The 144179-nt window shown below is 34.8% G+C and overlaps 1 protein-coding gene across 7 annotated transcripts; it reads left to right on the top strand.

Annotated features, from left to right (window-relative positions):
- The first annotated feature begins 34369 nt into the window (after positions 1-34369).
- LOC145293837 (uncharacterized) lies at positions 34370-101328 on the top strand. Of its 7 annotated transcripts, none has more exons than XM_080140501.1 (6): positions 34370-34985; positions 75433-75511; positions 77923-79028; positions 88104-88423; positions 92646-92706; positions 99275-101328. In XM_080140501.1, exons 3-6 carry the CDS (start codon positions 77946-77948, stop codon positions 99341-99343), a joined length of 1533 nt encoding a protein of 510 aa, XP_079996627.1. In that variant the 5' UTR covers positions 34370-34985; positions 75433-75511; positions 77923-77945; the 3' UTR covers positions 99344-101328. The 7 variants fall into 7 exon arrangements, with proteins under 7 accessions (XP_079996627.1, XP_079996625.1, XP_079996626.1 ...); XM_080140500.1 differs by lacking the exon at positions 34370-34985 and adding an exon at positions 44281-46099; XM_080140499.1 differs by lacking the exon at positions 75433-75511.
- The last annotated feature ends 42851 nt before the right edge of the window (positions 101329-144179 follow it).

Below are 144179 nucleotides of genomic sequence, written 5' to 3'. Positions count from 1 at the left end.
CGTCAATTAAAAATTTTTTTATTCTTTTTATTTTTATTTATTTTTTATATATATATATATATATGTGTATAAATATATATATATGTGTGTGTGTGTGTGAATATATAGTCACTGTTCTTAAAGAATAAAAACTAAGTTCGTCGATGCACACACATGTTCCAAAATTGACTTCACACACGTGCATCTGGAAGGTTCCTTTTTTGTGTGCGGGTGTGTGACCACACGTGTTTCAAAATTGGTTTCACACGCGTGCGTCTGGAAGGTTCCTTTTTCTGTGTGCGAGTGTGTGTGTTTCAGAATGAAATATGGGATTCTGTATTGATTCTTAAAGTCACTTTTTTTGTTGTTACAGAGTAGTTTTTAGACCAGATTTTATTTTAGTCATTTATCTGGTGAGAATCACGTAAAAAAAAAAAAGTTTTGTTTTTCTTTTTTTTTTACTGCTTATTTTTCTTGTTTGTTTTTGCCTTATTTAGCATAAACCGTTTCACAAAAATAGAAAAAATATATATATTTTCGGCATTTCTTGGAAAGCGGATTTATATATACTTTTTTGTAAGGTTTTACTGTAGTTTTAGAAAGGCTTTTTCTTTTCTTTTATTTTTCTTTTACTCTGTCACGTTCTCATCGTTTTTTTGTTTTTTTTTATTCTTTGAAGATTGCGTGTGTATACGCACGTCGGGCGTTCACCAAATTATGGTGGTTACCATAGCTTTTAACGACGTTTGAAAAATGGTCACCATTTCAGTCAGTCCCCTTTTTGGGGCACCTCCAAAATTAGAGAACAAGAGTGCTGAAAAAGAACGGTTGGGGAAAAGAAAACATCAGGTTATAATTAAGTGCGATGAGACTTTAGGATTGATGATGTTTTATAAAGGTTTCCAAGATATAGGGTTACAAAGAGGATAGTACATTTTCATTGATAAAAGTCTTTACCCAGGGAAACTGGTCCGTCGCGTGTTGATGCTTCTATCGTTTCCGCATGTCTGAGACAGATTTCTTCTTTGTATCTCCCTCCCAGACAGTCCTCTATTCTGATTGGCTGAAACCTCTGATGACGTTGAGAGAAGGAAGGAAGGGAAAAGTAGAAGAGTAGGGAGAAAGAGAGAAATAAGGGAAGCATACTGTAGCAGCATCATAGTAGTAGTTCACTACAACGTTATTCACATATATTTTTTTAAATCGTAACTGCTTGATACTTTTTCTGAATCTGCAGTAGTGGACCAACATCAGTGTTTTTTTTTTTTTATTTCAAACTGATATAAATTATTGCACAGTAAAAATAATTAAATTAAAACAAAAATCATTTAGCAAGTATAGTCATCTGGCTGTCAACGCTTTCTTAACAATTACAATCTATGCATGTGTGAATGCTACTTTCATTTTAAAAGTATATATTTGCAATATCTTAAAGGTGTTGCGATGTAAGCCTAATGGATAGTGTAGTCACTTACGGAGTTCGCTTTTTCAGGTTAGGCCGAGCAAGTGTCATTTTTTTTTTCCTTTTATTAATACAATGTTTATTTTGGTTTCAAAAAAATGTTTTTACTTTGTTAGTTAATTGAATTAATTTCAATTTACTTTATTTGAAAAATTTTTTTCTATCCTATCTTTCAAGGATAAATAAATAAAAAAAATATTCTGAAGTTTACGGACTGTGCTGAGATAACAACTCACAAAGTAACACAGCCGTTGCAATAAACCGTAAAAAGAAATCTTTCTAGACTGAGACAGCATTTAAGACATACGCTTAAAGGTGAATGTAGTCCTCAAAAAATGCTCAATATCCTGAGAATAGCTTTTTCTCTTTGTATCCAGTCTACCAAAGAATCTGGCGAGGAGGTGGTCAGTTACTTCTTTTTAGTGCGATTACATTTTCGTGTTCTTATCTGTTTAAGTAGGATTACATGCCCCCTCCATATATCTGGATAGGGGTGGGGATATCGACGATAGAATCGACATATAGCATTGAAAAAGTGCTCAATATCCTTAATATAGCAGGTGTGTTCAAATGCAACTTGATTTTTTTCTATTATTTGTGGGTCTGCGCAACGCCGGGTATCCCTGCTAGTATATATATAAATGATGCTTCTGCAGAATAGACCACTAAAGAAGGTCAGTACTTATGAAGATTCTTGAATTTTGATATATGTAGTTACTAATGGTGGGACGATTAATCGGAATCGGGTATCGAGAAAATTAAAACGTTTTAAGGTATCATAATCAGAGAAAATTGTGCCTACTTTCCGATACGAAAACCGATTTTTGTAAGTGTTTATTATTTGGTTTGTTTTTGTTTAAAACTTTATTTTCCATTATTGCTACTAAAGATAAAATAATAAATATGTATTGGTTTTAAGCTGCAAACAAAAAATGTATGGATCACCAACACAAGTGTATATTTACATTAGCAAAAATATATCACATGGGTTTTTACAGTAATCAAAAGAAAAACAACTCTGTAAATAAATATTTTGTGATTTTAAAAGTATCAGAATCCGGAATTTAAAATGGAATCGGTAATGTGTATTGGAATTGGGAAAAATTACTAGTAGTTACCCAAACATTCTTCAAAAAGAACAAACATTTTTGGAAAGAATTTGTTTATCTTTCTTGATTTTCTATAAATGTTTTTAATTGTTTTATTTATTTATTTATTCTTGGGGATGGGGGATGCAAATAAATAATAGAAACTGATAAATTGTTCTATTCTTTTCGTCTTTATCTTGTGGCAGGAGGGTCTATTGTCACCTGGATTTAAGGTTAATCATTAGAGTTAATGATAGTGTTTCAATGTTTTTTTTTTTGGGGGGGGGGGGGGTTCTTGTCGATGAATTAAGACTGGATAATGAGCTGATAAATTGGAATTTGAAATGTTAAAATATTAGAGGAAGAAGATGATGGATGATATTTTTTCCTCTTATATCAACCAATTTATTGCCTGCATATCTCGGTCAAGTCTTGAATTTGTCAAAGTTCTGGAATCTCCATTAAATTCTTGCTCTATTCTTCATACGTACCATGTAAAGGTCGACACAACTTGTATCATTTTAAAAATATGAATAGTATTAAAAAATGTAGAAATTATTTGTATTTGAAGGGTGCACATGTTATTCCAAGAATATATATGGAAATTGAAATAAAATATTAGAATTAGGTGTACAAAGAAAAGAAATATTTCAAATATAAAAATAGATTAGAATCTATAGATATAATTAAATTTAAAAGATTGAAGAATGGAGGAAGATTTAATCGAAACAATTCATTTTCTAAATATTGAACAATTTCTTAAATTTCTTGCCTCAGTCTAACCTCCTTACCAAAACAGACTGTCAGTGGAACATCTACAAGAACAGCTTTTTAGCATTAACTGCTCTTTGAAATGTTCATTCTTTAATTCTGGTTATCTGATCCCTCCTGCTAATGGAGGGATGAGAGTCACATTTATATGGTTACTAGTAGGCCACCCGGCGTTGTCCGGTCATAAAATATGCTTAAAATATATTATAGTTTATGCAGATTTTGTATTTATGATTTTTTTTTTTTTTTTTTTTTTTTTTTTTTACAAAGGCATCACCACATTATCAAGGCCCAGAGGCCACTCAAGGATAAGGGTTAAAGAGTGTACAGTAGAAGTTGGTCAATATAGTAATCATTAGTAATGAAAATTTGGTAAATTTAATAACTTATATGGAACGGCTCATCAAGAACTTATTTACCTTATAGAGCCAATTCTCCATTGATTATTATATTGTACCCAATATATAGTAGTGATTTTAAAAGTTAACAGAAAAATATGACTTGGGTGCCATCTTGGTTGTACATCTGGTGGTAAACACACGAATTCTCAATTCAAAACCACATTCTAACACTTCACTGGAACAAGGTGTCTTCAATAACAACTTTTTAGCATCAATTGTTTTTTGAATATTTTGGAATTCAGATCATGTGATCGCTCCATGGTGCAGAGGTAATTCACATTTATACTGTTATCCAATTTATATCGGAAACAAAAATATAAGGACTATTTTCTTAACGATTTTAATTTCTGGTTATCTTTACGATTACTGTTTCCAGTTCACTTCCGGTTGCCTCTCCCCATGTTAAGAATTTTTTTTTTTTTAAATAATAATGTTATAACCAGAAACTCCTTAAAGTCAAAATTCATCAGTCATAAAAGTAAATAAATTAAAATGTTATCAGCATCATCTCTTAACATATATTGTTTTGAAATTAAGGAACTTGATTTCGACATTTTATTGATATGAAGATAAATCGATGTTTTTATATAGTCTTTATCTGAGTGTTTTCTTTTTCTTTGTAATGAATAACAGTTTAAAAATCTTAATTTCAAATTTACTTTTAAGTTTTTTGTTTTTTTTGTGCAAATATTTTCAGCAACTTTTTCAGATGGTAAAACATAATCAGAATAAATCTGTCAATTTCGTGCCAATCTCAACAGTTTTCAAAATACTGTGATTAATTTGTGTCACGTGATGTATTTATTGATTTTATGATTGCTTGTGGATCAAAAAAATATTGCATTCATTGGAGACATATAATAATAAAGCATCTGACATCAAAGAGTTAAATAGTCTTTCTGTAAACTTGTTTACTTTTTTATCTTGAGTACAAATAATGATAGAATTTATAGTTTTCATGTTTAGTATAACGTATAGTTCTTCTCCAGAATTCTCCCTATATTAAACAAAAAGAAAAATAAAGAAAAAAATATACTTCTAACCAGACAGCATTTCTAGACATGACATCTGTTTGAAATGGAGGACATGAGATTGTCCAAATTCGTATTCTATGATGAATTGTACAAGGGCAAATGAGTCAGAGGTGCTCTGCATAAGTGCTATAAGAATAAGCTGAGGCAACAGCTGCATGCAGTTGACATCTTGGAGAAAGATTGGGAAGACCGGGACAATTGAAGGGCTTTGTCAAAACAAGGCACTGCGACTTTTGAGATCAAAGGCCACAGAGGACAAACTTAAAAGGAGGAAATAACGGGTTTATGAGGAACCCAAATATAATCTTCATACTTCCCAGGCAGGAAAAAACTGCTCCACTATTCCACATTCCTCATAATCCTCAAACACTTGGAAGTACTCATTATACATTCCCTTCCTTTCTAAGGACTCTGCCACTCTCTCCATTATCCTCAAGGAAGGCACAAAGTTACTTTTTACCTGTGAGAGTTTATCCTAATGCCACGGTAAATATTTCCCTTCCCATAAGATGTTGGAGTCTTTAAACTCCTCTATCTTCTTTTTGTCCATGGCAAACCATTTGACCTCTTCATCGATTCCTAATGAGTCGAGAGTGAGCAACGTCTCTACCCTTCATTCAACTGTGGATTCGGAAAAGAAAGGTTTTAATCCGTCCTTATTGGAGAGGATTGGATTTAGTACAGAATTGATTAAATAGTTGTTGCATTCAGAAAGGGATTTCACAACGCTATTAAAGGGAGGCAACTCTACATTATTCAAATCCTTATTCAAAAAATGTTGGCTCTCGCCAAATGGAATTAGGTAATCACCGTGTTTCCATGCATTGCCATTAAGACACCCAACTTATCTGAGATAATTTAATTTACTTAGAAGGTCCAAAACCATAATCCTCTTAATAGGAGTTCCATTTAAATTCTTATAACCGAGCCAAAGCCGGAATCCTTTTTGAGTTAAGTTATTAACAACTTTATCCAAATTATACACTTTGAATTTTAAATTCAAATCCCTGGAAAATAACGTCATAAATTTAAAAGGATTTTGATCACCTAATTTTATAGATATACTAGTAGTTCTGTCCGGCTTTGCTCGGGTCCTATGTACTGTTCATAACTTTATGTGCATATGTATATATAAAAAAGTATGAATATGTATGGTAGGGAAGTGTACACAGACAGACAATCAGACAGACATTTTCACTTTTATAGATATATAGATATTGGACACAATGTATAATAATGATTTAAAAAGTAAAAAAAAAAAAAAACTTGTGCGCCATCACCGAGAATCGAAACCAAAACGTTCAGCTCACAATTTATTTTTACCTCTGTCATCAATGACTGAGCCATGAAGACATTTATAATGCTAGGCTAAAAATTAAAATATGAACCAATAGCTACTACATTATGCATTCATAATGCTGGCGTTCAACCTTCACCTGGCAAATTTCTTTTTTTTTTAATTTTCACAGTTTTGCACCAATTTTTCCCAGGTAAAACCCAAATATAAAGTTTCGCATGGATGCAAATACCTAATATATGAAGTTTATGTAGACTAAAAACTCTAGGAGGGGTTTGGTAGGGAAAATTTGTTAAACAAAAATCTATACATATACATAAATATATATGGAAACAATTTTGTGTTTACTATAAACTTTTTACGCAAATATTATGCAGGTATAAATTATGTAGAATATCTGCATTAATATAATTACACATAATAGTTAACTAAAGATGATCATCCCATAAGAAAATCGAATAAACTATTAGGGAATTAATTAAAATGAATGTTTAAAAGAATATGCAAATAGGCTAGATCTTTTGCTAGTGAATGCAATTCCAAAACCCATATATAAGAAAGTTGTATTTTCTTTTTAAATAAATAGAAAAGAAGGGTCTTAATATGAATATTAATACGCACACAAAAAACATAACGAGTTTATAGGAGTATAGATTGTGCTCCTACAGTCTCAAGGAATCACTGCCAATTAACATGTTCACAGTCATATCAACCTTCTTGGGTTTTATGGTTTTAGCCGAACACAATTTAAATAGAATTGCCTGGGCGAAAAACGATCGTTGACTCCCAGTATCAATCAAAAAAAATAAATAGGTCGACCATGAGCTTTCATCGATATTCTAAGGACAGGAAAAATACTGTTCTGTTGTCCAGAATATGTTATTCTGCCCACAAAGGACTTATTTTCCTTAGGGCACATTACACTAAAGTGGCTTTTTTATCCACAGACTGCACATGGGTAAGGTAACCCCTTATTCCTCGACAAACAGCATCCGAGTGTTCACTCAGACACCGTACATAGCTTCGAAGGAAGGATGTTTATTACAGTTCTTAATCAATTGGTCTGTAGCGTCGCACTGCTTGCATAATAAAATGGCCTTCACCTCACGTGGAGAAGACGCCATATTGGATTTTGTATTAGGTGAAAGAGACGCCATATTGGATTTTGTATTAGGTGAAGGAGACGCTAATCTTGGCATGCAATTTTCCTGCTGAACATCGAGCATGGTGGCAATCATGCATTCCGTAATGTCGAATACGTGGGACATTATAGTATTTAGAGAAGGGAACTGTTCGCCACTTCTACTCATTAATTCTCTCCTCATAATATTAGGAAATTTTGCAAATAATACATGGGCTATCAATGCCCCTGAAGTTCCATCCTCAATAAAAAAAAGTCAGTCCTGAAAGACTTATCTAGTTCTGTTGGATCTCGTTTAACCCTTTCGAGAAATGACCTTCAATTTTTTTAATCTGTTATGTGAGACAGACTAGGAATAATCTCTTCAAAAACCCGATTTCTAATTAAATCTGGATTTAAATATTTTCCCTTAAAAGTTGTCTGATGTTACATCTGGACAGTAGACTACATCAAAGGCTTCTCCATCTAGTTTAGATTAAAACACTAACAATTTGTCAGCCTTGTTCAAATTATCTGTACAAAATTCGAATTTATTCAGAAAATTTATTCAGAAAGATTCTGAACGAAAACTTACGAGATGGACGTTCTGGAAAACTTCAGATAGTTCAGCATAGTATAAACACCCCCAACCACCCCATGTTAAGATTGGCTTTCGGAATAAATCCCATGGTTAGAACGGCTTTTGAGGTTGGAGGTGTTTATTCTGAAAGCCGTTCTTAACATAGGGAGGTTGGGGTGTTTATAATATGCTGGGGCACGTCGTAAAAATTTACCATTTATTTATTATTATTAGTATTACTAGTTTTATTAAAAAGTTCTATAAATATATATATATATATAAATATATATATATATATAAATAAATCGCACTCAGAAAGACACCCATTTATTTAAATATATTTTGTTAAATTACGTTCTTTTGTTACTTACATTAAAAAGTTTTGTGTAAGTAGAAAAAAGAGGATCAGTGTTAATGAACAGACGGTCGGTAGGGAGCTAGGTGCAAGCGGGGTTGCAAACCGGAGGAACAAGGTGGGGCGAGGTAGCAGGTCGGAGGAGTGAGGTGCAGGCAAGGTTGCCGGAAACCTGCAGAAGGAGCTGAAAGGCGCCAAGGGCTGGGAGGCTGCAGGAGTGAGCTGAAGGCACCAAGGGCTGGAAAGGCTGCGAGAATGAGCAGAAAGCCGCTGGAGACTGGGAGTGAAGTTCACTGCTGGTGGGTCTCAGGAGGCAAACAGTAGTGAATCGCATTAGTAAAAAAACTTATTAGGCTGGTTGTTTAGTCCTTATCAGGGCTGTTTGTACTGCTGCTGAGACGGCTGGTGTCACTGGGAATCCTTCGGTAGGTGGATTCGGTCGACGTGACTGGTAGCATCAGTCATCGCTTTGGGAGCCTCCTTCTACTCCCCAGCCAAAATTGGTCAGTTGAGCCGATGCTGGCTGTATTCATTTGGCCAATGTGATGTTAGTAATGTCGCTCCCAATAAGACCAAATGCCTCTAATTAATTCTAGAACGAAATTTATGCAATCAAAAGTAGATTGTGAGTTTGTTTATTCCATTTAAATTAATTTTGTCTAAAAGCAAAAATGTCAATTGCCTGTTTTATTGGCGTTTTGTTGATGTATTTAACTTCCGACATGTGTAGCAAAATCGATGATGAAAAGAGAAAGTGGAAGTGAATATATTCACTGAACCCGGATATTGTTCATACATTAGCTCGCATTTAGTCAATCACATCCTTTGTTTAAGTGAAGAGAAACAGCGAGGGCAAAGAGAGAAAGAAAAAAAAAATGGAGGCGGTGATTTGAAACTGCGACAGTAGTTTTAAATAGAGCTAGGTCTCCTCTTCCCACCGAATAACATTTACAAATAAATATTTGATGCTGTAAAGTAAATAATTTTTCATTGTGCGTTCTAAGAACATGGATATTCTTTATTCAACTAACCAATTTTTCCTTGCCCATTTTTCTTAAATTCGTCATTATATATGAAAGAGAATATATTTGGATTTCATTCAAATGAATAGATATGGAATAGATCTTCTTTTTAATATATATCTTTTGCTGTTTTCAAAACAAACCCGATAGTTTAACAACAATTCTTCATATTCAAGGCCGGAATAGGGATCCAGGTGTTAGAGAGGTTGGAGTCTTGGCCTGATCATGATCTGACAGGTACAGGGGCCTAGATGCTGGTACGGTCTAGTGATGACGACCCGGACTGGAATAGGAGGAGTATCGCCCCGCTGTTGCCACTAAGGAGTCGCTGGGACGAGTTGGGGTTAGCTGGTGGTATTACTCAAGGGAACAAACAGTGATAGGTGACTAGGCACTTTTGAATCAACTGCTGTCGCCGAGGGGGAGCTGCTGGAGAGAGGTGGAGTCCTCTGGTGGTAGGCCTCAGGGAACGAACAGTGATAGGTGACTAGGCACTTTTGAATCAACTGCTGTCGCCGAGAGGGGAGCTGCCGCTGCTGGAAAGAGTTGAGGGGAACGGCTGTGGCTGCTGCTGCTGCAAAGAGTTGAAGGGATCAGCTGTGGCTGCTGCTGCTGGAAAGAGCTGAAGAGAACTGGCGTGGCTGCTGCTGCTGCTGATGATACCGTTAGCGAGGCGATCCGCTCTGGTCGGCAATCTGCTGGTAACTGACTTTTTTCTCTGACGGTCGGCTTATTTATACAGCGGGTGCGGGCGTAGTAGGAAGCATAGCGGCTCCGGAGTCAAAATGGCCGTCGTATTTTTTATTTGTGTTAGTTTTTTGTAATTAACCACACACCGGGGAATAGTTTATTTGGAGGTATATTCAATTGTATATATCCAATCATCGCTGTAAACATTGCAAATCAGTTTATGTAGGAATCACGTCGCGACCGTACTCCGTGACCTAAATATTTATATTTATGTTTGAAGTACATGTGAGAGGGGTTGTCAGGTGTATTATTAATATTTTCACTCCTAATTTAGTTGATGCCGTTAATGTGTTTCCCGCCCGGATGATTTGTGGGTTATGCTGTTGATGTGGGTGTGGGAGTGGATGTGTTTTGACACCTCGATGTGTATTTAATACGGCTCTGAACATTTTGCCGACAAACAACATTTGTCTCCGCGCCGCCATTGTTGTTCCATAGTTCCTTCTCATTCCGTGCTTCGTTTATGTAACTGTGTGGGGATCTTGTGATATAACACATTCATCCCTTTTACACACCATATTATCGCAGCCAACAACACACATACCATTATTAGCATTCTCATTCCCGCTCCTGTAATCACTACATTATGGAATGTATCCCTCGATTCCATATCCTCTAGACCGTCTAATCGGGTCTGTAATTCACTCAAATAGTGCTTCAGGTTTGTAGTTCTCATAATCACAATTCAACCTTCAAGAGTTTTAATATTCAGGTACACTATTCTACTCCCCCAAATATCTCTTATATCAATTAACACAGCTATGACTGACAGCCATCGATCTCCTCGACTGCCTCGACAGGCGGAGCAGCACTCAGTTATCATTGCCATTTTCACCTAACAATGAACACAATGAACATGTACTCAGGGCTACCGAGGGTCAACAATTCGCGATTTTGCCCACACCAGGGTCCACTTTGTGTCACACAACTTCCTCCTTATGCCAGCCACCACTCGCCACTCCGTTACCAGACCATCTCTCTTGGTCTTAACTGGTACATTAGCTGGATCACGCCCATCCCCCTGTCAGTACACAACTATTTCGATTTTATTAGTTAATCTCATTTTTGTCATAAACTATTTAAACAGACAATTCACTTTCAACATAATTAATCTGTTCCCTTATGAACGGTTAATAAAAATTACAGGAAGCTAGCCACACCCCCTAATTCATCGAATTCCTTTCGATATTTCTAAACACTTTCCGATCAATACGCTATTTAAACAGACAATTCAACTAATCTGTGCCCTTATGAATGGTTAATGAAAATTACAGGAAGCTAGCCCCCCCCCCCAGGTGGTGTGTCTGAACGGGAACTGTCTAGAGATACTCATCCAGGTCATGCAAGGAATTGACCAACTCCAATCACTACTTATTTTAACTTCAAAGTTCGGCTTAAAGGCACCAGAATTCATTTCAACTAATCTATATATCTATAAAAGTGAACGTGTCTGTGTGTCTGTCTGTGTGTCTGTGTACATTTCCCTATGCAATAACTCTGTCAATTTTTAGTCTACAGACTCGAAATTTTATATACAGGGTACTGAGATTTGGGAAAATCTGTGTAATCCGTTTTTGGCCAGAAATTTGCCTGTTAAGAGGTCAAAGTTACACGATTTGACCATTGAGAACTCTACCAAACTCCTCCGCCAATTTTGGGTCTAAACACTTGAAATTTTAGATATAGGTTCCTTGGATATGGATCTACCTTAATAACTTCATTTGAGACCAAAACAATAGATGTTTAGGAGTCATAATAGGGGTCAAAGATTTTTCAAATTTGACCTTTGCAGTCTCTACCAAATTACTCAGACAATTTCTGGTCTGAACATTTGAAATTTTACATAAAGGGTATTCAGAGATAGGGCAATCTTTTTCATCGGTTTGGGTCGAAAATTTTTAGTTACATACATACATACATTTATATATTGGTATGTATGTTTGCATGTCTGCCTAAAACTTTCGACAGAGGCGATAAATTTTTACAAGATCAGTATCGTTTAAGTTCGACCTTTCAGACGACAAATATCGAAAATATTGGCTAAAAACATTAATATCTTCACCTTCAACTGGGCACTTTTCTACAGGGGGGGGGCTTTTTTCGCCGATATTTTTGAAAGTCATCCTCTCCTTTCGATTGTCTAGCCTTAATTTAAACCTACGTCACTTCCGTTTTGGCGGTGGTCGTAACAACAAAGACGTCAGGGGTTTTTCCCATTCTTTTCCTCCTTCACAGTACGGGTTCGAGCCTGCCTTCCTACAACCACTTTTTTTTTGTTTATACTCAACACACACCTCCAAACACCCGGGTAACGCCGGGCTGGAATGCTAGGTATAAAAAAAAATTAAATACTAAAAATGCATAATGTTTAACGGCCTCGTCAGCCAGGCGCTTCAAGGAGATTCTGTTAAAGCACTGATATCTCAAAAGAAATTCTGTTCTTGACTAATGTCTCCAGGTGCGAACACCACACCCACGATCTACTCGCAATGAAAAGTCTATCTAAAGAAAAAAAAATTAAAATTGCTTTTTACCACTAAAATGGGTGCACCGCAAAATAATTTCCCAACACTCAGTAATACTCATAATTATTTTCAATTAACCCCACTCAATTAGCGGGCCTCTTGGCTCTTATTCCTTCTATAAGAAATCCTTCCAGACTGAGGTAAATTTTCCTCTCAAAAATTAATTTAATGGTCGAAATTAATACTCTTAATTATTCTCAACCGAATTCAACCAACATCTGTTCGATTTCATGAAAAACATATTCCCAGACTGAGGTAAAAAAAATAATTTTCCCAAAAATTAATTTAATTCTCAAAAATAATACCCCTATTTATTCTGATTGGAAATCATAAAAAATTCTCAAAAAATTTAATTGTTCGATGTTATAAAAGGCGCCAAGATCCAATCTTCATAACTCACTTTTTTTTTTTTTAATTAATTTAATCGTCTGATTTCTCCCCTCACAATTTATATGTAATTTAATCAAACTCATCAGGGTTAGTTCATTCTCGACAGAACTTAACAAGTATTTACTTTAAAATGAGTGAACAAAATTCTCTACCCTTGTCTTGACTTATTCTCGAAGTAGGGCGATCCCTTTCCTTCGAGCCTTGCATCTGGTGCGTCATAGGGCCACATATCATTCCATTTCATAGTGACGCCTTACTGGCGCCTCCCTATGTGATCATATCTTTGATTTATCGCCTCCCAAGTTACAGGCATTCTCTTACAGCTCCCCTTTGACCTCAGCCACAGATCCTTCAGGATTTTCTTAACCATCAGTTGGTGACCTCTTGTGACGTCTTCCAGAGTCAAGCCAATTTTCCGAGCTTCCAGAAATTTTATCAGACTACCTGGGCTGACGTCTCTTAACGTCTTTGTCAACTAACACCCCTTAGAGGGTTGCTAAGGTCTTCTCTCCTTTATTGTAACCAGCCATTCCATCGTAACCTCTGCCGCCATCATAATCTCTACCACCAACAGCCCTTTGCTGTTAAAATGCCCACATAAGGAGATCTATCTCGTAATCCCTTATTAAGACAACACCTTATTATTTGGTTATCTCCCTACACCCTAACAACACCCCAAAATGTCAAATATAATCAATCAAAACAAGAAAATTACATAAACAATCAGAAAATCAAATATAATACAATGTAATCCATCAAAAAAGGGAAGACTACACAATTATCTCTTTAAAATGTACTTTCTCTCTTTTTTCCTTCCTTCACCCTCTCTCTTCCTCTTTCTCTCTCTCTCTCTTCTTTCAACACGCCTGAATATAACTCAATCCCGTACATAGGCTAAAGCACTAGCAATGTCAGAATTTTGGGTGAATTTTTGATACCCCTAACAAAAAACTGCAAATAAAATATAAAAAAATCATAATTTCTCTTTTTAAAGTGGGTTGTTTATTTTCTTTATGGAATATTCTTCCAAAATAAACTATTAAAGTCGTTTAAAAAATAATAGAAATATTATTTTTTATTTTTTACAAAACAGTGTTTAAAAAGTGCCAGCACGCCTTCATGTAGCCATTTTGTTTACGTAATGAAATCAATTGAATTTTACGAGTTAATTTTTTTTCATTTTTTTTCACTTTAAAAATCTATCAAAATTTTTCTATTGGTTCAATTTTTACGATATTTTCAGGTTCAATGTGAAATTTTATGCTCTTTCCAATAAACCGAATATAATTTTCTAGATAAGGTTTTGTTTTAAAGTTCACCCCTCTCTCATTTTGAAATGTCTATTAAAATGAAAATAATTAATCTTCTCACCTCAAATGTATATATTACAAATTGAAGATAATAGATCAATAAATAAAATAAGCTAATTTAAAACAAAAAAATACAGTTATTTGCAAATTTACCTGTAAAGTCCAAAGTTTAAAACCTTTTTTTTAATCACGTTGAATTTTTTTTTGTTTTAAGTGGAACCATATAATATTCTTATACTGCACAGAAAGTTTTGTTTAATTACGACAATTATTTCTATTTCATTCAATGTTTTTTTTTAGATATTAAAAAAAATTCACTCCATAAAGGAGAAATAAAATGTATTAAATCAAAAACGCATATATTACTTGGAGAAAAGAAAAAGAAAATTCCTCGACTCATTTTTTTTAAAGGCAAAAACTTATAAGTAAAATGTGACTAGTTTTCATATATGGTGACACATATTTCTTCACGCACAAGGCTAGACGGCTAATGCAAACGTGTGGGTTTTATATCATTCTGTCAATCCGTATTTCAAACAAGAACAAACATTACTTCCGGCATTTCGCTAACAAAGTAACAATGCTTACGTAATGGCGGGTTTTTTAAACAGTTGTTTAAAAAATTCTTTTATTTAAAAAATACATGGAATTTAAAATATAAATATGGATAAATTCTTAACAATGAAGAATGGAAGTACCCATTAAATAGTATTTTTTATAGGTAAGTGATTTTTTGGAATTTATATATGCATATATTTATTGAAGCAAGTTAAAATTCCTTGCTTTTGTTTAAATCTTTATTAAAGAAAACCGATTTAAAAACACAAATATTGCATAATTTGTTATTAAACCTGTTATTTTTTTTTTAAATTTGGTCTTTGCCCCTTTAATTGAAAAAAAAAATTAGGGTTTGAATTACATTTTTCAAGTAGTTATAAGCTTGGAAAGATAGGAGGTCGAATGATTCAATTTTTTTTCACATATTTTTAGTGGCAGTTTCTGACACACCTACTAAAGCACTCAACAGCGATCCCTCGTCTCGTGTTAACTATTACAAATTCAACGGACAACAACAGTTTCGTTCTCAAACAATATGCCTCTCTTTCTCTCTCTTTTGTTATCACCGAGAACAGTTCATGCAGGAAAAAAAAAAAAAAAAAGAAACTCACAAATAATTTCCTTGCCCAGTTTCCTGCCTTTCTCTGTACCTCTTCTTTTCTCTTCCCGAATCTGTGATTTTCTCCAAGAGAAAGAAAAAGTTCTCTTTCACTGTCTCTTTTATCGTTTTCCTTCTCCTTCCTCTTCTCTTTCCGACAAAAAAGTTCGTTTTTCCTTTATCTGCGTTTCTAAATTTTCTCAGTATTTTCAGTCTCTCCCTCTCTCTCTTCTTATAGTTTTTTTTTCCAGTTTTTCACGATCGTCTTATTTTCACATATATGTTCTGCGTTTTTTTCCTCCTGTTTGTTTCTCTCTCTCTCTCTCTCTCTCTCTCTCTCTCTCTCTCTCTCTCTCTCTAATATATTTTCTCTCTTCTTTTTTTGTATTTTGTTCTCAATCTTTTGCAATCGTTTTATTTTCAAATGTGCGTTCTGCAGGTTTTTTCCCTTCTCTTTGTTTTTCCTCTCTTCTTTCTGTTTGTCGCTCTTTCTCTCTCTCTCTCTCTCTCTATATATATATATATATATATATATAATATCTCTATTTGTCTCTTTTTTGTTGTACTCTCTTTTTTTCTTTTTGTCTTTTTCTGCGGCAACCAATGTAAGAAACTCCTTCCCTTTCAGGGTCGTTCTGGTCAACGGTCACCAAATGTGAAGTACTCCTGCCTTGGGTCAGCAATGACTTCTGACTCTGTTGAATTGCACTGACCATTGATCGTCTTTCTTTGGGAGCACTCAGCATGAATTCTCTGCGTCATAGGCTTCATGTTGATTTCTGCTGAAAATCAATTAGCTTCGCATGCATGCCAAAAGGAAAACAGACTCGGAGGGTTATAGACTACTAAAAAGTTAATTCATGAAAATTACAGGGTTTTCGTATTACATATGTACATTGTTCAGTTCAATTACACCAGAAACATCAAGATCTTCCAAAATCTTATTCTTCGTTCTCCACGATGGCGGTCAGGATGGATAGAGGGGCTTGGCGGTTCCCTGGGAGCATGTGTTTCTCTCGAGAGTTGGCTTCAATCTGCTAATTTCAACCCGGGCATTCGCTTATATACCAAGGGAAAGGGTTAGTTGGGGCAATCTGCTAGACCAATTAGGGTCCAACACGTCAAAGAGAAATTCCTGAATTTTGCATGTGTGCAACCCTAGCAGGACTTTCATTACCTGCGAATCTGGGATCAAGATTCTCAGAAAGCTAGAAAGTCTGAGCGGGTGTTCATCAGGCCAAACGAATGTATGATTTCATTCTACATTATTCTGACATTTCCTGTCATATTTCCCAAACAATAAAATATGTCTGTTTTACAAAAACACAATAAATCCATCCCTTTTGATAGGTTACTCGCCGCTGTCCGGAATCCAACTAACGTTTAACAGACAGTCTCAGCATAAATACCTGGCCTCACTCAGTGTTTTAGGGGATCTGAGTCTCCCTAATGGGGAGCAACATCGCTCCCCCAGGGTGGTCTCGCCATAGAGAAAATGTATGCATTTTTCTTCAATTTTTGTCGATTACCAGCAATAATTTTAATAAGTTTATAATTATTTTAGTATTCATATTATTTGGACTCTCTGTACTACTAATCTCATCTTTAATGTTATTTTCAAAATGTTTTGATTGATGTAACCTTAAACATTCTTCAGGTATATCTTCCTGAACTGAGAAATCTTTCTGTCAAACTTGGGAATCTGCGTGGAATTTCAAACAGAGCCATTTATTTAATCCATAGGGGTAGTATGCCCTTGTTCCATCAGACATGACTCGGCAGAAGTCCTAAGTATTTTGCAATTGTATTTTTTAGTGTCGCCCACACAACCAGGTTGAAGGTTCAATTCTCAGCGTGGCACTAAAAATTACAATTGCAAATTACTTAGAATTTTTACTTAGAATGTCATGGCTGATGGAATAAGAGCATTCTACTGCCTTGAATTAAATAAAGCGTTCTGCTCGAAATTCTGTGCAGATTGTCATGTTCAACAAGGTACACCTGAAGAAGGTCAGAGGTTACCTTGACCGAAACGTTATAAAATAGCACTAAAAATGAAAACAGTAGTGTAAAGAATCTAAATACAAATAACCATCCTCATCTAAAAAATTTAGAAACATAAGAATCAAATAATTCTTATCTGTGCATGTGCCTAAAACATAATCATATTTTCGATCACCAAATAAACTTTAATCTTATTAGCATTATTCATAATCAATTATTGCTCTCTTTCTGGTTGTGGAAACATTTCAATGCTTACACAGGCCAACTCCTTCACTGCTAATATTGGCTTGGTAAAATCCAGTAACAAATTGCGACAACAGGAGATGAAAACACTAAACAAAATCTGCGTTTCCAAAATGCAAAGCACTTATTAATATTGCAGTTTGTTTTTACTGGTATATTGATGTTGTTGCCTTGTATTTTTTTTCCCTGTTTTTGTAATTTGCTCCGTTTTATTTTGTTTTCATTTTCTAGTTTTTCAATCATGTGGACAGTGTATTCGTTTTGTGAAGACAAATAAACTGACCATGTAAAATACAAATGTATAAAAAAAATATGCAATATAAATTTGCTTCAAAAAATTGTACACCTACTGATAATTCATATAAATTAATGTGATAACGTGTGAAGAGTCATAGTAATAAGTGCCCACTAGTAGCTCTGGCACTTGAACCTGATAAAAATATGTATGCAAATTTAGGCGCTGTTGGGAGTTCAAGGTGGCAGCATAAAAAGATGAAGTATGTGCAACGGACATCTTTTGTTTTATGAGACGTTGCCTTGTAATTTAGCAGAAGAAAAAAGTATTACTGTTGCTTGGGTGAATAAGTAAGTTATGGAAGAGGAAAGCCTTTTGTGCTGGCCAAGAACAACAATGAGAGTTAATGCGGCAAATTGAGGGTTAAAGGGAGTTAGTGAAGAGTTCCATGGTTACATGGATTGGTGCATAGGTAGATGTCTATGCAAACAACACCAGACGCTAGTTTTAGAAGGATTGGCTGGCTTAGATGGAGTTGGTCTGAAAAGGTTTGCCAAACTGGATTTTGTTCTGGGGTTCCTGATGCCATCTCCATCAAACTCCAGCAGGCACCAAAAACTGAGATTCTGACCACGTGTGACTTAATAGTGAGAGCAAGCGTACTGACATTGTCTAGAGACCAAAGTCACTATGTGGTTGCAACCATGAGTCCACTCAGTGATAAATTTGCCATTCCTACCAGGAGTAGCCTTAGCATTGGTGTAAACTGTTACAGATGTAGCTGCAAGGGTCATAGAGCAAGAGATATGGAACCTATTACTACTGGTGCGGCATAGGTTGGACACTGGGCCCAGGACAGTTTGGAGAAATAAACAAGGGGACGAAGCACCAGCACCAGCACCAGCTTACTTCCTTACAAAGATATGAACCCAGAGCTCCCGGAGATTATCATCTATATTGATGAAATATGGTGTGCGGTCTTAATCTACACAGGATGCTCACATATAGTAGTAGAAGTGAATCAATATCAATCTTGGAAGACAGCAAGGATGGACATCATGACTATTAGAGGCGCATCCTGTCCATGCTGTGGCAGGGGAATGGTCACCATTTCCATAAACAAAAGCGACTTTGTCAGAATCAATGTTCTAATAGAGCATGTTAAACCATTGGAATTTAATTTGTTGTTAGGGATTGATGTGATAAAGCATTGGGAGGCATCACTGTTGGATTTACAGATGCTGTACAGATTGGTGACAGGAAAGTCTTCACGTGTGCGGCCATCTTCATCAGCAGACCTGACATTTTATTGTGCATATGCCTCAGTCCAGGAATCGTATAGCAGAATAATGCTACCATGCTGTCAAATGAATTGTAGCTAGGATGTACTGTTCCATACCAGAGGCTGTCTACTGGTACAACCTAACTCCAAAAAATAGTGACTCCTATTTAGCTGTACCAGTTAATGCCATTTACTGTTATGAAATCCAGGTAAAAGGAGTTGATATCATGCCACCATCAGAAGATCCTGAGCACAGGATGGAAACTGTGTGGGTGAAGCCACCGGAGAGTCAATGTATGACGAAATTTGGCCATGGTTGAGTAACCAAGATAATTAGTCCATTGCCTGTCCTGGTGGATGGAGTGCTAGACACATTAAGGACCTGCGCCCCACTGCAATGTCCTCTCATCATCAAAAGAAGATTCTGACAATATAACACCTTCGGAGAGCAGGTCAGAGAGTTTGGTATATGACATTGAAACAGTGTTGGACGATTTTAGCAAGGTAGAAGTGGAAACGCATGCTCCCAAGGAAGCCCACAGTTCTGGAGAAGCCCCACTTTTGCAAAGGAGTACCCAACAAAAACGGCCACTACCAGGATGGCACTTGTGTGATCATGAGATCAGGGAGGGCTGTGATAATGATGGAGAGTTATGATAATAAGTGCCCACAGTTGGCATGAGCTCATTGTAGAGAATTACAAACATTCAAACCGGGAACGCTTCTGATACAAAACATAATACATATACAAATTTAGGTGCTGTTGAGAATTTGAGGTGGCAGCATAAAAAGACGAATTTTGTGACAAAGCGTCTTTTGTTTTTTGGTTGTTGTCTTGTTTGCATGAGTTCATTGTCACTTGAGAGAGAAAGAAGATGAAGAAAAGTACTCCTGTTGCGTGAATAAGCAACCAAATCAAGAAAGAGAAAAGCATTTTGTTTTGTGCCAAGTATAACGGTGAGAGTTGGTACAGTGAATTCAGAGTTAAGTGGAGTTAAGTTAATGAGAAGGAGTTCCAATCCTTTTTTTTTTTTGCACTCAATTAAACATGAAATATTCCTATTTTTTTCTAACCAACGACATGTAAACAGCCGGAAAAACTTTGTGTTTAAACATATCAAATGAAAAAAAGATTATTTTATAATTTGGAGTAGAGTATCTGTGTAACATATAAATTGATCATAAAGTAACCGTCTATTTCTGGGTTACGGTTTTTTTTTCTTTTACATAGGCATCACCACTTATCAAGGCCCAGAAGTCACTCGAGGATAAATGTTAAATATAGTAATCGTTAGTAATGGAAATTAGGTAAATTTGTTAAATGAAGTGGAACGGCTCATTAAGAACTTGTTTATGTTGACTTGAAGACAACCATATTGTAGTCAGCTGGAAAGCAGGCAAATGGAAGACAGTTCCACAGGCGTGCAGTTCTAAGAAAGAAACTTTGTTCATGAAATCTATGTTTAGGTTTAGGCACAGATAAAGAGTGGGGGGAATTATTGATAGTGTTTTCAGTTAGACGAGTGTTTCTTGTGAAAGTTTGGCAAAGGGGGACCATAGATTTGAACTCAGACGAGCACTTACCATGAAAATAATAATAAAGCAGAGACAAACTTGCAACATTTCTTCTGTGAGAAAGAGGTTGCAGGGAAGAGAAAAGGGCATCCCTACAAGGCTAAGAAGTCTGTTTTGAACTCTATCAAGGCAGAATAAGTCCTTTCTAGCAGCTCCTGTTCAGAGGTGGCAGCAGTACTCCATTCTTGGACATACCTGGCTCTTATATAGGTAGAGAATTGCATCAGCAGTGAGATATCTACTGGATTGATAGAAGAATCCCACCAATTTTTATTGTTTTAAGTAAACATAACCAACTTTTTCTTTAAATGGAGATAAATTTTGTGAGACAACAATGTCGAACTTATGTGCATGGCTGTCTTTAACTGCAGAAATACATTAAATTTATATGTAAAACCGACTCCTCGCTTTAAATTCTTAAATAACTGTTTGTTTTTGTTTTATTTTTGCCGTTTGCCAGACAGGGATTTTACTGAGCAATATTGGCAGCTGATCTGTATAAGTCAACATTTAAATCAATTTTAGCTCTCAACTAGTACGATTCTGAATAATAACGCCTGAAATCTCATGACTAACGGAATTTACCATGAGATTTATGGTTCATGTTGTAAACAAATGAAGTTTATTGATAACATTTCACAGAAATTCTGTGTTTACATTGGAGGCTGGGCGACAGCGGCCGCGGCGGTCACCACAACACACCTCCCCCCCTTCCCAAATGTAAACAGAGAATTTCAGTGAAATATTAAACGGTATTCTACTCGGTAAATATTGGTGCATTACTTACGGAAAAAAACGGTTAATTAAACTGGAGAAGCACCTGTTAAACTGCACAAGTTCTATAATTGAATACCCCCCCCCAAAAAAAAAGAACGAAAAACATAAAAATGTTTTTGTAAACCGCTTGTGAAAACTTAATTTTTTAGATCAATTAAAAAGCATCAATTAAACAGCATCAAAAACTATGTAATAACACAAAAAAATTAACCACATTTTTTTTTTTTTGAAAGCTTTGTATTTCAAATGTCTGCTAACGATTCCTCCATGATGTATTAAGTCACTTTACTATGTGCACACAAACACATCATGTAAGAAACTGGAAAAAAGAAACTGGAATCTTAGGGAGATATCAATCATACCAGTGCCACAAGACTTATGAAGAAGAACCTGAAGTCCTACCTAACTAATATTCCTGGTGAACCAAGTGCAAAAAAGATTAAAAAAATTGCGCTTAAGGAAACAACGATCATACTAAAAGGAGCTCTCGGCTGGTTTCAGTAAAAAGCAAGGCAATATTGGCAGCTAGTTTGGCTGCTCCATACTCAACGTTACAATCTTCAAAGGAAGAAAATGAAAAAAAAAAAAAAAAATGAATAAAAAGAAAGAAAACACTATGCAGCTCTAACAAAGGCGGAGCAAAATAGTCCCAGGGTCCAGGGGTTAATACCATGCAAACAGTAAATTTACGACAGGTTTGATTATCAGACTTGTTGTCAGCGACATCGAATACCACTAAAAACCAAATTAGAGTGGTCAGTGTTCTATTGTAGCGTAAGGTAATATTTACCACTAGTTATTTTTTTTAAACATGCGATAAAAAAATCAGTAAAAATAATAAGTAAGCATTTTTGAAGAAAAATGGAGGTATTGTTTCCATTTTGTGCTTCCATACCTCAATTGAGCGGTGCGAGCGCCTGCTAACGACGTGTTTGGAAGTTACCTTGTCCAACAAAAGAAAGAATTGATATTTTCCTGTGAGCATCTTTTAAGTTTTGTTAAATGCAGTATGGTAAAAAAAAAAAAAATAAAATAAAATAAAAATAAAAAAAAAGAGAGAGAGAGTACATATGAATGTGCCATTCAGTTCGTTGGAAAAGCGTTTTCCAAAAGGCAGCAATACTCGTTAATTCAAGGGAGGCCACTCAATGTCATCCAAGGAAGATCACTCCCGATTTCATTTTTTTTTTTTTTTTGTGGAACTATTGATTGAAATCGTGATTATGTAATTAAAAAAATGGACAGTATTAAAATGTAATTTAATTTTTAATTATCTTAATCTATTTGAATTATATCGACACGTTAAAAAGAAGTACAAACAAATATTTTATGTTGAAATGTGATTATTTATTTCCTCCCCTCCTTTTTGTAAATTTCTTATAGTTTTTTTTAATGGATGTACGACAACATTCTCTTTGAAATTCCAGTTCATTTGGAATTTGAATATTCAGATAAATACACACTCTACTTTAACTTCTATTACCCTTGTGCAGTCACACACACACACACACACACACACACGCTCGTGCGCAAATAAACAAACGTTTATTCATTTAAATTTCCCCACGCATTTTGCACAAAAATAAGTGCTTCTAGCAACGGCATAATTTCAAATACGGCCACACACTTTTCTCACAACAACAAAAGTAAAATGAACATATTTCTGGCGGACATAGTTGACGACAGTATCACGTGACACAAGCGACCAATGAGAACATTTAGAAGATTGTCTTTTTAATGCTTTTCCAAAAACCAAAATATAAGCAGTAGCAATCTTGTTTTGGAGCCGGTCCAAAATGTATAAAAACACATCAAACATTCTTTCTTCCCTTCTTTTCACTTCAACGTCACATGAGAACATGCCTCTCGTTTTCATAACATCGTCGCTGTTGTAGTGGACTGGTGGATATATTATATATATCCCCCAGTCGTACAAAATTGGAAAAATGAATTGTTTTGAGGAAGAAACAAACAACGCGTTTATTGAAATAAACGAACTAGAATTTATTTTGTGAAAAAACAAATGAAAGAAAAGGTACAGCACGTGTTTAGTTTGGCGTGCGTCTCTCACTGTTAGCTGGTGAGAGGGAAAGTTTATTGTTGTAGAGAGAGAGAGAGAGAGAGAAAGTCAATCCAGGCCATGGAGAGAGAAAGCGTGTAAGGTGTACATACTGTCTGTTGGCTCTTGCCCCACACACAGTAGTAGGGGACATGAAGCACGCAGACGCACACCCCGAGAGGCAGTGGTTGGTCCGTCGACTGCTCAGCTCGGGAGCCGAATCGAAAAGAAGGAAACAGCTCAGGTCTCTTGTTTTTGTAGTTGTTTCCAGTGATCTTTTGCGCATGTGTGGATTTCCTTTAAAGGGAAGTGACGTTGCCCATGTGTGCGTACATGTGCGCGTATGTGTGTGTACATGTATGTATGTTAGTGTGAGTGTGTATGCACATGAGTGTGAGTGTGTGAACATGAATATATGTACGTGTGTGTATGTGCGTGTATGTGTATGAAAAGAAAAGTGGCTTGAAATGTGAACGCGTGTTTTGTGTGAGACTAGAAAGGGCTCACACAATACTCCCCTTCCCAGAAAAAAAAAATATGCAGTGTATATGCTTTTTCTTTTTTAAATAAATAATGTTTTGGGCAATTGACTTTTCTTCCTGTTTTTTTTTTTTGCTGTTGGTGTAATTGTTTCAAAAACGGAGTGTGTTCATAAAAAAAGTATTTACTTACGCGTGGAAAAGGTGTTTACTCTTTTTTTAGGTTGACATTTGTTTTGTTTTTTTTTGACAGTTAAGTGAATTGTTCGTTTGCAAGGAAAATTTTGTTTGTGTTGACATGAGTCTTCGCAAGTGAGTCTGCGGTAGTGTGTGTACATTGTCTGTACGGGCGCTTGTTGCGCATTCATTCATGTTGAACGGTGAGTGTCCAGTTGCCAGCTATCAACGAAACTTCCAGTTGTGAGTTTATCAGTGTGCGTGTTGCATCTCAACTCATATTGTTGATTCAACTTCTTCCTATGTGTTAATAGGGATGTCCTGTTATTGTTACTTTGTTGTTGTCTCTGCTGTGTGGGAGAGAATGTGTATAGGCCCATGTAATTTTGCTCCTCGCGTTTGTTGCAGGGTAATGTCAGGAAACCATGAAAAATGTTTGTCGAGCTCGATTTTTTCTTTATATTCGGTATGTAGTCGACAGCTCTATGTTTATTTTTCTGCCGAGTCTGACGAGTGGTTTCGTCATTGTTGTTCGTCTGCTGCTTGAGAAATTCTCTTTTTCCTCGCCGTGTGTATACCTAACATTGCTCATGTTTAGTCAAATAACGGGGTGATGTGCCCGTTGTCTGAAATGGAAAAAGAGTTCTGGAAAAATTAGGTCCATTAGTGTAAAGAGGAAAAAGGGGGGTTCAATGCCATTGTTGCTTGTTGAGATTCTTGTTGGTAGTAGTTTACTTGTTTTTCTTTGTTGAAAAGTTGTTTTTTTTTTGTTCATCAAATAAGACGTGCGTCTCGCTCAAAACAATTCATTTAAAAAAAAGTAGGGTCACCATGTGTGTTCGTTTCACGTCAGTCAGTCGCCAGTTTGTTGCGGGATTGTGGTATAGAAGGAAATGCCTGTTCATCTCACGTTCGGGTGTCACCAGTTTGTAGTGGACTGGTGGATATATTATATATATACCCCAGTCGTACAAAATAGGAAAAATGAATTGTTTTGAGGTAGAAACAAACAACGCGTTTATTGAAATAAACGAACTAGAATTTATTTTGTGAAAAAACAAATGAAAGAAAAGGTACAGCACGTGTTTAGTTTGGCGTGCGTCTCTCACTGTTAGCTGGTGAGAGAGAAAGTCTATTGTTGTAGAGAGAGAGAAAGTCAATCCAGGCCATGGAGAGAGAAAGTGTGTAAGGTGTACATACTGTTTGTTGGCTCTTGCCCCACACATAGTTACAAAGCACGTGAAGCGCGCGGACGCACACCCCGAAAGGGAGCGATTGGTCCGTCAACCGCTCAGTTCGGGAGCCGAATCGAAAAGAAAGAAACAGCTCAGGTCTCTTGTTTTTGTAGTTGTTTCCGGTGTTTTTTTGCGCATGTGTGGATTTCCTTTAAAGGAAGTGACGTTGCCCATGTGTGTGTACATGTGCTCGTATGTGTGTGTACATGTGTGTACGTTAGCGTGTGTGTATGCACGTGAATGTGAGTGTATGTACGTGAACGTGAATATATGTACGTGTGTGCACATGCGCATGTATGTTTGTGTGCGCGTATGTGTATGACAAGAAAAGTGGCTTGAAATGTGAACGCATGTTTTGTGTGAGACTAAAAAGGGCTCGCACACTGTCAACAAAACAATGATTACACACGCCATGCGGGCACTAAAAAATCACGCTTATGCACACACGCACCCATTCCACACATTCTCTATGAATTATTTTCCTCATGAGACTTTTGAATAAGGCGAACTCCACCAGTTAAAACACCAACCTTAAAATAAGGATATTATTTTTACACAATACTTTTACCTTCTAATCTTATTAATTCCACGAAGAACTTTCATCTAACATTTTAATCATAATGACTTCGAAAGAACTTTTACCGATTGGACCTTTGCTTTTTCACCTTGTTGTTTTGTTAAAAAATAAACGCGGTGCATTTTAAACGAGAAGGAAGTGTCATTTTGTTTTGTTCCTTTTTTTTTTAAAATTTTGTTTGGGGTAAAGAGATTTAATTTCACTTAAACTTCTTTTCCCATACACCTTATTAACTATATAAAAACTAAAGAATAATTCTAAAAGTATGGATTTATGTTATTTAGTTGTCGATTAATTTTAAAAGGAGTACCGAAAAGTCAGCCACTTTCTAAAATATTTTTTAACCTTAAAAAGAATCGTGTGTTTCTGATTTGTTCAATATATAATTATACTAAAGCTGAGTTTATTAGCGTTTTCTAACCTAAGGCGTTATTTATGTATATATATATATATATATATATATATATATACGTTAATGACATAAAATACATGCTAAAATATTCTTTAGTTCTGGGATTAAGATATGTAGTGAACTACTACTATGATGCTGCTACGGTATGCTTCTCTTATTTCTCTCTTTCTCCCTACTCTTCTACTTTTCCCTTCCTTCCTCCTCTCAACGTCACCAGAAGTTTCAGCCAATCGGAATAGAGGACTGCCTTGGAGGGAGATACAAAGAAGAAATCTGTCTCAGACATGCGAGAACAATAGAAGCATCAACATGCGACGGACCAGTTTCCCTGGGTAAAGACTTTTATCAAAGAAATGTACCATCCTCTTTGTACCCCTATATCTTGGCAACCTTTATAAAACATCATCAATCCTAAAGTCTCGTCGCACTTAATTATAACCGATGTTTTCTTTTCCACAACCGTTCTTTTTCAGCACTCTTGTTCTCTCTCTAATGTCGGAGGTGCCTCAAAAAGGGGACTGACCGAAATGGTGACCCTTTTTCAAACGTCGTTAAAATTTATGGTAACCGCCATAATTTGGTGAATGCCTGACGTACGTATATACACACAATCTTCAATGAAAAAATTAAAACGATGAGAACGTGACAGAGTAAAAGAAAATGAAAAAGAAAAAGCCTTTCTAAAACTACAGTAAAACCTTACAAAAAAAGTATATATAAATCCGCTTTCGAAGAAATGCTGATAATATATATATTTTTGCTATTTTTGTGAAACGGTTTATGCTAAATAAGGCAAAAAAAAAAAAAAAAGAAACAAACAAACAAGAAAAATAAGTAAAAAAAAACAAAAAAAACGAAAAACAAAACTGACTAAAATAAAATCTGGTCTAAAAACTATTTGGTAACAACAAAAAAGTGACTTTAAGAATCAATACAGGATCCCAAATTTCATTCTGAAACACACACACACCCGCACCCAGAAAAAGGAACCTTCCAGATGCATGTGTGTGAAGCCAATTTTGGAACACATGTGGTCACACACCTGCACACAAAAAAAGGAACCTTCCAGACACACGTGTGTGAAGCCAATTTTGGAACACGTGTGGTCACACACCCGCATAAAAAAAAAGGAACCTTCCAGACACACGTGTGTGAAGCCAATTTTGGAACACGTGCGTGCATCGACGAACTCAGTTTTTTTTTCTTTAAGAACATTGACTATATATTCACACACACACACACACACACATATATTTATATATATATATAAAAAAAATTTAATTAACACTATTTCTCTAAGCACCTGCTGAAATTAACCTCTGGTGAGTACTCGCCTTTTCTCTCTTCTTGCTTATCACACCCCCAGCCATTTCCTTTAGTCGCAGCTACAAATAAATAATAAAAATAATAAAAAAATAATAATAGTAACTAATAATAATAATAATAATTAATAATAATACTTAGTAATAATAAAAATGGACGCACAACAGGTTAGCGTAAAACTCCCACAATTTATGGAGACGAGTGTTGAGGGATGGTTTTCGATAATAGAAGCTCAATTCCATCTCAGACACATTACGAGTGATGATACTAAGTTCTATATGGTTATCAGCACATTGCCGCCTGATGTGGTAACAAATATACCTCCAGCAATTCTGCAGTCGCTAAACTATGCGAAGTTAAAGGAGTTTGTGTTGTCTGCATATGAAAAGACCAGACCTGAACTCCTGGAAAAGTTGATGAGGACCACTATGTTAGCTGTTCGTCCATCAGTATACCTCCAGGAGATGGTAATGGTTGCACATAGAATAGTGACAAGCGATGAGATAGTGCACCATAAATTCATACACGCACTTCCGAAGCAAATCGCCCCAGTAATAGCAGCCCACACTGAAATGCCGTTATTGAGTTGGGTCGATTATCCGACAACTTGATACCGTTAATAGAAAATATGTCAGTATTTCAGGCGGTTGAGAGTCAAGCTCGGACAAACGACCATATTACCACCAGACAGTCTAGTGAAACCATTCCAGCTGGCCTATGTCCATATAGAAGGAAACAGCAGCCGAAGATATGTAGAACCCATATATATTTCGTGGAGGAGGCTCGTACATGTAAGCCATGGTGTAAGTGGCCAAAGAAAAAGAGTAGCTTACAGACTCTACCTAACTCGCGCCCTTCCTCTCTCACCCCTAGTGATTCGTAAAACTAGAAAGGCAGACTGTATTTGCTCTAATAGTGCCGGCGTTATTAGAAGTTTCTGCTAAAATAGGAGCGTCTAAAGTCAATTTTATCATAGATACAGGAGCCAGTGTTTCAATTTTACCACATTCCATAGTAAATGGAATTATTCTGGAGCCAAATCCTGTTCATATCTCTACCGCTAACGGTGAAAGCATAAAATGCTATGGTCAGACAAACCTCGAAGTTAAGATACACCATTTGAGAAGATCTTTTCAATGGAGTTTCGTGATCGCAGATGTCACTAACGCTTTGTTAGGATTTGACTTCTTAAACAAATTTAACATTATAGTGAATTGTAAAAATAGATCCATTCATGATAACGTAACGGAGTGTGAAATTACAGTCAATGCAGTAACGGGAACCAATGCTGTAGTGATTAGCAAAATAGACCTAGCAGATTATGTTACCAAAGTAATAGGTAAATATAATAACATGCTTTCACCACATAGCGACACAAACAAAGACTATGATGGAGTGTATCACAGGATTGATACAGGCAGCCACATATCAGTCTTTGCTAAAGACAGACAACTTTCCGGTCCTAAGTTAGACGCAGCACAAGCAGAATTTAAAAAGTTACTAAATACCGGAGTTATCCAGCCTTCCAGTAGCGAGTTGGCAACCCCTTTGCACTTGGTGAAGAAGCCGGATGGGTCATATCGAGCGTGCGGTGATTTTCGTGCATTTAATAGCATTACCAAAACAGACTGCTACCCGGTACCAAATATAAATTCCTTCTGCACACAGTTAGCTAATAAACAATATTTTTGCAAAATAGATTTAACTGCAGCATATCATCAGATTAAGGTACACCCTGAAGATGTGTCGAAGACAGCAGTAGTGACACCTTTTGGCTTGCTTGAGTTTAATTACATGCTGCGGCTACATTTCAGCATTTTATGGATAAAATATTTTAAAAATTAAATTGCATATTTATATATTTAGACGACACGCTAATTTTTAGCAAAAGTGAGCAACAGCACAAGGAAGATTTAGATAGAGTATTTAGGATCCTTAGTGATAACAATTTAAAGATTTCCTTAGATAAGCGTGTATTCGGAGTACTAGGGTTAGATTTCTTAGGTTTTCATGTAAGCAAAGAAGGCTTGTTGCCTACTTTAAAGAAAATCAAAGAGTTTGAAAATTTTCCGATACCTAAGGACTCAAAAAAGTTACGTAGATTTCTGGGAATGACAGGTTTTTACCGCAAATTAATCCCTAATTATGCATCCATAATTTTACCACTATCTGAACGGATGAGGTTTGATCCTGAAGCAAAGACCAAGCTTAACAAGGAAGAAACTAACGCCTTCAAAACAATAATAAACAAATTATCGGAAATTACGGCGTTAGCTCATCCACAGTCTTCAGCTACAGAATAGCACTTAGTTACAAATGCTACTCAATATGCTGCTGGTGCTGCATTACACCAGTTGATAGATAAGAAACCAGTACCTATAAGTTTCTTTTCCAAGAAATTTTCTCAAACTCAAGCCAAGTATTCCACGTTTGACAGAGAGCTACTAGCAGCTTATTTTTCAGTGATACATTTCCGCCACTTCATAGAAGGTCGTCACGTGACATTATTCACTGATCATAAGCCATTATGCTGAGCCTTTTATAGTCAGACACCAGCAAAGTCGGATCGACAACAGTGACACTTATCAGTGCTTGCCGAATATATTGCTAACGTGGAGTACATTAAAGGAGCTGAGAATATAGTTGCAGACTGTATGTCTCGGCCTGCATTAGCTGTGCAGATAGCTGCATGTGACTTGGCCGAAATAGCCCAGGCACAAAAAGGTGATGACAAAATAAAGTCATACACTAATTTGAAAGAAAACTGTGTGTCAAGCAAAGTTGGCTCAGTCCTATGTGATACTTCAACTAAGTACCCCAGACCATTTATCCCAAAAGAGCTTTGTCAAGCTATTTTCAACAGTTTACATAGTTTGACACATCCTGGTATGGGAGCATCTATAAAACTGGTCAAGTCCAGATACTTTTGGCCTAGTTTAGATTATTATTTTGTTTTCTTTGTTTTTCCGACTTTTCACTTTGAGAAAAGTTCGTTTTGCACCCTCATTATTTTCTATTTATGACTTTTAAAAAAAATGTTTTTGCATTTAATGACCTGCGCTATTTTTTAAATAGTATTTTCAAGTTAAATTCAAGTTTTATGATATCTTTTTTTAGTAAATTGTTAGGTGAAAGTACAGAATAATTATATATATATATATATATCATATACAAACAAGACAGCATAAAAAAAAGACTTGAATTAAACAAAAAATCTGTCTAAATTTGCAAAATTGTATTATTTTTATATTGGAAGGGTTCCAAATTTGAGTGCTAGTGCTTCTCTACATCAGACACACACCAACTATGGGTGCTTATTACAATGCCTTTCCACACTGTTAACCTCACCCTCTTAAGGTGGCATTCTAGTGGTGGTTGTTTCTGTTGGGTGCTCCTTTGCAGTAGTGAAGCTTCTTCAGAAATGTGGCTTCCATCAGGAGCAAGTGCTTCCACTTCTACCTCGTGAAAATCATCCAAAACTGTTTCATTGTCATGTAGTAAATTCACTAACCAATCTTTGAAGATGCTATGCTGTCAGAATCTTCTTCTGACAAGAGAACACTTGTAGTGGGGACGCAGGTCCTTCACATGTCAGGGCATTCCATCCACCAGGATTTACTGTAGACTAAGTATCTCTGTTACCTGATCCTGGCCAATTTTCATGGTAAAGCGACTCTCCGGTGCCTTTACTCCAACCTGGTTAGGACTGTGTTCAGGATCTGCTGATGGTGGCACATCAACCCTTTTCACCTGGACTTTATAAGAGTAAATGACATTGGCTGGTGCAGTAAAATAGGAGTTATTGTCTTTCAAGGTCATGTAGAAGTAGACAGCCTCTGGTATGAAACAGCGCATCCTGACCACAATTCATTTCACAGTATAATGGAATCATTCTGCTATGCCATTCCCAAACAGGGCATATGTACAACAAAATCTCATGTTCATGCCCTATTCATCTATGAACTTCCTGAATTCTTTGCTGTAAAAGACTGTATCATTATTCCTAAGTAGCTTCTCTGATGGATCATGCTCACAAAAGACCACTTCTAGTTGACGAATTACACTTACTGAATCTGCCGTACCAAATGCCTCCACACTGAAAACCACAACAGGCCACAATCTGTGATCATCAGGAAATGGTTAGCACTGTAGTGCATAATGTGCATTCCCAACTATTGTTAATTGCTGCTAACGGCGGGGGGGGGGGGTTGAAGGAGCCAACATCAAATCGGGGCTGTAAATCGGTTCTGAAAATGGGGATCGATTTACTAGAACATTGTATGTAAAATTGAACTCCTTTCCAAATGTTTAAATATTGATTTTTTTCATTTTTTTTATAATCTGGTAGCTTAGTGTCCAATAAACCTCAGAAATAGTGGAAAAGAAGATGAAAGGGACAAAATTGTAAGGGAGTGCAGATTGTTCAGATGCACCTACATATTTTTAAAAAAATATTTTCTTTACCCAAGTTGTGCGTGATTGATTAAACTTAGAATTTGATTAAAAAAAATATACATTTTTCGTGTCCAAAATTATTTATTTATGATTATTTTATTTGTATTTTTCATTGCAAGTTGGAATTGTTTTCAAACGAAAAAAAACAAAGCAAATATGTTTTTCTAAGGTAAAATAAATATACTTGATCAATTTACATATTTAAAAAAATATTTGTTTTTTTTTTTTTACAACCTAATCCAGCATAGTTTACCTCCTAAAAAGAAATCAAAATTTACTTTTCTGGCTAATATGTTTTAACGGCCTTTAAAAATAATATAAAAGGAATTTTTTTTTTAAATAATTAATTTAACATTTTCGCATACGGGAGCATTTTCCCATATAAATGTAACATAAAATGAAATTGCAACTTCTTGCGATATACCGAGACATGTAATCCTTAGCATTTTTTTCAAGTTTGGTGATGGGGGGTGGGGTGGGGTCATAAGATCCAAACATTTTAAAAATGCCAAGAAACACTTCAAAACGTGTGTGTATGTGGAGGGGGGGAACTTTAAATTTTTTTAAAAGATTTGTTTTGAAAAGATCTCGCTGTTAAATATTACTTAATTAGTTAATTATTATTTCTTGATATTTTAAAGGCTGTTAACACACACACACATACACACACACATACACACACACATACACACACAAAACAAGGGTGGACCTGTACAATGCACACTCCCTTCTTTGTTTTTTTCTTTTCAATTTTTTTCAACAGATTACACCCCTGTTATATAAAGGATTTCTTCATTTAATCTAAGGGCAATGACGTTAAGACCTTCATTATCCAATGTATTCCGTATTGTTTTCACTGGTCACCATGTTTGTTTTTGTGCATGTGTGCATTCAATTTTTTGCGCGTGCGAAATTGCATATTCTTTTCACTGGTCGCCATGTTTGTTTTCGCATGCATGTGCATTCAATTAATTCTGTATATTCACTATTCCATATACTGACCCAACGGGTTACGGGTAGTCTAGTATATATATATATATATATATATATATATATATATATATATATATATATATATATATAGCAACAAGAAGTAATTCACTTTTTAGAAGCACGGAGAAAATGAAATTTAAAACATGAGGTTAGAAAGAACAACAATGTGCGATTTTTTTTTGTTTTTTTTGAATAAACAAATCTTTATTTTAAAACTTTAATTAAAAAAATCAATTCAGGTAACTTGATTATGTAGTAAAGCTCACATCTATTCACTGTAGGTGCCTTAAGCCTCAATTACCACTCAATACGGGTCCGGAACTGGGAACATGCTTTTTCCACAAGCACCGACGAGAGCTCAGCAAATACTCGGCAGATTGAGGATGTTTGGTGTTGTGGGAGGTCATGTTGGTGATATTCTCGAGGTATGACCAAACAAAGTAGTCCAATGGGTTTAGGCCGGGGGAGAAGGGGAGCCACTGATAAAGGGTACAAAGTCGTTGCACGCTTTCTGAAGCCAAGTCTGGGCCTCTTTGGACTTGTGGGCTAGCGCCGAGTCCTGCTGCCACACTAAAGTTTGCCAGCGGCCACCTGATTGCACTAAGGGAATCACCACACTCTTCAGCACATCCAGATACACTTTGGTGTTAACTTTTAAAGCTGAATTTGAAGATGTGAGGTGGCATGATGCGGCCCTCACTTGAAAACACCAAAGACCATAAACGTGGCTGGAAGCTTTCTTTTCATCACCCTGGGCATGCCCCTGTTATTCGTGGCAATCCAACGATGAATCGTGAGGATGCTGGCAATGGTCCCAATGTCATGCCTTGGATAGGTAGAGAGCATGAGTTATAGATTGTGTCACTTACAGACATGATAGAAGGCTCCTATCGCTCTTGGGATTTGTACACAACTGGCCAACTAGTAGATGGTCTGTAACAAAAAAAGAAAACTGGGTTTCATCAAACAGAAATGGAATTATGTCGTCTTTTCTATGGCAACAATTTTATTGTTCCACCCTGTATATATGTTCTTATGGTCTGTAACAAAAAAAGAAAACTGGGTTTCATCAAACAGAAATGGAATTATGTCGTCTTTTCTATGGCAACAATTTTATTGTTCCACCCTGTATATATGTTCTTAATTTTGACATTGGTTGATGAAGCGGTTAGCTGCTGCTTTCAAACAAACATACATGTCCACAGCTTTTGAAGGCAACCATTCATCATTTATGACATCATATTGCTTTTCAGAAATATCATTCATCCATTATGATGTCATCCATTTTCAAATAAAAATATATTTCTTTCTAAATAATAATTATGGAATGTGCACACTAACAAGCAAGTAGGTTATAACAAAATCTGACCCTCGTGGAAAGCTTAGTGGGCAAGAACAAGTGAGAAAGATAGGATACAGATCTTAATATACTTTGAAAGAAAAAGGATACAATAATCTGCCAATATACAGACCATTAAGTAGTGTGTAAGGAAAAAGATACAAAAGGTGATTAATTCTATTCGCCTTAGAAGGAACAACGTTTGAACTTATTGCAAGCCCAGGATACAGATCTTAACGCATTATGAAAAGAAGAGTATACAACCAATGACTAACTCTATTCCCCTCAGAGATGAGGCTAGCCAAGTTGGTTTATGACCAAGTTGAAAACCAATGGAGACCACATTACTATCGGATTTAACGTGTATGTGTATATTTAGAATAAATAACCAGCAAGATATATATATGCTGCTTTGAGAAAAAAAAAACATATACTGCTGCTGCTACTGCTGCTTTCAAACAAACCGACATAAGACATTTCTGAAACTCTGGAGGCCTCATAAAGGATGAATGGTAGCTTTTAGCAAATTTTGCGAAAAAAAAAATAATAAAGCTCATTTTGTGACGTCATCCATTTTCAAGTAAATATATAATTTCTTTCTTGATCATTTATTTTGTTTTAAATTAATTTTTCTTTTATTTGAAGATTTTTCAAGCTTTCCCCAGCCACATGCATCAATAAAATTGGAAATAAATAAAATGATAAATAATTATGCAATATAATAAATTTTAATTGATATTGTAATTTGAGCAGCCCATGCAATAAATGTGGTATTGTAGAGTATAACGTATATATAGAATGCTATGGATAATTGAACTTACTGGCTGGTGTATTTTTAGTATGCATGGGTCAATAATGCAGTTCAAAATAAGATGGTGAAAGACCAACAGACCCACCTCAACTCTCCACGATTTAATAGTCCAATGCCTAATTATATGTATTTATAACAGATATATTTTATGCATGTATCCCAGAGAGAGAGAGAGAGAGAGAGAGAGAGAGAGAGAGAGAGAGAGAGAGAGAGAGAGAGAGAGAGACTTGAAAAAGAGGTGATATCCTCAGAGTTATCAAGAAATATTGGAGCCATATATGATTCTGTGATCAAAGAGGAGAGCTGAAAGCAAGTAAGATATTTTTAAAACAGGAGAAAAAATAATGAAACAGCTTTGTTTTCAATAAATCTCATTCCAACCTGGTATATTCTCCCCCCACCCCGAGGATGAATTCATTTTTGCAATAAAAGTTAGCAATCAAAGAAAATCATTGCTCTTTCTTTGTAGCAATGTACAGTAATCTCTCCCTTTTTAATACATTTTTGTTTAATTTCTTTTGCTTTTCTTTTCACCTCTTTTCTCTTTTCAGTTTGAAACACAGCAGCTTTTGGTTAGGAACAAATTGTAGCATTTGTTCTGATGCTGCACTTAGTCTATTCTGTCTTTGATCAATGAAGGAAAAATCATTTTAGACTGAGGCCATTTTTATTTTTATTACAATCCATTTTTTTGTTCCCTTCTTTTGGGGAACTGGATTTTCCCACATTAAAAACTGACCTTGTGTCTAACTTTGCTTTCGTGTGTAGAAACAACTTTCTTTATAACCTTAAATGAATCAAGAAATGGATATAATGCATTTTTATTACTCTCTTCCTTCTCTACTCCCATTTTCTCTCCTTTCTTTTCTCTTTGACCATAGACATTTTCATATCACGCTTTGGTCTGAAATGTCTCAGCTGTATATTGGCCTAAACTTTGCATGCACTTGCTCATCTTTGCCTGTTGTAGAAAATGGTCAGTCGAGCAACATAAAAGGAAACTACAGCCCCAATGCCTTCCTTTTGTGCTCTTTGGTATTAGATCCATTGTTATAACAGACATTGGCTTGACTTCTATATAAATGGTTTATGGAACCTCACTGACCTTGCTCACACAGATAATTGCACCGGCCACCTCTCAGCACATGCCAGACCCAACGAGTTACACCTCTCGCATGACAGAATACATGTCAGAATCTCTAAATGTTAAACCAAGAACACAAAATGTTATCACTCATATTCCCCAGGACATTAACACATGGACTCAAGTATTTGTCCGGAACAGCAGAGTTCCTGCTTGTCTTCAGACACCTTACTCCGACCCTTACAAGGTACTGAGGAGATAGCCAAAATTTTTTGTGATCGAAATCAACGGCAAATGCAATTCAGTTAGTGTCAATTGCTTGAAGAGAGTGATTTTTGATGATGAAACTCATGGTGATGTTACCAACCACACACAGAAACCAGTGTATCTTACAACTACAGTCAGTTTTAGTGAGCCTCAGTCACCGAGTGCAATGACTTCTACCAAATCGGGTTGACACATAAAGCGTCCACAATGATTCATCAACTTTACACAGTAACATATTCTTTTACCTCCTTATCGACATTCTATCTAGTAGAGGGTACTTGGTGCGGTACACCAGAGACATTAAAATAAATAAATAACATTTCAGCTATGCACACATTTGCCGTATACACCCTCGCAAATTCTGTGGAGATAAAAAGTAAAATTTTGTCTTTTCATGCAGACATAAAACAAAGCATACCACGTTACAGAGGGTATCGACTTTCTGTCCAATCAGCACTCAAAGAAAAAAACATTTTTCAAATCTTTTCTGACAGTCCCGTTGAAGCCACCCATGTTATATAAAAGACACAGCGCAAAAGCCAACTGCCTCTTTTTCCTGTCGTTCCAGCAATATGGTGCAAACATGTACAACCTATCTAAAAGGAAAAATGTCTTCACTGCTCAAAAATATGTTTTCGCTGCTCAAATTTACTTTTTCGAACCGAGTAGGATAACTACCTGACAATCGACTCGGACATATTTGCATGGAAAGGATTTACCCTTCATTAAATCTGATTTATTCTAAGAAGAAATTTATTTCCTTTTAACCTTATATTTTTTCTAAGGAACATTACGTCCTCGGTCTAGAAATACTCTTTCATTTAACTCCGGAATCCAAAACAAATTTTACAATTTCTTCTCTCATGTGACGATAGTGCACACATAAAAAAAAAAGGTTTCCTTTAATAAATTTCTATATTAAATGTTGAAACCGATCTTCATATTGCTAATTACTGACATCTTTTATTTATTTATTTTTTTTGTTAAGGGTTGGGAGATATTTATCTATGCTCATGCCACGGCTGTGATACGAGGCATTGGTGAATATCAACCAATCCCTTACATTACAGTACAAATAGTTAAAAAAAAAAAAAAAGTATTGGTTTTTCCTTCTTAAGCCTTATCTCTATAGAAATAAAATGAACTCATTTTTTCCCGTGTGATTTTGACATTAATAGGATTAAAAATCAAGATATTTCATGCAAATATAATATGCACAAACGGCAGAACAATATCTGAGGTGTGTTATAGGCTTATTATTTCTCAAATTCCTCGATAATCTTAGATTTCTATACTTTTTCTGCTGAGAAGTCACGGCCAAAATCGGTTAAGATCAATGGAAGTTGTAAAATATTTTCTCTCTAATAAATTCCTCCTCCCCCTGCCACCACTTAACACCGTTTGGGGATCGTTCACAAGGAACAGTTGAGAAGAGAACACCGGTTTGGCTTCGTAGTTCTTTCATGTGAAGTTATTTAAAATCACTAAACTAAGCTGCAGTGCTCTGTGGCGTAGTGGTTAGCGTGCTGGACAATTCACATTATATTTTCACGTTCGCGCCGACCTACCGTAGTCGTTTTTTTTTTTTTTTTTTTCCTAAACAACTGGAATGGACTTTTCTTGGTGGCCGAACTGTTAACGTTGCAGATGTTTTTTGGTTTTTTTTTCACACTTTATTTTCCTACTTTTACTCATGACTCCGGGTTTGATCCTTCCTACTTACCTACCATAACATTTTTTAAAACTCCCCCCCCCCGTCCCGGAAACAAACACTCGGGCAACGCCGGGTACCCCCGCTAGTTATTTATATAATCAGCATATATAATAGAGCAAGAAAGCCTTTTTTTCTGTACCTATTGTAAGAAATTTCTTTCCTACACACTCAATTTCCTCCCTGTAGTAGCAAATGAATTCCACAAACAAAAGCCATACCTTTAAACTCAAAATTTATTCATAAATAACAGCAATGAAAATTCTTTGGTTCTGGTAAGTCCTTTTGCAAAACAGTAGCCCGATTTACTACCATGCGCATGGAGTCTTTAGTATGAATTCCTATTGTTGGAATGTTAATTCATTGTTCCTTTGAAAGGATTCATGAAGATCATGGAGAACACGACTGGAATGATGGCGCTTTAAATAGGCATAATGTGAGCCCCTTGGGACTAAAGATGAAATAAGATAAGATCCAATGTTTGGATAATAACATGACAAAGAGTTTCTTGAATGTCATCCTGGATCTGAATAGGTTCAGCAAAATAAGTTGTTTCTACTTGTAGAGAAATATCCTTCGTTCACCGACTGTTTGGTGTCCATGAAGGAATTATCTTGGCTCCCTAGTGAGGGAACCGCTGGTTTGAGTCTGTATCATTCCGTGTTCTTTCTCAGACTGAAAAACAAATGCATGAATACAAAAAAGGTGCCAAGTCAAATCACTTGACACATTCAAATTTAAACCAATCACAGACCGGCTACCAAACCGTGTAGGTGGCCTAAAAGAAAGATAGCGGTTGAATGTGGAAATTTCTCACACTATATCACGTCAAAACAAAACATAACATATACTCATTTCAAAGCCTTAAAATTTCTTATAAGAAAGCTCAAATCTGGAGAAAGTATATTTGAATGGTGAAACTATAAAGGTTGTTCCGAAGTTTTATTACCTTGATGATAGCATTGAAGTACAGGGAGGATTAGGTGCTTGTGTTGCATTGGTGACGGACAATGCTGGAAAATATTGGAGCTGGGCAGAACCTGTTGTAAATTGGATTGCTAGTGATGACGTTAACCCTACATTCGAATCGAAGAATTGAGATCAGAAAACAATGAGAGAAATATTTAACTTCGTATTGAAATTGTTAAAAGTATTTCAAATCGAAAGTCAAAAGAAAAAAACAATTAAATTCTGATTAAGGAATGTAGGGCGATGTAAAATATAAAAAACAAGTCAAAGCAAAGACAATGAGACAGAGAACCGATCAGCCACCATATACCCTCCCATACTGACCCGAACTTTCTCGCTTATCAGATTATCATTCTGTAAAATGAATAAAACTTTGTTGATTTAACAAACTGTTGATTACAAAAACCACGGTCATCAGAGTGTATACATTTCGTAAAAGTTTGTCTATAAAATATATAAATGAAATATAACACTTGTGTGATTGCAAGAGTTAGGCATGAATGGGGTAAATTCAAGGAGCTTCTGCTATTACTAATTAGCAGAACACTACTACTGTCGATCAATGGAAAGTTTATCTGGTATGTATGTGCAGTGTGAGAATTGTATGGAGAGAAATGATGTGAGAAGAATATGATGGGTGTGTAATATGAGTCTTTGAGACAAGCTTTGATCTATTGATCTGAAAGGAATATTAAATCTGAATTGTATAGAGAGATGTGTGCAGAACAGGTTATGACCATGTTGAAAAAAAAAAGGATGATATTCCTTAGGTTAGTAAATACCAGACAGTTGAGGTAGTAGGATCAGTTCACAGCAAACATGGAAAAAGTGAAAAAGCTCGACTTAAGAGAAAAAGACATGCCCTTCAGATGGATTAGTTGTAAGTCAATTTCTAAAAGTTCTCTAACACATGTCAACATGCAAAATGGATGTTAAACAAAATATGATGACAAGAAAATTTGGCAACTACTTAGACAAAATGGAAAAATGAACTTAAACATATTCTGTACAGGAAAGCAATACCAAATCAGGTGAGTTACATTCTTCGTCCATGTATAGCATTAAAAGGTAAAGAGATTTTCTTTATATTCATTTTCAATTTATTAAAAGACTGAATAAAAAACAAACTGGCATATATTTGGGGCGAAACAGAATTTGACTATAATAAGGCATACATTTCTGACATGCAAACAAGATAAAAACAAATGATCGAACTTCGTCACAAAGTAAAAATATACAAACTGGGAACTTGGTAGATGCTCGACTGAGCTCAGATCTGTTTTCTTCCAATAAAACTTTCACATCAAGAACTCGTCTAGATACTACAACTACAAAGAACTTTTCTTTCTTTTATTGTGGACATAAAACCAAAGGGAACTTCTATGAACAGAATTTCTTTCCAAAAACCTTCCATCTGTGCCACATAAACTGCAGGACTGCTTCATTGCTAACTACAACATGGCCGTCTTCAAATCCAACACCAACAAAAACTTATTCATCTCAAACATTGCCACTGAGCTATAATGGGTTGCAATGATTACATAAATTTATAGTTTCTGCATGCTAGTACAATCAGGGGAAAAAGGGCACAGGAAGGGAATTCCAAAGGCAAGCAGTCCAAGAAAAGAAGTTATTTGATTAGAAATGTTTTCAGCATCTTAGAATCTTTACAGTAAATGCTAATCAGGTTGTTTGGGGATATTTATGTTGATGGGATACAAATGCAGAGTATTCAATGGAGCACATTCGATGAAAGTATTTGCAACATTCGATGAAAGTATTTGCAACATTCAATGAAAGTATTTGCAACATTCAATGAAAGTATTTGCAACATTCGATGAAAGTATTTGCAAAACAAGCACAAGTATGCAAATTTTAGACAAAACAAAATAACTAAACTTTTCAGGAAACAAAAAAATAAATAAATAAAAATAAAAACGAAATATCAGACAACTCATGGGTGAATACCATTAGGCAACATTGAGACACAGATCTAGCTAGTTTATAATATTTTCTACCTCAAGTTTTATAATGAGAAGGAGTTAAGTGTCATATTTAGTAATCAAATTCGTATATTTTCAGAAATCTAAATTTTTTGATGAACTTTTTTAGTTAATAGTATCCTATTTAGTAACAAAATCCTTATATTCCTCATGAAATTTTTGTATCCTGCAAGATCTTCGTATTAGCTTGTTCTGAACTTCATTCTCAACTAGTTTTTGTTTCTTTCTTTGGGTTCAGAAATTTGAATTACAAATAAATACTACAACTACAACAGTGTGGAGCATAGGCAATTAAATAGTCTCTGGGTCTAATGATAGAGAGATTGAATAATAAGTTCGTTCAGTGGGAGGAGGAAAGTAAGGATATAACCTATCTACTATTATATAAAAGTAACTTTGTGTGTGTATGCGTGTGTGAGTTTGTTCCCTATGGACTCCTAAATGGCTGGCCCGATTTTTTTTAAATATCACACAAATGTACCTAAGAACATTGCCAAGTACTTGAAATGTACCTGGCAGTGTTCTTAGATAGGTTTTGTATCAGAATGTCTTTGATAAGTATAGATAATTGAAAAAATCTGAAGAAGGAACAGGCGATTTTGATTAATGTTAACGTTTTATACAGCCTAACATCGCAAGTGCATTTGAGAAGTTTTATTACCACACAAGCTGAAAGGCCCAGCATATAAAACCAATAGTGGGTCCTTTGATATGACAGGGTCGTGTTCGAAATGGATGTTTCTGTTTAGAGCACAATTGAACCATGAAACTCGACTTTTACATTTTAAACTTTAATTCAAGAAATTATATAAAAATAATTTTATAAAATCAACAGTAGGTTCTCTACAGTGCAATGTAAACTACAATGTATTGTGAACTAAGTCATTGTGGGGAGGCATGTGAAGCTTCCGCTCGGTGCACCATGGTGGATCCCCAACAGATTTGATTAAAAAATGGTCGATTTCACTGATTTCGATTGCAATAAAATATGAGAGGGTGACACATTCATTGATCCTCATTCAATCCCGGGTAACGTCGAGTCTCACTGCTAGAATACACTAGAATAGAAATCTCATAATGAAAACTAATCAGACGAATTCATATTTGACTCCATAATCACACGAGATCCCTGTAGAATTTATTCAACAGAAAGAACAGTGTCAGACTGATAAACTGCAACATAAAAGATAAACAACATTAAAATCAATTTCAAAATAGATTCTAGTTCAAATATGTTTTAAATATTATACTGAGTGCGTGGAAAGCAAACCCCTATTTATTGTTTGTAATTTATTACTGAAATATAATTCTTACAAGAAATGAATAATATTCGATATCGATATTCAATATCGGTGTTAACATTTGTCACCAGCTTCTCAAATCTTGGGTCCCGTGTATCAACTAATTTCTCAAGGAACTTTTTTTTTTTACTAATAAGTTAATACTTAGCAAAGCAAAAACGCATGAGGATAAGGGCTAATGCATAGAACATATTGACAGTTAAAAAAGCAATACTCTCCCCTTTATCAGAAACATCGCTCATGGAATGAGAAAACTTGTTTCTGAGTCCGCTGTTATTGTAAGTTTGTAGTACATAGGGAATTTTCATAATTTCTAAATAAAACTTAATATTATACACGTTTTTATATTGATTTCTTGTAGTAATATTTTTTTTTACATGGGAGTCACCACTTATCAAGGTCCGAAAGCCACTCGAGGATAAAGGTTAATGTATGGGGTCACTAAGACAACATTGTATTGATAGTGGCGGAAATGAGGTAGAAATGGATTATTTAGGCGGCAGCTCAACAAGAACTTATTTACATTGTACTTGAAGACGACTAGTCAGTACTTTATTTCATACACCCTGTATATATAAATTTCTCTTCAAGACTGGGACTAAAGAAAATGTTGATTAAGTTGCATGCATGTAACACAAAATCCATACATTACGAACTAGAATCTATTTTGAAATTGATTTTAATGTTGTTTATGTTTTATGTTGCAGTTTATCCGTCTGACACTTCTTTCTGTTGAATAAATTCTACAGGGATCTCGTGTGATTATGGAGTCAAATATGAATTCGTCTGATTAGTTTTCATTATGAGATTTCTATTCTAGTGTATTCTAGCAGTGAGACTCGACGTTACCTGGGATTGAATGAGGATCAATTTAGTGTTTTCTTTGGTGTTCTTATTCATTTAAGAACTCTGAAGAAAACACTAAACATATGCAACATTCATAACAGACAATATAAATTCTGTGCAAATAATTCTGGTTCAAATATTCAAGTTTTACTAAAAGAATATGACGATTAACTCACTACTTCCCCATAGCAAAACAGCATTTCCCTTAAATAAAAAAGCTAAAACAGAAACTCCAATAAAGCTCTCATCGTTGTACTCTTCTTTTAAATATTCACAGCAAGAACTCATTTAGTGTAAATCATTGTAAAGAATTTTTCGTTCTTCCTACCATGAACAAAGTTTCTTTCCAAGAACTTCCGATCTGTAGAATACTACATACGAAGATGTTTCCTAGATGAATACAACATGGCCATTTTAAAGTCTAATGTTAACAAATTCTTGTCAAACCATTCATTTAAATAATCAAATTCTAACCATTTAACTTATTGTTTCAAATCGTCTCATATGTGTTGTTCACAAAGAACTGACAAACTCTTTAACCGTTATCTTCGAGTGGCCTTTTCGGCTTTGATAAACAATGGCACGTAAGAAATGATAAATTTGGAAATAAATAAACCCATTAAGGGGATACCTCTCTTATCATAGTAGAGAAACCAAACAGCAAACTACCTAGTACCTGGTGTGATATTCACCTAGTAAGAGTGAGCTAGATTTTTCTGAAGAAGAAAGTTTCTAGAGAATATCAAATTCACAAGCAGTCCACAGAAGCATGTATAGTCAGGGGAGATAATGAAATTAGTTTTTCCAAACAAATGTCACTATCAATAGCGTGCAGAGAGGTACGAGACAGGGCGAGACAAGGTGGAAATCCAATCAAATTCAAACTCTCTTTCTCACAATATTTCTCAGTACTAGGACTTATACCTGTGTTTTAGATCATATAACCAAGAGGTTGTCCTTATGCATAACAAGAACTTTGCGTCCACTGCTATCCTCCCACATACAATTTGGTATTTTGAACCAGTCATCGATTTGGTAACTAGCCATGTTCAATGTCGCATAACTTTTGTGATCTAACAGGCATCAGTGTATTGACGTGATTATGTCATAATTATAACTATGTTTATGTTTACACGCAGTAAAAGGGATAAAGAGTGAACAATTTAAACTCTCCAGATGTAAAATGCTAAATATTTTACAAAGGTAGATGTTGCAAGCATAATTAAAATTGACAAAGAGAACGCAATTCCTTTTACCTACAATTACTGACAATTTTTCTACACTCGTTTGTCTTATGGATTCAATAGTGCAAGCGAAGAATTCCAGACGGAAGTCACCAAAATTATTGAAGGAATAGATTATAACTTGTACATAAATGAGGCAAACGTTTATGAATTATGCAAGATAAAGAAGAGAAACCAAAGTAACAGTTCAAAATAGTTAACAGTAACGAACTCGTAAAAAAGAAAGAAAAAAAAACACAAAAATAATTTATAGCCAATGCAATAGAATTAAATTATCTACCAACTTGTATACCGTTAATGTGTAAAAACTGTAAGAGTTTTTTTTTTTTTTTCAGAATAACATATGAAAACCAAAATGATGGCCGACATGATGGCTTAACTTGGACTAAGATAGTAAAAAAATAACTTAGTCTACAACTAACCATAAGTTCGAGTGGCAAGCTTTCCTCCAAACAGAACCCCTCATAAAACTACACTAACCGATATTATCGACTGCATGTTTTTCCTGTGTAGATCAGACAAAGATTGAAATATAAGCATATCGACCGTGCTAAAATATTATAATAATGTTTTTATTTAGAAATCCAATCTAAATAAAATCGGGAGGGGGCGTTTTTTTTCTTGTTTTTTTTTTTTTTAACCATTTTGTATTTTCATATAATTATTTAATAAACAGAAGATATTGAAATTGAATTTAACTTGAAAATTCTAAAAAAAAAAAAAAATACCAAATAAAATTATGAAATACAAAATCTGAATCTTACAAACAATTTCCATACAGTAAAAGTATACGCATCGGTAGAGAATTCTACTATGTTTGCCATAAATTATTTGTTGTTTTTATTTTATTTATTTATTTATTGTTTAGGAGTTCTCAATTATTAACTATTCTGGACTTTACCCCGAACGGCAAATGAATTAAGTATGTTTCAATTAAAGTCTTTTTTTTTCTACATAAATTAAACAAGAGTTAATGACAATGTTTACTCGTAGGAATAATAGTTGATCGTGAATGTTAAACTTTCTGCATAAGTCAAGGAAATATTCAAAAATGAAATTTCACGCTAAAAGAAACGAGAAAAAATATCACGTGAAAAATGAGAGCGTTAAAAAAAAACCGTTGTAAAAATAAAAGGACGCGGAAAAGGTGGAAGATTAAAAAAAAAAAAAAAGTTATGAAGTTAAAAACAAACCTAATCGGACACATTTTAATGAACAGTTTCCGTATACCAAAGAACTGAGGGTAAGGACAAAAAAAAAAACCTATACAGTACAGCCTTGTTGCCAAGAATAAACAATTCTGATTGAAGTTACAAGTATTTTAAATATTAATAAACCCAAAAGGAAGGAGTAAAACGATAAAGAATAGTTGCCAATTGCTGAGAAAGGAGACAGACACAAAGCGAATATCGACTTGGAATCTGTCGAAGATAATGGATACTGACGTTACCCAATTCGGTTCGTAAAAGTTTTGTAAACTGTTGTTAATGTTGTTGCTTTCAGCGATCTGATAAGAATGTTAAAATCAACCGTATATTTACAGAACAAAGTGGAAATATGCTATTTCGCTACAACAACGGATTAAGTCTGTGTTTCAGTGACTGCTTCTTTTTAAATGCTATCTCTCTAGATAGATAGATAAATAAATAAATAAAATTATCCATGCCATTGAGAATGTTCTGTTATTAATTATTATAACGAGAAAACTCTTGTTACAATTGTCGTTGTTTTTGCTGTTGTATTCATTCATCTTCTCCGAATCAGATATTTGCATGAAATAATGCACCTTTCCAGGTTTTGCATGCATCTCTCCTTCAGAAAGGGATTAATTGGCAATTGCATTATGCGCACCCATTGAAGAGTTGACTGTTTGTTAACTGCTCTCCCCGGAGTGGAGCCGGGAGCCCACATTACCTATGTTAAACGGCCTTGTGTCACATCTTGCTTACGTGGGAAACGTGTAGATATTGCGTTGGTATCATTTTGACAACCTAGGGATTGCTTTGCTGCTAATTAAATCCTTGTGGATCTCGGCTATTTTTATACTCAATATTGTATGCTACGTTTTGCTGCAAACAATTAAATCTATATAAATCGAGGTGCGCTTCGCAACCACTACGACAAACCATGGGTTGACTTTAAAGTACCAGGCTCTTTGTCGATATGAGGTTGGTTCAGATATTACGGTACTCTTGCATAATTTGACCCGGATCCTCGTGATTTCCCGTCAAGTTCGGATCGGGCGAGACCGGCAATCATCGGCGTGCGCCGAGCGTTGTTCAAATGTTGAAACTCTAATCCGACTTTAGTTTGTAACTGTAAGCAGACGACAATCGAATTGGAAGAAAGTAACTACTGCAAATAATGACAGCCATGGGAATAAATCTGTGCATGCTTGAAAAACACATGGAAACGCTGATGCAGACAATTTCCTTTTGTCGGGAAAAGAATACCATTGGGGTACTGGTCGCGATTTGAGTTCCCTGCCGAACACCATAAAAAAACACTGACTTCTCCCTCATGAGCAAAAGGACATGTTTTAGTTGCCATAGTAACTAAACGATCATGAGTTTTTATCGACTTTTTTTTTACTATTTATGAATATTGAAATAAAAGAAATTACTACACATTAATAATATCTCACTTTTATCGCCTTTGTTTTTTATCACTTTTATCGACTTTTTCTTTTTTTTTTTTTTTAAATATCATTTTCTTTTTAAATGACGGCGTTTTTACTGTTTATGAGAAGGTACTTGTGCATTTAACGAAGGTACTTGTTTTAAGAAGGTACTTGTGCATTTAACGAACCAGACGTAACTCAGCATTTGCTCGGCTTTGTCCGGCGCATGACGTCAACAGCCGGATAAAACCGAGCGTTGGCGATAAAATAAAAACAACGCTACAACAAAATAACTGTACAATGAAATTGTAAAATGTAGAAACAAAAAAAATAAATAAATAAAAAGCAAAAACCTACCGTTCATTTATGTTTTTTTTTTTTTTAATTATTGCTTGGAATTGTTTTCTGTTTTCAAAATAAATACATATAAGACAAGTTTTTTTTTTTGTTAACTTTTTTTTTTTGTCTGAACTGTTTTTTTTTTATTTTTCAATTTTTAACGTAAAAAAGGGGGGGGCAGGAACAAGGATTATTTGTACATTTTTTTCGCCAGAAACAAGGATTTGTAGAAAAGTTTGATAGAAAAGTAACTTATCTTGCCTTTGATAATATTTGTTATATAATTTGTTTTTTGACAACTTTTTACTGTACAGTAATACAAACCCCTTTTTATTTATTAGTGGAAGGTGGGTTTCGGCCTTCCTATTTGGTACAATGACCAAGAAACCCTCCTTTTCGGCGGGGTCGTATCCACCGAAGACCCAGACCGGTGTCACAAGTCTGCCGGCGGTTAAAAACGGACTCGTCGATTTCTACCGTTATGGCCTGGGCCTCCAATCTGCCGGGGATTCCTAAGAAAATAGTCCCTGCCTGCATATATCACGCAGGAAATTTTCCAATCCACGATTGTGTGGCGAGAACGTAACCCACATTCGCGATGGAGATTTTTTGTAGAACGCCCATAAGTATATTATTTTTATGATACACGCGATGGTTAGTCGGGATTTTGAGAAGGTCCCAATCCTAATGGAGGGCCATCATCGACGACATGTTACACTTCTACACCTCCAACCGTAACCGTCGGAAAGGCTTGTTCTCTTTGCAAGTACACAACCCTGGCCAAAATGTAAATAAACACCTTTTCTCTTCTGCCAACAATTTCCATTGCTGGCAAAAGTTTAGTGCAGCCACTGCAGCCTCTGGGGTCTGGAGCTGGTCCGCAAGGTTTGTAATATTCATTATTATTTCGTCAGTTATCTTTTTAAAACAATTTTTTTTTTAACTCTTCAAATAAGCGTTTCTTGAGTTGTGACACTCTTCCAATTGATAGCGAAATTCTCGTCTGCTTAATCGGCAACGCTCGGTTATATCCGGCTGTTGACGTCATGCGTCGGACAAAGCCGAGCAAATGCTGAGTTACGTCTGGTTCGTTAAATGCACAAGTACCTAAAACAAAAATAATTACTAAACATTTATTAATAAAAAAATGGGTGCTAGTGCACTTATGATCCGCGCTATTATTTTAAATCGTATTTCTAAGTTTAATTAACGTTTAATGGTTTTATTCAATTGTAAGGTTAAAGTAGAGAATAGGTACAAAACACCCTCCCCATATTAAGAATGGCTTTTTAAATAATAACGTTATTTCAGCACGGATCAATAAGTGCACTAGCACCCATTTTTTTATCAATAAATGTTTAGTAATTATTTTTCTTTTAATATTCATAAACAGTAAAAACGTCGTCATTTAAAAAGAAAATGCTATTTAAAAAGAAAAGAAAAAGTCGATAAAAGTGACACATAAACAGTAAAAAAAGTCGATAAAAGTGATTAAAAACAAAGGCGATAAAAGTGAGATATTATTAATAAATGTGTAGTAATTTCTTTTATTTCAATATTCATAAACAGTAAAACTTATAAAAAGTCGATAAAAATTCATGATCGTTTAGTAACTATGGTAACTAAAACATGTCCTTTGCTCATGCGTAGGGAGAAGTCAGTGTTTTTTTATGGTGTTCGACAGGGAACTCAAATCGCGACCAGTACCGAAATTGGTTTCTCAAAGAATGAGATGCAACAGATGTTTACTAAAAAAAAAAAAAAAAAAAAAAAAGAAAGAAATTGCGTAAAGGATGTCTTCTCCACTGCCAGTGTACCATTGTACCAACCAGTGGTCAGTGTAGACAGTGGGTGTCATTGCGCACAGGATCGTTTTTTGCACGTTCCAATTCCAACAGTGAAAATAATCTATTTATGGGTCTTCGAAATGGCGACACTAAAAAATATTGGTAAAACTATACAAACACCGTGACAGCGAATTAACCCTACCCCTAACCCTAACCCTAAACCTAACCCTAACCCTAATCCTAACCCTAACCCTAACGCTGTCACGGTGTTTGTATAATAATACCAAAATATTAAGAGAGAATGCCACGTACACGGATTGGAAGAACTTTCTGAGGGAAATTTGTCAAGAGTATTACTAATCCGCGGCAGATAGGAGTCCCAGGGGCACACTGTAGAAATTGACGAATCCTTATTCAACCGAAGAAAACATAACGTTGGGAGAATCCTAGGAGGGTTTTTTGGTCACCGTGCCAAATCGAAACGCCGAAACCCAATAATAACAAAAATATATATATTTTGCCGGGTACAACAGTCGTTTCCGACTAAAATAAAATTCAATATTTTTGATAAAAAACAATAATACTAATAATTAAACAAAAAATTGTACTTACACCTAACGGGTGAACAACCTTTTTTTTTTTTTTTTGCAGATGAATTAAAAACAACAACAAAAAAACTTGTTGCTGATAAATATTATGCAAAAAAAAAAAAAAAGAAATGAAACAAAAAATAGTACTTACACCTAACAATTATACCGGTAATCAACCTTTTTTTGCAGATAAATTTAAAAAAACAAAGACTTCTTGTTGATAGTTATAAAAAAAAGATACAATAAATTAAATAAACATATTTGTTTTTTTAAAAGTAGGTTTCTTGTTTATTATTTGAAAATTTTAAGGGTTTTTTTTTTCCATTTTGTTTTGCTTTTTTTCCTTAGCCTGCGTCTGTTTACACCGCTCGGTTGTCACCGATGATTGCCGGTCTCGCCCGATCCGGGCTTGACGGGAAATCACGAGGATCCGGGTCAAATTATGCAAGAGTACCGATATTACTTAGGAGGTGTATTCTCCCAAGCATTAACTCCTCCTTTGCGAGTGGTGGTTAGTTTATTGCCGATCACCTGAAGTCACCACACTTTTGACAAATGGTAGCTATTTTTGTACCTGATTGGGATGTAATTGGGAAAAGTTTGTCTTTTTTCTCTTTCTTTTTTTTCCAACTTTTTGGCCTTGTACCACATTTTGATTATACAGGAATCAGTAAACTTAATACAATCATGTTCAAATCCAAGGCTGGATGTACATCTGTTGTAGAAAGCAGTATAATTCTCCATAATGGGGAAATAAGGGTTCATCGCATCGGTAATCCTACAAAGAAGTATGCGAACACATGCCTCTCTACAGTGCGCGCGCGCACGCGCGCGCGCACATACACACACATACACACTCGTGCGCAAATAAACGAACCTTTATTCATTTCAATTTCCCGCGCATTTTACACAAAAATAAGTTCTTCGAGCAACGGCTCAATTTCAAATACGCCCACACACTTTTCTCACACCAACAAAAGTAAAATGAACATATTTCTGGCGGACGTAGTTAGCGAAAGTATCATGTGACACAAGCGACCAATGAGAAAATTCAGAATATTGTCTTTCCAAAGACAAAAATATCAGCAGTAGCAATCTTGTTTTTGGAGCCGGTCCAAAATGTATAAAAAGGCATCAAACAGTATTCTAAAGGTCTTTCAGTCTTCTTCCTTTCTACTCGCTTCGACGACACACGAGAACATGCCTCTCATCATCTGCACGCTGCTGAAGCCGTCAACATCATGATTACACACGCCACGCGGACACTCAAAAATCACTGATGCACATACGCATCCATTCCGCACATTTTCTAATTCATAATAACGAATTACTTTCCTCGTGGGACTTTTAAGTAAGGCGAACTTTGCCAGATAAAGCACAAACTTTAAAATAATCTCATTATTTTCACCCAGGACTTTAACCTTCTAAACTCCTTGATTCCACGAAGGACTTTCATCTAACATTCTAATCATAATGACTCCGAAAAAACATTCACCGATCAGACCTTTGCTTATTCACCTTGTTGTTTTTGTTAAAAAAATAAATGCGGTGCATTTTAAACGAGAAGAAAGTGTCTATTTGTTTCATTCTTTTTTTTTTTATTATTTTGTTTGGGGCAAAGAGATTTAATTTTACTTAAACTTCTGCACCCCTACAACAGACATTTTGTTTTCCCTTTTAGTTGTCACCCACTTTAATATATTTACACTGATGTATATTTTTATAATCTGAAAATCTTAAAAAAAAAAAAAAAACATATGCGAACAGGATTTTAGGATGGAGACTACATCACATGCGCGTGCGTTTCGGCTGGGCAATCATATTTAAACGATCTCCCTTTCTCATTATAATGTTTCGTAGTAGGACTTATATTTAAATTCTTATTTACTTGCTACTCCACTAGGATAAAATCAGACACAAGGTTTTTTGGGGTTTTTTTTTTTTTTTTGCGTTTTTAATTTTTTTAAAATGTATTTTTTTATGTGGGAGATCCAACTCTCCAGAAAGGAACATTCCGGATGGGATAAAAATTAAAACTATCTCAGTCAAGAAAAGCTTCTCGTCTTCTGAACAAGGACAAAACAGATACTACACTTTGAATTATTTATTTGCAAAAAAAAATATATATTTCATAATTTAAATTGTTAACAAATTAGGCACAAGACAAAAGTATGGAAAAAATGGATGGCGTTATCCTTTGTTTATTCGATACTTATGCATCATTTTGAACCAGACGTAACTCAGCGTTCGGTTCGACTTTTCCCGGCACACGACATCAACAGCTCAGGTGTAGCTGCTGTCTGACATGGCGATCAAAGTGTAGTATATGACCTTCACCTTCACCGAGGTGCACGATTTATATGATCTTCACCGAGGTGCGCGACTTGACACACAAAAAAAAAAAATGCCTCTTAATCACCTGCTAACGCACGCGTCACTGTAACGTCCAATACCACTATCTCAATCCCTTCTCTTGCGCATGCGCCTGTAGATTCTTGACAACCTCGAGGCTTCCGCTTATAAAAACCCAAGTTTTTGTTGTCGCGCATGCCTATACAAGGCACAAACACGAGGGCGTTTGTTGTGTTGGTAAGTACTACACTCCCCCCTGATCTGATGATCACATAGAGTGCACTCCGGGGGTGGCCTCTTAGTTCGTTGGCTTCTGCGAAGGGTGGTATTTACACTCTCGGATTCAGGTTCTGGTTCTGGTTCTGGGTGTGGTTCTGATTCTGGTTCTGATCCTGCCTGATCAGACGAACTACAACTACCACTCTCTTGCTCGGTGACCTCATTTATCAGCAGCTCATCATCTGATGATTCATCGCTCTCTGTAGTTGTGGGATGTACTTCACTAGCTGGGCGAAGATCGCGCACATGGCGTGGGGTTCCATCAACAAGGACCGACTGCTGGCTGACCACTCCAGATATTCGTCCTCGCTTGAACTTGGTGGTGCACCGGTTTCCAGGGGGTCTAACCCAAACTGGATCCCCTACCTTGTATTTGTTATGACTCTCCTCGTCGATTGGTTGGACAGTGTCAATGCCCTTTATCCTAACACGGTATTTGTGTATGGCATTGGCCGGTGCTGTTGTTAGTGTCTTCCCATCCTTTGGTGTGATGTTATACCAATACGTGGCCTCCGTAATGGTGCATTGCTTTCTGGCAGCAATTCTCTTGATGCTGCGATGGCTCCTCTCAGCAATGCCATTCCCTGATGGCACATGAGCACATCGCAGTCGTAGTCGGACACCCCACTCATTCAACAACTGCCGAACTTGGTGGCTACAAAAAGCAGCATCGTTGTCCGTCAATATCTCTTCCGGCGCACCTCGCTCAGAAAAGATAGATGACAGTTGGCGGACAACATTCGCTGAATCCTGCCTGGTCATTTGCCGCCACACCGCAAAACGAGTGGGTCCACAGTCGATAAGGGTTAGAAAGGGCTTACCACTGTAATGGGTAATATCCATCGCTAATCGTTGCCGCACATGCTCAACTTCCAATCGCCCCTTCTGCCATTGCTCAGGTGCAGGATCGATAGACTGGCATGCCTCACAGTGCTTGATGATCTGCCTGACATCCGCCCTTGTCACTGCTGGGTCCACATGCCTCGCAAAATACAAAGTTCTTTTGATACCTGGATGTCCACTCTGCACATGAATTCTTTGTATTTGGCATGAGCTAATCGCGCCAACTGCGCAAGATCGAGCAGCGAACTCCACGCCTGTCTTCACAGCTTCATACCATTTGTGAGGCACACGGGTTAGTTGGTCTGCACAATTACAGGGTAAATATCCAGATACGCTACTACAGAACACCGACCACTCTAATTTGTTTTTTTATAAGTAATTGAGATCGCTGACAACGAATCTGATAGTCAGACTTGGGGCAAATTTACCGTTTGCATGGTATTTACCCATTTTCTTAAAATTATTTATTGGACAAAAAAACAAACTTTTGCCAACATTTATTTATCTGGAAAAAAAAAAAAATGCTTAAAAATTATTAGACACACACACACCACACCACACACACACACACACACACAAACTTTTCTTCACACAGTCAATGAAAATTAAAAATTACCACAGGTTTTTGCTTTTTTTTTCTGTTGATGTGCATACATGTAAAATTTTACTATTTTCTTTATGTAGCGTTGTTATGATTTCATCAGCAATGCTCGGCATTATCCGGTTGTCCACGTCATGCTCCGGAGAAAGCCAAGCGAACACTGAGTTACGTCTGATGCAAAGGAGGCATGAGTACCGTTTATTCTATTTGTCAATCCTAATTTTAGCTAAAATCAGTGCAGTTGCCAAAATACCGCATTTACTCTAGGGCTACCCTACTTAAAATATCTGTAAGTGTTAACACACTAGGTGTATAAGAATTTTTGTAGGAATTTTTGACACCCCTAACACGAAACTGCGAATAAAATATAAAAAACTCGTAATTTCTCTTTTAAAAGTGGGTTGTTTATTTTCTTTATGGATTATACTTCAAAATAAACTATTAAAGTTGTTTTAAAAGTAAGTTTTTATTTTTTAAAAAACAGTAATGAAATTAATTGAATTTTACGTGCTCAGTATTTTTCAATTTTTAAACTTTAAAAATCTATCAAAATTTTTCTATCGATTCAATTCTTACGGTATTTTCTGGGTCAATGTGAAATTCGCCCCCCCCCCCACTTTCAAATATCTATTAAAAAGTAAATAATTAATTTACTCACCAAAGTTTTATATATCACAAATTGAAGATAAAAGATCAATAAATGATATATTCAAATTTAAAACAAAAAAAGTAGTGTTTTCTAGAAATTTACCTGTAAAGTCCGAAGTTTAAAACCTTTTTTAAAAAAAAAACACGTTGTTTTTTTGTTTTTTTTTTAATGAAACCTTGGTCCTTGCTTCTTTAATTGAAAAAAAAATTGAATTAGATTTTTCGAGGAGTTATAAGCTTGGAAAGACGGGGTGGAATTATTCAATATTTTTCAGGAAATTTCTGACACACCTATTAATACTCACACACATATTATGAGGCTGCCTGGCATTGTCTATTTGTAAACTATGCGTAAATATGATATTTTGATTAATGCATATTTCGTATTTATTATCATACCAGCATGGATACCCGGCGTTGCGGATGTGTTTGGAGGTGTATTTTGAGCAAAAAAAAAACAACAACAAAAAAACAAAAACAAATTAAAAAGTGGTAGTAGGAAGGCAGGCTCGAACCCGTACCGCAAAGGAGGAAAAGAACGGAGGACAAAAACCCGGGCGTCTTTGCTGTTACGACCACCGCCAAACCGGAAGTGACATAGATTTTAATTAAGGTTAGACAATCGAAAGGAGAGGATGACTTTCGAAAATATCGGCGAAAAAAGCGATCCCCTCGCCATGTAGAAAAGTGCCCAGTTAAAGGTGAAGATATTGATGTTTTTAGCCAATTTTTCGATATTTGTCGTCTGAAAGGTCGAACTTCAAAACGATACTGATCTTGTAAAAGTCCGTCACCTCTGTCGAAAGTTTTAGGCAGACATGCAAACATACATACATACATACATTTATATATTGGTGACTCAAATTTTTGACCCAAACCGATTAAAAAGCTTGCCCTATCTCTGAATACCCTTTATGTAAAATTTCAAATGTTTAGACCAGAAATTTTCTGAGTAATTTGGTAGAGATCGAAGCGGTCAAATTTTTTAAAACTATGACCCCTTAGCATTTATTGTTTTGAGCTCAAATGAAGTTATTAAGTTAGATCCATGTCTAAGGAACCTATATCTAAAATTTCAAGTGTTTAGACCCAAACTTGGAGGAATTTGGTAGAGTTCTCAAAGGTCAAATCGTTGAACTTTGATCCTTTAACAGCCAAATTTCTGGCTGAAAACCGACTAGAAAGATTTTCTCGAATCTGAATACCCTGTATATCAAATTTCGAATCTGTAGACTGAAAATTGACAAAGTTATTGTGTAGGGAAATGTACACAGACAGACACTTTCACTTTTATAGATATATAGGTAATATTGGACCCAATATATAGTAACGATTTTAAAAGTTTAAAAAAATGACTCGTGTGCCACCACCGAGAATCGAAAGCAAAATGTTTAATTTACAGTTTACTTTTTCCTTTAACGTTAATGCCTGAGCCATGAAGACATGTTTGCTGCTAGGCTAGAAATTAAAACATGAACTAATAGCTATTACGTTATGCATGCATATTCATAATGCTGTCGTCTGATCTTCACCTAGCAAATTCTATTGCACCGATTTTGCCCAGCTAAAACCTAAATATTATGTTTTGCATGGGTTCGAATACCCTATATATCAAATTTCATGACTGTAGACAAAAATCTGATAAAGAAGTTTGGTAGGAAAATTTTTTTAAACCAATATATATACGCATATATAAATATATATAGAAAGAGGTTTGTGTTTACTATAACCTTTTTATGCAAATATTACGCAAGTATAAATCATGTAGAATATCTGCATGAATATAATTACACGTAAAAGTTAATGATCATCACATAAGGAAACCGAAAACAACTAATAGGGAATTAATTAAAATAAATGTTTAAAAAACATATGCAAACTGACTGGATATTTTGCAGATAAATGCAATTCCATGATCTATAAATAGCAAAATTGTATTTTCTTTTTAAATAAATAGAAAAAGAGGGGTTTTAATATGAATATCAATACAATATATATATATATATATATATATATATATATATATATATATATATATATATATATATATATATATATAATTTTTTTGTGTGTGTATTGTCATTGTTGTGGCGTTAGCATTTGAATAATTGACGAGGAAGATACAATAGCAGTTAATTAAATATGTATTAAGGAAAATACATGAAAGAGGTAATTGAGCTATATCTTGGCTCACTGTTGGACTAGTAGTGACACGGCAATACTCTCCATGTGTCCATCTCTTACTGAGTAAACCGGTCCTTGTTACCTGGAAGTGATGTCATGGATCAAAGTGACATCATAGAATAGTTCATTATTCCAGGCAGTAGGGGTGCGCTCCCAACCCTCCCTGGCCAAGCTTTTTGTTCGTAAAAGCTGTTAGTACTTATTTAGGATCGATTATTAGGTGATTAGTGACCTTTCTTTTCGAACTGAACATTGTTGTTCAGGTGTTGTTTCAGGAGGTTCGAGATCAAATGTCTCGGAAATAGTGTCAATCGGTTCTTCCTTCAACGGTGGTGTATCGCTGGTGTCATCTGTGTGACAGCTTCTTAATTGGTTTTGATGACGTTTATAGGTATGTTTTAGTCCTTGCATGATATTTACTATATCATCGAGTCTTTTACTGATTCTACTCTCATCCTAGAATGAGGTATTATTTTCGTCACTTTTAAAGAAAATTCTCTCCTGGCATGAAACGTTACTGGGCATGCAAGTGGTTACTTGTGGTCTTGTCTGTTTTGGTAAGAGTTTGTCAAAAACGATCTCACCTTCCATACAAACATAATTTCTGCCGGTGTGTTAGGATTATGTGTAATCCTATACACATGTAGGAATAGGACAGGTCGATTTGCAACTTTTTTCAGAAAATCAACATGGCACTGGTGCTGATAGTTGGGATTTGATGTGATAAGAACATATACCAAAAATTAGATTCCCATCTTGAACAGAAAATTGAGCATTTAATTTTAAAAATCGTGTAGAAAAATGCTGAAAAATCCTTCATTTTCATAGCATTTTTCACAACACTGACTTTGAAATTTCACTATTTTTTATAACAAATTCAATTAAAATTGATATATTTATATGAAATATATTGAAAGAAAATAAATACAGGAATTATAATTTTAATTATGAATCACAACTAGCAAAATATCTCAACTTTTACTGCATTGATTAAACAAAAATTGTAAAAAAAGCTAATTAGCAACTAAGTCTTTTAAATTTCACAATTCAAAAAGATATGTGGAGATGTATTACACAATATAACAACTTGATACAAGTTACAGAACCATGTATTTTAATTTTTTTATTAGAGGCAATAATATAAACTTATAATAGAACTAATTTGTTCTTTATAATTTTCTTTTGAGGAAAATGAAGGTCTAATTTGCTGGCACGATGACTTTGTAATACCGTGTCTATGTCTTGCTTCCTGCCCATATACAACTTTTTGAGAAAAATCTATCAAATTTGACGAATGTGTGGCTGCAAAATTGATAGCAGTAATCTTTTTCATTTTTTTTTTTTTTTAGTTGTTTACTATTTCTGGAAAAAAAACACACACAAAAAAAGCAAAACACTTATTTTTTATATTTTTGCGATGTAATATGAATAAAACTAACTATTGTTTGAGTAAATTAAGAAAACTAATAAAATTTAATGGATAAATATTTATTTACTTAAGGGATAAAATTCTTTGAATGCCCTCTTCTCTCATATCCAATTCATCTGAGTTTATCATCGATATTATATTTTCCAGAAGTAGTTCCAAAGCACTATATTTTGAACAGTTTAAAACAGTAATTTGGATTTCAGTTAACTGTTTTGTTCTCTGAATCATATTAAAATATACTGTTGTTGGTTAAAAAAATATTGTCGATTTTTATCTCAAACAAACTAACTGCATACACTTGGATGATAAATTTGACCAAAATGTTTAATTTATCATAGTGTTTGAGGATAGACAACTCTAGTCCATAAACACATTAATCTTGTGGTTTATGTTAGCCATCTTCCTTGATTCAAGAGCCCATTTTTCTAAGTTAACTTCTCTACAAGAAATGCCAACAGCGTACTCAAAAAGTAGCCTCTGGTCTTCACACTTAAATTATTTGTTTCTTCTGCTGTCAGATAATGAGGATCGGGAGGGACACTAATTTTTTAGAATTCTACTTAAGGCAAATCTTGATAATTACTGATACAAAGTTTCCCCAAAGGACCAGTAAATATTAGGCTTTTTGTTGTTCCATCAATTAATTTAAAAATTGCTGTAAATGGCAATTCTTCTAGTGAAACCTGAAAATTGAAAAATTTGGATGTTTAATAATAGAGCCAAATTACATAATTAATACCAATACATTATTTTATTTTCCACAAAAAAGGAACATAATTGCAAGTGAATCTATAGAATTAATTTTACCTCCTTGTTAGGAGGTCAAGTGCAGTTTATGTGCCTTGTTTGACAATTTTCTGTCTTGCACTTTACTGCAAAGTCATCACATCTCAAGACAGAAAGTTTACAACTACAAGCAGATATATCAAACAGTCTGTCTAGCTGTTTCCTTCATTCGCAGATAAATTCATCTTCTCTTTTAATTTCAAGTAAGGATACTGGAAGCTCTCTAATTGTGTTGCCTGTCATTGTTTTTATTTCATCAATACGAAGAGTAGCAATGATAGGATCCTCAAAAGATTCCCTTTCCATAGACAGGTTTAGATAGGCTATTGGCCAAGTTTCAGAAAAATCTAATAGCTGGATCAAACGCTATGGGGAAAAAAGGTGTAATTTTGGGCCATTTTAGGGCATTTTAAAAATCTTTTTTGAGCCTCTGGGGACGGCGAATCCGAGTGTAAATGGATAACGGTGCAGTTTTAGACCTTTACACATGCATATTTGAGTTGACCACCATGAAAAACCACTATATAGTCAGATATTTTGTTGAGAAATATGAAAACAGAGCCACAAAAAGAGGCGTTTTTAGCACTGAAAGTACCCGGGGACACGAACCAGAATTTTGCCACGGTCACCCATACTGGATTTATATTTAAAACAATGGGCTCCACATTTTGGCCAAGTTTAAAAAAAATCTAATCGATTGATCAAAAGTTATGGGGCAAAATGTGTCATTTTGGGCCATTTTGGGGCATTTTTGACCTCTTTTGAGTCCCTGGGGGCGCAACGGGAAGTTTTGTAAAAATGTTTTTTTTTTACTGTGCACATCTATTTAATGAAATACAATTTGTGGCAAAATTTCAGGAAAAACTAATAGAAGGTTATCTAGCAATAGTCCGGAATAATGGACGCACAGAAGCATGGACGCCACTGAAAACATACTTTCCTCTCCGATAAATTGGGGGACCAAAAATTACCAAAAACGTCTGATTTACAGTTGTTTCACTTTTTTTTCAGAGACTAAGATAGTTTACTTACGATTTCGTCCAACTTTTTCCGTATTTAAGTCAGAATTTGCTTGCATGTTTTTTTTTTTCTTTTCTTTAAGTGGTGTAAGCTGTTTCGAATAGTTGCTGACAAATTATTTTGGTGTAAAATTCCAATTTTCTTGCTGCCGTTTGGCAGTTGTTTTTTGGGTTTCTCTGTAAATCTGAATCTTCGTTCGTCAGTGTTGTGGTGTTAGCATTTGAATAATTGACGAGGAAGACACAGTAACAGTTAAATAAATATGTATTAACGAAAATACATGAAAGAGGTAATTGAGCTATATCTTGGTTCACTGTTGGACTAGTAGTGATGACTATACTCTCTGCATGTGTGTCTCTGACTTACCAAACGAGTCCTTGTTGCCCGGAAGTGACGTTATGGACGGAAATGACGTCATGAAATAATTCATTATTCCAGGCAGTAGGGGTGCAGCTCCAACAGATATTTATATTAAAAACCCTTTTTCTATTTATTTATGTGTTTATTTGCTTCCCCACAAAAGAAAATTAGACACAAGGTCGTTTTTAATGTGGGATTAAACCAGCTCCCCGAAAACAAGGGTAAAAAGGAGGAACTCTGGTAGTATCCAAAAAAATAGTAATTGTTTCAGTATGAAGGGTTTCCCCTACATTGACCAAGGACCAATTAACTTATGTGCAACATCTGCAGAACAGATACTACACTTTAATCCCGGCCCGAAGGCCAGGAACAACAGTAAAAAGGCAACCCTCTTTTCTATTAGTATTTATTTGCTTTCCCACCAAAGCAAAATGTGACACAGGGTCGTTATTAATGTGGGGTTGAACCAGCTCCCCGAAAAAAAGGGAACCAAAAGTGATAATGTCCTAGTATAGAGGGTTTCCCCTCCATTGACTGGTACAAATTACCTTAAGTGCAGCATCTGCAGAACAGATACTACACTTTGAGGTATTTATTTGCTCCCCCACTGAGCAAATTAGGCACAAGGCCGATTTTTAAAGTGAGGAGTGAAGGGGAAATGGGGACCAACTCCCCGGGGAGTAGGGAAACTGGATAGTGACAATTGGTATGAAGGGTTGCCCCTTCATTGACCAAGGTCTTATATGTGGGGTCGCCCCCACATATGGTCTTTGCTTGCAGTATCTGCCGGAACAGATACTACACTTTGAGATATTAAATCCTTTATTCATGTTAAAAATACATTGAAAATCAACAATGAACAAAAAACTTAGGCACATGGCCAACTCAAAAGGGGGGGATTGTGGGTGTCGTTGGTCATACTTGTCACTCCAGAACTAAACAAAATCCCCAGCTAGTATCTTTCACCAAAATACCACATTCACCCTTTCATACTGGGGGACATCCTACTTAACTCCCAATTTTTAAAATATTTTTTATTGACGTGTAAAAACAAAAAAAAGATAACAATAAAAATGATACAATAATTCATTCGTGTCGAGGGCGGGGGGAAAAAAAAAAAAATAAAAGAAAGAGGGGGGATTAGTAGGACCCTCCCAACCCCGTCTAGTTGATAGACTGCCCGTTCCACTAGGTTTGTAAAAGGAACCTGGCTTCTGCGGGTCAGTCTCTACCGGCGGAGTTCGCAGCAATCGAAGAAAGCATGATCAGTCGTTTCTACGGCCGTTGTCCCACAACGGGGACAATCAGGCGACTCCAAAAACCCAGAACTGCATTGTACGTTGTTGAGTGGAAGTGCATTTCGGGCCAATCGCCAGGTAAGAGAGAACTCCGAATTGTTCAAATGACTCGAACCTGGTGCCCAGCTCCACGTGGAGCGGATCTCACTCTGTTGTCAACCCAAACGCACGCATAGCGGGTCGTCAGCAGCCTCCTTCACTAGATCCCTGTGGAGTTCCCTACGGGTAGCAGTCACAAGGTCGCTGGACCTTGGTATTCGTTTTAGCGTGGCTCGGCACTCTTTCATGTAGGCAGATTCTCCCCGCGGCCTGCGACGGCTCTCAATAGAAGGGTCAAGAACGAGGTCGGGGAAGGCGGCAGTAACCACGGGGTGCCACGGTTGGTCATCTTGCATATAGTGGCTCAGGAAGGCCAGCCTCTCAGCGTCTCGATGACACTTCAAGTCCGGCATTCCCAAGCCTCCCTCACACGGACGTTGAATACAGACCTGTCTGCTCACCCAGTGTCTTCCTCTGTCCCAAAGAAGTGAGGACAAGAGTTCGACAAGAGCTGTTAGGTGTTGTGGAGGCAGGGGAAGTACGGCCAGTCGGTAAAGGATGAGAGGAAAGATGTAAGTGGCGCACGCCTCAGCTCTACCCTTTAAGGAAAGTTTCCTAGGAAGCCACGAATTGACTGCAGCCTCCACCTTTGACCGTACCTCCAACCAATTTTTGTCAAGCTGGAGACCCGGTCCAAACCACACGCCGAGGATCCGAACCGGGCCATCTGTCCAGCTGAAGGGCGCTGGGAGGTTGGCGTTGCCACTCCAGGCGCCCAACCGCAGTCCTACCGACTTGCTGCGGTTTATCTGGGTCCCTGTAATTCTTTCATACTGAGCGAGTGCCTCCGACACGATCTCGATGTCTCTGAATCTCGACACAAAGACCGTAACATCATCGGCGAACGCGGATACCTTGGCGGCTGAGCCACCGGGTATTGCAATTCCGCGCCGGGCCGAATTTGTCTCCCCACGTCTCAGCTTGCGGAGCAGGGGCTCCAAAGCCAGGACATAGAGCAGGGGCGACAGCGGACAACCCTGACAAACCGACCGAGAGATAACAAATGGTTTCGAGCGCTTTCCGTTGACTTGCACGACGGCTGTGGGCTGTCGATACATCACGGAGATCCACTTGCAGAAGTCCGGTTTAAAACCGGCGGCCTCTAAGACAGATGCCAAGAAATGATGGTCGACCCTATCGAAAGCTTTGGACTGATCTAAGTTGATCAGTGCGGCTTCCGTGTCATCATCTATCCCTCCCTCTAGGATCGTGCGGATCAGGTGCGAGTTGTTCTGAATCGATCTCCCCTTCACAGCGTAGTTCTGTTCTGATTCAACCAACTCGCCGATAACAACCTGCAGCCGATTCAACAGGACCTTGGCCAAAATCTTCAACTCTGTGTTTAGCAGAGTTATGGGCCTGTAATCGTCTAACTCTTCCCCACCATGCCCGTCACCTTTCCTCATCAATGTGATCACTCCCTTGGTGACTTGCCCTAGGATGGATCCCTGAGCAAACCAATGGTTGAACACATCCGTCAGAAGAGGCAGAAACATGGGTGACAGCCTCAAATACAGTTCGTATGGCAGACCATCGAGTCCTGGCGATCTGTCACAGCTGACCTGCTTCAGCGCAGTAAAAACCTCCCACTCCGTCACCCGGCCCTCGCAACTAGCCGCTCTAGCCGCCTCGACACTTTGATCCCGGCCTAAAGGCCAAGATTTATTTAAAAAGAAAATACAACTTTGTTATATGTAGGTCGTTGAATTGCATTCATCTGCATAAGATTTAGCTAATTTACATATTCTTTTAAACATTCATTTTAATTAATTCCCTATTAGGCTTTTGGTTTCCTTATGGGATGATCATCTTTAGTTAACTTTTATGTATAATTATATTCATGCAGATATTCTAAATGATTTATACTTGTGTAAAAAGTTTATAGTAAACACAAACCTCTTTCTATATATATTTATTTATGTATGCGTATATATATTTGTTTAAAAAAATTTACCTACGAAACTCCTTTGTCAGTTTTTTGTTTACAGACATGAAACTTAATATTCATGTGAAACTTTATATTTGAGTTTTAGCCAGGGAAAATCGGTGCAAAAATGTGAAAATTGAAGAAATGGAATTTATCAGGTGAAGGTCAAATGACAGCATTATAAATATGCATGCATAACATAATAGCTATTGGTACCTGTTTTAATTTTTAGCCTTGCAGCAAACATGTTTTCATAGCTCAGGCACTAATGTCACAGGAAAAGGTAAATCAAAGGTTAAACATTTTGGTTTCAATTCTCGGTGGTGGCGCACGAGTCATTTTTTTAAAACGTTTTAAATCATTACTATATATTGGGTGCAATATAATATAATAATAAATACGAAATCTGCATTAATCAAAATATTATATTTAAGTGTATTTTACGACTGGGCAATGCCGGGCGGCCTGCTAGTTAATAGATAAAGATAACTTGAACACGTGTGTTAATTATAATTGAGAAGCTGTAATGACGTATATTTTATTGATAAATGCACATGCATGTTTGTACATATAACAAATGGACTGACATTCCGGGAATCCGAAACAAAAGAATAGGTGATATCATTACAACCCCCTTTCTCTGAAACAAAGATCATAAAACTAGGTCTGTAAACAAAACAAACATAACAAAGAAACGGAAAGATGCTTGCTGAGAGGTTTTGATTATGTGATTATCATAAGTTCATCTTTGATGGCGGTCGCACCATCCTACCACTATAGGTATGCTTTTGAGGGTCATTTGGCATACTTAGGGCCACATGCACAGGCGGATCCACAGAGGTCACACATTTCTGTGAAGTTGTTTTTGGGAGATCTTGTGACATTTGTGGGTTGGGCGGCACCAGAATACTCCTTATGTGTTGTTGGTTTCTTCACAGCGCATACCTGTTGACATTTTCCAGAAGATAGATGTTACCTGGGATACTATAGTTGCTGGGTCCCAGCTTCCAGCTACAGGGTTTTGTACCCTTACCCTTTAGCCACGTTATAGATATGGTAGATCCTCTTTAAGTGCATGTTGGTCGAAGTACCTCTTTTGGTTTTGCTGATGTTGTTGGATCATGCTATATATCTGATTTTGATCATAGTGATTGTTTCTGATTTTGGTTTTCAGTGGAGATTGAATTCATCTACCCATGAGTAGTTGTGCAGGACTTGGTATGACACTTAAGATTGGAGTGCAGTGCCAGTGTAGCAGTACAGTTTCAGGCATTGTTCCTGATTGTTTTGCTTTCTTGAGAACGGTCTTTATAGTCCTTATCTGACGTTCTATGAAGCCATTTCCTTGTGGTCTCCGAGGTGAATTAGACTCATGATGGAAACTCCATTCTTTGGCGAATTTATGGTAGAAATGACTTGAAAAGTGTAATCTATTATCGCTGATTACCTTTAATGGTTTGCCAAACTCTACAAAGACTTGGTGCATGATGTTCACTATAACACTGCTTGATGAATGAGCAGGTAGGCGTTTGACTATACGATACTTCGAATAATAGTCAGCTACAATTAACCATTGACTTTCATGGAGATCAAACAGGTCTGTGCCAATTACCTCCCATGGCTTTATTGGAATGTCGTGTTGCATAAGGGTCTCTTGCATTTGAGATAGCTGATGCTGTTGACAGATGCTGCATGACTTTGTGAATTGTTCAGTATCTCTTTTTATATTTACCCAGTAAACAATGTTTTGTTGATGTAAGGCTCTTGCTAACATACATGACAGGCGATAGATTGCTATCTGCATCCAGTTGTAGCAGAGCTTCACCTATTCCCCCTATACATGCGCCACGGTGCAGGTAGATTGGACGTTTAGGGTCAAAATAAAAAAGCAGAGACGTTTCAGATAGTCTTTAGTTCTTTCAAAACTTTCTGGTGGTGTGGTTCCCACTGGAAATCAAAGTCCTTGTGTAACAGGTCACACAGCACGGCAGTTTTGAGCTGAAGACCTTGATGAAGCAAGATAGATACGTCATCACACCAAAAATTGTTGTAATTCTGTTTTGTTCTGCCATCTCCTGCAAGTCACATACTTTTGCTGGATCTTGTGTCAATCCAGCATGTGTATACAGATTTCAAAAGAAGGAGATTTTTTGGCGTTAAATCTTGCATTTCTCCAAGTTCAAGGTAAGACCTTCTTCAGTAGTGATCTCCATAAAATATCTTAGCTTTTTGTCAACACATGTATAGTGATATCCTCAGCTATACCACAGGCTCCAGTGCACTTCTGGAGTATCCTGTCCATCTTAAGTTGGTAGATATCCTGACTGACACTCAAACCGAATGGCAATCACTCAAAACAACAGCTTCCAAATGGCATTTGGAAAGTTGTTAGTGGCTGGCTTTCACAGTCGAGCTTTATGGACCAGAATCCAGACTTAGTGTCCAACTTTGAAAAGAATTTTGCTCCTGCAAATCGATGGTTGAACTCTTTAACAGTTGGAATTTGGTGGTGTGGTCATATGAGATTTTTGTTTAGTGCTTGTGGGTCTAGGCAAACTCTTATTGTGTTGTTACATTTAGTAACATAAGTAAGAGAGCTTACCCAGTTTGTAGGTTCTTCAATGCGGTGAATGACTTCTTGTGATTCCATCTTGTCGAGTTTTGCTTGGATTTTTTCATGCATGGTTATTGGTGTCTTTCTTAGTGAATATGTCTGGCATGGTACATTGGCATTGAGAACGAGTTTATGAGTCCTCTGAAATTCACCAATATCCTTGAATCTATGAAGGTAGAGATGCATTAGGTGAGCTACACTGTTGATGGATTGGTGCTGGGCTGAGATAACACAGTTCATTGTCCCTACTCTAAGAGCTACTGATGTTGGCAAGCCCAATCTAGCTGCTCTTGGTACAGCAACCACATAGAATTGGGTATTCAGCCATGAAGAGTTTTTGTATTTGAACCTAATATTTGTGGTGACATAAAAGTTTATTGTCGTGTTGTCGTAGTCTGTTAGTAGGCACTGTATTGAGATGAATGATCCAGGCATTGGGTTTCCAGCTTTGTCTATTCTGGTGGGATACATCTTGTGGAATGGAATGTATTTGCTTGTGCCCATGTATCTATCTTCAGGTTGAAAGTATAAGTTCCTGGGTGGTCCATCAACTTGATGTTTAAATCAACAAATGCTTCATTTCAAGAGGCTTTCATATTTGGTGATTTTCCACTGTTCGTTTCAATGGAGCTAAAGGTGAGGTTTTCCATTGCGGTGTCTATGTCAGCCATGGCTTGGTCGTCATGTTTGACTTTCCTGCCAAACTCCCATTGTAGGTGTCTCAATTGGTTACGACTGTTTGGCCATGGTTTTTCTTGTTGTCTCTTGGTCTTGTGCTTCTTTAAAATACAGACTGTAGCCCAGTGGCCTTTTTTGCCACATGTGTTGCATGTGCCATTCTTGGCAGGGCAGTGTTTTTTGCTAAAAAGGTGGATGCATCAAAAAAGTCTGTCCATGCTTTCTATCACTCCCTTGCCATTGGTATGTAGCACAGTTTATTGTGGTTATCTGTGGTTATCCCTGTAGCTGGTTCGTCTGATGCATTATGTGAACGGGTTTGTTCAATAGTTCCTTTTGTAGTTTTGATATGGGCATGCTGGCAATTAATGCGATAGGCATAAACAGGACCTGCCCCAGAAACGGGCAAGAATCTGTTTCGGCAGCAGGCTGAAAGACAGAAAAAGAAACAAAAAGAGGCTCAAGATGTTGGCTGTTGTCTTTTAAAGCCTCCGGTCATGCATAGATCTCGAGCAGTCTCGTGTGGTATATGCAAATTCGGTGTGCCCGAAACTTTATAAAAGGCGAGTCGCAGGGAGGAGTTGGAGAAGCGTTTAAGACATGCGAATAGAGAACATCGATGTGTATCTCGTGTTGTAAACAACGAACTCTACTCGACTCAACTTGTGACTAGCGAACCTCTGCTTGACGTTTTAGCCAAACAGTTTTGTTACTTTGCGTTAGACAAAGATTTCTGATACAGATTATCTGTGGTTATCCCTGTAGCTGGTGGAGCTGGCTGATATATACTGCTGATGCATCATGTGAATGCGTTTGTTCAATAGTTCCTTTTGTAGTTTGGATATGAGCATGCTGACAATTAATAACCTAACAAGGCATTCATTTACTTTGTCGACAATGAAGTCCCATTTCTTAGCTATAGCAGTCGATATCTGTTAACAAAGATGTCTATTGTTTCAGTTACTATTTTTTATATTTGCCGGGTTCAAGTCTAGAGTTGATTGTCGGTTCAAGCTGCTTCATGAAGACAGAAAATATTATTTGTGGATCTTTGCAGTCGTCATATGTCATCAACCTACTGTTGTATCGGTGTAGGCCTTCTTTGACAGCTTTGAGGAGAATTAGCGGCATGTTGTCTTTATGTTGTATTGCTTTGGCAATGAAGTAAAGCTCCATACATTGTCAAAATAGTTTGAGCGACGCAGCAATGTTTGGCAAACCCCAGTCAAGAGTAGATACTTATATTGCCACTGTGGCCATGATATTTGCCTGTTAGTGGCGATTATTTTGTGAACGTCGTGTGAGTGAGCAAGAATTTGCATAGCACAGGAGGTTAAGAAAATATGAACTGCTGTTTGTACTCACTGTTTTATTTGTGTACTGTGAAGTCATAGGGTTGTTTATTGTATTATCCAGTCATGCTGCCACCATGTCATGGATGTGTATTAATAGATAATCCAAACATGTGTGTTAATTATTATTGAGACGTTGTCATGGTGTATGTTTTATTGATAAAAGTGCATGCATGTTTGTACATATAAAAAACGGATTGACGTTTCGCGAATCCAAAACAAATGAGTAGGCGATTATCATTACAGTCGCCAGCAGCTCTCTGTGTTCAGATATGAAGATGCGTATGCTCAGATGATAATATTTTTTGGCTGTTGTTTCGGCTCCACTCATCACAACAAACAACAATGGTGGAGACTCCCCCCCCCACTTAAGTTATGGCGGTTAATATGTTCGATTTAGATCTTGCTTTTCGACTTCCTTCAATTTAAAGCTTTCATAGTTCAACAGGAACATTTGGTCTTGTTGCCTTGAGACAAAAGGTGAGTAGTTTATTGGATTGTTGACTGCACCTTTTTATTTGGTTCATGGGAACTATCAACTTCTGTCTGATGAGCTGTTGCTCTGCGGTCTGCAAAACTCTTCTTTTTGCAAATCTTTCCTTTGTAGATTCTAAGATTTTTCAGTGTTTTATAATATATTAAATTTAAAAAATCCTTGTAGTATGTTAAATAAAAAAATGCTTGAAATTATTGCATAAAAAAGGTCTTGCAATTTATTAAATAAAAAGACCTTGTAATTTATTAAAATAAAAATGTTCTTCTAATATATTAAATAAAAAAAATTCCAAAACACTTCTCAATAATCATGCTCTGAAGCGTGGTAATCGCCTTTAATATATAGATTTTTAAAAGTGTTATGTTTGTAAGGTTGAAGGACAACAAGACACATGTGTATGAGTTGTGACCAAGTTGGTGACTGTCAGATCATTTATCATAAAGATGTGGTGTCATACAGTGACGTCACTCTGAGTTGCTAGTCAGATACATCTCCCCTTTTTCTTTATATAGTTAATTTGTGTATGTGAGGTGACCAGACCTTTTTTTAAAAGGTCCAGTTTGATGGGTGGTTTTGATAAATATCCAAATTTAGTCATCGTTCCTCTATGAGAGTCGGAAGGTGTTGTAAGGAGGCGGTTTTGTGTAGTTGTAGGGGTTGGAGAAGGGTTTTGCATTTAGTTGACAGCCAGCTTGCTTTCATTTCCTTGTGTTGGTTTGACTATGATGTGCCGGCGATTTCGTCAGATGACTTTCTCACCAGTTTACAAAAGGGATAGAGGTGGCATAATTTTGATCGTTTATCCATACCTCCATTCTGGTCTTGAGTGCTGGCAACTCTTTTACCTTATGCCTGATGTAGTGTGTGTGCCACTGTTGGGTGTTTTGCATGTCGTATCTCCTGTGGAAGGCATCTGTCAGACCATCCGAAGCTGAGCAAGTTTGGGTGGGTTGAAATGTTGGTTCTAAATTGTTTTCTCATGAACAGTTCACTTGGGCTGAGATTGCAGTCCAATGGAGTTTTTTTTTTTTTTTTTTTTTTTGTATGTGAGCAATGAGAGGTATGGGTCTTCCGCTTTTTTTTGTTAGCAGGTTCTTTATGGTTTTTATGCAGGCCTTGGCTACTCTGTTGCTTTGAGAATAATGTGGACTGTTTGTGACATGCTGAAAGCCTCATCTAGATGCAAACTTGGTGAATTCCATGGAGGTATATTGGGTTCTGGGGTGTATATTTAGGATGGCTGGTACTCCGTGTTTGGCAAATATGAATTTCAGGCTTCTTATCTTCACTTTGGAATTGATAGATGTTAGCAGGATAACATCTACATATCTGGAGAAGTAATTGATGACTATTATGTAGAGTTGACCTTTTAGTTGGAACAAGTCAGAGTCTACTGTGTGTTTTGGTCTTACTGGTAACTTCGTTGATATTAGTGGTTCTGCTGGTTGGTTCCTCAGTGTTGTGTATTCTGTGCAGTTTTCCACAGTGGCTTTTATTGATGGCTTTTCCGACATCTAGTAATCCCTTAATGGCTGGCATGGACTTTTTGATTATGTCTGATCTCCATGACAGTGGGACCAAGATGTGGATATCATATATGAGCAGTCTGTTTCCACAGTGATGTTACCATGGTGGATCCAGTATGGTTCTATTAAATTAGGGTTTTTGGTTTTGGGAGGTTATTCATTCCTGATGCAGTTAGAAATATATTTGTATACATCATCGACTTGGGTGGCAATGGTCAGTTGTTTTAGACGTTTATCGGTGACAGGTAGTGATCTCATTATGGGATGGACAAATGCTACAGAGTTTTTCAAGGTCCCTATCCTGTTTAGTTTGGCCTTTGTCTACAGTGGTTTTTAACAGAGCATTGGCTGTGTATACTTCTTCCTAGAAAATGGCAATAGTATAGTCATAAAGCATTAGAAATATTCAGAATCATTGTATTCTTGCTGGTAGTTCATTAGAGGTACGAGTAGCTTGTGATCTATTTCAACCTGGAAGTTTAAGCTAATGGGATAGTCTGCGAATATATCACATGATTAGGTGTATCAGAATTTGGGGGTAATTTTTGACACGCCTAACACAAAACTGCAAATAAAATATAAAAAAAACTCATTATTTCTCTTTTTAAAGTGGGTTGTTTATTTTCTTTATGGAATATAACTCCCAAGTAAACTATTAAAGTTGTTTAAAAAATAATATTTCTATTATTTTTTATTTTTTAAAAAAACAGTGTTTACAAAGTGCCGGCGCGCCTTCATGCAGCCATTTTTTTATGTAATGAAATCAATTGAATTTTACAAGTTAAATATTTTTCAATTTTTAAACTTTAATAATCTATCAAAGTTTTTCTATTGGTTCAATTTTTACGATATTTTCAGGGTAAATGTAAAATTTTATGCTCTTTCCAATAAACCGAATATAATATTTTAGACAAACGTTTTTTTTTTAATTCACCCCCCCGTTTTGAAATTTATATTAAAATTTAAATAACTAATTTACTCACCAAAGTTTTATATATCACAAATTGAAGATAAAAGATCAATAAATAAAATATTCTAATTTAAAACAAAAAAAAAGAAGTGTTTTTTTTTAAATTTACCTGTAAAGCCCAAAATGTAAAACCTTTTTTTTTAAAAAAAAACCACGTTGATTGTTTTTTAAGTGGAAGCTTATGTTATGCTTAGATTGTCAAGTAAATATTGGACGCTGACGACAATTTTTTCTATTTCATTCAATGTTTTCTTTTTTTAGATATTTAAAAAAAAAATTCACTCGATAAAGAAGAATTAAAATATATTAAATCAATAATTCATATATTTCTTTGAGAAAAGAAAAAAAATCCTCAACTGTTTTTTTAAGGCAAAAACTTATAAGTAAAATGTGACTATTATTCGTCTATGGTGACACATATTTCTTCACGCATAAGGCAAGACGGCTAATGTGAACGTGTGGTTTTTACATCCTTCTATTCATCCGTAGTTCAAAACAAGAACAAACACCGCTTTGGCGTTTCGCTAACACTGTAAAAATGTTTATGTAATAGCGGCCTTTTCAAATAGTTGTTTAAAAAAATCCTTTTATTTAAAAAATACATGGAATTTAAAATATAAATATGGATAAATCCTTAACAATGAAGAATGGAAGTACCCATTCAATAGTATTTTTTATAGGTGAGTGATTTTTTGGAATTTATATATACATATATTTTATCGAAGCAAGTTAAAATTCATTGATTTTCTTTAAATATTTTTTAAAGAAAATCGATTTAGAAAAAACAAATATTGCATAATTTGCTATTAAACCTGTTATTTTCTTTTAAATTTGGCCTTTGCTCCTTTAATTGAAAAAAAAAAAATTAGGGTTTGAATTATATTTTTCAAGTAGTTATAAGCTTAGAAAGATAGGAGGTCGAATTATTCAATTTTTTATCACATATTTTTAATGTCGGTTTCTGACACTGCTATCACATGGTCATGTTAGTGCCAGGTTTTCTTTTTGAATATGTGCATAATGTCCTTAAATATTAAATAAAAATCTTTCTATTGTTTTTACTTATCAATAAAATTCTGATTATGGATACTGCTGTGGAATATCCAAAGTAAAAACAAAGTTTTTAGTCAATATATTTAAAATCAGACGTCCTGTAAAATTTACTGATAAGAAAAAAATGTTAACATATTAAAATAAAAAATAAAAACGGCAAATAATTTTTTAAAATTTTTTTTTATACTGGCGAGGGAGGGGGGGGGCTTTCCCGGGCATAAAATACGCTTAAATATGATATTTTAATTTGTCCAGATTTCGTATATATTATTATAGAGTCGTGATTTCAAAAGTAAAAAAATGTATTTAGGTGCCATCAGCTAGAATCAAATCCGAAACTGTAGCTTTCAAAGTTGGTGACGTTACCACTGTACTAACATGACACGCATATAAACCGATTAAAAATTATAAATTAAAAATAAACTAAGATGAATGTACAAAATGTTTAGCGATTTTTTTCAATTTTGGCCCATTTTTCGCCTTTTAAAAACAATTTTAACCAGCTAAAGTCCTATAAAAGAACAGCTCATAAAAAATCCAATCATTTGAGGCCCCTAGAGCCGCTCTGTGACTTTTAGTTTCGAAGGAGATAGAGTTTGAAAATATGGAGGCAGACAGACCGACAGATATATAGCCTTTTATATATTAGATTTTTTCATTTGTTATTTTATAGAAAAAAGTTATGTAAAATAGACTATGCAAACATAGGGAAAAATAAATTGTGATAGTATATTAAAATGAAAAGAAAATAGATGGAATAAAGGTTGTGTCAAATTTACTATGTGAAACAATAAATTGATCACACCGCAAATAGACCTAAAATAATTCGTTTGAAAACTGCCTAGCATCAAAAAGTTTCAAAGAAATTTCTTTCTTTGCTTAAAATTTTATCTTCTCCGTTTTATTGCAAGAAAGAATAAAAAAATAGGTAAAATACACACGGTTTCATCTTCATAGGATTATCAGAATTTTATAAATATATAGATTCATCCGTCTTTAACAAAAACCCTATTCATTTGATTTTAAAGTCACTCAGTACCAGAAGGTATTGCAGACGAGAAGAGAAATTTGGAGGTTTAATACCATAATAGAGTAACTAATGCTATGCTCTCCAGTATGAGAACTAGATTCTCGTCTTCTGAGAAGCTCTATAAGTAAATTTCATGCTTTGACCTAAACAGATTTTATGAAATCTTGGTATTTCCACAAAGCGTGTAGCTAGATTTCATTTCTAATGCAGTATGAGAAATTGACATAGTTGCACTACAGTTCAACTAATTACATTTGCATCAAAGACCTAAAACAAAACACAAGGGCTGCTAGAGAATATGAATGACAATGAAAATAATTAAGACATAGAGAATACAGATGTTGCTGAATTATCTTCCGAAACAATATGTAAGAATTGTTTGTCTGTTTTCAAGTTGTCATCAGAGTACAGGCTATATACAGCTGCATATGAAAATTTATATGCAGCATATAAATTTATTGTAACACTAAGCATCACACAGTGCATATGCTAAACTGCTGAAAACAAGGCAGAGGTCTTTAGTCACACAGAATAACTTGGAGTTACTTATTCTAATTACTATTGAAAAAAAAACAGTGTAATGAAAATCAAATCAAACACAAAATTATTGATTTGCTGAAAGGAGTACAATCTTGTTGCTGTAACCTGTGATCATTAATATTTGAAACTTTTGACTCAGTATTAGTGTAAAGTATACTACATCGTATATTAGGGCATGTTAAAATGTAAAAATATTTTAAAAGTGTGCGTTAACTCATTTCAATATTTGTTTCTAATATTTATTATAAATTTTATATTTTTTCCCATTGTTTACATAAGTTCGACCACCTTCTTTTGTAGATAGATATAATTTCTCTACATCTCCTTTCTTGGCGGGTCCTAGATATGACCTTAAACTATATCCTTTGGTGATGCCCCAGCTTACAGGCTTTGGGGAGTGTGGAGCCACCCTTTAATTGCCATTGCTCCCAGGTCCACTCTGACCCGGAGTGGTAGTACCTGTTAGGGTCCCAACTATGGGTTAAATAGAAACCGACTTGAAAATAACAAATATATTCTATTAAAAATTGTTTCTTCAAAATCTTTGGCATCATTAAATAACCTCTGTAAAACAAAAACAACCAACCAACCAACCTTTCTTGGCAAAAGTCTCATAAATTGTAAACATTTTATTTATTTCTGCGTTCAAAGATTGTAATTCGTCTACATTCCAGTCAAATATCAAAGTGATAGCTACTGCTCTGATATTAATGACATATATTGTATACCGACTGTGTAGGTGCGATTTAAGAATAATCCTTAATCTTCTATTGTACTCGGCTGTGACTTGGTTTTTCGTTTCCATGTTCATAATCTTATTGGCTTCCAGTATCCTATCTCTCGCTGTCAACAGTCTTTGTCTGATATGTTGTGGGAAGTTCAAGGCCATCGGCATGGGCGAGTTTGTCTCTTTTTATTACAAGAATAGCACATTTGATGATGCCAAATTTTATCCTTATGTAATTACTAAACAATATGATCGTATTCATTAGGATATCAAGCTCATTCTCATTCTTTGCAAAAACTTTAAGGTCATGGTTGATTGTAGGAAGTCCATTTCCAAGTTTATATCTTGCTTTCACATTTCGTAAGACAAGTGTCAACAGAATAAAGCTGATGAAAAAAAGCAAAGGGGGATAGAATATCACATTTGAAATTCCCCTCTTAATTTTCACTTTGCTTAAGGAAACATTACCTGAAGTTAGATTGGGTTCTCAATTCTTTTTTTTTATATAGATGTTCGGATATTGGGGGCTATTCCAAAAAATTGCAAGCATTTCTTCGTTTGTAGTTTCTTGTGATCATTTTATCAATCAGAAGCTTATCTTTGATACCTCGTCATCTTTTATAGCAGCTTTTCTGTTCCTTAGGCAGGAAATTATTTTGGTTCAAATGACCAGAGATACTTCCAGACAATACGTTAGCGAAAAGTTTCTACATCGCTGAAAGGTAAGTGATTGGTCTAAAGTTTGTCACTTCACCTTTTGTCTTATCTTTCATATCTGTAGTGTCCTTTATAAACTACTCACGGAACCTACCTGTTGTCAAATAGTTGTTTAGTATTGTTTTCAGAAGTGGATGAATTATTGTTATTTATTTATTTGCTATGATTTTTCAATTCTTAACAAAAACGTTTTGTATCGACATTTACATTATTATTACTTGATCATTGATGAACAGATTAAATTCTGTTAAATATTTCTTCTGATAGTTTCTGAAAATGGCGTCTTAATTCTTTTTTTACCATTAATTTTTAATTCATCTGTTGCAATGCTTTCTACATTATGAATTCTCTTAATCTTATCTAAAAGTTTTTTCAAAAAATATAATGATTCGGCTTGCAAAAAGTTTCAATTGCTTAAGACAACATTAAAGATACAAAGCATTTTTTTTCTCTAAAAATACATAATTTTTAAAGTAAAAATTAAGTGGGGAATTCATTTTTGGCAATTTTAATACAAAATTCTTACTCCTAAGGATGATTTTTAAGGTTTTCTCATGATCAGTCGCATGTAAACTGTTATCCACAGTAGATACGTCATTGGTACCATCACCATCACCATCACCACCATCATCTCCTTCTTCTTTGTATACACTTCTGCATTCATTGCCGATTGTTGATGATAGGCGGATTTATTGATGAGGATTGATTTGAATGGGACCGTATTCATATTTGCCAGCTTTGATTAATTGCTTTACAGCGTTTCTTTTGTACTTTTGCAGAATTATGGTGAACACTAAGTGATATTTTCTTGTGTCATAGCAGATTCATCCAAAGGTGATCTTCCAACCTTTTTAGAAGTGCTTGGTTCTTTATTGGTCTCTTAAGTACTTTTCTGCCTTGTTTCTCTTAGAGATCTTCTTATAATTTAACTCTTTATTCTCCTTTTGCTATTCTGTGGTATTCTGTCTTTTTTTTAGAGAATGAGGTCAGCAGGATCATTCTTGAATCTGCTTGCATGACTATTTGACTTTCTATTTTTGAATCTGCCCATTCTGAATCTAAAATAAAAATATCTATAATATGAAGATTTAAAGAGTAAAACTATCTAATTTACTAATTACTAATACCGACACTAAATAAAAAAAACAATCCAATTTCCCCATGAATAAGTTATAATCTAACATATTTATTCTCAACATAATTATTATTGCATTGTAATGGCACCATAATAATAAAATGTTTAACTTTTCACTGTCTTCATTCAATAAAATGCTTCTAACACTGAAATATCTTCTGGCAAATAGCCTTACCCTTTCTCAGTGTCTTCTGAAGAATGAAAAAAAAAAAAAAAAAAATGTTGATTCAAAAGGTTTGTATTCACTATAATACAATAATGATAGTAAATTCAATTTAATTAAATTTTGAATACCATTCACTATGGAACCAAGTAGGATGTAATTTTTGTGTAATTTCAAGGACAAAAAAAAAAAAAAAATGGACAAAAAATCCATTTTTCAAATTTAAAAACAATACCAGCCTGTCATAAAACTCAGTCAGGACTTTTTAGTGGCATTTAGATTTAATAAAATTTTCTATATATGATTTTGAAGATTTTGTCGACTGTGTTTCTTGAAAAGTAATTTGGAACTTGTAGAGATATTTTGATGCAAAATTTGAATTTGGCACAAACTGCAGATTTTCTGAAAAAATAATAATTTGAAGGATCGGTTCAATTAAATCCCACTAAAGTATGGATTTTATTGAAGAGCATCATGTCTTCAATAGGAGTGGACATATAAAATCATATTGTATTTTTTTAATTTCTCCAAAGGAATTTGCATGACAAGTATTCGTCCAAAAATGGGAATTTGGTCCACATTTTTACCATTTTAACTTTTGCATTTTTCACTGTTTTCAGCTTAATTTTTTTTTTATTCCTAAATGATTATTGCTCCTGTTGTTTTATCTGACGCCATAGAAATGGTTTAAGGCTAGATATTATTTCTTAAATTTAAAACTGAGCCCTTAAAAGTGCTTTACTCCTAAATTCTTACTCTCTTAATTGCTAATTTTACCCTAATTTTCTATCTTCAGTCACGAATATCAGTGTTTCATCTTCAAAATAACTGTAGATAACCATACAGTTTCTGAAAGTACAAATGCTTAACATTAAGTTTATTATTATTACAAAACTTCAGGATAAAGTTGTATCTATAAATAATTTGGACACATTTTTGTCAGTCAAATATGCTTCATTTCTTGAATACTGTCTTTATAAATCTATAACCTCTGAAATGAAGTTTCCTTATTTGACACCATTTCTATAATATTTCATAAGATGTGAAAACTTGTGTATACAAATAAACAATTTTTTGTTGTTTTTGTTTTCTATTTTATTTTTTTATTTTATCTTCAGAAGAAGAACAGATTACAAGGAGGATGCATCGAAAACGACATAAGATCCAAGACTCAAAGAGAAAATCCCAATCAGGCCATTACACTTCAAGTAGAAATGTAACTGGTATTATAGTACACCGGAAATGCAGCAAAAAGAAACCTCATCCTAAATCAAATCTTACAGAAGATACTGCTGTGGAAAAGAACGAAGCTGTTTCAGAAAGTGCTGAAGTTACTCATTGTGGTTCATTGTCATCATCATCATCTACAAGCGTTGATCAACTACGTTACTTGAGTGGTCATCGATACTGTACTGCCAGTCGAGAAAAAGGTGTAGATGTCCATTATTTGCAGAGAAGAGACAATAATCATAAGTCTCAAAGAAGTGGAGTTATGAGACGTCACTACTCCCTGGTTACTGACCAAAGGAGGCGCCGGATTTCAAAAAGGCATTCTTTGATTGATCAGTATGATAAAAGCAATTGCAATACTGACTGTGCAAATAAAAAACGCAGAAACCGTTCCCGGCATCATGAAAGCAAATGTACTCATGGTAATGATATCAATGCTGACATAGATTATAGCATTGATCAAGTAGACGTCGGTTTCAAAGATTGTGAGGATGTCTGTTGGCGCCTCCCCAAACACTTGCTGGATGATAGGTTGAATAATCTTTATCCATTATCGAATGATGGGTATCATTCTGGGTTCACACCATATCAGTGCAGTAATCCTTGGTCACGGGGAAACTATGATGAGCAGCTTTACGCAGACTACTACTACAAAAACTATCATCCATACTATAACTACTATTACGCCTACAATGACTGTTACTTTAACCAGCAACAACCTGAACCTTTCACACCATCTTATCATCCTGAACATGTCTTTTACAACTATATTTTTGAGGATAAGAAAAATGTTTCTAGCAATGATGGAGGTATACACATGCTTTACCAAAAGATATGCCAGGACTTCAGCGAGGGAAACTTTTCTAATGCTACTGAGGATTTAGGATTTCCTCAAGATTTTTCCAGAAGTCAATTTTTCCCGCCAGTTCTTGAGAATGACGTCAGTAATAATGGTGATAGTGCTAGAATTGTTGAACAGTCTTCAAGATATGAGGTCAGTATCACTTTATCAACACTTTTTAGTCAATGTATAACATCAATTTGAAAGCTTCGTGTACACATAAAATTTATAATAATATTATGAAATCAAGTGGCCGAATGGATATTATCATAGACTATGGAATCCGCGATACCTATTTAAAATCCTCATATATTTATTATTATCATTTAAACCCAGTAAAAAAAAATCAAATCGAACGACATGAAGATCTTTTTGTTTGCTGCTACACCAACGGATGGTCATACTTCTTTTCCTGCATTGCTCCACGTACCCTTGATTCTCACTTTATAATGCTAAGTGTTTAGCAAGGAAGCATTGAGTACTAATTTTTTAGTCTTTGTTATGATGTGACCGAACATTGAACCCTAGTCTCCTGCCCTATTAGCAAACACTTTAATCATTATACCAAATTACTATTGGGAAAAATACAAACGTTCAATTACTCCTCCAGCTATGGTTAAAAAAACCCAAAAAAACTTGTGTTTAATTAATAATATAAGGTGAATTATTTACAACACGCGTGCAAAGATGAGGAGAGAGCTCTAAGAATTTTATTAGAGATTTTTTTTTGGATTACCATCAATTAAGCACAAAGAAGCCAGTCTGATAATTGAAGTTTGGGAGCGATCACTTCTATTCTATAATATTTACACTTCATTCTGAATAGCCAATTTTCCATTTTTTTTTTTTTTGACCCATGTTCTTTATCAATAAAAATATATTTCGCCTTTTAAAATCATATTTATTCCTGTTTGGCACATTGTAAAATTGGAGGTATGCGTTAATAAAAAGGAAAATTCTACATTTTTCTATCTATGTCAGCTTCATTTTAAATAAATATTCACATGTATTATTTGGATTATTCGAATTACTATTTTCATCCTGAATGTTATTCTTTCAACATTTTGGCCGATGTAACCTCCCACTTTCTTCAGGTGCTTCTTGTTAAACTCAGGAATCTGCATGGAATTTTAAATGGAACTTATTATTGTCATTATAAGTACAATCTTACTTCTTATCACTATAAATCACTATTTATTACTATATATATATATATATATATATATATATATATATATATATATATATATAGTAATATGTAGCACTTTCCAATATTGAATCGTAATTGATAAATATGGAAAAGATTAACTTCAACACATCATTAAAGAATATACCCATCACAAAAAACTGGAACTACTTAATTATTCTTAGGATGAAAACAGAGAAATTGTTGTGGAGAATGAAATGGAAGGCTTATTTTTATTTAAATGGATAACTGACAGAAAACAACAAGAACTACTTCGGATTTAAGAGCCAAAAGAGAGCACCATTTGTTGGAAAACTTGAGAATTTAATGACCGTAATAAACAAAATAACTTTTCACAAAAGTAAAGATCATTTCCAAAGGCAGCTGAACAAATCAAGGAAATTACCAAATCTAAATACATCTTTTATAAGAGCAGATAAAACCCATAACTTCTATAAACTTGAAAAACCTAGATACAAAAAATTGCTTAAACAAAACATTACAATCAACTACAAAAAAATCTAACTCGCATATTGTTCAGAAAATAGAATCCAATAGTAAAAAACAGTAACCGATAAACTAGATATTAGTGATAGAGTAAATAAGCTGCCCAAAAAAGAAGCGTACATTCTATTAAAAGATCATAACCTACTTTCCTACATAAACCCTCAACTAGACTGATAAATCCTACCAGAACTGAAATTGAAAAAAATAGTAAAAGAATTCTTGAAACAATCAATGCACAAATCCAAAACTACTTATAAAAACTTAACCTCTAGGTTAATACAGCTGAAACGATGAATTGGTTCTCTAACATTGAAAATAAAGAGAAATCCTCTTTCATCACATTCGACATTGAAAGTTACTACCTTACGATTACCAAAGAGCTTTTCGAGGAAGTATTGGAATTTGCAACTCTTACAGAAATTATGAAGAGACGCAGAACAACTGTAATGCAATCAATGGAGAACAATTGATAAAAAAGATCAGGTTGGCCTTTTTGATGTTTCTATGGTTCCTAGATTCGGCTGAAATGACTGATCTAGTGGGATTATATATTGTATAATTTAAGCAAGATCATTGATATAGAATATATTGACTTGTACAGAGACGATGGACTTATGATCATAAAAGAGTCCAATGGCCCTAAATTTAAGAAAATGAGAAAGAAAATCGTTAAAGAATTGAGAAGTAGTTTAAAAGTGGAAATAGTATTAAATATCAAAACCGTTAATTTTTTCAGATGTAACTCTCGATTTAAAGAATAAAATATATACACCCAAATAAAAAGATAATACCGACCCTATATATGTAAACTCACACTCAAATCATCCAAAATCCATAATCAAACACATCCCAAATTCCATCAGTAAAAGAATAAGCAATAATTCCTCTAGTGTAGATATTTTTAACACTCACAAATTGTTCAATGATAAAGCACTTAAAGACAGTGATTACGAAAATACAAAACTAGAATATATCCAGCCTACATCTAATACTCAAACACCCAGAAATAAGAGAAGGAAAATTATATGGTTCACACCCCATTTAAATTTAAATATCAAAACTAATTTAGGAAAACGATTCCTCAATCACATAAAGCAACACTTCCCACCTAATAATATTCTCAATAAAATCTTCAATAAAAATACGGTAAAATTAAGTTACAGCTACAGTGGAAATTTAGAAAATATGATAAAAAGACTGTTGTGGTCCTGTTTAAGAGGGTCACAATATTAAGTTGAAAGAGTCTTGGTGTTCACTGCATGCGGTTAAACTACGCATGTGCTCTCAGCTCGATGGCAGAAATGTATGGCTTACATAGTGCCTGACGAATTCATACTATCATATAATAGGGGTGTAATTACCTCAGAAAACCCCCATCCAAAGATTTATTTCCCTGAAATATAGTTTTTCTTTTTCAGGTTGACCTCCAAAGGGTCTGTCAGTTTCTTTTTTCTGCCAGAACAATGTATTTTGGTAATAGTTTGAGGGCGTTCTAGGTCAAATGCGTCATACAGTAGGTCCAACGTCTCTTCTTCTGGCAGAGTTTCACTTAACTCGTTCGATGTGTGTTTGCATAGCTGGTTCAAGTGTTTCTTATATGTAGAATGTCGTACTTTCACCATGTAGACTATACGGCCGATCCTGTTCTTAATTGTTCCCTGTTGTGTATCTGGAAGAATATTTTTTCTCCTGGCATATAATTCTTCTTAGGAACAGTTGCCTTGGCAGGTTTTATCTGTTTTGGTAATAGTTTGTCAAAGACTGGCCATATTTTTCTTGTGAACATCACTTCTGGTGTATTCTTGTAAGGCATTATGCAGTACACCTGAAGAAATTGTTGCAACACTTTTTCGGATGGAGTATCCTTTGCCTTCTTCAAAGCCCTCTTTAAGGTGTCCACAAATCTTTTAGCCTGCCTGTTTGATTTAGGGGTCGTAAGTCGGAGTTGTGATGTGGTTCACTTAGAAGTCCTCCATGAACTCTTTAAAGTCTTCGGATGTAAACTGAGTGCCATTATCTGACACTAAACAGTCAACCATTCCAAACCGTGCAAATAACTCATGAAGAGTATTTTTTAGTGAAGTCTGTAGTTGGGTTTTTGCACTTAAAGACTTAGAGAAGTTGTCCACTACTATGAGGTAGTACTGTCCATCAAGTGGTCCCGTGTAGTCCACGTGCATCCATGACCATATATAGTCAGCTTTGGGCCATGAAAATCTATAATTTAACTAAAACTACAAATAACCCACATAATATATAAAAAACTTACACCTAATGCACACATTTAGTTATATCTCAATCGATTTTATCTACTTCTGATAACCAAATAAACCCATAATACTATTTATCTACTTAAACTAAGCTAACCTAATTACTAAACTACCCTCAATAAAATATCTGCCTAAACTCCTAAGTATTTTCTTCGAAGATGTACTTGTGATATCATTATATAACATTGAGCACCACCCCCTTTTTTTAGTACTCAATATATGAATCTCAAGAGTTAACTAATCTTCTCTCCTAGCATATATTGGGATAATACTTAACTACCTGAATATCCTCAACAATTAATTGTACTAAACCCAATATAATTTAATGAATAAATCTCTCAAATGAATATATATAATTGCTGAAACAAAAAATTGCAAAAATTTATAAAGATAAATCAGGTTCTTAAAAACAGTATAGTATTTTATTTAGATAAAGCTACTTAACTAAAAGGGCTTACATATATAAGTGATTTGAATTAGAATTAATTAGAAAAATAGTAATGCTTTATAACTTTTGAATAAAATTAGTTGTGACGATCACATTTTGATTAATGTAAGTTTATTGTACGCCACATGATTTTTAGTTTTGTATTCTCAGAGGTTATTTTATTTACCAGGTTGCATTATCAATGCAATTTCAGATGTTTTTTTTAGATACTTTTAATCTTGTCTTTTTAAGAAACAGAATAAAAAAAGAACAAAGGTTTGAGTAACAAAAAACAAAATTAATTTTCATTTGAAATCCTATTGTGAAAAAGTAAATGTTTACTGAAAAGCAATCAAAAAATATCTACTATGATATCCAGAGAAGAACAGTTTTTTTTTACAAATATATAATGCATTAAAGTATACTGAATTATATCATTTTCGACTGAACTGCTTTAATCAATTGTCAAATATCAGCTTTAAATATATTACAAAACAATTCTTGATAGTTGGTTTCTAATAATGTTTCTGCTATGTCAAATACCAAGGGAGGGGAAATTACAGAAGAATTACATCACCAATGTAAACAAAACAAATATGGCAGATCATTAATACATAAAATCTATGATTTATACAGTTTTAAAAGCATTTGACTAAAAAAGTGACTGAAAACTGTATGCCTTTTTTTTAGTACTAAGTTATTTTTATTAGAGCACCCAAAGTTTGGGTTTGTTTTTGAACACATCTAACAGACGATAATTTTGATTTAGTGCAAAGCAATGTAATAGCACTTCTGTACAAAATAATCATGTGAAAAGGTTTTTATGTTAAGAATATTTTAATACGAAATTCCTCTGATTAAAACTTTTTACATAAATACTAAAAGCTTGATGGAATGCTTAACATATTATAATATAGGGCTAACATTCACAAAATGGATGTTGTCTATAAAAGGAAACCCTTGTCAATAATAAGCTCAGATTTTTCTTCTGAAACCCACAGGTTTTATATTTGTTAAGTGCTATTTTTTTCATTGTATTATTAGTGTGTGTGTGACAATACTAGGCCCGGCCTCATTTTACTTGTGATCCTGTCACAGGGATAATACGTATCTATCTCATATATAGAAATAACACTGAATGATAGAATTTTACAAAAAAAAGAAAAAAAAAGAAAAAGAAAAGAATGTTGATCAGTATTTGTTTCAATGACTGTTGAATAAATGTTGATCAGTATTGATTTCAATTCAGAAACCAAACGTTTCTGGGTCTATATAAACATATAGGACATAATCCGGAATTATATCATCAATTTTACAAATAGCTTATATAAAGAGATATTGAAACAGAGATATAACGCATATTATTATTTATATACATATATATATATATATTTACTTCTATTCACTTCAAACAGGAAAGATTGCCACTTGGATGTAAGGGGTTACTATTTGGTCTACAAAAATACTGTCTGGAAAGTTGAGCAGTGAGATGGCTGTTCACATTAGATTTAAATCTGTACATGTTAGTTCAGTCAGGAAAGCAGGAGACTGGAGAAAATTCCAAAGTCTAGCATTTTGTAGGAAGTTAAAATATTACCGTTTTCTAGAGAAAAGAACTTGTATTCATAATGTCAATTTTGTATAATTGGAACTAATTAACGTGTAGAGATTTCTGACATTTAGTGACTTCTACAGTGAGAGTGTGGGATTGTGATGCTTTTCTGGTTAGGCAGGGTTATTTACATCGAGGAGGAACAAATGTTATGAGTTCTTCAGAACACATTCCATTAAAATATTTGTTAAACAGGCACAGGGATGCAATATTGTGACGATGGGACAAAGGTTGGAGCTTGGCAGATAGTGCGGGGTCGAGTTAGGGAGGAGATTCTTTTTTGAAACCTATGTAAGGGGAAATTAATGGTAAATTCTCCAACCCAAATGTGGCAACAATACTCCATGCATATGCGAATAGTGGCTTTATAGACATACAAGATATTGTCGGGTGTGAGTAGTTTTCTAGCACAATAAAGAGAGCCCACTTTCTTTGCAGCAGCCTTAGCAATGTCTTCAATATATTGTATACTAGCAGTTCTGCCTGGCTTTGCTCGGGCCCTATGTTCTGTTCATAATTTATGTGCATCAGTATAAATTAAAAAGTGTGAATATGTACGGTAATGCCTTCTATATAACAGGCTCCCTTAACTACTATAGAGAAAAGTTGGTAGAGACCACAGACGTCAATTTTTTTTAAAGCTTTGACCCCAATTTTGACTCCTTAACATTTATTGTTTTGGGCTCAAATCAAGTTATTAAGTTAGATCCATGTCCACGGAACCTGTATCTAAAATTTCGATTGTTTAGACACAAAATTTTAGGAGGAGTTGTGTAGAGTTCTCAAAGGTCAAATCGTTGAACTTTGACCCCTTAACAGGCAAATTTCTGGCCAACAACGGATTACAAAGATTTTCCCAAATCTCAGTACCATATATATCAAATTTTGAGTGTGTAAACTGAAAATTGACAGATATTGTGTAGGGAAATATACACAGACACTTTCACTTTTATAGATATACTAGCATTTCAGCCTGGCGTTGCCCGGGATTTTGGATGTGTATGTTGAGCAAAAAAAAAAAAAGTGGTAACAGGAAGGCAGGCTCGAACCCGTACTGCAAAGGAGGAAAAGAACGGGGAAAAACCCCTGACGTCTATGCTGTTATGACCACCGTCAACCCGGAAGTGACATTTTTTAAAATTAAGGCTAGATAATCGAAAGGAGAGGATGACTTTCAAAAATATCGGCGATAAAAGCAACACCATCCTGTAGAAAAGTGCCCAGTTTTAGGTGAAGATATTGATGTTTTTAGCCAATTTTTCGATATTTGTCGTCTGAAAGGTCGAACTTCAAAACGATACTGATCATGAGAAAATCCGTCGCCTCTGTCGAAAGTGTTAGGCAGACATGCAAACATACATACATACATTTATATATTAGTAACTAAAAATTTTCGACCCAAACCGATTAAAAAGCTTGCCCTATCTCTGAATACCCTTTATGTAAAATTTCAAATGTTTAGACCAGAAATTGTCTGAGTAATTTGGTAGAGACCGCAGAGGTCAAATTTTTTTAACTTTGACCCCTATTATGACCCCTTAACATTTATTATTTTGGGCTCAAATCAAGTTATCAAGTTAGATCCATGTCCACGGAATCTATATCTAAAGTTTCAAGTGTTTAGACACAACATTTTAGGAGGAGTTTGGTAGAGTTCTCCAAGGTCAAATCGTTGAACTTTGACCTCTTAACAGGCAAATTTCTGGCCAAAAACTGATCACATCGATTTTCCCAAATCTCAGTTCCCTGTATATCAAATTTCAAGCCTGTAGACTAAAAATTGACAGAGTTAATGCGTAGGGAAAGGTACACAGACACACAGACACACAGACACGTTCACTTTTATAGATATATAGAGATATAGATTTTAGCCGTCACCATATCAGTCATGTCAATCAGTGATTTAGGGGAGGTTCTTGGAATCGTTATATCAAAGGTTTGCAACTAAATCAAACTTTAAAACAATCCATGCTATGTTGTAATTTATGAAAATACTGGCTGAACTATTCATCTACATAGGCCTTATCATTTCATACACATTAACCCAACTCGAACAGTATGGTTTAACTTGTAATTAAATTAAAACTAATAAAACTACTTTTGTTTATAATGTTATTATGTTAGTGCCATTGAAGAAAATCTTGTAATGATTATTTTATATAGCAATAGAGAGGACAATAGACACCAGCTTAAAAGAATACTTGATGCTTTACATGTTGGACAACCATTTTCCAGAGAAAGGAACTTGTAATCATAATATCAAATTTTTATAATTGGAACTAATTAGCATGTGTAACTAATTAGCATGTGACTTAAAAATAATGGAATTAAAGCAGACAGTGAGTCGAAATTTTAGACAGCTGTGAGAAAGTTTTGGTGTTGGAAATTTGTAAGTGTTATCACAGTGTTTTTGAGCAGTTCCTTCTTAAGTTTGGACCATCATTGTAAACTCATTACGGCTACAGATTTGCATGCATGTTTTTCTTCTCTATAAATCTAAATATAGAATAAAAAGACAAGAAGTTTCATTCTAACACTTAAAAACAGTTTTATTCATTATCTTTGTTAGTAAGTTTTATAGAGAAAGGGTTATTCATAGAAAGTGTTTCTGTGTACAGATGTAGATTAAAGATTAGACAGGCTTGTTGAAAGAGAAAGAGTTTATGTGTGTGTGTGCGTTGAAGTTATGGTCCGTAGCTATGATGTATTTTTTGTCTCCTTAAAGTTAGTAATAGAAACGTGCATCACAAATGATTAGAGACAGTACTGTATGATGAGAAAGAGAGTTTGTATGTATGCATTACATTGCAATCCGTATGTGGCGATAACTATGTTGGCTTGTTTGTATTCACGTCTTAGTCAAACCTCGAGCTCAAAGGCCGGGTGAGTTCTGTTGAGTCCCAAGAGAGGGGAACAGGCCGGTTCCATGTGGAGTTGTTGTCAGTCCAAGATCTAGAAAGAGAAAGAGAGAGAGAGAGAGAGAGAGAGAGAGAGAGAGAGAGAGAGAGAGAGAGAGTGTTGCCGGTTTAATCTTTTATGAACTCTGTCACATAGAGCTGGTTTCTGATTGGACAAGCCAGGAAGGAAGCGTATTCAAAATCTCTGGCTGTGAGAATTTGCTCCTGTTTGTGTTCCTTGCAATTTCGTCTGCTACAAATCCTTTAATTTAAATCCAGATTGGTTAAATGGTTAAATATAATCTGATTCATTTTTCTCCTATATTTAGCCTTCACCGTTCCAAGACCAGCATGCTTGTCCCATCAATGAACCAGATTCTGTGGCTAACACGAGGGAAGAGAATATTCCCCCTGTATGTCCGCCGTCGTCAGAAGATGACGGCAAATCAAAGACATTCCTGCCAAATGTTTTTGAATATTCACAACGCCATGTGATGTCACCCCGTGGCAAACAGGTACATAACCAAAAGCAGAAATCAGCAGTGGGCCCTTTATCAGCAGAGGATGCCGAATTCGACAAAGCGTTCAAAAGGATCATGATGGAACAGTTCTCACTGTTTACCAATTTCACTCCAGGCTTTAGCAAATGGCAAGTTTTTTAGAATTTATTTACAACGCTCAATGATAATAAGCCCAAAACAAATATTAAACATTGTTGTAATTAATCCTTTTTCTATTTATGTTATTATTCTACTTATCTAATATTGATAACAGCCGATTTTAAAGCAGTAATTAAAATCGTTCAAACTTTGTTTTTAATTCTTTTCGTGTTCATTGAAATAAAACGACCAAGTAGTCTTCCATCTTAGCAGTCAACAAGTAAAATAAAACAAAAATAAAAAATTATTTCTTTTTCGTGAGAGAGTGGGGTTAGATTTTAAGCATATAAAGTTTGTGTTTACTTCTTATAATATAAAACTGGTGTAGTTTTCCATTTTAGAAGTTAAAATGAGTGATGTTAAAAATAGCTGGATATTCGTTGAGTAATTATTGCTACTTAAACTTGTATTTAGTTAGTTTATTATTCAAAACATTATGTAACATTAAATAAAAAGAATATTTTTAACAAAATTTGCCTAGGATTTCTTATTTTTGTCGCAGTCACTGTTAGATAATTCACTCATATATACATTTATTGTGTATGCATATTAGTTTTCCATATATACATAGAGGAGGTGTATAACAATGGGTGAATTGATGTTTGAGCATATTCATGTGTGAGCCACCTGATAAACAGGCAGCATTAGTCTTAGCATCACAGTGTTGACACAGAATATATATATATATATATATATATATATATATATATATATATATAGAATCATATATTTATTTTCCGTACTTACTTCAACAGTGCTCAATATGTAAATAGAGCTAGGTAATAAGCATTAAAAATGTATATGGCAATTAAACTACACAGAATTTCCCACATTTCAAATTTATGGGAATTGACGAATCCTCAGGGATATGAAATGAGAGAACATTATATATATATATATATATATATATATATATATATATATATATATTGTATTTAGACAGCATGTTTTCATTCAGACAAGTATTGTTAATTAGCATGGAGTGTTCTTGCTTAATAAGCTTTCTTTGTAGTTTTTCAATTTTTCTAATTGTCTTTCTTGTTTCTCGGCTGAATCTGTGTCAGAAAGTTCCATAGTCGCCCTGGTCCATTTTTGGTTGTTCTTTGCAAGTATTTTCGACTGAGTTTTCAACAGTAGTCTTTTAATATATATATACATACGCACATAAAGTTATGAACTGTACATAGGGCCCGAGCAAAGCCGAGCTAAACTGCTTTTATATATATTGCAGAAGTACCCGTCGTTGACTGGGTTCAAAAGCAGCCTACAGAAAATGGACTGTGATTGATGAAAGTATGATAGGTTATGAAAAGGAGGGGATTGTAGAGAGATAGGTTTTGATACTCAAAAATTTTACCCTAAGCAAAATTTAAAGTAATTATCACCTCAAATTTCGTTTTAATTTCGGTTCGCTGAAATTATTTCAAGTAAAGAGCATTAAAAACTATTTCAAAACAAAAAAAAAAAAAACATGAACTGAACTTTTATTGACTATGGTAATATTTATTTCTTGTATATTTATTTTTTCGGGTAGTCGTTTGTTGGCTTTTCTGCTAAACACTCTTACTAAATAATATCAACGAAATATCCAAAAACAAAGAAACAAAAACAGTTTTGAAAAATAATGAAGCTTCACTTACTTTAGTAAAATAATCCGAAACAGCAAAATGGGATATTAAAAAAGTAAACACATAATTATTTTAGTTTTTTAAAGCAAAGAATCGATATAAATATGAATAAGAAGAAAATGGCGCCCTTTTTCAAGCAGAACAGCTTCGTTTCAGTTTTACAGTATTGAACTGTGTAGTATTGCGCCATCGGATTCAGGGTTGTACTATCGTAATGTAAAGAACACGCAGAAAGGGTTGTAATCAACTGAATTCCTTCTCGTACACTGACAAAAAAAAAGCTTAAACAGATATATAAATAAAAATAAAAAGGTTATGTAAATGTTTTTAAAAAGACACGTAATCACGTGAGCAGGATTTTTTCCTTCTTTTGACACGATAACAAGTAAGGTTCTTATTTTTTATTGTTTATCTATTTATCTATTTTCGAAAGAGTGCCACGTGCAAGTGGAGAAGGAAAAAAACAGAGTTATGCAAAATTTGTGTCGAGAATTGTCTAAAGTTGCGACTTTTTTTTTTTTTGGCTTTCACTTTAATAAAAACGTGAATTCATGAGGTGAATTTATTCGACACAATATGATTCAACTAAAAAAAATAAATAAAAGCTAACGTGAATTAAGATTAAAGTTAAGGTGTTATTGTGGACCCTCACCCCTTTTAAAAAACCTTGTTAAACTTTGTGACATATTTACATTCTATGGAGGTCAGGCACGAACAAACACCCAATAATTTTATTATACCATATTTCTTCAAACTGAAACATAATTATCAAAGTTTACTTACGCAAATAGATATGAAAAGTTTATGTTAAAGTTTGTGCCATATTTCCATGGAGTACAGGCGCGAACGCAGACCCCACAATTTTATAATACCATCTCTATTTAAGTTGAAACATACTTATCAAAGTATTCTTATGTACATCTATATCAAAAACCCTTGTAAACGTTTTTTTCTTTTTTATTTCCATACTTTGGGGCCAGGCGCGATCGCAGACCCCACAATTTTTATGAACCACGGTTCTGCCAGATCAAACATACCCATTCCTGATCCTCGATACATCTATCATTATATGTAATCAGTTTTTAAAAATAATCAACCATATAGGAGCCTATTCGTGACCACACACCCACACACACCCACACACACAGACGTTCAGCTTTATATTATATATATATATATATATATATATATATATATATATATATATATATATGTATATTTATATATATGCAACATACATATATTCGAACAAGGGAAGCAGATGTGATAATAGTGAATAAGAAATAAGAAGGCCATCAAATCTTAGCAATTCACTGGATAAAGATCAAAGAAGAAAAAAATGAAATAAAATATATGAAACTGGCAAGAAAACGGAAAGGAATAAAGTACATAAGGAAAATATCAACAATTATAGGAGCTCTAAGAACAGTTCTCCAAAAATTGGAAAAATGAGTAACAGAAATTGTAATCAAAGGGAAGATTGAGAACATATAATGCGTAACAATAATAAAAACTTACAAAATATTAAGGAAACCAATTGCAACTAGCAATGAATAGCAAAAAATGTCGAAAAAACACTATCCGAATTCAATGGAACTGAAAGCATAAACAATCTTATAATATGATATTCACCCCCCTCCCCCCCAAATGGAACACACACACACACACACACACACACACACGTATGTAGCGCACTAACCCCGGCTGCTCCCACAAAACATTGTTATGAAGAGTCAAGGAGGATGAAACGACCGATGGAGGAGAGAACCAACCCGATCTGCACTGAGATTTGGGGGTGGCTTACTTCCACTCAAAATTTAGACGAGCTCAACAATAGTTAGCAGCAAGAAATCAATAGCTGTTACAATAACGCAAAATGATTTGCAACGGTTTTTGGAAAATGCGGAGAGTGATAGAAATCTGGGTAAATTTGTTGTCACTCAAACCTCCAGAACCACCACTTTTATTAGCAGTGATCAATCAGGGATAATTACTACTACTACTACTACTACTACTACTACTAGTAATTCCATGGATAGTTAAAGGGAAACAATTTATTTATGCACTTTATATTTTGTTAGCTTTATTTATTTATTTCAAAATAAACCTATTGAGAAATATACTTTCTTTCAAAATATTAAGCCAATACAGCAGAAACAATATTTTAAGATGTAGATGAGAAAACAAACACGCTTTACACTTAAATAAATAAGAAAAATGAATGTTATCGAATGTTTTATTTTAACTCTTGATATAATTAATAGAAATTACTTTTAACTTCATAGGTTTAAAGAACGCATGGAAATTCTCAGTGGTTTGATTAGAAATATCTATGAATTATTAAAGATTAAAATATTAATTTTTAAATGCTTTTTAAATGAGTGGGAAAAAGAAATAAAGAAAGAAAGTAAACATATCTAGATAAAAACAAAGAAGAGGTAGGAAAAAGAGTCATACAAAAAGAGAGAGAGAGAGAGAGAGAGAGAGAATGTGTGTGTGAGAGAGAGAGAGAGAGAGAGAGATCGGGCGTGTTTGTGAGATTTACAGATGAAGTTGTGGCTAAAACTATCTTTTTATTTTTTAGGTGTTTGGATTCCTGTAACTGGGATTATGGAGAAGCTGCTTGGAACTTCATATATGATCTGGTAGGTCAATCAATAAATAATCGGTGGGGAGTGTTGTAAATCTGGATAGCTTCGTTGTTTGAAGTCTACTTCTAGATAGAAATACAAGCTTTAAATGAAAAAGAAATTACAATACATAAGAGACAAAGAGAATAATAATAATAATAATAATAATAATAATAATAATAATAATAATAATAATAATAATAATGTAATATTATATAGGATGCTGAACAGATGTATGTCCTTTATCTCAACTATTATCAATAGACCTGTGGTAATTTCGTCAGTATATGACAAAGCCAAACTTTTTGTAAAGGACTTTGCAGTAAATTCCACTCTTTGCAATCAGGTCCATCTACCTCTCATATTTCTTCTTGTGACTGAAAACATGCTATGCTGCATGCATACATCTGTGCATGATGTTTCCTAGCTTATCAAAAACTTTGATTCCAGTAAAGCAACTGGCCCTAATGGCATTCCAATCATAGTGCTTAAAAGTTTCAACCGAAACTAACTTCCATACTTCCAAAGCTGTTTAAATGTTGCGTCAATGAGAAATGCTTTTCAACACCTTAGAAAACTAAACTTCGTAGTCTTGCCTGTATTTAAAGATTCTGATGATTGATCTCTCGGTATAGACCAATCAGTCTCCTGTGTGTCTTAAGTAAGTTGTTGGAATCTGTGATAAATAGAGAAGTGATCAACTACCGCGGTAAAAATAGCTTACTGCAATATGATTTCCATTCTACTAGATCTACAGCTAATGGGCTAACTGTAATATCACACAGGATTAGTGAATCTTTCCATGAAAGCTTCGTTTCTAGAGCAATAGCTCTTTACATATCAAAGGCTTTTGATAGGATATGACATAAAAGTATACTTCACAAGGTTTCCAACTACAGAATAGCTGGAAATATCTTCTCAATTATTAAATCCTTTCCTTTTGATAGGCTTATAAGAGTAGTCATCGATGAGCAGAAGTCAGAAGCACATAGTATCAACGCTGACATCCCTCAGAGTTCCATCCTGGGTTCAACTTTTTTTCAACTCTCTTCCTGATCTTCATCAATGATCTCCCAAATCACATTTTTAGATTATTTGTAGACATTTATGCAGATGACACAACTATCTTTGGCAACACTTCAAAGGTCAGCAATGATGAAGATCTTTCTGATTCTCTCTCTTCTGATTTTGAGCATGTGGTGCAATGGGGAAAAAGGTGACTGGTTGATTTTAATGGATCTAAAACCAAGTTGTTTACTTTGCATCACCAATGCTCTGACCCTCACCTAATTGAAATGAATGGCTCTTAAGGGAGCACCATGCTTTGACAAGCCTCTGAGACTGACCTTCACTCCTGATTTGAAATGGAACACATACATCGAATCTGTTGCCAAGATCGCGAGAAAAATGGTTAGATCATTATATACAGTAGGTATCCCACTCTTGATGCAGTCCTCTACCTGTATAAGAGCCAAATATGTCTTAAGATGAAGTACCGTTGCCACTTCTGAGGAGGAGCTATCCAGAGCACACTATCCAGCCTGGATGGTACAAAACCGACTTCAAAATTTGGTGGGCAATGTCCTTTTCTCTGTGCTGCCTCTTTCTCATAGAAGAGACATTGCAAGCATCTCTCTGCTCTATCGTTATTTTCATGGAAGGTGTTTGACTGAGCTTCACTGTATGGTTTTCCCCTGTAAGTCATTTGTAGCAAACACTCGACTAGCTACAACAACTATCAGCAATTCATTTTTCTATCTGTGTCTAAATCTAAGTGAAAATTTCCTAGAACTACTCGTCTGTGAAACACAATACCATGGAGCTGCTTCCCAGGTGACTATAGCATGGTCGTTTTTAAGTTCAATGGAAACAGGTTCTTGATGAGCTGTCCTTTTAAATAAATTAACTTATCCAATTTCCACCAAGATACCTATTAATATTTATCCTTGAATGGCTTCTGAGCATTGATATGTGGTGACTAAATGGTATAAAAAATTGTTTGTTATAGCAAACCTGAAAATAGATGAAATATACACGCAAATATTTAATAGTTTTAGGAATTCAATATAAAATGATTAAAACTATTACTTTTTAAATGGCTTTCTCATAAAACTTATACACAAAGTTAATGCTTGTGTATATAAAAATAAAACAATAGAATTAAGTCATTCATATTGGAAACATTATCTATTAAAAACGCATTTTTGATCATTATGTAAATTAAAAATTTGATTGTCTTGAATTAGCACAACCCCTCCCTCTCTCTTTTTCAACACATAGTGAGAATGTGTGTGTGTGTGTGTGTGAGGACACTTCTCAACCTATATACTCAAGGGATTTTTATTTCTAGTCTTGAAATTTGATATAGGGCATATTCAGACATGTGGAAGACTTTTTAATCGGTTTTCATCCAGAAATATGGGTTGCTAAGGAGTCAAACATGTCTCAGTTTCTTTCTTTTTTTTTTTTTTTACTTCATTACTTTTTAAAGGAATTTACCGTTATGTTTAATACCGGAATTCTAGTATATATATATATTCGTTTTGGGACAATTAATTTGAATCAGGAATAAAAAATCAGAACTTTTTGGAGTATCAGAATCGGTATCAGAATCAGAAAAATTGTAGCCCAATTTCGAATTCCATAAATGATGCTTGAAAATATTTAAAAATTGAATAAAACATTTTTCTCAAGAAAATAGAATCAAATATCATTAATAATTTAATTAAAGGTAAAATATAAAAAACTTATTACATTTATAATTCAACTTTTCAGATTTTGTTTGTTTTTTTATTGTTAAATCCTGGATTTTTGTCTGTTCGATTTTTTCCAGTTTCCTAGCCAGGATTGGCAAATCAAACGGTGGATACCAAGTATATATAAAAAAAAGCTTTAGACATTTTCAAAGGATTGGTCTTGAGTTGAATTATGTATAAATGAATTTCTGAATTAAAAGATTTTGACAACTCTGCTTAGCGTCAGTTCAGTGATGATCAATGATTGAAAACTTTCAATCTTCTAATATGAGGAGCGTGCAATAAGTAATGTCCGTAACCCACTTTCCATAGCAGTACAGCAACGAAATTTGGCACAGTTATTAGTGTTTCTTTACATAGGAACCACTCAGAGTTATGCATTTCTCCCATCGTTTGATGCAGCTCTGGAGACCGTTTTTGTAGAACACCCCAGGTTGGTCCTCCAACCGTGACGTGACTTCAGAAATCAAGACTGCATCATCTGGGAAACGCTTTCCTTTCAAACACAACTTCATGGCTGGGAAAAGGTGAAAGTCAAAGGGTGCAAGGTCAGATAGGGAAAAATTTCATAACCACACACCCGTGCTTCTGATCTGGCGACATGCGGGTTGTGGACCAGAGTGTTGTCCTGCAGGAGGAGGGTACTTTGCTGATCTTGTCTCGCCTCTTGATTTTGATAGCTTCCCTTAATTTCCTCAAAAGTGAAGCATAGTAAGCTCCTGTAATTGTGGTACCCGTTGCCAGGAAATCTGTCATCACTACTCCGTCCTGGTCCCAGAAGACTGTGAGCATGACCTTGCCAGCGGAGGGCTGCACCCTTGCCTTCTTTGGAGGTGGTGAGTCCAAGTGTTTCCACTGCATTGACTGGTCTTTGGTCTCTGGGTCATATTGATGGACCCAGGTTTCATCCTGTGTAATCAGTCATTTGAAAAACTTTGACTCATCTTCTTGGCAAATCTCCAAATTCATCCTCAAGCACTCGACGCATTCTCGCTTCTGGAATGGTGTGAGCAACCTGGGAATCCATCTGGCAGACACTTTATGCATATGCAAATGGTCATGAATGATAGTTTCCACAGACCCTGTACTAATCTTGACATCTTGGGCTATTTGGCAAATAGTAATGCGCCGATCTTCCAAAATGGCAGCCTCATCGTGATGGACAGATGCCTCATCAATGGCAGAAGGAGGGGCGACCAGGTCTGGGAGCTGTTTCCACAGACTTCCGGCCATGTTTGAATTCACGATGCGAGCGTTTTACAAGGTCATATGGTCGGGCATTATCACCATAAGTTTCTTTCATTTCATCAAAAGTCTCCTGTTATGTGCGTCCTTTCAAATACAAAAACTGGACCACTGCTCGACATTCAACAGGCTCCATTTCACACCTGACTCAGTTCAAACACCTGTAAAACAGAAACCACAATTAGTTCAGAGCTGTAATTTGCCACATAACCCATAGAGATATAAATCATTGCACATGCAAAATTTCAGCTAGATCACACAACTGGAAGTGGGTCAGGGGCATTACTTATTGCACGCCCCTCGTACATGAGCATGTGCTAATAATTTTAAAGCCAGTTTAAATTACTTTCTATTCGATAGTTTAAATATTTCTAAATTCCTTTGAAATATTCACAAATAGTCACAAAGTATTATATATTTCAGGTCATCCAATAAGTTCTGTCCGCATTTATGAATAAAGAAAAGAAATAATCAAATGTTAAATTTTATTAAAGATTTAATCATCCATATACTTTCCCTAATTTTCTATGACTTCATCCCATCTATTAACAAGCTTATTAATTCCATCACTGTAAAATCCTTTTGGTTTTGATTTGAAGAACTCACAAATGTCAGTATCAACATCTTTCTGCATTACAAAAGCTGTTCCTTCCAAATAATTTTGTAAACTATGAAACAAATGGTAGTTTGAAGGAGCAAGGTTAGGAGAATAGGCTAGATGAGGAATTTTCTCCCAACCAAGTTCTTCGCTTTTTTGTGAGGTGATTCTTGCTGGGTTGGGCCTTGCATTGTCCTGATGAAACATCACTCGTTTTCTATTCACTAGAGCAGGTCTTTTCCCCCCTTAAAGCTTGGTTCCAACACTCTAATTGCTGACAATAGATTTGAGCATTAATTGTTAAATTAGGTGGTAACAATTTAAAGTGTATTATTCCTTATATTGAAAGAAGAACCTTATTCCTATGAAGTTCTCTTTTCGGCTGTGATTGAGGTCTTTTCCCTTGACCAAGCTATGGTCTACGACGCTTAACATTTTGATAAAAGATCAATTTTTCGTCACCAGTCACAATTCTATCCAAAAAAGGTGAAACAAGTTGGCGAGAATGGAGAGAAGAGCAGACATCGACTCTAGATTTGAGATTATTTTAAGACAATTCATGAGGCGCCCAGTTTTCAAGTATAGGAACTTTTCCAAGTTGTTGAAGATGATGAACAGTTGTATGGTTTGAACTCAGTTTTATTGCCAATTTTTCAATTGATAAAGCAGGCTTTTCTTCAAAAGGTGCTTCAAGAAACTTATCATCAAGCTCAACTGGACGTTCGGTTCGATCGTCAAGAGTGAAATCTCCACTTCTGAATTTCACAAACTATTTTCTGCAAGTTCATTCATTCACACATTCTTTTACATAAACTGAATGAATATTTCTAGCCGATTCATCTGCTGAGTTTCCTTTCTTGAATTAAATGCCTCAAATGATTTTTAGGCACTTCCATGTTAGTAGGGTTGTAATCAAGCAAAGTTAAATTTTATCATTCTGTAAAAAAATGTAATCAGTTAACATGCATAAAAATGTAAAAAATTACACAATACTCACAATATTTTTTAAGTTTCGTTCAATTTAAAAACAAAAGTAAAAATTCGGACAGAACTTATGGGATGACCTGATACATATATATATATATATATATATATATATATATATATATATATATGAATATATATATATAAATCATGAAGTTGCATCTCAAAGGATTCCTTATAAAAAATATATATAATACTTTTCGGTATGGACCCGACAATGGAAACCAGATACAAACATAAAAATTGGATTTAAAAGACTATCAAATCCAGTCTTGATAGTCCTTTGGGACCCGTTGTACAGTGAATAGAGGCATTGAGTATGGTTCCAGGTAAGCATTGTCTGAAAATAGCGGTTTCAATCCTACCCAAAGCAGGCGAGGGGATTAGTTAGGCAGAACGTGGTGAGACAACATCAACTGTGGAAAGCGGTAATTACTGGGGATACAGATACAAGACTCAGCATTCCTATCTCGTCACGGTTAACACCTTTAAGAAGGCCAGAGGATGAGTTGGCCGAAACGTGGTGAAACAACAATTATGAAGATGACAGTTCACAAAAAAAAAAAAAAATCAATACACAAGTTACAAAGTAATTGCAAATTCTTTCAAAATTTGTGTTGGGACGATGAATCAAAATCGGCAATCTGAAAAATCAAAATTTTTTGAGGTATCGGAATTCGTATTGGAATCGGAAAAATTTAAGCCTGATTTTCCAAAAACAATTCTTTTATTTTTTTAAACTTAATTTTCTATTATTGGTAATTAATGATAAATAATAAATATTTATTGATTTTAAATTATCAATAAAACTAAAATTTATAGATTATAATAACGACTTGCACTAGAAAAAAATGGCTTGTAAAGTAGGACTGGTAAAAGTGGCAGTAGTGAAAATATAGATGAAAATCTCACAATGAATTTATCAAAATTTTGTATACAAAAAAACTTTAAGAAGTTTGTCAAATTATCGAAATAAGTTCTTACTGTGAATGTTTTACAGGTCGAACCAGGGATTGGAGCAAATTTGAGCACCTACCATGCATATAATGATACAGTGGAGAAAGACTAGTAACATCATTTCTTCTGTGTAAAAGAGGCTGCAAGGACAAATAAAAAAATCAATCTCCCACCAGATTGCAAAGTCGATCCTGTACTCTGTCAAGACAAAAAAAAAAGTGCTTTGATTGGCACTTCTCTATCATAGGACGAATCTGGCAGTTCTACAGATAGAAGATTGCATCGGTAGTCAGGTACTTTCTGAACCAATAGAATGATCCAACCATATTTACAACAATCTTAGGTTTGGGATGAAAGTCAATCAAAACCTTATCAAAGGAGGATTTCCTCACATCACAAAAAAAATCAAGGATGGGACCCATTAGTTATTTATAGAATATGATTTATGTGAGCTGACTTTATGGTCAGTTGAATACTCCTCTCCCCGGCATGAGAAATAGTTGACTTCAACCTGATGTGTAAAAAAGTTAAATTCAGTAACTGCATCAAATTGAACAGAAGTTCAGAAAATTAGATTCATTGATGATGATCGTCCATCCAGAAGCAACTCATGGTTAAAGATGATTCTGAGAATTATTTTCTGAAAAAAGAATCAAGAGAATATGCTCACCCCTGCTACACAAAAGACCAATAATAATACTCATTCACAAAAACGTTAAGAATTTAGAGGTGTTCAAAATCAGTCTCATTAGTTCGAAATAAATAGAAGAATTTAAGTTCATATGAAACTTTCAAATAACGATTTAGCTTACATTATACCTCTTGAGTTGGAAGCGATGTTTAGTTTCAGAACAGTTTCCGATGGTTAGTTGTTCTATATAAGTCCTGGACATGACGAGTTCTCAGTAGACAGCTGTTCTGTACAGGTTCAGGATTTTATAATTTTGTAGCCAAAGAGCAAAAGATTCTTCCCGTGTTGACACGAAGAAAACGTATGCAAGGTTGCTAAAAAAGGTTTAATTTTTATGGTGCAACTCTGGTTTCTGATTGGTTGATAGCAGAACGTGAATTAATTTGCTTTGTCAGTTTCTAGCAGCAGCGTTTATAAATTGAATCTCCCAACTGTGAGGGACCATACCCCCATTAGTAGTCAAAAATACTACAACAATACCCCCCACCCCCTCCGATCCAGAGAGCTGGAGTAAGAGATCAGACACTTTGTATGTCATAAGTGTAAAATAATTCTACATAAAATAAAATCATACCTTGTATCTTAAAATGTTCATTCAAAACAGCCCTCCTCCCATACTGAAGAGTTTTCATCCTGCAATAAAAATCGCATCCAAGCATACACAAGCAAAAGCAATTAATTTGAATGATGATGGACTTTTTAGGGCTTCATATTGCCTACATTTTGCTAATGATGGAGAAGAAAAAGATGGGAAGCTGCAGATTTGGGGCCTTACATCTTATTTTTCATTTATTGTTGATTCTTAAGTTATTTTATTTACACCTGGTCACGTCATCGCCTCAAATAAGACTCATTGGCTTTTTACACTTATTCCTATCTTGCCTGAAGTCATTTTCTCTAGCTAATGTTCCCATAGGAAACAATGCGCCTTTATCACCTCCCAAAAGCCAGCTACCTGACACCATCTGACTTTATATTCTTTACATGTAGGTACATGCTAATATTTCCTCTGCAAATTTAAATTCCCACATTAGTACTGTACATTAGTATGTAGCCTAGTGTGTATTTAACATTGAAACATATTAACAGATGATAATAGGGTAAAGTGTCATGTTTACCTCAGCAATGAGAAGTTTTATGATTTTAAAATAAGGGTCACTGTATTGCTTCATATTTCTGTTAATGAACTTTTCCTTAATTATTGAGAAATCATAACCACTCACCTGATTTATTTTGTTAATATATTTTGTTTCTTAGCAAATTTTATTATGAATAAAATATGACTCATCTTTAAAGCGATGTTAAAATGTTGACTCTATTTTATTTCAGCATGAAAAGCACAAAATTCCATGCAAGGCTTATTATAATGACTAAAAAATGAAAGCATAAAATATGATGAAAAGGAACGAAAACAAAACGAGATGAATTGGTCACCGGTGTGTTGTATTATTCAATTAAAAAAATTATAAACTGAAAAGAAAAAAAGGAAAGGAGAACAAAGTTACTGAAGCTAGAGAAACAGACATTTTGTAATTGCCTTCATAAAATAACAAGATGAATAAATCGTATCAGTATGAAAGAATATTGATACAAAATATTCTTTTATTGAAAAATAATCCTTTTATTATTATTATTATTACGATTGTTCATTTGAAGTTCTCACGTCAACCATTACCAATAATTACTCACTGAAATCTACTAACAATTTTCTCTGTAAAATGAGTGACAGAAAATATTCCATTCCATTAATTGTTTAAATGGTGATATCCCTGCTTGGTATAAATCTTTTTTCTTCACAAATTAATATCTTAGAATTCTAACACCATATTACATTCTGATATAATTCCACTTAATTTTATACATTTGTACGACTTACAACAGAGTTATCAATTTGTAGGTACTGGCCGTGGAGTCACTAACTTGTAAGGGTGTGAGTCGGTGTTCACAAATTCATAATCGGGATCTATCAATTTTTAGGACCGAGGTTGCAGGTGCTGAAATTTCTCGAAGTTGAAAGTAGGAAGGTATCCGCAGAAGCGTTGAAGTTTTTTTTGCTCCTGGAACAGTGGCAAATCAAGACAATAACAACAGAAGCCTACCTTTAAAATTCAGTACAAATTTTATTGATCCTTGGTTGCGAAAAAAGGATGCCCATCTTTTGGCTCTGAAAACAGAGCTGGTATCAACCTCGTAAGGTGTTAGTTTTTATCTTCAACAGGAACTGGAAGCAGGTTCATTCTGTTTTTAAAGATAGGTGTTCACAGCGGTAGAAGGGGCCAACATTCTATTTTATGATGAAAAGGATCCAATATTTCCACTGTTAGCATAGTGCACAAGTCCATGATCAATGCCCATGTTAATTCGGTGATCATACTGATAAAAGTCTCTTAACGGACTTAATGAAGATGTGTTGTATCTGAAGGTGTGCAACTTATTGCCCACCTTCAGGAAAAACAAAATCTATTCTTATCTTATATTTTAGGTGAATTTGAAGAAAGTCCTTGTGTAAATCCCCCAGAAGAAGAAAATTGTTTTGTCTAAAGGCCAATAATAAGTCTAATAAGAGAGTATACGACCCATTGTCATTGCTTCTCCCCTGTTACTATTCAGGGGAAGATTCTAGTCAGCCAATTATAGAAAAACAATTATTCTTGGGATCAACAGATCCCTGAAAGTTTTCTTACCTTGTAGCAACTCCATACCAAAAAATCAAGTAAATTATAGGACTTTGAGTTTCTCATATGTGTATTCTTGAAGGACTCCCTGGTTGAAATCATTGGTTTCTGTGATGCATCAAAGCATGCTTACGGATTTTCTTTATATGTCAAACAAGGGACCCAGTGCTCCTTGATATTTGCCAAAGCTAAAGTGGCTCCGATTAAAGGGAAATCACTTCCTACTTTGGAATTGATAGCCATATATCTGGCCCTTAAAGTTATTCTTCAGGTTTTGCAGGCCCCAATACCTGTCAATATCGAGGCTCTTTTCCTTGTGTCTGATGCACAAGTAGCCCTGTCGTAGGTTCTAAATGGGAAGGGCTAAAAAAATATATATTTATAGTTTTATCTAAAATATAGTTGAAGGAGATTAACCTCGAATTTGGGATGCTCCAAAAATTCAAATATGAAAACTGCGGAATCATTGAACCCTTCTCAGTTCCACCTGGAACTTACGAAAATTATATTTGGATCCTCCACAGACCTGTTATTAAGGAGGGTCTGGGAGTAATGAAGAAGATTTGCCCTGTTTTCCACTGTTAGTTTAAACATAAAGAGGGTACTTTGATCAATGACGCCGCTTACTTTGGCATCAACTTGACTGCCCAAGTGTTCAATTTCTGGGCTTATGGACAAGATTGGCTTAACCAAGATAGCATCAACTGGCCCGTCTCTCCTTTACCCTGCCTTAACGGCAACAACAAGAAAATTATTTCCTGTATGTTCTCGGATGACGTCAATTCAGACGAGAACACTTTTCCTTTAAAAATATCTGATTTTTCTACATTACATATTTCATATAACGAAAACTAAACAAAATAAACGTAGGTCAATAAAAATTTCAACATTTTCTAAAGCTGAAAAGATCAAATAATTAAAAGATATTTATTCATATATATATATATATATATATATATATATATATATATATATATATAAAATTCCATTATTTTTTCACTTACCTTAAAGTTGTAAATAAAATTGAGAATAAAATCAATATTATAATGTTAAACAAAAAATGAACACTTTTTCTTGCCAATTTTTTTTCTCGGTAATATAATTATTTGAATTATAACAAAACAAAAAACAGAATTCTAAAAAATAATTATTTTTAAAAAGCTTTAAATGATATTAATTTCAAATATTACATGATATTAAGTTTAAACAGATTTTTTTTACATAACAGGTTTCCAGTAATAAAAAAATATATTCATATAATAGAATATATGACTCTTGAGATAATAAAAATTGCAAAAGCAAAATCAATTAAAAAACAGTCGGTTTGCCTCAAACTCCACACTGGACCCTTCCAACCACCCCCTGCCTGACTTTCCTTTGCGGACAGACGCCACGCTAGACAATCTAAAAATCACCCCTGCTCAGGTGCATGCTATCATAAAAAACGTTGACACTTCAAAAGCATGTGGACCTGATTTCATCCCAGCTGTGCTATTAAAAAAGTGCTCAGCCGAAATAACTCCAGTTCTCTCCAAACTCTACAACAAATGCCTTAATGAATCATGCTTTCCAGGCTGTTGGAAAATTGCTTCTGTGGTATCAGTATTCAAGAATTTTGGCAAAAGAACTGACCCATCAAATTATCGCCCCATTAGCCTCCTCCCACTTTTCGCCAAAATATTTGAGACCATAATTAACCATACTCTAGTCCGTCACCTTACAGATGCTAACCTTCTGACTGACAAACAATATGGATTTAGACAAGCCTCTTCCACAGCAGATATCCTCACTGTAATCTCTGAACATATATACCATTCACTGGACAAAGCGGGGGAGAGCAGAGCGGTAGCTCTAGATATATCTAAGGCTTTTGACAGAGTATGGCATGAGGGTCTCCTCAGGAAAATTAGATCATACGGTATCACTGGTAGAATACTTAACATAATTAAATCCTTCTTAGATAAGAGAAAAATCCAGGTTGTCCTCGACGGTTGTACATCTAAACAATATGATATAAATGCGGGAGTGCCTCAGGGGTCTATCCTTGGACCTCTATTGTTCATAATATTTATTAATGACCTCCCCGACAAAACTGCCTCTGAGATGGGTATATATGCTGATGACACCACACTCTATAACAGGCATGACAGGAAAACAAATGAACACATAACTAAAGAAATGGCAAAAACACTAGAGGATGACCTCCAACCTGTAGTGGAATGGGGACAAAAATGGATGGTCACATTCAATGCTGCCAAGACTAAACTGGTTTCCTTCAATAATTACAAGAAACCTTCTCTGCCACGAATAGCAATGGCGAGTGACTCTTTATCTGAGAGTACATCTTTCAAACTGCTTGGCCTAACGTTCACAGGAAACATGAGTTGGAACAATTACATTGAAAACATTGCCAGGGCTGCTGCGAAGAAGGTAGGCTCTCTCTACCGTGCTAGAAAGCTAGACACCTGAAAGTATCCTGTACCTCTATAAGGCCACTATTCGCCCATGTATGAAGTATTGCTGTCACATTTGGGCTGGTGCATCTGCTGCTAGTCTCTCGCTCCTAGACAAGGTTCAAAAGAGAGTCGCCAATCTGATAGGTCCTGAACTGGCATCTAAGCTTCAGCCTCTGTCCGATCGACGAAACGTTGCATTCCTCTGCCTGTTCTACAATATTTTAATGGTGAATGCTCTGACGAACTGCAGACACTTGTGCCCCCATGACGTAGACACCCTCGACAAACCTGACAGGCAGCTAAATCCCACTCCCACGCAGTAGAGATCCCTAGATGTAAAAGATCTTTCTAGTCCAGTAGTTTCTTCCCCAGAACCGCTTGACTCTGGAATTCCATTCCAGGTCCTTGCTTCCCCAACTGTACTGACATGCAGAAGTTCAAGTGTGACGTGAACCGACATCTTGCTGCCCAAATCCCAACATAGTGCCCCAGTAGTTGCTGCCCCTGATAGTAGCCCCCTACACCAAAGTGGCAATGTGCCTTGTTTGGGGTGAAAATGTAATTAAAAAAAAAAAAAAAAAAAAAAAAAAAAATCTGAAAATATGTTGTCAAAATCAGAATCAGAATATAAAATGTTGAGCTTGTGTTTTGTTTTTAATGAATTCTTTCCCTTGGACTATTTTTCAGATGTTTCGAATTATCTCCCTTGATAAAGCGGGTGATCACTATAAGGCGTTGTTTTACAAGTAATCATTGTGCAGAGGGAGACAACTCTCGTTTACTAAGAAATTCGTATATTGTTGTCATTTCATGATTTAGAACGCTCGATGCTACGATTTCAAAATTTCATCCTTGTTTTATTAAAGAGTTTAATTCTTTTTATATTTTAAGACTAAAAGACTAATTTTTTAAAAAGCCTTATCATTACATTTTTTTAAAAGCCTTATCATAACATTTTCTAATTTTTTGAAAGCCTTATCATAAGATTTACTTTTTAATTAAAAAAGTAGTCGTAAAAAATGTAGAAAAAAGTTGTTGCAGTTTCTTTTTTTTAACAGAACTGTCGCGTAAAGACTACATTTTATATTATCATTGTTATCAACTTTGTTACATTAAAAAGTTCGTTGTAGCTTTTTTTTTTAAATTTTTTTTTTTAAATATTTTGATTTAATAAAAAATAGCGAGTGTCCTAAATATATAAGAGGAAAAAATTAACGAATCTCTTAGTAAACGAGAATTGTCCCCCTCTGCACAATGCCAAATTGTAAAACAGCGCCAAATATAACGTTTATTTAGTTATTCTTTTTAATATTATTATTATTAATCCTTCAATAAATAAAAAAAGAAATAGAGAAGAAAGCATTGGCTTAAGTTTACATTAATTCATATATTTTTCAAGAATTTGTAACTCTTAAAAAATTACACTGTTTCAATGAATTGTTTCATATAAAATTGAAAGCCCCCCCCCCACCCCGCCGCTTCTTGAATATCGGAAGTTAAGAAAATTACCGGGCATGCACAATGAGAGATTCCAGAAATATAAAAAAAAATGCACTTTGAAATATTCCATTAATAAAAGATAAAATAAATATAAATAAAAATCCATCAGGACTCTTTCAGCCATCAGAGAAGGTATTTTTCTTTTGGCACCAACGCCAAAGCCATTATTGATATGGCTTGTTTCCTGTAAACTATGTCGTCGATCCTCCTGTGCAGTTCTAAGAGATCCACCTTCCCAGGCTTTGCCTTCTCCATTTAAGGAAGAGTAGTTTATTGCTAATAACTTGTGACACCCCTCTCAGGGAATACCCATGCATTTTTAACAGGCTAGAGTGATTCTTTAGAAACCTGACCTTTTAAATCCCATTTTCTGAACTTTGTGTCACATCATTCTGCCGTGAGAGGGACATAAATAACTTTTTCTAACCTTGTAATATCTGGATTAATATTTCTTGATCTCTAGCATGAAAATCACACGTGAATGATAAAGTTTTTAGCCGGGGATGACATGAATTCAAATTTTAATCTTTACATCGTAAAACAAATTCCAAAGAAATTCGTAATAATTTTGTACTATGTAAAAATTCCGTGTGACGCTTCTTCTTTTTTTTTTTTTTTTTGTGAAATAGTCGGTAAATGACTCTTTCACTTTTTCATATTGGTTTATGTCCTATATCCTGCTTTAGTGATTCCTCCAATGATTTTCTGCTTGTCAATGAAATCGTGAAAAATGTTGAAAACTTCATCTCTGGTGTAATGTAAAAGTGTGGCTTTTTGTTTTTGTCGTTGTCAATATTTAAAACAATAAATATTTTTTTCAATTTATCGATCCACTTTTGCCAGTAAATGCCAATAGTATTCTCATAAAAGTGAACTCTGCTTGGAAAAACAATTGTTAGTCATATCTTCCTTTTCTTTCCTGACGACTTTGTCTCTTGTTTTTTTTTATGGTAGAGAACGTGGACACAATAACTAAAATTCACATATAATTCTGAAAATTCAGCTTGCAAGACTAAAACAGAGTAAAACGAAATAAAAAAAAAACAAAGCTAAAGAAATGTGTATATGTTTTCAATTCACACCAGAGTTAAACTGATGAGTTTTCTCCTGGCGTTTGTTTTATTTCCTGAGGCTTGTGTGACAGATTTCCATAGCCCACTTGCTGAATCTTGAGTCACATCATTCCGCCATGAGAGGGGCGTAAATAACTCCTTCTGACCTTAGAGAACAAACACTCTTGTAATATCTGATATGCTGATCACCTAGTAATAATGACTGATGTTACCATAAACCTGCAACCCCTAAACTAAAGCACTGTTATTCAAATCAATGGGACACTACTAATGATGTGCTCATTGGGAATGCCTCAGATGACTCATCAGAAATGCACTTTGGGGTAAAACTTTTTTCTCTGCCTGCAAATGAGTTAATAGGATGAGTCAAAGCAGACCTTAAATCAGTTGACTTAATGCGGATATTCTGTTATAAATCAAATTGTCCCCAATGGTTCGTCTAGAGTTGTTTAGTTTCAGAACAGTTTCCGATGGTTAGTTGTTCTACACAAGTCCTGGAGGTGACTGGTACTCAGTAGACAGAACATTTTTTGATGGTTAGTTGTTCTACACAAGTCCTTCAGGTGACTGGTTTTGAGTAGACAGTTCTTGAGTTGGAATCCACAGAGCAAAAGATTCTCTCCGTGTTAATACAAAGAAAACATATGCGAAGTTGCTACAGAAAAGGTTTAATATTTATGGAGCAATTCTGGTTTCTGATTGGTTGGTAGCAGAATGTGAATTAATTTAATTCATCAATTCCTAGCTGCGTCGTTTATGAAAAGAATCTCCCGACTGTGCTGGATCATACCCCATTATAAGGCAAAAATATTGCAACAGTTCATTTCGACTACTGCAACTGCTATAGAGAATAAGCAGCAAACATTTCTGCATTTTAAACGCCACATACATCAAGAAACCACTGTAAGAGTGTAATGTGTAATGGCCGCAATTAGAAATAGATATACTGGGATGACCAGAAAATGTATCGAGTGACAGAAATTAGGAAATCAACACATCTGAAAAATGTCTAATAGTGTGGTGAATTATGAACTATCAACGACTCCTTTGCTATGCAACTACCATGTTGTCATTTGCATCTATACTTGCCCAGTGATTTGCCTTAAATTTCAACCTGAACTACAGAAATCACTCTCTCCCTTATTTCTAATCAAGAATGGAAACCACACTAGAGAATGTGAATATTACCGATTCTCATGTCAAGAATATAAAAAATCTCAGACATCCAAAGTAGGTGGACAAGATTTCATCCCTGCTATAGTAATAAAGAAATACTCTGCTGTCCTCGACAAAAGCTATAACAAATGCTTTGCTAAGTCTTGCTTTCATGAAAATTGCATGATATGATGTGTTTTTAGGAAAATTGCATGATATGGTGTGTTTTTAGGAAAAGTGCATGATATGACGTGTTTTTAGGAAAATTGCATAATATGATATAATTTTAGGAAAATTGCATATGATGTGTTTTTAGGAAAATTGCATGATATGATGTGTTTTTAGGAAAAGTGCATGATATGATGTGTTTTTAGGAAAATTGCATGATATGATGTGTTTTTAAGAAAACTGCATGATATGGTGTGTTTTTATTAAAATTGCATGATATATAATTTTAGGAAAATTGCATGATATGATGTGTTTTAGGAAAATTGCATGATATGGTGTGTTTTTAAGAAAATTGCATGATATGATGTGTTTTTTATGAAAATTGCATGATATGATGTGTTTCTAGGAAAATTGCATGATATGATGTGTTTTTGAGAAAATTGCATGATATGGTGTGTTTTTAGGAAAATTGCATGATACGATATAATTTTAGGAAAATTGCATGATATGATGTGTTTTTAGGAAAATTGCATGATATGGCGTGTTTTTAAGAAAATTGCATGATATGATATGTTTTTAGGAAAATTGCATGATATAATATAATTTTAGGAAAATTGCATGATATGGTGTGTTTTTAGGAAAAGTGCATGATATGATGTGTTTTTAGGAAAATTGCATGATATTATCTGTTTTTAGGAAAATTGCATGATATGATATGTTTTCATGAAAATTGCATGATATGATGTGTTTTTAAGAAAATTGCATGATATGGTCTGTTTTTAGGAAAATTGCATGATATGATATGTTTTCATGAAAATTGCATGATATGATATGTTTTTAGGAAAATTGCATGATATTATCTGTTTTTAGGAAAATTGCATGATATGATGTGTTTTTAGGAAAATTGAATGATATGATGTGTTTTTAGGAAAAGTGCATGATATGATGTGTTTTCATGAAAATTGCATGATATGATGTGCTTTTAGGAAAATTGCATGATATGGTGTCTTTTTAGGAAAATTGCATGATATGATATGTTTTTAAGAAAATTGTATGATATGATGTGTTTTTAGGAAAAGTGCATGATATGATGTGTTTTTAGGAAAATTGCATGATATGATGTGTTTTTAAGAAAATTGCATGATATGATGTGTTTTTAGGAAAATTGCATGATATGGTGTGTTTTTAAGAAAATTGCATGATATGGTGTGTTTTTATGAAAATTGCATGATATGATGTGTTTTTAGGAAAATTGCATGATATGATATGTTTTTAAGAAAATTGTATGATATGATGTGTTTTTAGGAAAAGTTCATGATATGATGTGTTTTTTAGGAAAATTGCATGATATGATGTGTTTTCATGAAAATTAAATGATATGATATGCTTTTAGGAAAATTGCATGATATGGTGTGTTCTAGGAAAATTGCATGATATGATATGTTTTTAAGAAAATTGTATGATATGATGTGTTTTTAGGAAAATTGCATGATATGGTGTGTTTTTAGGAGCATTGCATGATATGGTGTGTTTTTAGGAGCATTGCATGATATATGTTTTTAGAAGCATTGCATGATATGATATGTTTTTAGGAAAATTGCATGATATGGTGTGTTTTTAGGAACATTGCATGATATGATATGTTTTTAGGAGCATTGCATGATATGATATGTTTTTAAGAAAATTGCATGATATGGTGTGTTTTTAGGAACATTGCATGATATGGTGTGTTTTTAGGAATATTGCATGATATGATATGTTTTTAGAAAAATTGCATGATATGGTGTGTTTTTAGGAAAATTGCATGATATGATATAATTTTAGGAAAATTGCATGATATGGTGTGTTTTTAGGAAAATTGCATTTGTGATATGTTTTTAGGAAAATTGAATGATATGATATGTTTTAGGAAAATTGCATGATATGATGTGTTTTTAAGGAAAATTGCATTATATGATGTGTTTTTAGGAACGCTATTGAAAGAACTGCCCTAAAAATTATCTCTTCATAAGTTTCTTTCCACTTTTTGCACTAAAATTTTATAATCTGTTGTGATCTGGAAAAATCACTAAGGAAAACACGGATACAGATATGGGCTGGAAAGGTAATTCATATTAAAACAAAACAGAATATACAGAGAGCAACAACTGTAGTATGTATTGCTAAGATGGCATACTAATTTGGTAAACTTCTCCCTGTTTTTTTATATGGTCTTTTGTGAAAACGCTGTATTACTGTCTGTGTTAGGCTCATTAGTTAAGCTTTTGAGAATTAATTCCTGATTCTTTTGCTGTTGTTTCTGAAGTTTCTGTTGCTGTTGTAACATCATTAGGATAATTCTTTTAAAGTCTTCTGTCTTGTAGACTTTTTCAAGAGTAAAATGTACTTACACGAGAGAAAAGAACACTGTAATATTACTAATTACAGTTTACCATTGTACGTTTAAGAATATTTTTTTTTCTTAGAAAAAACTTTTTAATTGTAGAAAAAAAATGTGCTTATCATTTTATTCTCTTTAGTTTTAAATGGAAATATAACCTGGTCACAAGTCCTGGCTTTGGCCAAGTATAAGGAGTTATTGGTCAGGAGCACCAATTATAACATCCTGAGGGTCCCACAAACAAGAGCTGTCCTAGTCAGTTACAGAGTCTATAGTATCCTGAACCTGACACCTATTATGACCTTTGTGACACGCCATGTTTTATCAATTAGTCCGGGTCACAGGTCACTGAGTCTGTGCAGACTGAAAGTTTGCTCAACCGGACAATCCCAGTTGTCAGTTGTGTCTATGGCTAAAGATAATCAACCACCCATGTTGTGTTATGTGGTGTCTCTATTATAAAAAAGAAACACATCTTCTTGCTGTGTCTTCTTCAACGGCTCTCTTCGACTGCCCAGAATTAATTGGCTTGTCAACTCTGCTTTTCTCTTCTGTCCTGCAAAAATCGTTGATATTTGATGCTTTTTATATCGAGGTAAGAGTTGAGGCTGTAAGATGCAACCCCCTTTAATAACCACTCAATACCCGCCACATGATATTCTGCTAAGAGCGATTGGTCTATTCCAATCACACATTTCTTGCATATCAATTAGACCTAAAGGATTTATTTCAGTTCTCACAAACGGGTAATACCCTGAAGTCACCAGAAGTCATTCCTCTAGCTCAGTGAAATGACATTTTACTAAACAATTCAACTTTCAATCAAATCCAATAACTCTCATTGCTCGCCATAGTAAAAACAATAAGTATTCTTTTCGCTTAATTTGTTCATTCAATATATCTCCCAGCATTACACAATTTATCTATCTATCTATCTATCTATCTATCTGTATAGACTCATGGAGGAATAGGTGGTCTCAGTTTAGGGTTAACGTAATCAGTATCAGCACTGGAAATATATTAATATTTTCATTTAATATGAAAATTAGCTGGTAGGACATTAATTTCAATCACTTGGTCCAGGGGTTGAAATTCACTATGCAAGTCACACTGATAATATACTTATCTGTAATGTTTTTTTTTTGGCAACCCTCAGCATCCCATCCAAGCGGTTATGTCACAGAAATATTAGGTTGACAAGATTTCAAATAAGTTTTCATTATAATACCTTTATTTATATATTATTTTAAAGAGCGTTTTTTGCTCTATATAATCGTTTAAATTACGATCATTTTAAAGCAATTATGTTTTCTTTTCAGAATAGTGAGTACAAGATGAAAAAAAAAGTAAATTCGCACAATTTTATTATTCAATACAAAGTAGCCCGAAAATCTGCTGAAACAGCTCATGATATCAACAAAGCATTTGGGTCAGGAACCATGACTGAATGTACAGCACAATGATGCTTTAAGAAATTTTGTGGTGACAATGAGAGTCTTGAAGATGATGAGTGTCATGGTCGGATATCGGATGCTGACAACGATCAGCTGAGAGCCTTAGTTGAAGCCAATCCATGCACAACAGTTCATGAACTTGCTTCTGAATTATACGTAACATATACAACGATTTCCAACCACTTAAGGGAGATTGAAAAGACAAAAATATTGATAAATGGATGCCTCATGAATTAAACGACAACCAAAAGAAATGCCATTGTGAAGTGTCATCTTCCCTTCTTTTATGCAACAAGAACAACCCGGGTTGTGACTTGCGATGAAAAGGGGGTTCTTTAGGACAACAGGCGATGCTCAGCTCAGGGGTTAGACACTGACAAAGCTTCACAACACTTCCTGAAACCCGAGATGCACCAAAAGAAGGTCATGCTAACTGTTTGGTTGTCTGCAGCTGGTCTTATCCATTACAGTTTTTTGAATATAGGCAAAACCATGACGACGAAGAAGTACTGTCAACAAATGGATGAAATGCATCAGAAATTCGACAACAACTCCCAGCATTAGTCAACAGAAATGGCCCAATTCTCCTCCAGGAAAATGCCTGATCGTATATTGCTAAATCGATCCTGCAGAAGTTGAACGAATTGGGTTATGTCTCAATCACCCTATTCTCTAGACCTCTCACCTACCGACTACCACTTTGTAAAGAATCTCAACAACTTTCTTCCTGAGAAATACTTCAAAAACCTAAACGATATCAAAAATGCTATCAGCGAAGACAAGATTTTTTTATGTTACTGGCATAATTACACTTGTTTTGCATTGGTAAACGTGTGTTGCCTCTAATGGTGCTTGTTTTGATCAATAAATTTTTGTTTGAGCCGAGATATGTTTATCTGAATTTTAAAGTTTAAAACCGCAAGAACTTTTTTGTAAACCTGATATCTTCAAGTATAGTTTTGAGAATTTCATTTATTTTTATTTTTTGTGTCTAATAAAACAATTATTTCTTTTTTTTTTCACTGTTAATTGAAAGACTTTAGAGGTATTTTTGTATTCCCAGTTGAAAAAAGTATTTTGTTCGTTGAGAATGTTACTCCATTTTCTGATAGCTACGATGTGTAATTACTGGTATAATTTTATCCTTTCTCTTTTTGCTCGAACCGAATATTTTTGTTGGTGGTCCTTTTTAAATTTGTAGTTATTTGTTGCTAAGTTGTTGTGAGTATCCCTTTTGTGAATTTGAGTTTTTTTATCACCAAGTTATTGTTAGTATCCCTTTTGTACATTCGATTTCTTCATCACTAAGTTGTTGTAAGTATCCCCTTTGAGAATTTGAGTTCCCGAAGGGTCACTAAGGAAAACACCACAAATATGGGTTGGAAAGGCAATTTGTATTGATACAAAGCAGAATATATAGAGAGCAACAGTTATAGCATGTACTGCCAAAATGGTGTACCATGAAAGCACACAGACCACACTGAAAGTTGGTACTTCTTGGTCTATTTATACAGTTCAGAAAAGTTCATATCTTGTGCATGTGATAGTAGCCACAACATATTAATTAATCAATCTAGTGATAGTCCACCATTTTGAATATTCTAAAAAATTTTTTGACCAATGATATGAATTGAGATAATCATATACTGCTGCGAATCTGCCATCTCAGAATGCATAGAGCATACACTGGATAAGACAGATGAAGCTAGAGTGGTAATACTCGATATATCCAAGGCTTTTTGACAAGGTCTGGCATGAAAGTCTATCTAGGAAAATTAATTCATACGAAACTTTTGGATTAAGGTTTAATATAATCAGATCCGTCTTAGTTAAAAGAAAGATAAAAGTTGTCCAATATGGTCGTACATCCACAAATGTGATCAAATTAAGATGAGTGTGCCCCAGGAGTCGATATTTGAACTCTTATTATTTCTTATTTTTATAAATGCTCTGCCTGATGCAATCTAGTCCAAAATGCATATATTTGCTGATGACACTCTGTTTTTAATACATGAGTAAATCACACACACACACACACACACACACACACACACACACACACACACACACACACACACACACACACAAGGTAATAACTGATTACTTAAAAAGACGGTTACATATCATAGGATTAGTGAATCTCTCGACAAAGGCTTCCTCTCTAGCGCAATTGCTCTTGACATATCAAAGGCCTTTGATAAGGTATGGCATAAGGGCCTACTTCACAAGATTTCCAGCTATGGTATAACTGGAAATATTTTCTCAATCATTAAATCATTTCTGTCTGACAGGCTCATAAGAGTAGTGGTTGATGGGCAGAAATCAGAGGCCCACAGTATTAACGCTTGAGTCCCTCAGGGGTCCATCCTGAGCCCAACTTTCTTCCTGATCTACATCAATGATCTCCCAAAACACATACTTAAATCATTCGTTGACATTTATGCTGATGACACAACCATCTATGGCAACACATCAAAGGCCGTAAATGACAAATTTCTCTCTGATTCTCTCTCCTCTGATCTTGAGCGTGTGGTACAGTAGGGTAAGAGGTAGCTGGTTACCTTTAATGCATCTAAAACCAAGCTCCTATCTTTACATCATCAACGCTCTGATCCCCATCTGGCATCAATTGATATGGATTGCTCTCGTCTTGGGGAGGCTCCATGTTCTGACAAGTTTCTGGGCTTGACCTTTACTCCTGACCTGAAATGGAACACGTACATCAAGTCAGTTGCCAAGGTTGCTGGAAAAATGGTAGGATCCTTCTACCGCTCCAGAAGATATATCATTGCTGATGCAATTCTCTATCTATATAAAAGCCAAGTACGTCCAAGGATGATGTACTGCTGCCACATCTTGGCAGGAGCTGCTAAAAACAGCCTATCCTGCCTTGACAGAGTACAAAATAGGCTTCGTGGCTTAGTGGGGGATGCCCTTTTCTCTTCCCTGCAACCTCTCTCCCACAGGAGAGACGTTGCGAGCCTGTCTTTGTTTTATCGTTACTTCCATGGCAAGTGCTCGTCTGAACTCCAGTCTCTGGTTCCCCTGCACCAATCTTTCATGATAAACACCCGTCTAGCTGAAACCACCATCAATAATTTTCCCCACTCTTTACTGTGCCAAAACCAAAATGTAGATTCCATGAACAAAGCTTCTTTCTTAGAAGTGCACGCCTGTGGAACTATGTTCCGTTTGCCTGTTTCCCACCTGACTACAACCTGGATGTCTTTAAGTCCAACATAAACAAATTCCTGATGAACCGCCTCCTTAAGTAAGACACTTTATCAAATCTACAATACTAACGATTACTACGATACTATCCCATTGATTACTGTACACGCAATAACCCTTATCCTCGAGTGGCTTCCGGGCCATGATAAATGGTGATTACCTTGTAAAAAAAAAAAAAAAAAAAGAAAAAAAGAGGGCATCTAGTCTGTAGTGGAATGACACCAAAAATGTATGGTCACAATGCAAAGTTTCTTTCTTTTAATAACGTTTAATTGTAACTATAAGGAACCTTTAAAAACACTCGTTGCCATGGCTGGTAGAACTCTTCCTGAAAGCTTAACCTAACATTCATAAACAACATGAATAACCTAATAAATCATGCACTATTTACCCAGTATGGTATCTCTGTACTTGTTTCATAAATTCTTCCACTGAAAATGCTCTCATCAACTTACTGCACTTGTACTCCTTGGGCTTAAATACTCGTGATCAATATGACTAGCAGCTAAATCATTCTCCACTTCATTTCAGAGTTTTTTCTCTAATAATTCTTTACTCGAACCTTGAAATTGCTGTGAAATTCTCTCAGTGCTTCCTGTTTTCCTGGTTGTACATACAGAAATTTAAATGTAATATGAACAAATATCTTTTTACACAACTATTCTCCCCCCTCCCACACCTTAGTATACCCTCTGTAAATCTGGTCCCCTAATTAAAATAATCCCTTACTTTGGAGTGGGGTGAATAAAATTAAAAAAGTCATTTTCATATTGCATCAGAATGAATGTATTTATGGAATACATTTTGATTTAAGTATATGACGTCTGATAAGAAATATATAATTTAAGTTTTAAAACTGATATTTTTATAAATAAACTAATTATAATTAAACAAATTAACTTTTTGAAGAACATTTACTATGCTTATTAGGGTAAAAAATATATAAATTAAATAAGATTATATTTTAGATCAAATTAGATAATATTTTACATCTAATTCTACCCTTTGCGACCAAGACCGCCAACCCCCAATATTTCCTCTTGTATCAGAAAACACGCTATGTGATATACGTATATCTGTACGTGATGTTGCCAAACTAATCAAAAACCTTGATTCCAGTAAAGCAACTGGCCCTGATGGTATTCCAATTATAGTACTCAAAAAACTTCAACCTGAACTAGCGCCCATACTTACAAAACTGTTTAAACGTTGTCTTAAGGAGAATAGTTTCCCATCTCCCTGGAAAATCTCATCAGTATGCCCTGTATTTAAGAATTCAGGTGATCGCTCATCCCCCTCTCAGTACAGGCCAATAAGTCTCCTGTGCGTCATGAGTAAGTTGCTAGAATCTGTATTAAATACAGAAGTAATCAAACATCTCAACAAAAATAACCTTCTTAGTGACACTCAATATGGTTTCCGTTCTGCTAGATCTACAGCAGATGTCCTTACAGTTATATCGCATAGGATTAGCAAATCTCTCGACGGTGGCAATCTTTCTAGGGCAATTGCTCTTGACATATCTAAAGCCTTTGATAGGGTATGGCATAAAGGTTTACTTCATAAGATCGCTAGCTATGGTATAGCTGGAAAAGTCTTCTCAATTATTAAATCATTTCTTTCTGATAGATTCATAAGAGTAGTAGTTGAGGGGCAAAAATCAGAAGCTCACAATATTAATGCCGGTGTCCCTCAGGGATCCATCCTGGGCCCAACTCTTTTCCTGATCTACATTAATGATCTTCCAAATCATATCCTTACATCATTTGTAGACATTTATGCTGACGACACTACCATTTATGGTACCACATCTAAGACAGTAAACGAGCAAGTTCTCTCCAATTCTCTCTCCTCTGATCTTGAGCACGTAGTACAATGGGGAAAGGAGTGGCTGGTTACTTTTAATGCATCTAAAACCAAGCTTCTCTCTTTACATCATCAACATTCTAATCCACATTTGTCATCAATTGAAATGAATGGCTCTCGTCTTCAGGAGGCCTCAAGTTTTGACAAGCTTCTGGGCTTGACCATTACTCCTGATCTTAAATGGAACACGTATATCAAATCTGTTGCCAAGGCCGCTGGAAAAATGGTGGGATCTTTCTATCGATCCAGTAGATATCTCACTGCTGATGCTATTCTCTATCTATATAAGAGCCAGGTACGTCCAAGGATGGAATACTGTTGCCACATCTGGGCAGGAGCTGCTAGAAAGAACTTGTCCTGCCTTGATAGAGTTCAAAATAGACTTCGTAGCCTCGTAGGAGATGTCCTTTTCTCCTCCTTGCAACCTCTATCTCACAGAAGAGATGTTGCGAGTTTGTCTCTGATGTATCGTTATTTTCATGGAAAGTGTTGAACTGAGCTTCAATCTATGGTCCCCCCTCGCCAAACTTTCACAAGAAACACTCGTCTAGCTGTAAACACTATCAATAATTTCCCCCACTCTTTATCTGTGCCTAAACCTAAACGTAGATTCCATGAACAAAGCTTCTTTCTTAGAACTGCACGCCTGTGGAATTGTCTTCCGTTTTCCTGCTTTCCGGCTGACTACAATATGGTTTTGTTCAAGTCTAAAGTAAATAAGTTCTTGATGAGCCGTTCCATATAAGTTATTAAATTTACCAAATTTTCATTACTAATGATTACTATATTGACCAACTTCTACTGTACACTCTTTAACCCTTATCCTTGAGTGGCCTCTGGGCCTTGATAATGTGGTGATGCCTTTGTAAAAAAAAAAAAAAAAAAAAATCTCATAGTTTCAAATTCTTAAGCTTTTTTTGACAGAATAAATATAACTTCATCTACTAGGTCACATGACATTTCTTATCATGCCAACTATTTCTTCATTTTGACAGAAAATCGATTGACTCTCTGATACTTTTGTTGTCTTGGTTTCTAAAGAATATCTATAATGCTATAGATATTGCAAATTAGAATAAAAAGATTTGGAAATATTTGTTTTCATAATGTTTGCTATTATATTTTTCTAGAAATATCATAATTTGATGTGGTATTGCAAGATATCTTCCAGAATATTCAAAAAAAAATTAATGATTGTATTGAGAAAATAGTAAAAAGATGTCCGCAAGCTCATCTAAATAAATAAAAGAGTAGACGTATGCGTATGTAAATATCTAACAGGTAAACTCTTAAATTACTGGTCACATAAAACTGAAATTCTCAGGAAATGATATTCATGCCACAAGAGTGGTTTATAGCGAATAATATCTTTGCTTACATGCATGTATATCGCATACGGACATCAGCAAATTTACATGTAAAATGTTCATTAAGCATGAGCTGACATTTTTTTTGTGCGCATACACGTACGTTTGCCTTTTTCTCAGGCTGGAACACTCGGTTCTTTTTAATTTCAATTCAAATTGATGACACTAACTCATTTTTTTATGTTTTTGTATTAAAAAAACAAAAAAAAAAACGAAATCATGCATACATTTTACACATTTGAAATTTGTAAATATGAAAACAAACCTATATATCTTTTTACGATCTAATATTTACTTAATTTCATACATTATTTTAAGATGAAGGAGGGGGGATGACACACGGAATACGGACAGTGCAATAATAACGTTATCATTTAGAATGCCATTCTTAATATGGAAAGGGGAAGGTATTATTTAAACTATTCTGTACCTAACAAATTATTAAATAAGAAACTGACATGTATTATCTATTTTTGTTTAGTAGTAGTTAACATTAAGTATCCATTTCTCAATCCAATTTCTTGATTAGTTTATTGTAAAGCAAGTGTTGCCTAATCACTATCTGCACTTTGACATATTTATGTTTTGAGTAGCATGAATTTTAAATAAGGTGCCTCTACAGTGTAGTACCCATATTAAAAAAAATACAAACAATTTATAATGAAATCATGTATTTCAAAAAATTGCTGAGTCATTTTCTGGAAGTGACGTCATGTGTTGATGGTGGGGTGGGGGCAAGCACGATTATGTTGCTTTAAAAAGTACTCTGGAGGCTGCCAGGGTTTACCAAACCTTTTTTTATGTGAGGTTGGGGTGTGGTGAATTAGTGCCTGTTCATTCTCCCAAGCATTACCACCACTTTTTCTGTTTATGGAGAGGGGGCCAGTAGATGATTTCATTGAAATGCTGCGTCAGAACAGCTACTACACTTTGATCTTAACCAAAAGGCCAAGTAAGCATAATATAGTTTTCTACCAGGCATTACCTCCTAAAAAACTACAAAATAACCAACACAGCATATATTTTAAGAGGTGGGGAGAGGAATATGGAGTAAGTCCCGGAAATGGCTGAAGCAGTTTATGATCTCAAAAATACTTTATTTCATATATTTTTTTAAAAGAAGTGGGGGTATGCAATCTGGCACGGAAACGGCTAAAGCAATTTATGATCTCAAAATTATTTTATCTAATATATAAAAGCTGAAACAGTCTACGATTTAGACATTACATTATTTCATGTATGTTTTTAACATTGGGGTGGGGGATATGCAATCAGTCCAGGAAATGGCTGAAACTGTTTATGAGTTAAACATTACTATATTTCATTCATATTTTTAACAGTGTGGTGGGGGATATAGAGTCAGTCCCGGAAATGGCTGCAACATTTTACGTTTTGGACATTAATTTATTTAATGTATATTTTTAACAATGGGGTGGGGGATAAAAAGTCAGTTCCGGAAATGGCTGAAACAGTTTATGATTAAACATTACTTTATTTAATGTATATTTTAAACAGACATTATTACATAGTTATTATTTTCGTAAGGGGAGCGATAATGTGAGTTAAAATTATGAAAAATGATTTTCTAAATTAGTAACATATCCAAGAATTATGAAAAATGATGAAATGTGAGTTAATTGATTAGTGTGTGTAAAATGAATTAATCAGCCTAGACAATTTATCAAAGTTATTATTTTCGTAAGGGGTGGCATTAATGTGGGTTAAAATTATGAAAAATGATTGTCGAAATTAGTAACATATCCAGGAATTATGAACAATGATGAAATATTAATTGATTGGTGCGTTTGTAATAAATAATAGCCCAGGTCCTGGATATGACCTTAAACTATATTCGATGGTGAGGCCCCAGCTTGTGGGCTTTGGGGAGTGTGCAGCCACCCTTTAATTGCCATTGCTCCCAGGTCCACTCTGATCCGAAGTGGTAGTACCTGTTAGGGCCCCAACTATGGGTTGAATAGAAACCGACTTGAAAAAAACAAATATATTCTATTAAAAAAATTGTTCTTCAAAATCACTGGATTCGGCATTAAATAACCTGAAAAGGGTTGATATGCCATAAAACAAAAACAACCAAAAATAATAGTCCAGACAATATATCAAAGTTATTTTTTTTTCGTAATGAGAGGAGGGGGCGATAATGTGGATTACAATTACAAGAAATTCGTAACATATCCAAGAATTATGAAAAATGGTGAAATGTGAGTTAATTGATTGTTCTGTTTGTAATGAAATAATCGGCTCAGACAATATATCGAAGTTATTATTTTAGTAAAGGAGGTAGGCGATAACGTGGGTTACAAATATCAAAAATTATTGTCGAAATTAGTAACATATCCAAGAATTTTGAAAAATGATGAAATGTGAGTTAATTGATTTGTGCGTTTGTAATGAAATAATCAGCTCAGACAATATATCAAAGTTATTATTTTCGTTAAGGGTGGGGGGCGATAATGTGGGTTAAAATTATGAAAAATGATAGTCGAAATTAGTAACATATCCAAGAATTTTGAAAAATGATGAAATGTGAGTTAATTGATTGGTGTGTTCGTAATGAAATAATAAGCCCAGACAATTTATCAGTTGCTGTAGGTGATCAACAATATTTTTCTGAATTTTCAATGTTAACTTCGGAGAATGACGTCACAGTTGTAATGGTGAGTAGAAAGACACATGATTATGTTGGTTTTTTACGTACTTTGGAGTTCTCTATAAATTAACAAACCTTCACTTTTGGGGTGGAGCTGGAGAGAGTAATGTCCATTTTGAGGTCACTATGCAATTTCCCACAGTGTTATTCCAAAACTATGGAATAATTATGGAATCGTATTCTGGAAATAACATCGTTTCTCTTACTAATGTGTTGTTGGCGATTGTGGTAGTAAGGGAGGGGGGAAGAACTATATTTATTTTAAAAATTGTGGTAAAGTAAAAGTTGCCTAATGATCATTTGCGTCAATGCATTTATATAATTATTCGGAAAACCTGCTTAGTTATGGTCAAGAACTGACATCATTTCACTTAAAATGATGCTGTCAGTAGTAGGGAGGGAAAGAACACAGTAATGTGGAATTTTGTAGTGAAGCAAGGGTTGCCTAATCACAAAGCTTCTCAACATATTTGTTTATTTGTTTGTAAAGCTGGCTGAGTAATCTTCCGAAAATGATGTCTTTTTTCCAAAAAATTTTGTTGTCGGTAGTGGTGAAAAAAATGAAACAGAGTAATGTAGAATTTGATAATGAAGCAAGGGTTGTCTAATCACTTAACTGTGTCAATGTATTTATGCATTAATTTTAAAATCCTGCTGAGACATCTTCTAAAAATGACATAATTTTTCTTACAATAATAGTGCCGATAGTGATGAAGGAAAGAAACGCAGAAATGTGTAAATATATGATGAAGCAAGGGTTGGGAACTCAACACAATGTATTTATGTATTAACTTGGAAATCCTAATGATCCATCTTCTAAAATTCATTTAAATTTTCTTAAAATCATGGTAGCCTTGGTGGTACGAGAAATTATTTCATATATGTTGTACAATACCTGTTGAGAGTATGTTAAATTGTTTCATATATGTATATAAATTACCCGTCCGAAGGTAGGTAAACATATTTTAAATATGTGTTGTAAATTACCCGTCCCAAAAAGGTAAAATTATTTCATATACATTCTGTAAATTACCTGTCATAGGAAAGGTACAATTATTTCATATGTGTAATAGCCGTCCTAGGGTAGGTAAAATATTCTTTTGCTCGAAATAGCGAATGATACATACACGTTAAAAAATCCCCTCTCCAAAGAATAACAATTATATTCAAAATCAACTTCAATTTTCTCATTGTTTATATGGTCCCAAGTAACGCCGGGTAGACCCGCTAGTATCAAATAAATAAATAGATAAGTACAATTTGCTGTCATATAATATTATTTGGCAAGTTTTTAATGAGTTATTTCCCTTTGAATAATTTTCTTTTTTGTTTTTAGTTATCTCCCTTGATAAACGCAGTCCACAAAAATGACGGTGCAAGAAACAAGAAAAAGTCATTAAAAATTAACGTAGCTTTAACGTTATTCATACTTTTTCAAAAGAATTTGATCTTTTTAAAAATTGGAATGCTTCAAATAAAATTACATATGAAAAAAAGAAAGAAAGGAAACTTTTATTGGTACTTATGCAGAGAGTGATCCGGACGTAACTCACCGGACGCTCGGCTAGCCCCGTAACACGACGTCAACAGCCGGAGTTAGCCGAGCGTCGGTGATGTGGTTCGACGGTTTTCAACGAGCGTCGCCGATGTAGTTCGACGGTTGTCAACGCTACGCGCGTGCGCGACGCAAGAAAAAAAATTCAAAGCAGCAGACGACAATAAGGAAAAAGAAGAAAAGAAAGTAAAACAGTACAGAATCAGATTTATTTAACAACCCTTAAAATTGCGTACCTATGGAAGGAAATATGAACTTAACATATTTGTCGGAAAAATTGCAAACAGCAGCGCCTGAGCAGCAGCGCCGCAGCGGGTGTCCTGGAATTTTGTCAGGAAAGGAGTTTGCTTGCAAAAAAGAAAACCTGTCCCTCATAGTCGTGTGATGCCCTCCAACAGTCTGAGGAAATACCAACAGTAAATATTCCTCGCATTTTTTCTTTTACCAGGTTTTTTCCTTAATAACCAACCACCCAACAAAAAAAACAAAAACATGTTTTGTACAAAAAAAAAAAAACAGTTTGCTTGTTACCTTTTTTTTTTTCGCTGTTTATTCTTAAAAAAATAAAAAAATAACCCTAACCCTAAAAAAAAACACCCAACAAAAAAAACATGTTTTGTAAAAAAACAAATTTTGCTTGTTACCTTTTTTTCGCTGTTTCTTCTTCTTCTTCAAAAAAAAAAAAACATAACTTTCTTGTATATAAAAAACACTTTACATTTACAAAAAAAAAAAAAAAAAAAAAAATACACAAAAAATTTGTTTTCCGTTACAGTAAATAAAAGTTTTAACAAATTTTACATTAAGGTAGGTTTCTCATTTCTTGTTATGTTTTCAGCGCCGACGCTCGGCTTGCTTTTCCTCGCCGACGCTCGGCTAACTCCGGCTGTTGACGTCGTTTTACGGGGTAAGCCGAGCGTCCGGTGAGTTACGTCCGGATCACTCTCTGCATAAGTACCCTTTTATTTTTTGTATTCAAGAAATCTTGCCTTCAGAAATTTAATCATGATATTTTACCGATAAAGCAAAGTAAACCTTATTTCATTTAACTTTATCATTTTTAATGAGAAAAACAAAAAAACAAAAAACAGAAAAAAAAAAAAAAAAAAAAAACATAGAAAAAAGGGTAAAACTATACAAACACCGTGACAGCGAATTAACCCTACCCCTAACCCTAACCCCTAACCCTAACCCTAAACCTAACCCTAACCCTAAACCCTAACCCTAACCCTAACCCTAATCCTAACCCTAACCCTAACCCTAACGCTGTCACGGTGTTTGTATAATAATACCGAAAAAAGGTGAAATGTCCTCTGTGTTAAAACTGTTATTTTCATTGTGATAATTTTACTTTTACTTTACAATTCATGAAAGTTAATTCGAATTTTTTATATCAGTAAAATTATGTTTCGTGTGTCGGGTTATATGTATGTGTCGACTGTTGCTCTCCCCTATCTTATTTACATATATTTATACATCATTTATTATCGTGCTTATGCAGAGAAGTTAACGTGCTATATTTTATATAGTACTTTCAAGTTAAATTCGAATTTTACGATATCTTTTGTTGGGTTTGTATTACTGTATACATAGATTCGAAAAAGTTGTCAAAATCAAATATAGGCGGAGTTACAACCCCCCTCCCCATGCGTAATTTCTATACTGATAGGTTTTTTGAATTTTTTTCAATGGGTTATTATTGATTGGACACTAATTAACCAGATTATGAAAAAAACATTGAAAAAAAAAATCATTTCGACATTTGAAAGGGGTGCTCACTTTTTAGTTACAACGTTCTGGTAAATCGGGAACACATTTTTTTTTTTCCTAAATACGGAAGTGTCTTCGGTCGCATGTTGACGAAGCAATGTATCGAGAGGCGTACGATATGAAAATTGACAACGGGATGGAAAATTATGAAACATTTCTCCAGCATGTTAGTGAAATTTATAATACTTAAAAAAAAATTTTTCAAATAAAAAAAGAACATGCTACATTAATAAAAATACTAAAAATATATCCAGTTAGGTAGAAAAGTGACTTATATTGCCTTTGATAACATTTATTTGTTTTTGACAACTTTTTCGAATCTATGTGTACAGTAATACAAACCCCAAAAACTAAATAAGTTAAAAAAAAAAAAAAAAAAAAAAGTCGAAACTTTATTTTCATAAAAAACAAAAAAAAAGTCATGTTCATGCTATCTTTTTTTTTTTCTTTGAGAAGCAAAAATATTTCTGACTTACAAATGCGGTAAGCTCATGTCATTTTTACTTTCTATGGTTTTGATATACCCGCGTTTTTATTGGTTACAAAATGGGTGCCTGATTTACCAGAATGTTGTAACTAAAAAGTGAGCACCCCTTTCAAATGTCGAAATAATGATTTTTTTTTTCATTTTTTTTTTTTCGTAATCTGGTTAATCATTAATAATCCAGTGAAAAAATTACAAAAAACTATCAGTATAGAAATTACGCTGGCGGGGGGGGGGATGATTGTACAACTCCGCCCAAATATATAACAAATAAATGTTATCAAAGGCAAGATAAGTTACTTTTCTACCTAACTGGATATGTTTTTGTTTTTATTTCATGAAACATGTTTATTCAGCTCGAAAAACATAGTGTTTACCGATATATTGGGAAATTTTAAATGGCGCCCGACTCTCTTTGACACGGTAAGTTTGGGAAAAGGAGTTAAAAAAAAAAACTAGACAAAATCCTGTTAAAAACCCACCGAATATATGTCAGCTCATGTCACGGTAACATATATTAAACGAGTTTCTAACAGCATTTATTAAATTGTTGGCTGAAAGTTCCGAATAGTTACAAAATACTCTCCCCTCTCCATCTTAAGAATGAATTTCCAAATAATTACGTTATTATTTAAGCATGATAACGTCTCTGTTTAAGTACCGTTATTATTTATTGAAAACAAAAATACGATATCGTAAGTACTAAAACTGACTTTAAAAAACATCCATGGAGACTTCTTTTCATCAACAGCTCATCCACTTTAATATTTTCTTAATAGTTGAAAAAATTAATTACTTCGTTGCGCTACAAAATTTGAAAGACATGTGGAGGCATTTATACCTCGGATTTAAAATTCTCGCACTTATTTATATTGAAAATAGAATTTTAATAAAAGATAAAATGAATTTATTATTGAGAACACACAAACCCCAAACGACATTCGCGTCAAGCCAGCACATCATAGAAGATTATTTTCTTTCTTCTGATACGAAGACGACAGATTGACTTATTATTTTGAGGGCCATAATTTTTGGTGAAAACTAGCAGTTTTCAGTCGTAAATAGTTATACCCATAAGCTTTCCTAATATTTTGAACTGCAATATGTTGCTTGAGTTTTAATATATAGTGTCAAAAAAGTCACTAAAGAGTTTTGGATTATTTTTTATGATATCTTTCTGTAATTTTAACACAATCTAAGATATTGTAAGGTTTACAAAATTCAAACAATCTTTATTTATAACAATTACGCCCTTTAAATGTTGCCCATTTTCAGCTTCTCATATTATCCTTTGCTATGGCATTGTCAAATGGCCACCACGTTCCCCATACTTGACTAGTCTCGACTTTTTCTTGTGGGGATATCTTAAAGAAAGTCTGTTAACAAACCTCAAACCTTGCAAGAATTGGAGAAAAACGTTAGGAACAAAATAAGGGAGTTTAATCACAGTCCAGAGATTTTGGAAAAGGCACAAATATGCGAAGCTGAAAATGGGCAACATTTAAAAGACATTATGGTGCTAGTGCAGAGAGTTATCCGCGCTATTTTTTTTAAATCGTATTTACAAGTTTAATTACAGTTTTATGTTTTTTTTTATTCAATTGTAAGGTTGAAGTGCAGATTAGGTACAGAACACCCTTCCCTCCCCATGTTAAGAATGTTTTAAATAATAACGTTATTATTTACGTCCGGACTACTGCACTAATACCGAGATTATTTATGAATAAAGGTTATTTGAATTTTGCATTAAAATAAACCCATGTCTTAGATTACGTTAAAATTACAGAAAAATATCATCAAAAATAAAGAATCTATTTAAGTTCAAAACCCTTTGGTGACGTTTTGGACACCCTGAAGTATAAAAATTCTTTAAATGTTTGGGAAGCTATTTATACTTAATAATTTTATAAACAAAGATTAAAACATCAGAACAAGAACAACTATGATGATAATTTTGTTACAAGTAGATTCAATTAATAATTTAATGAACGAACAAAATCCTAAAAATTTCCGATTTCATCCCCCCCCCCAAAACAAAACAAAGTAAAATTTAAAAAAAAAATCGAAACAAAAATAAATGTAAGAGGATTCCCGAACAACGTCGAATTTATAATAGACAGAGAGAAAGAGAGAGAAATGATGATGACGACGACGCGACGACGAATAAATGAAGATGAAAAGCACATAAGTAATCTCCCTTTACGTATTTTATGAAAAGAGTTATAACCCATTATCTAGGTATGGGCAAAATAAATGGCCGCTTCATGAAAAATAAAAATAAAATTGACCCCTTCCCCTTCAGTCATTTAAAAAATCACCAAAATTCAGGAAATAAGCGAATTTTAATGGAAATTTTAGTGTTCATTTATTCATCATCACGAATCATTATTTTGATAAGAAATGTATTAACATGTATTATTTCATATAAACAAAAACAAATCTAGCACGGCCACGGCCCTTGTCCCGGAGTTTAGGTTAAAAATAATACCGATTTAAAAATAATTGGGGGCGGGGGTCCGTTACCGAAATGTTGTTTAAAAGCAACTAAAATCGATTTTTATGTATATTTTTGTAAGATAGGTTTAGGTTATATAACGTCTAGTTTTAAATAGACCTCTCCCTCACCACTCATTGTAAAATAATTATTTGCTGACTTGGTAAAAGTATTAAATAGGTAACAGTTGAAAAATTGTAAAAAAGAAAAACAAATGGCTTATATCAGATGCTGTTTATTAGTTAAAAACATAAAAATAACCGCCCTGAAAACTTGTGTTTTTGTGAAAAAGATATTTAGCAGTTCTGTGTTATTTTTTTTTCTAAAAAAAAAAAATAAGAAGAAAGGGATTTTTATTAGTAAATAAAAAATTTATAAAAAAATTGTGAAAAATAACTAACTAATAAATGTTTTAGTTTGTTTAAAATCAATTAATGCTGGTGAAAATATTAAACTACAATAACGAGTTTTTTTTATTAAAAAAATAATAATTAGCAGAACAGCTGTAACGTTTTTGAAAGAGAAAAGGAGATAAATGATGAAAGTGAATAGTTTTCATAAAATGTCCTTCCTTTAACAATTCTATTCATTTTTAACAAGAATTTTTATTGTAATATACCGAAACCAAACATGTTACCATTTGAGTTGTTTTTATCGATTATAAAAATGGTTGCCATCTTTATAAAATAAATTTCAAACTTATTTTCGTTTTGTGTGATCCCAGTCAGTACTTTTCTTTTTTTCCAAACTCAAGTTACAAATTAATTTGATTTGATTGTGACATGAAATAGTTTGTGATAAATTTGATAATGGCTACTACATTTATAATATACTAGCAGGGTTACCTGTCGTTTCGCAAGTTGGGCTGAAGCATAACACCAACTGCAACAGTTGACGGAGAAGTAATTTTTATGTATACCCCCCCCCACAGAGCTGGTCATGTCTTCTATTTTTGTTTGATAACGATTTATATTAGTATTTAAAATTTTCTAAGAATCTATTAAGTTGATTGTGAATTCATGGCTACATTCATTCTCAAAGGATGTAAGATATCCTGGGTGTTATTCCATCAAAAGTAAATTTCGGAAGGACAACTGTTTTGCCATTACCTTATCATCACATGGAGGAAGAGGTTCCGTCGGGACTGTTAATATTTTTGTCTCCTATTCAGAATGCCAATTCTTTGCGGGGTAGGATTTTCTGCACATACAAAACAAAGAGCATCTGTCTGTCTGTCCCCCCCTCTCTCTCATGCCCACTTTGATATGCTGTTATAGAAAGAAATAAATAAAGAAAATAATTTAATGCGACCATAACATTTTCTTTTAGAACAAGTAAATATTCTGTTGAAAGGTGTTGTTATTACATAATAACAAATCAGAAATCAAAGAAGTGTGCTAATGCACGAGTTTTGAAATGCCTCAACATGTAATGTTTCAGAATATTTTAAAAAAGCACAAAATGAAATTTTTAAGAATCTTGCTTTATTTGTGTCTAATATATTGTGTATAAATGTCATTACAATTAAAGACATTTGCATTTTCAAGGAAGAGGGGCTAACACCTCTGAAAGTACTAAGATGATCTTGAATATCTATAGTTCAAATTTCATAGAAACTGGAGATATTTAGATTTTGAGTATTGATGGTGTTGTGCTACATTTATGGTTCCTCTCCAAACCATAAAAATATATGTATCTGTGACTAAACTAATTTTTCAACAAAATGTTAGAAGAACAATAAATTGTATTCTCTTGTAATTTAGTGTATTCATGGAATGCATTTACATAACATCAAATAAGAAAAATATAATTCAGTTTTTCAAACTGATGTTTAGATTTGCATTTTTTATTTTATCTAGAGAAAAAAGCCTAATTATTGACAGGCAAGAGTCCGAAGTACATAACATCAATGCCGGCATACCCCAAACATCCATTCTGAGTCCAATCTTCTTCCTGATCTGCATAAATGATTTTCCAACCATATTCTAAGATCATTCATTTACGTCTATATAAGCAAGCGGCACAATCATTTATAGAAATATTTCAAACTTTCCGCCTCTGTTTCTTCCAACTTGCAATATATAATGCAATGGGGAAAAAGTGATTTGTTGCTTTGAACGCTCCTAAGCTAACCTTCTCTTCTATCACCACCAACACTCAGATTCTCACGTCTCCTCAGTTAAAGTGAATGGTTTTCTCTTCAAAGGAGTTCCCTTTTTGAATAAGCTTCCAGACTTGAAATGAAAAACCCACACCAAATCTCTTGTTAAGGTTGCTTGAAAATGGTTATATAATTCTCCTGCTCCAGTACCTAACTCCTGATGCAATTATTTATTCGTAAGAGCTAGATATATCCAAGATGGAGCACTGTTGTTATGTTGGAGTACTTTTTCCTGTCTCAGTAGCATACAAAATAAACTTCATAATCTAATTGGGGAATGATCTCTTTTCGTTTCTACAGCCTGTTTTCAATGTATCATTATGTTCATATGTATATGACTGCGCTCTAGTAATACAAGGTACCAACCCTTGCCCAAAAAAGAAAAGTCAAGTTTTTTTTAAAAAGACTAACAAAAAAAAATAAAAAGGGAGAAGAAAGAAATAAAATAGGATTGTGTCACAAATCTATCGGCACTGGAGATATTACTGAAAACCCCAGAGAAGGTGCTTTCTTCTTGCCAAATATGCAACTTAATAGGAACCTGCATGCCATACAGTGCCACATAAGGAAATGTCCGTCACCAAACACTGGTTTTGCATGGAGATGCACTGATGCAAAATGCAGACAGGTAATCTCCTTGCATCACGGAACATTCTTTGACAAGTCAAAATGGGCCATCCTGACAATACTCCAAATTGTATACCTATATGCCCACAACATGACGACTGGGATTATAGGATTCATTCAAATCATACTGTGGTGGACTGGAGACATTTCCTGAGAGACATATGCCAAGACTATTTCCTGAGAAATCCTTGGCAACTTGGAGGTTCAGGTCACACTGTCAAAATCAACGAGTTGGTATTCAACTGCCGAAAGTATAACGTCAGCTGGGTCGTTGAATCGCTCTGGGTCTTCAGTGGATATGACATCACTTAGAAAGAGGGTTTCTTGGTTACTATATCTGACAAGAAAGTGGAAACCTTCCTTTTCATAATCAAAAACTATTTTCTATTGGGAACCACAATAGTATCTGACTGTTGGAAAGCCTACAACAATTTAGGAGAAGGTTTTCACCACCTTAGGGTGAACCACAGTCTGCACTTCGTAGACTCTTCGACAAAGGCTACGACCAACCATGTGGAGAGAATGTGGAAAGAGGTGAAGCAGCGCAAGAAAAATGAATGCAGAACCAGTTGAGAACTCTCAGAATCTTACCTAGCCAAGTTTATTTTGTGGCAAAAATTTGTGAAAAATGCATTTGTCTTCATCATAAACCAAATTGCAGAAAGAACTTTCCTTCCATGTCCGCTGGTTCTTCTAATTCTATTTTGTCTGCAGTTTCCCAACAGTCGACTAACATAAAATCCTCAGGAAATAGTTTTCTTTAAGAAAACAAATATTTTTAAAATCGTCACTCAAATAACCCCCTCCAAATAAATAAATATGGGAACAGGTTCCTTTTTTGTAATCAAAATCAACCCTAAGATAAAGAAAATTACAAAACTACATAAAAATAAACAGCAAAAAAATGCCGATCCATTCTTTCTCAAAAACATTTAAACCCTTTCTTTACAAAAAAATAAAAACAACATTTCTTGGATTTAAAAAGACTCCAAATTTTACAAAAAATGTTAAAATCTAAAAGAATTGTGACCCCCCCCCCCAAATTTCTATGTTTGTTACAAACAATAAATAAATATTTCTTCATATAATTTACGGTAGCTTCATTGCTATATTTTTATTTTATTCATTTGCTGCTGTTTTTAATTCTATTTTTCTCTGCAAAGAAAGGAAAATTAAAAACAGCAGTCATCTGTTTCCAGTTACTCCTGTCTGCAGCCAGGCACACCTGAGAACCTTTGTGAAATGCACAGGTTTATAGATGCAGAAATACCGATGGATAATTATAAATCACTTCATCCAATAGTTTGAAAACTTTCTCTTTGGTTCTTGCTTCTGCGATAGATGAAATTAAATAAAATATTGCCATATCAACCAAGTTGTACAACATTGGTTTCAATTTTTATTGTTTTTGCTTTTTTATTTGTTGAAGGTATGGAATAGTTTACAAAAAACAAACAAAAAAATCTGCTTTAGTTGTTCACTGTATTACTTAGAATATGTATTCCATAATTCACAATAGGTTATAAGTTTACCAAACACATGTCTTATTGACTGAAAACTTATTGCATAACAAAATGATGTGCCCACGTTACTCATTGTGTTGCCTAGAATGTACATATTCCATAATGATTGGCTAATTAGAGTGAGTACCTTCACATGCACCCCCCCCCACACACACACATACTAGTAATGGGACGATTCTGATATTTTGAATTCATAGATTTTCTCAAACATTAAAACACACTTGTGGGGGGGGGGATCTATAGATTTTAGTTATACCAATAGTTTAAAATCAATAAATATTTATTATTTTATTACTACCAGCAGTGGAACATTTTTTTTTTTTAAAGGAATGGTTTTGGGCATTGGAAAATGAGCACAAATTTTCCGATTCTGATATCGATTCTAATATCTCCAAAAGTTCTGATTTTTCCGATTTCAATTTAAGTTCATTGTCCCAACACTAATATATATATATATATATATATATATATATATATATATATATATATATATATATATATATATATATATATATTGAGGTCTGCAAACAACCAGTATTCACTGGAAGCCAGATCTAGAGAATAGGCTGGGTGGATATAATTCATATAGTTTTGCCATTGTTGTTATAAACTTGTGACACAATGTATTTTATTAGTGAAAAAGCACAGTTTTCTTTATTTGTAGCCATTTTGGGGCGATTTTTTCTTTCTACATGGAGCAGTAATCTCCATATATAATATTTTAATTGCAGAAATTCCTTTCTGGACCAAAGTACTGTAGGTTTTCAACAAAAGATACCGCATACAAATTCAATACATTTACTCTGACAGTCACTATCTTATGTAGCTTAAGATCACCATTTCTGCCTCATTCACCCGTGATAATAAAATGCTACATTACATCCGATGAGCAACACCATCACAATCGCAACATCTACAGAGGAAAGAGTTCCTCTTTTTCTCTCGATATTCAGTGCTCTCACCACTACCAGTTGATGCCAGGATAAATTCTATATTTGCCTACAATATTACGCTTACACCACTATTAACTGGTTATTACATACACACACATAATATACTATTTCCATTTTCTGATTCACAAATAATAAGGTCTCCCTATTCTTATTCTTGCCATTCTGATTTGCTAAGCTCTGACCATTCTTATATTCAGGATTAACGGTATCCTCATCACAAATAAACACCTACTTACCATTTAAATATGGCGTCACAATGATACCTATTTTTACCCTATGAGTACATTGCTGTATTCCTTTTTCTCAAAGATAATTAAGGAGATGGACCTAATGTAAAAACACCTTAAAAACATTAACAAAACAGTAGGAAAAGAAAAGTGAATAATAAAAAATAGTAAAACATGAATTTATTAGGGTAGGTAGCATCGCTGAGTGAAACTCATGGAGAAACGGAATGTAAATTTCAGAGGATATATGTATATATATATATATATAGAGAGAGAGAGATAGAGAGAGATAGACAGTTGGGGAGAATATATATATATATATATTCTTCCCAACTCTCTCTCTCTCTCTCTCTCCAGTAGGAAAAGAAAAGTAAATAGTAAAACTTATGCTTTTATTAGGGTATGTAGTTTTCTTGGTCATTTTTGTAATGAGGTCCATTTGTTCGGTATAGGCCAACGGTTTTTGTCAAAAAAAACAAAAGTTATGAATTGATTAGAGTAGGTTGTTTTCATGGTCGTTTTGCTTAATGAATTCCATATGCTTGGTATAATCCGATGGCTTACATTGTTTGCTGAGCATCGCCGAGCATCGTCGAGCAAAACTCGCAGAGAAACAGTATGTAAACTGCAAAAGATATGTGTATATATAAACGTATAGAGAGAGAATGAGAGAGAGACAGTTGGGAAGAATATATATATATATATATATATATATATATATATATATATTTCCCAACTCTCTCCTTCTCTTTCACACTCTCTCTCTTTCTCTGGATATTTTTTATAATGAAAAAAAAGTTTGCCACACTAATTCTTTCTTCTAAAGACACTTAAATATTGTTTTTTTTTTTTTTTAGTGGGGGTGCGGTTCCATTTAAAACAGCCACAGCAACACGTGGCCGGGTAGAGCTAGTATTATATAATATTTACTATTGATTCTTAGTTTTTCTTAAAAATGTGTAATTGATGAACAAATTACCTTGTGCATCCCAACATATGAAGGCTACAACCTTACCTACTGATGTTTGCATCGCTGATCGTTTTAGTTTTCACCTGCTACTGTGCATTCAGTTGACTGCAGGTTTGAGCCCAGAGTAAAATAATGTAGCCATGTTTTATCCATTGTCACATACTGATACAAATTCTCTTGCAAACAGTTGCAAAGAATGCTCTGAATCATCGACACATTGTTTCTGATTAACTGTGAAGAAATGCCACATTCACTTTGAACACAGTTTTCTCATTGACAAATGTTCATGCAAAATGATGACTACTCTGCCCTCTTTGCATCTCCAAAACTTTTGCTATCTCACACAATTTCAATTTACGATTGACTAAAATGTGCTTGTGGACTTTAAAAAAATATTTTCCTGGATGTTGTGGGGGAATCACCTTCCAAATGGACTGTTCTATCCATTATATAAACCATAGACCTTTTGATCCCAGGTGTGGATTAAATACCAGAGTGATCTTTGCCTGCTCAGTGACGTTTACTACTTTTTTCATTTGTAACTTTTTCCAGTAATACATTGTTTAACTCTATTCCGTTGTTCTGTTTTCTTTGTGGCTTATTGCAAGCCATAACACTGGCGACATTGGATTCGGAGAACATAATCTCGTTTAAAAACAGTGTTCTAAAAAACTAAACACTGACGACATTGGATTCAAGGAGCATACTAAAATCGAAACCAGTAACGACATTGAAAAAAAAAAAACTAACAACGTCGGACTCAAGTGTTATCAAGCCTAAGGAAATGTCTAACATAACACTTGCAACTGAAAGGTTCACAGTAACTAAAAAACAAAAAAAACAATGCAGATCATTGCTGAAAAGAAAAAAGTTTGTCATGACTTTTAAAGATAGCGCTGTACTTTTGCAAAAATAAAAAGGTCCGTCACCACTTAGAAAGGTAAATTTTTATACTTTTGGAAAAAGAATTCGTCACTTGTGGTTTTCGCTGCTAAAATCGGGCACTATTTTTTTTTCTCTGGAGAAAAATATACACTTGATTTTTTTTTTTTTCTTTAGACAATGAACTTTTTACATATTTATGTTTTTTTTCTGTTCGTTTTATTGTCTGGAGGAAATAGTTCCTCTTTTTCTCTCGATATTCAGTGCTCTCACCACTACCAGTTGATGCCAGGATAAATTCTATATTTGCCAACAATATTGTGCTTACACCGCTATTAACTGGTTATTACATAAACACACATAATATACTATTTCCATTTTCTGATTCACAAATAATAAGGTCTCCCTATCCTTATTCTTGCCATTCTGATTTGCTAAGCTCTGACAATTCTTATATTCAGGATTAACGGAACATGAAAAATATACCAGACAAGTATTCAGTCGAATACAAGATTATGGATTTAAGATCAAAGCATATACATGCGAGTTCTTTTTACAAACAATTAAATACCTGGGTCAAATAATCGATAAAGATGGCAGACGCCCAGACCCAGATAGGGGGACCGCTATTAAAGAAATGCCAACACCAGTAAACATAACTCAATTGCAGAGTGTTTTTAGGTTTGGCAAATTATCACCAGGGGTTCATCCCAAATATGCACAAATTGTGCGCACCACTTAATGAATTGCTGAAAAAGGATAAGGCTTGGGAGTGGACAGGAGATTGCCTGACATCATTCCAAGAAATAAAAAGAATCCTGACTTCAAAACTATTCCTAGCGCATTTCAACCCGCAGTTGGACTTAATAGTAGCTAGCAACGCTAGTCAATATGGCGTCGGGGCATGCATGCTACATTGAATGCCGGATGGCTTGAAACAGCCTATTGCTTTCGCATCATGAACTCTCTTGCCAGCGGAAAAGAATTACTCTCAGATTGAGAAAGAAGCCCTAGGAATTATATTTGCAGTTTCCGAATTCCACCAGTTCTTGTATGGATGACATTTTTTTCTACAAGCCGTTGATATCCATTTTTGGATCCAAAAAAGGACTTCCAACATTCACTGTGAACCGGCTATTAAGATGGGGAACTATTCTGCTGAACTATAATTTTACAATTCAATTTCTCCCCTCAAAACAAGTAGCCCACCTGGTCTATTGAGACCGATTCCTGCCAAAATGGAACCTTTTGAAGATTCAGTAATTGCGGCATTACATATTAATAGTGATGTAAAAACCATGATAATATTATCCGCGAACTGCTGGTCACACTTCAGGAAATTAAGTCAGAATCCCTAAATGACAATTTCATTCAAACCATGAGGCAGAAATTAGCACTGGGTGACACCAGTTCAGATATTTTTTCTGGTTGCAACAAAATACTTTTATACGGTGAAAGGGTTGTCATCCCCCAAACCCTTCAAAAAAGAATTCTCAGGGATTTTTATATGGGGCATCCAGGAATAAACAGAATGAAAAGCCTAATGAGAAGTTTTGTTTATTGGCCAGCTATGGACCAAGATATTATCGACATGGTGAACAGATGCAAAGGCTGTGCTTTGGCTGCAAAAGCACCACCGATAACATATAAACCTTCGCCTAAGTCTGAACAACCATGGTCGAGGATCCACATCGATTATGCTGGGACCTGTGGAGGGTTTTTACTACCTGATAGTAGTTGACTCTTACTCTAAATGGCCAGAGGTATTAAGATGCAAAAAACCGACTACGGCAACAATGACAAATTTTTTATTGGAATTGTTTGCTGGGTTTGGGGTTGTAGACTGGTGGTTAGTGACAACGCTACACAGTTCACCTCGACAGAGTTCAGAGAATTCTGCAAGACATATCAAGTCAAGCATATTACGACACCCCAGTACCACGCCAGAAGCAACAGCCAGGCTGAACGCTTCATTGATATGCTTAAAAGGGCATTAAAAAAGATGTCCGGTACACCGACAGAAAAGGCCCTTCAGCAATTTCTGCAGGTTTACAGAATCACAAGAAATACGAACAAACCAGATGCGGGATCCTCAGCAGAAATCATGTTTGGACGGAAAATAAAATCCGTATTTGATAAACTGCTACCCAAACACATAGTACACAACAGAACCTCTACAATGCCAATGAAACGGTTTAACAGCAGAGATAACGTGTTTTTAGACATTTTAGAAATAACGTTTCTTTTTGGGAACAGGGCACGACCTTACGTAGAATCGGCCATGTTACATACATCATTCAGGACCCAAAGTTCTAACATAAGAGGCACCTGAACCAAATCAGGAAACGCTTCTACGAGGATCAAGAAGAACCACCACAGGACGGCAGTGAGGCAATTGAAACTGTGTATGGCTGTTTTGACATAGACCCTCCAAAAGGGATGTCAGAACCGAGATGCTCCAGCGGAAAGAGGAAGCACACAGACCCCTTGGTGGTCTGCCCCAAAAGGAAGAAATACTGATTTTCACAACCGCGGAAATCAGCTTGGGAGGGGTTGTTGTGGGGGAATCACCCTCCAAATGGACTGTTCTATCGATTATATAAACCATAGACCTTTTGATTAATTTCCTATTAGTTTTTTCGGTTTTCTTATGGGATTATCATCTTTAGTTAACTATTACATGTAATTATATTCATGCAGATATTCTCCATGATTTATACTTGTGTAATATTTGCGTAAAAAGTTTATAGTAAGCACACACCTCTTTCTATATATATTTATGTATGCGTGTATATATTTGTTTAAAAAATTTTGCCTACCAAACTCCTCTGTCAGTTTTTGGTCTACAGACATGGGACTTAATATATAGGGTATTCGAACCCATGCGAAACTTTATATTTAGGTTTTAACCAGGAAAAATCAGTGCAAAAGTGTGAAAATTAAAGAAATGGGATTTGCTGGGTAATGCTCGAACGACGGAATTACAAATATACATGCGTAACATAATAGTTATTGCTTCATGCTTTAATTTTTAGCCTTGCAGAAAACATGTCTTCGTAGGTCAGGCATTAACATAAAAGGAAAAAGTAAATCATAAACTAAACGTTTTGGTTTCGATTCTCGGTGGTGGTGCACGAATCATTTTTTTAAAAAACTTTTTAAATCATTACAATATATTGGGTCCAATATAATACGAAATGTGCATTAATCAAAATATCATATTTAAGCGTATTTTACGACTGGGCAATGCCGGGCGGCCTGCTAGTATATATATATATATATATATATATATATATATATATATATATATATATATATATATAAATACCCATTCACATACACTTTTCACGATAAAGCGAGATAGCAGAATTAGATAGAATCAAGCAATTGCATCAACAACAGACAACGCCAGACCCAAAGTGGGTTTTGATGTACTGCATCTCATCAGTGACATGCACCGAAATAGGTTGTTCCGAAATCGTGTCTAGAGAGTCGGCTAATTTCAGTTAATGTTTGTAGATGTGATATCTGCCGCCTGCATACCAGCAGTAACTATCTTAGTTGTATAGGATGCGTTGCTTGTCACATCGTAGAATGTAGAACTGGATAAAAATATAAGAATTTAAAAATCGAGATATAGCCAATAGATTGCGCCATGGCCCATATAATTAGGTCGTCAGTATTGCACACTTCATGCGTGCGACGACCTGGGTTCGCGCCTATGTCGGAGCACGTCACTGATGAGATGCAGTACATCAAAATCTACTTTGGGTCTGGCGTTGTCTGTTGTCGATGCAATTGCTTGATTCTATCTAATTCTGGGTTCTAGCTTTATCGTGAAAAGTGTATGTGAACGGGTATATATATAAAAGTGAAATTGTCTCTGTGTGTACCAAACTACTCTGTCAATGTTCAGTATACAGACTCGAAATTTTTACATAAGAAGTATTGAGATTTGAGAAAATCTTTTTAATCAGTTTGCAGCCAGAAATTTGGCTGTCAAGGGGCCAAAGTTCTACAATTTGACCTTTAAAAACTCTACCAAACTCCTCCGAAAAGTTTGGGTCTAAACACTCAAAATTTTAGATGTAGATTACTTGAACATGGATCAAACTTTTTAATTTGATTTGAGCCAAAACAATAAATGTTAAGTGGTCAAAAATAGGATCAAAGTTTAAAAAAATTAACCTCTGCGGTCTCTACCAAATTACTCAGCCAATTTTTTGCTCTAAACATTTGAAATTTTACACAAAGTGTATTCAGACATAGAGCAAGCTTTTTAATCGGTTTTTGGCCCAGAATTTGGCTGCAAAGTTAAAGTTGTGGTGTCTAGCACACTATTCAGCGAATTTTGGGTCTAAACATTTTAAATTTTACATAAAGAATATTCAGACACTCAGCAAGTTTTTTAATCAGTTTTTGGGCGAAAATTTGGCTGCCAAGAAGTCAAAGTTGAAAGAGTTGACCTTTGCAGATGCTACGAAACTCCTCTGACAATTTTGGGTCTAACCACTTGAAATGTAGATGTAGATTACCTGGACATGAGTCAAACGTTTTAATATATAATTTTAAGTGGATAAAAATCTAATATAAAATTACTCCTACTTTTAAGCCATTGTAACATTTTAGGGTAGTTACGAGGGGCGTGCAATAAGTAATGCCCCTGACCCATTTTCAGTTGTCTGATCTAGCTGAAATTTTGCATGTGCAATGATTTATATCTCTACAGGTTATGTGGCAAATTACAGCTCTGAACTAATTGTGGTTTCTGTTTTACAGGTGTTTGAACTGAGTCAGGTGTGAAATGTAGCCTGTTGAATGTCGAGCAGTGATCCGGTTTTTGTATTTGAAAGGACGCACACTACAGAAGACTTTTGATGAAATGAAAGAAACTTATGGTGATAATGCCCCATCATATGACCTTGTAAAATGCTTGCATCGTGAATTCAAACATGGCTGGAAGTCTGTAGAAACAGCTCCAAGACCTGGTCGCCCCCCTTCTGCCATTGATGAGGCATCTGTCCGTCACGTTGAGGCTGCCATTTTGGAAGATCGGCGCATTACTATTCGTCAAATAGCCCAAGATGTCAAGATTAGTACAGGGTCTGTGGAAACTATCATTCATGACCATTTGCATATGCATAAGGTGTCTGCCAGATGGATTCCCAGGTTGCTCACAGCATCCCAGAAGCAAGAACGAGTCGAGTGCTCGAGGATTAATTTAGAGATGTGCCAAGAAGAAGAGTCAAAGTTTTTCAAAAGACTGATTACACAGGATGAAATCTGGGTCCATCACTATGATCCAGAGACCAAAGCCCAGTCAATGCAGTGGAAGCACTTGGATTCACCACCTCCAAAAAAGTTAAGGGTGCAGCCCTCTGTTGATAAGGTCATGCTCACAGTCTTCTGGGACCAGGATGAAGTAGTGATGACAGATTTCCTGGCAAAGAGTACTACAATTACAGGAGCCTATTATGCTTCACTTTTGAGGAAATTAAGGGAAGCTATCAAAATCAAGAGGCGAGGCAAGATCAACAAAGGTACCCTCTTCCTGCAGGACAATGCTCCGGTCTACAACTCGCATGTCGCCAAATCAGAAGCACGGCCGTGTGGTTATGAAATCCTGCCCCATCCTCCCTACTCTTCTGACCTTGCACCCTCTGACTTTCACCACTTCCCAGCCATCAAGTTGTTTTGGAAAGGAAAGCGTTTCCCAGATGATGCAGCCTTTATTTTTGAAGTCAAGTCGTGGTTGGAGGACCAACTTGGGGTGTTCTACAAAAACGGTCTCCAGAGCTGCATCAAACGATGTGAAAAATGCATAACTCTGGGTGGTTCCTTTGTAGAGAAAGACTAATAACTGCGCCAAGTTTCGTTGCTCTACTGCTATGGGAAGTGGGTCAGGGGCATTACTTATTGCACGCCTCTCGTACCTAAATTTTATTACCACTAACGCTTTGCCTGAATTTCAAAGTTGTAAAATTATCCGTGATCGCCTAAAAGAAAGTATTTAAAAAAAAAAGAAAAAGAATGCATAATTTTTCTCTTATGGTAAAAAAAAAACAAAAAAACAAAAAAACTTGGGTTTTTCTATTCTAAAATAATTTTCTCGCTTCTGAAATGGTGTGAGCAACCTGGGAATTCATCTGGCTATTCTAAAATAATTTTTTTTTTTTTTTTGCCAACCTATTCATAATTACCTAAAACATAGATTCTTTTTGTTTGGAGTGAGGGAATATCGCAGCAGGCAGCGCAGCGTTTTTTACTATTTAATAATACCTAAAATTTATTGTTCTTCTGATGAATAAATAATTTCTATGAGTTATTTCCCTTAGGACATATTTCTTACATTGCGAGTTATCTCCCTTACCAATTTCAGACGATAAAATGACGTTGCATTTTTTAAAAAATTGAATCCTAATAATATAGAAAGAGAGAAGAAAATACTGTTTTAAGCTTGACATTATTCAAATGTTTAAAAAAATTTGTTTATCTCTTTAAAATGTTTCGTATGAAATTACGAGTTTGAAAAACCACAGACGTTTATATTTTGTATTCAAGAACTTTAATTTTGTAATTTTGACTTTCGTTTTCATGATTTTCAGAAACTTGTATTTAATCATTTAAATATTAATTATTTTAAATGGGTTAACTAAAACTGGGCTCATTTTCCACAACTTTATCGATTTTAAACGGGAAAAAGTGACAAAAGCTTGACATTTATTTTTAAAACTGCTTTCCTCACTTTGATGGTTTAATTCTATTACTTTTATTTCGTTAGTGTTTGATTCGCTTTACGTGATCACTTCTCGTGTATCTGTTTTTCTTACATGTACGTACGTCACTTATACCTTATTTTTATTTAATATTTATCGATTATTCATTGAAAACAAACCTACAAATAGCATAAACGGCGATACTGAATTTCCTCATTTACTCGCCCCTATTGCGAATGGGCCGGACTGTTTTTCTTAAAAAAATTAATTTTTATTTAAACGGTTTCAAACCGATATAAATGATTGCACACTAAAAACAAGAAGGATATCCAACGTGTTACATAGACCCCCCCCCCAATATGTAACACGATGTAATTATAATCAAATTTGATATTATAACTTTGGCGTTGTTTTATAATTTGTCATTGTTCTGAGGGAGACAATTCTCTTTTACAAAAAGATTCGTTAATTTTTTTTCTTCATAATTTAGGACTTTCAAACTCGATTTTTTTAAAATTAAATCAAAACACCAAAAAAAAAAAAAAAAAAAAGAAAAGAAAGAAAGCCTCAACGAATTTTTTTTTTCATGTTACAAATTTGGTAACATTAATTATACAAAATGTAGTCTTTACGCGACTGTTAAGAGAATCGTTTCTGCTTTCATATCATAATTTATGACGCTAAAACCAACAAAACAATGACAAATTGTAAAGCAGCACCATTTACGGTATCTTTTATCTATTAAATGATTAAGTGAAAATGCAGACTAGTTAAAAAACAAAAAAACAAAAAAAAAAACCGGTGCTTATGAAATTTTTTACTGATTTTTTTTTTATTTGATTAAAAAAAAATACTTGATCAAATTAAGTGACTTTTCAGCGGACCTGAACGAGAATCACCCCCACCTATAATTTTAACCGGTATTCTGCAGTTGGTATTTTTTACGACCTAACCCAGTGTAGTATAAATACCCCTAACCTCCCCATGTTAAGAACGGCTTTCGGAATAAACACCTCTAACCTTGAAAACTATACTACATACTAAAACATACTATAAAAATTATAGAGGGATAATTCTCGTTCAGGTCTGCTGATTTTCTTTTATGACAACTTCATTCCATAACGGGCACTTACATCATTTTTTTTTTCTCTTTTTTTTTTTTTTTTTAAATATATTTGTTAAACTGCATAAGCACCAAAAATCTCTCTTCCTCATATTAAGAATAGATTTCTAAATAATAAAGTTATTCTGCATAAGTAACGTAGATTGTTCCCATTTCATGTTAATTTGTCATATTTTTTTTATTATCACTTGTAGTATAAAATGAACCCTTAACTCTACGTGATTGTCGTCACTTAGAAGTAATTGTGGTGCTTATACACTTATGTTACTGTGCTATTTGTTAAAAAATAGTATTTTCAAGTTAAATTCAAGTTTTACAATATCTTTTGATTGATCTTTTTTTGATTAAAGTGTTGAGTAAAAGTACAGAATAATTACAAAACACCCTCCCCTCACCCATGTTAAGAATGGCTTTCTAAATAATAACATTATTATTTCTGCACGGAACATAAGTCCATAAGTACCCTAATTGTTTATCAACACTTTTAACTGTTATGCCATGATTAGACTGAAATTCTGCACGGGCTTGAGTTGGATAAAATGCATCTGCAGAAGGTTGAAGGTTACATCGGGCGCAACGTTGCGAATATAACACTCAGTATGAATAACTGTGTCCAGTGCAAATAATACAAATGCGTTCCTTTGTTATTTGCTCGAATGTTTAATTCAAGTGATCGAGCAATATTGATTATTATTTGCATTATATAACAACTTATTTAATATTTTGTGAAATGTGATTTACAATCTGTTTCTTTCATGGTTGTCAAGGATTTTCACTAA

This window comes from Euprymna scolopes, chromosome 15 (assembly GCF_053919585.1).
Source record: "Euprymna scolopes isolate OS-2025 chromosome 15, ASM5391958v1, whole genome shotgun sequence".
In the NCBI taxonomy this organism is placed as follows: domain Eukaryota; kingdom Metazoa; phylum Mollusca; class Cephalopoda; order Sepiida; family Sepiolidae; genus Euprymna; species Euprymna scolopes.
This window is presented reverse-complemented; position numbering and strand designations above follow the sequence as displayed.

Bases quoted from the DNA above. Each gene is read 5' to 3' on its own strand.
- LOC145293837 (XM_080140496.1), top strand. From the start codon at position 46,075: ATGGATACTGACGTTACCCAATTCG. The intron at 46,100-77,922 runs GTTCGTAAAAGT...TTTTATCTTCAG, and splicing joins TACTGACGTTACCCAATTCG to AAGAAGAACAGATTACAAGG. The intron at 88,424-92,645 runs GCAAGTTTTTTA...TTTATTTTTTAG, and splicing joins ACTCCAGGCTTTAGCAAATG to GTGTTTGGATTCCTGTAACT.